General features: G+C 40.1%; 3 protein-coding genes and 1 pseudogene across 37 annotated transcripts; 2 read left to right on the top strand and 2 right to left on the bottom strand.

Moving 5' to 3' along the window:
• The first annotated feature begins 23,378 nt into the window (after positions 1-23,378).
• LOC100409857 (small ribosomal subunit protein eS7 pseudogene) lies at positions 23,379-25,822 on the top strand (annotated as a pseudogene). Its single transcript, XR_013519082.1, has one exon. The product of XR_013519082.1 is annotated as a small ribosomal subunit protein eS7 pseudogene (transcript).
• Positions 24,041-32,789, bottom strand: LOC144576702 (uncharacterized). The gene is made up of 2 exons (XM_078328316.1): positions 31,238-32,789; positions 24,041-25,829 (listed from the first exon to the last, which is right to left on the bottom strand). Exon 1 carries the CDS (start codon positions 32,307-32,309, stop codon positions 31,716-31,718), a length of 594 nt encoding a protein of 197 aa, XP_078184442.1. The 5' UTR covers positions 32,310-32,789; the 3' UTR covers positions 24,041-25,829; positions 31,238-31,715.
• METTL21A (methyltransferase 21A, HSPA lysine) lies at positions 31,499-81,894 on the top strand. Of its 26 annotated transcripts, none has more exons than XM_054257834.2 (7): positions 31,499-31,837; positions 33,138-33,313; positions 35,919-36,030; positions 58,547-58,659; positions 64,219-64,313; positions 80,908-81,023; positions 81,543-81,894. In XM_054257834.2, exons 2-7 carry the CDS (start codon positions 33,167-33,169, stop codon positions 81,782-81,784), a joined length of 825 nt encoding a protein of 274 aa, XP_054113809.1. In that variant the 5' UTR covers positions 31,499-31,837; positions 33,138-33,166; the 3' UTR covers positions 81,785-81,894. The 26 variants fall into 26 exon arrangements, 22 of the variants coding, with proteins under 22 accessions (XP_054113809.1, XP_054113810.1, XP_078184439.1 ...); XM_054257835.2 differs by having other exon boundaries at positions 31,499-31,913; XM_054257833.2 differs by lacking the exon at positions 31,499-31,837 and adding an exon at positions 31,965-32,228.
• On the bottom strand, positions 57,546-140,509 carry CREB1 (cAMP responsive element binding protein 1). Of its 9 annotated transcripts, XR_004744822.3 has the most exons (10): positions 140,298-140,509; positions 107,645-107,766; positions 103,601-103,747; positions 102,829-102,870; positions 96,163-96,263; positions 93,076-93,218; positions 87,686-87,868; positions 85,485-85,635; positions 63,459-64,027; positions 57,546-61,880 (listed from the first exon to the last, which is right to left on the bottom strand). XR_004744822.3 is itself a non-coding variant. In XM_035305470.3 (9 exons), the coding sequence occupies exons 2-9, from the start codon at positions 107,756-107,758 to the stop codon at positions 63,883-63,885; spliced, it is 1,026 nt and encodes a 341-aa protein (XP_035161361.1). In that variant the 5' UTR covers positions 107,759-107,766; positions 140,298-140,509; the 3' UTR covers positions 57,546-63,882. The 9 variants fall into 9 exon arrangements, 5 of the variants coding, with proteins under 5 accessions (XP_035161361.1, XP_035161362.1, XP_035161363.1 ...); XR_013519078.1 differs by lacking the exon at positions 102,829-102,870 and adding an exon at positions 85,916-86,508 and having other exon boundaries at positions 57,546-64,027; XR_013519076.1 differs by lacking the exon at positions 102,829-102,870.
• Positions 140,510-142,577: the final 2,068 nt, after the last annotated feature.

The following is a 142,577-nucleotide window of genomic DNA, read 5'->3' as shown; positions in this document are numbered from 1 at the left end:
AATGGGACCCTTCCACTTCCCGTTGTGGGGGCCCAAAAAGGGAGCTTAGATTCAAGGATTGCAAACTGATGGTCCAGCACAATCTGGCAAATCAAGCCTTGGATTATTGAAGAGAAAACTATCATATATGAAGCATCTACTCCATGCAAGCCAATACACATGGCCTTCAATTAATCACATTTCAGTTCCTTTTCAGTCTTTTAAGAGAGGTGTTATTATCCCCACTGCTCAAATGAGGAAAGTGAGACCCAGCCAGGATTCCAGCCATTTCTTTTTTTTTTTTTTGAGATGGAGTCTCACTGTCACTCAGGCTGCAGTGCAATGGCATGATCTGGGCTCACTGCAACCTCTGCCTGCCGGGTTCAAGCGATTCTCTTGCTTCGGTCTCCCGAGTAGCTGGGATTACAGGAGCCCACTACTACTCCCCGCTAATTTTTGTATTTTTAGTAGAGACAGGGTTTCACCATATTGGTCAGGCTGGTCTCAAACTCCCGACCTTAAGCGATACACCCACTGCGGCCTCCGAAAGTGCTGAGATTGTAAGCATGAGCCACCACACCTGGCGCCAGCTGTTTCTTTAATGGCAAGGCCATCCTCTGATCAACACACCATGACACCTCAAGGTTGGAGTCTTTTGAGAGTTACAATAGAAGAGTCCTTTTTTTTTTTGAGATGGAGTTTTGCTCTTGTTGCCCAGCTTGGAGAGCAATGGTGCCATCTCAGCTCACTGCAACCTTTGCCTCCTGGGTTCAAGTGATTCTCCTGTCTCAGCCTCCAAGTAGCTCTGATTGTGGGCATGCACCACCATGCCCAGCCACTTTGTATTTTTAGTAGAGACGAGGTTTCACCATATTGGTCAGGCTAGTTTCAAACTCCTGACCTCAAGTGATCCACCCGTCTTGGCCTCTCAAAATGCTGGGATTACAGGTGGGAGCCACCGCACCCAATGGCCTGGTCTATTGTTTTAATAACTGTTTACTAGATGTCTGCTGTATGGTTCATGGACTTAGAGGATTTTAGAGCTAGAAGATGTCTTAGCAAACACCAAATATAATCCTCTTATTATATAATATATTAATTTTTAAATTTTTTATGAGACAGAGTCTCATAAAGTCTCACTCTGTCTCCCAGGCTGGAGTACAATGACACGATCTCTGCTCACTGCAACCTCTGCCTCCTGGTTCAAGTGATTCTCATGCCTCAGCCTCCCGAGTAGCAGAGACTAGACAGAGTATTGTTCTTGTTGCTCAGGCTGGAGTGCCACGGTGCGATCTCTGCTCACTGCAACCTCCGCCTCCGGGGTTCAAGCAATTCTCTTGCCTCAGTCTTCTGAGTAGCTGGTATTACAGGCACCTGTCACTATACCAGGCTAATTTTTGTATTTTTAGTAGAGACAGGGTGATGGGTGGGGGCAGGGTTCACTATTTTGGCCAGGCTAGTCTCGAACTCCTGACCTCAGGTGATCCACCTGCCTCAGCCTCCCAAAGTGCTGAGATTACAGGCATGAGCCACTGTATCTGGCCAAATCCCCTTACTTTATAATGAGGAAGCTGACAACTTGATAGGATCTAGAACTGTGCAGTGAACACATGCATGATATAATTTTGCCTGGCAGAGATTTTTTTCTAATTAATTTTTAATAGTTTTTTTAAAAATTAAAGTAATAGAAGTTCAGTGTTGAAAAAATTAAAAAACTAAATAAAACCAGATATTAAAAATAATCCATACTACGGATTCCAAAAGTGCTAACATGGTTTTAGATTTGATTTGCTTGTTCCTCGTTTTAGGCCCTGCTAAGCAGATGTGTTTATTAGGTGAAGGGCTATATATTTACACATGTACACACTTATATACATACAGAATTAGTTGCTATTATATTTGTTATAAAATATAGTGTCTTGTCATTAAATATTGTGAATATTTTGTTTTATTAAAATTCTCCATAAATATTCCTTTTTTTGTTCGTTTTTTTTTTGAGATGGAGCCTTACTCTGTTGCCCAGGCTGGAATGCAGTGGTGCAATCTCAGCTCACTACAACCGCAACCTCCTGGGTTCAAGCGATTCTCCGTCCTCAGCCTCCTGAGTAGCTGGGATACAGGCACCTGCCATCACACCTGACTTAAGTTTTGTATTTTTAGTAGTGATGGAGTTTCGCCATGTTGGCTAGGTTGGTCTCGAACGCCTGACCTCAAGTGATTCCTCCACCCTGGCTTCCCAAAGTGTTGGGATTACGGGCATGAGCCACAGCACCCAGCCGCTATAAATATTCTTCAGTGATGAAAATGACAATGATCAATGAGTAATACTTTCTCACTGGGGACAAAAATTTTTTAAATATAATTCCGAAATAAAAACTACCTATTATCCCATCACCAAGAAATAACTATCATTAGCACCTTGACTTGGCAAGGGGTGGGGCTTTTCTTTTAGCTCTCTTTGTGTGTATGTATATACTGAGACAAATGGAATCGATGTTTTAAATTCTTGATAGATTTTTGCCAAATCGTTTTTGAGAAAGTTGGTTCTGATTTAAATTCCCAGCATCAGTGAAAGAAAATGTTTATCTCATTATATTCTCACCAACAATGTTTTAAATTTTTGCTAATTTGATAGTGGGAAAATTGTTGCAAATGTGAACTTTAAAGAAATAACTATTGGTTGTTATGAAAATTATTGCTTCCTTATAATTATTTTATGGAGCAAATAAAATTAAGTATATAATATTAAGAGGTCTAGATATCTAAGTTCTAGTTTATATCATGCATGGCTTAAAAACAGTTTTGTAAAACTGAATTATATTAAATGGAATCAAAAGAATAAGAAAATACCTGGTAAGGCAGGTTGTAGAGCCTTAAGTAAGACTTCTGTGGAAGGTATGAAGGCAGCATCTCTTTTGTAAGCTATTTGGTAATTCGAGATGGAGTCTTGCTTTGTTGCACAGGCTAGAATGCAGTGGCACAATCTCGGCTCACTGCAACCTCTGCCTCCCAGGTTCGAGCAATTCTCCTGCCTCAGCCTCCTGAATAGCTGGGACTACATGCGCCCGCCACCATGCCCAGCTGATTTTTTGTATTTTTAGTAGAGATAGGGTTTCACTGTTTTGGCCAGCATGGTCTCGATCTCCTGACCCCATGATCCACCCACCTCCGACTCCCAAAGTGCTAGAGTTACAGGCGTGAGCCACCCCGCCTGGCTTAGAATTTTTGAAATACTCTACTTGGTTATATTTTGAAACCACAGCTGATTTGCAGGGATATACATGAAAGACATAATTCCCAGAATGCTAGAATTACAGAGCTAAGCAACTTCAGAAAACGTTTAATTACTACCTTCCTAAGGCTCCCCAGTGCTGCTGTATGTACTCCTGTTACTTTGCACCTAAAATTTAAAAAATAAACCTTTATGCCTCTAAAAGTTCTAGTGTGGATTATACACCACTGTTGAACTTAATACTGTGACTGCACTGTCTGCTGAAGGAAAGGGAAATCGTATTTGTGGAATACACAGTGTTTGGACTTGGTATTTAGAGTTCTCAGCCTTGATAAGATTCCTTTTCCCCACCTGAGAGGAGGCACGGCTGGTTTGTGAAGCCAGTGTGTAAGGCTACTGCTGAGACCCCTAGATAAACAGATGAGACAGTCTGGGGAAAAGCAGAGCAAGAGTGTAGTGGAAATGTTTGGATTGGACTTTGTAAACATCAAGACGCGTGGGAACACATGCAAAGTTCCTGGACTCTATTCCAGCTCATGAATGCAATTCGATGCTGTGTTATTGTTGCCCTCCACAAAATGAAGTCTTTTCTCAATGAATGTATTTTCTGGTCTGGGGCCATTACTTGCCAATAATTAATGCTATCATTGTTCTTGGGCCTTTGTGGTAAAAATACAGATAACCATGATAATGGAGGAATGAAATTCAAACTCTTTCTCCTGACATTCAAGGCCTTAGATACCAGGGACCTAATCCATGTTTAATCTCTCTCCTATGCAAAAGTTCGTTGAGGAAAACTAGTTACTCAACATTCTCTCCCCACCACTATTACTTTATTAGTGCTGATCCTTCATTCCGGCATGCTGCTCTTACTAAGCCTGTCTGGCAGTTCTGTCAAGGAGCATTTCAAATGCTACTTCTTCCATGATATACCTCTTCTATGAACTCTTTTCTACTCTGATGAAGTCTCTTTCCTCTCTTTTTTTTTTAAATTAAAATTTTTTTTATGTTTACTTTATGTACAAAGAACTATCATGGTTTTTCATTGGGTAGATGCCTCAGCAATCCTTTGAAGAAAGATCATTTAGTCCAATTTAATGAAACCGATGTCATTCGCATACTGACAGAAACACTCGCGACACAAATTGAAGCCATATTTCTGGGTCAGACCATGCCAATATGAGCAGATGAGACAAGAGCAAGAACCCTGGCTGAATTTTTGCACGTGGCTCCAGTACAGCTACTGGTGACCCATCTTGCTCTTTGCTCTCAGGAGTGTAACAAGGTAAAAATAAAGTTTGGTTTTTTTTTCAGATCAGTTTTAGGTTCGCAGCAACATTGAGAGGAAGATAGAAAGATATAGGCCGGGTGCGGTGGCTCACACCTGTAATCCTAGCACTTTGGGAGGCCGAGGTGGGTGGATCACCTGAGGTCAGGAGTTCAAGACCAGCCTGGCCATCAGGGTGAAACCCCATCTTTAAAAAAAAAATTAATAAAAATAAAAAATAAAAAAAAGAGAAAGATATCTCATATACTTGTCCCCACAGATGCATAAACTTTCTCATTATCAACATTCTGCACCAGAGGGGTAAATCTGTTACAACCGATGAAGCCATGCATCCTAATCCCCCAAAGCCCTTAGTTTACATTCATGCTCTCAGTGTTGTTTATCCTATGGGTCTGCACAAATGTATAGTGAAATGTATCCACCACAAGAGTATCACACAGAGTATTTTCACTGCACTAACCCCTGCCTTCAATCCTTAGCAACCACTGGTATTTTTACTGTCTCCGTAGTTTTGCCTTTTCCAAAATGTCAGATAGTTGGAGTCATACAGTATGCAGCCTTTTTTTGGATTGGATTCTTTCACTTAGTCATATGCATTTAAGTTTTCTGCATAACTTTTATTTTTTGAGACAGTCTCACTTTGTCACCCAGGCTGCAGTGCAATGATATGATCTTGGCTCACTGTAACCTCTGCCATCCATCTTCCAGCGATTCTTTGCCTCAGCCTCCCAAGTAGCTAGGATTGCAGGCATGTGCCACCAACCTGGCTAATTTTTGTACTTTTAGTAGAGATAGAGTTTTTCACCATGTTGCCCAGGCTGGTCTCCAATTCCTGGCCTCAAGTGATCCACCAGTCTCAGCCTCCCAACGTGTTGAGATTACAGGCATGAGCCACTGTGCCTGGCCTCTTCATAACTTTTGTTTTTTCCCACTATCTCCAGTAATGGCTATAAGCAAACTCTTCATAACTTTTTATGGCCTGAGAGCTCTTTTTTTCCCTTCCCTTCCCTCCTCTCCCCTCCCCTCCCCTCCATGCCTCCCCTCCTCTCTTCCCTCCTTCCCCTCCCCACCTCTTTCATCCCTCCTCCCCTCGTCTCCTCTCCCCTCCCCTCCTCATTTCCTCCCTCCCTCTCTCCCTCTCTTCTTCCTTCCTTCCTTTGTTTGCTTGAGACAGGGTCTTGCCTGTCACCCAGGCTGGAGTGCAGTGGTGTGATCCTGGCTCACTGCAGCCTCAACTTCCTGCACTCAAGTGATCCTCCCAACTCAGGCTCCCAAGTAGCTGAGACTCCAGGTGTGCAACACCATGCCTGTCTAATTTTTTAATTTTTGTAGAGATGAGGTGTCACTATGTTGCCGGGGCTAGTCTGAAACTCCTGAGCTCAAGTGATTCTCCTACCTTGGCCTCCCAAAGTGCCGGGATTACAGGTGTGAACCACCATGTTCCAACCTGAACATAAGTTTTTAACGTCTTTGGGTAGACACCAAGGAGCATGATTGCTGGATCATATAATAAAAGTATGTTTAGTTTTGTAAGAAACTCCCAAACGGTCTTCCAAACTTGTTGCACCGTTTTGCATTCCCACCAGCAACAGTTCCTGTTGCTCTATGTCCTCACCAGCCTTTGGTGTTGTCAGTGTTCTGGATTCTGGCCACTCTAATATGTGTGAGGTGGTATCTCACTGCTTTAATTTGCTTTCCCTTGATGACATGTGATGTGGAGTATTTCTTCATATGCTTATTTGCCATCTATATCCTGTTTGGTGAGGTGTCTGTTAAGGTGTTTGGCCCAATTTTTAATGAAGTTGTTTGTTTTCTTATTGTTGAGTTTTAAGAATTCTTTGGGGCTGGGCGCGATGGCTCAAGCTTGTAATCCTAGCACTTTGGGAGGCCGAGGCAGGTAGATCACGTGGTCAAGAGATCGAGACCATCCTGGTCAACATGGTGAAACCCCATCTCTACTAAAAATACAAAAAATTAGCTGGGCATGGTGGTGTGTGCCTGTAACCCCAGCTACTCAGGAGGCTGAGACAGGAGAATTGCCTGAACCCAGGAGGCGGAGGTAGCGGTGAGAGCTGAGATGGCGCCATTGCACTCCAGCCTGGTTAACAAGAGCAAAACTCCATCTCAAAAACAAACAAATAAAAAAGAATTCTTTGGGTCTGGGTGCAGTGGCTCATGCCTGTAATCCTAGCACTTTGGGAGGCCAAGGTGGGTGGATCACCTGACATCAAGGGTTCAAGACCAGTCTGGCCAATGTGGTGAAACCCCGTCTCTACTAAAAATACAAAAATTAGCCAGGTGTGGCGGCGTGTGCCTGTAATCCCAATTACTTGGGAGGCTGAAGCAGGAGAATTGCTTGAACTCGGGAGGCAGAGGTTGCAGTGAGCCAAGATCCTGCCACTACACTCCAACCTGGGTGACAGAGCAAGACTCCATCTCAAAACAACAACAACAAAAAATATTTGTATTTTAGGTAGTAATTTTTTTTTGAGATGGATTCTTTCTCTGTTGCCCAGGCTGGAGTGAAGTGGCATGCTCTTGGCCTCTTCCTTCTGGTTTAAGCAATTCTTCTGTCTCGCCTCCTGAATAGCTGGGACTACAGGCACGCACCACCATGCTCAGCTAATTTTTTTTATTTTTAGTAGAGACAGGGTTTCACCTTGCTGGCCAGGCTGTTCTTGAACTCCTGACCTTGTGATCCACCCGCCTTGGCCTCCCAAAGTGCTGGGATTACAGGCGTGAGCCACTGCACCTGGCCCCAGATAATAATCTTAATATATCTTTTGAAAATATTTTGTCCCAGTGTGCAGCTTACCAGTCCCAGTCTCATTCTCTTGACATATTCTTTCACAGAAGTTTGTAATTTTAATGAAATCCAGCTAATCTATTATTTCTTTCATGGATCACGCCTTTGATGTTGTATTTAAAAAGGCATCATCGGCAGAGCGTGGTGGCTCACACCTGTAATCCAAGCACTTTGGAGGCCAAGGCGGGCAGATCACCTGAGGTCGGGAGTTCAAGACCAGCCTGACCAACATGGTGAAACCCTGTCTTTAAAAAAAAAAAAAAAAAAAGGCATCATTATACCCAACGTTATCTAGGTTTTTCTCCTATGTCTTCTTCTAGGAGTTTGTTTGCTTATTTTTGAAGATGGAGTCTCACTCTGTTGCCCAGGCTGGCATGCAGTGGTGCGATCTTGGTTCTCTACAACCTCTACCTCTTGGGTTCAAGCAATCCTTCTGTCTCAGCCTCCTGAGTAGCTAGAATTACAGGCATGCACCACCATGATGTGCTAATTTTTTTTGTATTTTTAGCAGACACGAGGTTTTGCCATGTTTGCCAGGCTGGTCTCCAACTTCTGACCTCAGGTGATCCACCTGCCTCGGCCTCCCAAAGTGTAGGGATGACAGATGTGAGTCACCTTGCCCAGTCTAGGAGTTTTATAGTTTGTGTTTTACATTGAAGTATATAATCCATTTCAAGTTAATTTTTGTGAAGGGTGTAAGCACTGCATCTAGATTCATTGTTTTGTATGTGGATGTCCAGTTGTTCCAGTCACCATTTGTTGAAGAGTCTGCCTTCACTCCAATGTATTGTTGTTGCTCCTTTGGCAAAGATCAGTTGACTCTATTTGTATGGGTCTATTTCTGGGTTCTTTATTCAATTTATCTATTCATTTGTCCTTTTGCCAATGCCACATTGTCTTGATTACTGTAGCTTTATAGTAAGTCTTGAAGTCACAGAGACAGTCCTCCAATTTTCTTTTTTCTCTTTTTTGAGACAGTCTCGCTCTGTCACTGAGGCTGGAGTGCCATGGCTTGATTTCAGCTCACTGCAACCTCTGCCTCCTGGGTTCAAGCGATTCACTTACCTCAGCCTCTTGAGTAGCTGAGATTACAGGCATGTGCCACCATGCCCAGCTAATTTTTACATTTTTAGTAGAGATGGGATTTTGCCATGTTGGCCAGGCTGGTCTTGAATTCCTGACCTCAAGTGATCCACTCACCTCAGCCTCTCAAATTACTGGGATTACAGGTGTGAGCCACCATGCCTGACCTTTTTTTTTTTTCTTTTTTTAAGACAGAGTCTCATTCTGTTGCCAAGGCTGGAGTGCAGTGGCAATTTTGGCTCACTGCAGCCTCCACCTCTTGGGCTCAAGGAATTCACCTGCCTCAACCTCTTAAGTAGCTGAGACTACAGGTATAAGGCACCACATACGGCTAATTTTTGTATTTTCTTTAGAGATGGGGTTTCGTCATGTTGCCCAGGTTGGTCTTGGACTCCTGAGCTCAAACAATCTGCCCACCCTGGCCTCCCAAAATGCTGGGATTAAGGGCATGAGCCACTGTGCCTGGCCAGTCTTCCAACTTTGCTCTTCTTCAACACTTCATTAGCTATTCTGGGTCTTTTGTCTCTTCACATCCTTTAGAACCATTTTGTTCATAGCCACAAAATAACTTCCTGGGACTCTGGGAATGCATTAAGTCTTTGATCAGGTTTGGAAAAACTGACATCACGATAATATTAAGTCTTCCTACCCAGGAACTTGAAATGTCTCTCCGTTTATTTACTTCTTTTTTTTTTTTTTTTTTTTGAGACGGAGTTTCGCTCTTGTTACCCAGGCTGGAGTGCAATGGCGCGATCTCGGCTCACTGCAACCTCCGCTTCCTGGGTTCAGGCAATTCTCCTGCCGCAGCCTCCTGAGTAGCTGGGATTACAGGCACACGCACCATGCCCAGCTAATTTTTTTGTATTTTTAGTAGAGACGGGGTTTCACTATGTTGACCAGGATGGTCTCGATCTCTTAGAAGGTACATCTTACACAATATAAATGAAGAGGTCTCCAGCTTGTTCCCAGCCTTCCCTACTGTGTCACAGGGATGTGATTACCCAGCCAGGGACTACATTGGTCAATTCCTTGCAGCCGGGTGTGGCCACATGACTGTTCTTACCAGTAGAATGAAAGCGGAAGTGACGGATGTTGCTTCTGGGCATGGTGTTTTTAGGTGTGTGAGCTTTATCTGCTCTTTCATCTCTTCACCAGCTTGAAGCAGAAGATTCTGATGCCCTAGGGTCTGGCAGGAACTCCAGGTAGAAGGGACTGGAGTCCCTGGATCACTACATGGAAGAAATTTGTCCTGTGATATAGAATAGCATCATTGAGCTGTTGAGTGTAAAATAAACTTTCATTGGGTTAAGCTGCGGAAATCTGATGTTTTATTTCTACAGAGCTAGAGCCATTTCCCTGATTACTACTACTTGGTATCCTTTTAATGCTTGGCTCATTTCATTTTATATGGCAGGTGCTCAAAAAGTATTTATTAACATGAACTGAAAATTCAGAGACAAACACAGAGAAAATATAAATTACCTTATACTGTTAGAACTTAGTTTGAGATATCTGATGACAAGAAAATACTCTCAACCCTATTTTTCATTGAGAAAATGCCTCTTCCCCCAAGTCATTTATTTTACAGGTTAAGTGCTGACACTTTGTGATCGGTTGTCACTTGGTTCTTGGCAAAGAGAAAATAAGATGTTTTAAGAATTGGCGGTCATTCTGGTTGACTATGGATGCCAAGTTTTCTTCTGGGTATAAGAGCCAGATGGCATAACTGTGAACTGATAATGGCAGGATGAAAACTATCCCTGTCTGATTGTCAGATACTTGGGTCAGATTTTCAGATGATACATAATTAGTGGACAGTGGCCGTTGGCCAATAGCATACCCATTCACATTTCAATTAGACATGCATGGTAAAGTGATTATATTGTTATTGCTGGTATTATTTCTGCGGTTGAGCTAAGTACCAAAAAAAGGGAGGTAGCCCCAAGCCCAAAATGTCATCAGGCCAAAATGAGAGTGGCTCACCAGCCCTCCAAATCAAACTTCAGGCTAATTCAATATGATTGGATGTGGTATTAGAAAGTCAGAATCTAAAGCTTGAAGCATAAGAGAGGGGAGCTAATCAGAAGTGCGGCATACAGTTTATGTTTTATGTATTAAAGTTACATTTCAATTTCTTCTCAGAGTGCTTCTTTTTTGTTTTTTAACCTCTTTCACCCACTTTATTTCTCCTACATCCTAATAAGCAAGCTTCCTGTGGAGCCCTGTTCCTCTCCGCATTCAGAGACATGCTCTCATGATTTCTTTCTGCTTAGATTGTATAATTTACCTGGTTGGCCTCCTGTCACATTAGATTGTTTTCCATAAAAATGCTGATGAACATTTATTTTTCAGAATTTTTTCCAATTTTTTTTTGTTTTTTTCCTTAAACAAAAAGCCAAACCTGTTCTTTCTCATAGCAAGTAGACTATGACTTAGACCTGTTTTGGGGGACCCATTAGTAGTCATAAAAGTCAATTTACTGAGGTTGGGTGTGGTGGCTCATGCCTGTAATCCCAGTATTTTGGGAGGCCGAGGGGGGTAGATCACTTGAGGTCAGGAGTTCAAGACCAGCCTGCCCAACACAGTGAAATCCTGTCTCTACTGAAAACACAAGATTAACTGGGCATGGTGGTGCATACCTATAATCCCAGCTACTTGGGAGGCTGAGGCAGGAGAATTGCTTGAACCCAGAAGGTGGAGGTTATAGTGAGACAAGATGGCGTCACTGCACTCCAGCCTTGGCGACAAGAGTAAAACTCTGTCTCCAAGAAAAAAGAAAATAAAATATCAAAATATATTATAGTAATAGGTAAGTATCAATTCATGAAACACCTATTTATGTTACTTATATGCCATTACACACTATGAGGCAAAATATTTTTTTTTTTTTGAGACCAATATGGTGAAACTCTGTCTCTACTAAAAATACAAAAATTAGCTGGGCATAATGGCTGGTGCCTGTAATCCCAGCTACTAGGAAGGCTGAGGCAGGAGAATCTGAGAACTGCTTGAGCCTGGGAGGTGGAGATTGCAGTGAGCCGAGATGGTACCACTGCATTCCAGCCTGGGTGACAGAGCCAGACTCCATCTCAAAAACAAACAAACAAACAAACAAACTAACAAAAAACAGCTTTATAGATATAATTCACATATTGTAGCATTCACAGAGTTAAATGTCCAAAAGAGTGGTTTTAGTATGCTTAGAGTTGTGCAACATTGTCATCCAAAAAAGAAACCCTGTACGCATTAGCAATGAATCCCCTTTCTTCACCCCCACAACTCTAATCAACCACTATTATTTTTTCTGTCTCTATAGATTTGCTTCTTCTCAATATTTCACATAAATAGCATCATACAATACGTGTGGCCACACATACACACATACATACACATGATCCTTTGTGACTGACTGACTTTTTTTTTTTTTTTTTTGAGACAGAGTTTCACTCTTGTTACCCAGGCTGGAGTGCAATGGCGCCATCTCGGCTCACCGCAACCTCCGCCTCCTGGGTTCAGGCAATTCTCCTGCCTCAGCCTCCTGAGTAGCTGGGATTACAGGCATGTGCCACCATGCCCAGCTAATTTTTTGTATTTTTAGTAGACCAATATGGTGACCAGGATGGTCTCGATCTCTTGACCTCGTGATCCACCCGCCTCGGCCTCCCAAAATACTGGGATTACAGGCGTGAGCCACCGTGCCTGGCATGTCTCTCTTTATGTCAGTTCCACACAGCCTTGATTACTAGAGCTTTATAGTAAGTTTTGACATTGAGGAGTATGAATCCTCCAACTTTCTTTTTCAAGATTGGTTTGGATATTCTAGGTCTCTTCCATTTTCTTCTGAATTTTAGAATTAACTTGCCAATTTATCCAAAAAGTCTACCTGTAACTTTTCATAGGTATTATACTGCATCTGTAGATCAGTTTGAGGAGTATTACCATCTTAATATTAGTGTATTGTGATACGCAAACATGGGATAGCTTTTGGTTTACTAGGTTTTTTCTTTTTGAGACAGAGTCTCTCTCTGTTGCACAGGTTGGAGTGCAGTGGTGCAATCTCAGCTCACTGCAACCTTCACCTCCTGGGTTCAAGCGATTCTCCTGCCTCCGTCTCCTGAGTAGCTGGGACTATGAATGTGTGCCACCATGCCTGGCTAATTTTTTTGTATTTTTATTAGAGATGGGGTTTCACTGTGTTAGCCAGGATGGTCTCGATTTCCTGACCTGGGGATCCTCCTCCCTTGGCCTCCCAAAGTGCTGGGATTACAGGTGAGAGCCACGCACCTGCCCCATTTATTAAGTTTTTAATCTCTTTCAACAATATTTGGTAGCTTTCAGTGTGCAAATTTTGCACTTCTTTTTTTTTCTTTTTTTGAGTTGGAGTCTCACTCAGTCACCCAGGCTGCAGTGCAGTGGCATGATCTTGGCTCACTGCAATCTCCACTTCCTGGGTTCAAGTGATTCTCCTGCCTCAGCCTCCCAAGTAGCTGGGACTACTGGTGCACACCACCACACCTGGCTAATTTTTTTTTTTGTATTTTTGGTAGAGATGGAGTTTCACCATGCTGGCCAGGCTGGTCTTGAACTCCTGACCTCAAGTGATCCACCTGCCTCAGCTTCCCAAAGGGCTGGGATTACAGGTGTGAGTCACCATGCCTGGCCCAAAGTTTGCCTCTTTTTTCTTTCAGCATAGATAATGTAGAACATTTCTCCTAGTGTTACTTTAGTTTAAAAAAAATCTCGAACTTGAAACTTCTATTAGAAAAATCTATGCTTGGCCGGGCGCGGTGGCTCAAGCCTGTAATCCCAGCACTTTGGGAGGCCGAGGCAGGTGGATCACGAGGTCAAGAGATCGAGACCATCCTGGTCAACATGGTGAAACCCCGTCTCTACCAAAAATACAAAAAATTAGCTGGGCACGGTGGTGTGTGCCTGTAATCCCAGCTACTCAGGAGGCTGAGGCAGGAGAATTGCCTGATCCCAGGAGGTGGAAGTTGCAGTAAGCCAACATTGTGTCACGGCACTCCAGCCTGGGCAATAGAGCAAGACTCTGTCTCAAAAAAAAGAAAGTTAGTGGATAGAGTCTCAGGTACTTCTGTAATGTGACTGGCATTAAAATTATTTTTAGCATCAGATTTATTTCTTTTCTTTTTTTAACTGTAGGTAACACTGGTGCTCTAGAAATTCACATACCCTGAACACACACACACACACACACACACACACACACACACACACGGAAAAGCCGGTCTTGAAAGAAAACTTATCCACCAGCTCTTTCTGTTCAAATTTTCTTTGCTCCTGATTCAGTTCTGTAAATATAGATTTATATTTAGCCACTTTTTTGACTCTCCATATGTTCCTTCTAAAAACATTTCCTATTAAGGAAATTTACACAGTTGTTCTCTTAGAGAACTGCTGAGTGAACATGACCCTATACAGGTAGGTGTTAGATTTGTCTGCTGGTGGTATCGTGACTGAACGAGGAGTCAAGGGAGTCCCTGGAAGAAGGTTCTCCTGCCACACAGCTCCCCAGCTCTTCTGGAAACCTTGTTGATGATGACTGGAGGGGTCAAAAGTGGTGTCTGTGGAGGCGGATTCCATATCCCTGGGTGTTCAGCCTTTCCCACCTTCCTTCTTTGCTTAGGTGTTGCTCTGTGGTGTGGAGTGGGGACTGGACTGCCACGGGAGGGGTCGGTCAGCTCACAGCACCATAGGGAAGAGGATAAACAGGAAGACGAAAATGAGCGCTTGTTAGCAGAGAGACGCACCAACAGTTGGGTTCTGTGGGGCAGGGCGAGCCTTGAGTTTCCAGCCCCAGCTGAGGACCTTGGCTCCAGACCTGCCCTTCTTATTTAATTTAATTTACTTTTTTGAAACAAGGTTTTGCTCTGTTGCCCAGGCTGAAGTGCAGTGGCATGATCATAGCTCACTGCAGCCTCGAGTTCCCAGGCTCAAGAGATCCTCCCACCTCAGCCTCCTGAGTAGCTGGGACTACAGGCATGTTCCACAATGCCTGGCTAATTTTGTTTATATTTTGTAGAGACAATATCTTGCTGTGTTGCCCAGGCTGGTCTCAAACTCCTGAGCTTAAACAATTCTCCCACCTCTGCCTACCAAAGTGCTGGGATTACAGGCATGAGCCACTGCACCAGCCTTGTTCTTCTTTAAAGGAACCCATTCTGGCCAACTCAGAGACCTCAGGCTGCTCCTGCTCTCTATGAAGCCCCATTTATTTGGCTGAAACAATAGGCAAGGAAGGGGAAAGGTTCCTTTTAGAGTCAGTGAGGCTGCCTGTGGAATCTCTCCACTGGCCTTTTGGAATCACCCTCTGTCTCAATTTCCTCATCTCTAAAATAGGGTTCATATTACCTACAAATATGCATGTCACAAATGTGCACGGAATCAGCTAGTGCTCAGTGAATGTGGTGATTATACCTCAGTCTCTGGCCCCTGGACCCACTTGGCCACCTGTCTATGCCTGGGCCCTTTCTTGTTTTCTTCAATTTAGCATCTATCTTAACAGCATATCTTGGATTCCCTTTTGATTCAACTTCCTTTAATTCTCTTGCCTTTGTTTTTTATTCTAGTTGATTTGCCCCAGTAGATGGTGAGTTCTGCTTCTTTCTTCCTAGAAACTTTGTGTTTCCATGGTAGCTGAATGTTTCCATATTTACTTGAGCTAAAAACCCTTTGAAATAAAATATCAGCATGACCATGGGGAGGGCATCAGGTATCCTTTGCTTGGGATGTTAAAAAAACCTTCCTATAGCCTTCAGCTCCAGACCTGTGAGGCCCTGGTGAGTTGAGGAGAGCTACTTCCCCTTGCTTGGAGCTCTGTGAATGACACCCCAGGCCTCTTTGCCCTGCAGCATGCATTGGCAATACATTTCCTACTGTGGCTCAGTCCAGATCTTTCTCCCTCTAGGATCAGACCTGTGGGCGAAACCTGCACGCTCCTCTGCTCCTCCGTGCTATAAGAATGACACGGGAGGCCTGCCCTGATCCAGTGCTGGGTGAGCCAGCTTAGCATTTGTAGGTCTATCTGCCTATAGATATAAGCCTCACCCTGCAACCTCTTCTCTTTTGGTAAGTAGAGGGGATGTGTTTGCCTTTAGCTTTAGTTGTTGTCTTATTTCTCAGCTTCTTTAGAACCCAGAGAAGAAAAAGTGAGAGGCTGGTTATTGGTGCTCCCTCATAGATCCTGACAGTACTGTAAATGAATGAAGCTTGCGGGGACAAGGCAACAAGGAGTGGAGGAGACCTCGGGACATGGAGGGGAGAGCAGAATGTCCAAAGGCCTGGCTCTAGCTTGCTGCCATCCTGTGGGCATTTGGACCCATGTTTGTCAGATATTTCAAAAATTTCAAAGAAAGCCATTTCAAAGAAACGATTTCAAATAGTGATCTCGATTTTATTATCTTGATCTTTATCTGACATCTTGCTCTAGTTTGAATGTCTCCCACCAAAAGGCATGTACTGGAAACTCAAACAGTGTTGGGAGGTGGGGCCTAATCGAGGTGTTTAGGTCTTGAGGCTCCACCCTCATGAATGGATTAATAATGATTATAAAAGGGCTTGAATCCAGGCGTGGTATCTCACGCCTATAATCCCAGCACTTTGGGACTCCGAGGTGGGTCGATCCCTGAGGTCAGGAGTTTGAGACGAGGCTGGCCAACACGGTGAGACCCTGTCTCTACTAAAAATACTAAAAATTAGCCAGCATGGCGGCACACAGCTGTAATCCCAGCTACTTGGTAGGCTGAGGCAGGAGAATTGCTTCAACCCAGGAGGTGGAGGTTGCGGTGAGCCAAGATCATGCCATTGCACTCCAGCCTGGGCAATAGAGTGAGACTCTGTTTAAATAAAAAAAAAAAAACACAAAAAAGAGTGGGAAGGGGGGCTTGAGGGTGCAAGTTTGGACTCTTTCTCTCTTGCTCTCTCTCTCTGTCTTTGCACCATGGGATGACACAGCAAGGAGGCGCTCCCCAGATTCCAGTCCATCGATCTTGGACGTTCCAGTGTCCAGAACCAGAAGTCAATAAGTTTCTGCTCATCTTAAATTACTCAGTCTTAGATCTGCTTTTATAGGAGCACAAAATGGACTAAGATACATGTCCCTACTTTCTAATGTTGACACTAAACTAGAAAACAACACCATGAGAGCAAGTCTGCATGGGACACATAAAGCACACCTGTGGGTCAAGGCTTTCTGGAGGCTGCTAGTCGGGGACACTGCCTGCATCCTGCCCTGGATCCTCAGCACTGCATCCTCCCTGGTCACATTAGCATGTAACTCCACTTCCACTCCTGTACATCCCATCAGGAAAACTTGAACTCCAAATGCCCTGTGTCACCTGGAAAGAGGCACTGCTATAAATATATGAGCTCTTGGAATTACAAACTAGCATTTTCACTTGATTATTTACTATTCTCCCCTTGATGTTGTCTTTTGGTTTGACTTACTTAAAATGTACCCACTTTTCTAGTTACACACAAATTAACCTATAATGGATGGGTATAAAGGTATGGAAAGGGAAATGGCTCCATACCTTTTCTTGGAATCATTGAAAGACAAGACGGTCAATAGCTTCTTGCCCAAACATGTACTATGTCTGTGAATGTTATTAAACCCTAGGTTAATGAAACACAAGTAATGAAAGTAACTACAAATTCTTTAGCATTATTAACTCAAAGGTATCTAACAAGTAGAATTTGCATTGAAACACTCTTGGAGTGAGGTGGCAATAATTTGATGTGATGTATTGTAACATTCATTAATTCATTCAACAAATGTGGTTGTCCAGCCGTTTCCAGTTGAAAGCCACAGATGTGACTCTAAAACCCAACAGAACACAAGTCTGGAAACTTCTCCCCTAGCTGCTCCTTCTATTGTGTTGTAGAACAAGAACATCGGGCATGATTGCTGTTGTCCAGGAGCTGTGACCAGAAATGTTATTTCATCAGCAAAATGAAAAATCCAAGTGTAGCTATTTATGCTGCACGTTCCCTCAAGGTAGTGCTGAGCAGTTGTCTTGTTTTTGCTCTTTGCAGTCAGGTCTTATGGAAACACTGAGAAGCTAGAGAAGAACTTAAAAAAGATGGTGGTGAACACAGTTATACCAAGACTCTGTCTATGGTTGTCGTTCTTTGGCACCGACTGGAGCTTTATTCCTTAAGGCTTTTGAATATCCTTAAGCCAACTCCTTAGCTGCATGGTAGTGTCATCGGGGAGCCAGCCTCACCCTTGAGGGCACCCAGGGTCTGTGACTCACACAGATGAGTAGTGATGATGCAGAAATGCCTCTCCTGCAGGGTGTGAGCCATTAGTGGAGTTTGGGTAGTTCAAAGCTTTCAGTCTTCTGTTTGATTTAATCTTAAGAGTTATCTTGTGCCACTTTCCCCTTGCTCCTGGCTGGTCAGTTGACAGCTAGGGTTGCCCGGGGTTTTTGGCAGTTTCTGTTCCCTTGCTTGAAATGCCTTTTTCTTGGCTCTTCAAGCGGCTGTTTTCTTCTGCTCTTTTAAATTTCCATTTAAATGTCACCGTTTCAGAGCCCTCCCTTTTCCCAACTCAAATGGTCTGCCCTTGTGTATTAATGGAGATAGGCTATATGCTGCGATAGTGATCAACTCCAAATCTCAGTGGCTTAACACAACCAAGATTGATTTCTTGCTCATGTCACAATCCAGTGTGATTTGAGCAATTCACCTGTAAGCAATGACTCAGGGATCAAGCTTCTCCAGTTTGCCCACCTCTGAAGGCGTGCAGATGGGGAAGAAAGGGCTTTAAGGCAGGGGCATTATAGCCCACATCCTACTGGTCGGAATCCAGGCATATGGGCAAATGGCCTCAAGCTGTTTTGAAGGAGAGGTGGAAAACTAGTTTCTTTTTACCTCTATTTATTTATTTAGATAGGGCCTGGCTCTGTCACCCAGGCTAGAGTACAGTGGTGTGATCATAGCTCACTGCGGCCTCAAATTCCTGGGCTCAAGTGATCTGGCTACCTTGGCCTTCCAAATTGCTGGGATTAAAGGCATGAGCCACTGCATTCAGCCAGTTTTATTATTCCTAATAAAATTTTTACTTTATTTTCTTTTTTCTTTCTCCACGTTTGAAGAAGAGATTAAGTCACTTAATTTTCATGGCAAAGATAAATAGTAATATAATGATCATTTACAGATAGGACATTGAGAGTCAGAAACGCTAGATGACTTACCCATGGTCACCTAGCTAAGAACTGGGATTAGAACCCAGGATGCCAGCCTCCAAAGTCCACTTTCAACATGCTGTCTATACTGCTTTCATGTTAAAGATAACAAGAAAATTGATAACATATTAATTGTATACTCAGTCAGTGTTTGGAAGTCAGTATTATAAGTATTCTTGGCTGGGCATGGTGGATCACGCCGGTAATCCCAGCATTTTGGGAGGCTGAGGTGGGCGTATCACTTGAGGCCAGGAGTTTGAGATCAGCCTGGCCAACATGATGAAACCCGTCTCTACTAAAAATATAAAAATTAGTCGGGTGTGGTGGCAGGCACCTGTAATCCCAAATACTTGGGAGATTGAGACAGGAGAATTGCTTGAACCCAGGAGGCGGAGGTGGCAGTAAGCTGAGATGGCACCACTGTGCTCCAGCTTGGGCAACAAATTGGGAAAGTCTGTCTCAAAAAAAAAAAGGTATTATTTAGTCCCTGAACAACAGTAGCTTAGACAAAAGATAGTTTTGCTAAGAAGGCAAAGAAGCAGTGTAGACCAGTGGTTCTCAAAATATGGTCTGAGGCTTCTGGGGAACCCTAAAACCTTTCTAGAGCATCTATGAGATTGCAACTATTTTCATAATAATACTAAGATGTTATTTGCCCTTTTCATTCTTGTTCTCCTATGAGTATACTGTGGGGTTTTCCAGGGGCTCCCTAATATGTGATGATGTCACTGCGGTGATGTGAATCCACAATAGAGGTGTGGTTGCTGCCTTTAAATAAAATAACCAATAGTTTATTACATTAAGTTTTAACTTATTGAAACTTAACATTTCTAACACAATAAATATGAGTGGTCCTTAGGAGTCCTTAATCATTTTAAGGAGTGTAATAGATCCTAAGACCAAAAAATGTGAGAACTGCTGCTGGGTTGGCCGATGCAAGGAAATGTGTTTTCTGATGTCAGCTTAACTTCTAGTGTATAGCAATTAAGGGTCTCCATCAAAAAAAATCTTTTAGGCCAGGTATGGTGGCTCATTCTTGTGTTTTGGGAGGCCGAGGAGGGCTTGAGTACAGGCTTTCAAGACCAGCCTGGGCAACAACGTGAGACCCCATCTCTAAAAAGAAAGAAAAATCTTTAAAAATGTCTTTGTCTCAATTTCTTTTTCGTTTTTTTTTGAGATGGGGTCTTGCTCTGTTGCCCAAGCTAGAGTGCAAGGGCATGATCTCAGCTCACTGCATTCTCCACCTCCTGGGTTCAAGCAATTCTCCCATTTCAGCATCCAGAGTAGCTGGGTATAGGGGTGTGCCACCATGCCTAGCTATTTTTTGTATTTTTAGTAGAGGTGGGTTTCACCATGTTTGCCAGGCTGGTCTCGAATCCCCGACCTCAGGTGATCCACCCGCCTTGGCCTCCCAAAGTGTTGGGATTACAGGCGTGAGCCTCTGTGCCTGGCCTTCAATTTCTTTAAAGTGAGATTATAGCACACTTTTAATACTACCTATATTATAACACTGAAGATAAGATTAATTTAAAACATCTTGTAGTAACCTGGATAAGAATCAAGAACTCTAAAAAACTAATAGAGGAACATGAATAATAAATTCACAGAAATTTCCTCAATTTTCTGTCTCTTTTCCCTAATTGTATTCTTTTTCAAGAGTACTTTGAAAATGGGCCAGGCATGGTGACTCATACCTATAATCCTAGCACTTTGGGAGGCTGCGGCAGGTGGATCACGAGGTCAGGAGTTCGAAGCCAGCCTGACCAACATGGTGAAACCCCATCTAGAGTACTAGGAAAATGGGTCCAATTTGTTGTCAGCACAACATTCTATCACTGAAGTCTTCTGTTTATTGGAGATTAGTAGTCTAATCAATTTACCACCATGGATTGACTCAATTAATGAAAACTGAGTACAGGTAAAATTCCATGGCAATGAAACTCATTTTAACTGCATACTGTGTAAATAAAAAGTTCTCAAACTTGGCTGCTGGTTGGATGTGTTGTCCTATGCTGCCGTCATTATGGCAAACTTCAGTTTAAATAAAATCAAGTGGCCACTTTTTTCCAGTTCATTGCAGTAGCTATATGTCATAATAACTTGATATTAATAATTCATGTTACCTTATACAAAAAATTGCAAAGTAGCTCATTACCATGCACGATTAAAGGCTTGATAACAATGAATTCCTGTAAATTATTCCAGCTTTTTGAAAACTTAAGATGCTAAATAGTAAATTAAAAAAACAGAGCAGGCACAGTGGCTCATGCCCGTAAAACCCAGCACTTTGGGAGACCAAGGCAGGCAGATCACCTGAGGTCAGGAGTTCAAGACCAGCCTGACCAAGATGGAGAAACTCTGTCTCTACCAAAAATACAAAATTGGCTGCACGTGGTGGTGCATGCCTGTAGTCCCAGCTACCCGTGAGGCTAAGGCAGGAGAATTGCTTGAATCCAGGAGGCAGAGGTTGCAGTGAGCTGAGATTGCACTGTTGCACTCCAGCCTAGGCAACAATAGCAAAACTCTGTCTCAAAATAATAATAATAAATAAAAACAGTAAACCAGATGAAATTATCCCATACTCTCATGGATTAATAATGGCTAAGTGCTATTGAGTAGGTAATAACTCTTTGCAGGTGTTATACATGGTGATTAGTATGTTTCAGTGAATTCACCACCACTTCCCAATACTCCAAAGATGTAGGCATTATTATTCAATTTTTTACAAAAGTGAAGAAATTGATATTTGCAGGATTTAAACTCAGACAGTATGAGTCAATAACCCAAGCTCTCAACCACTATCCTATGCCTTTTTTAAGACCGTGTCTCACTGTGTCACCCAGGCTGGAGATCTCAGCTCATTGAAGCCTCCTTGACCTCCCAAGTTCAAGCAATCCTCCTGCCTCAGCCCTCCAAGTAGCTAGGACTACAGGTGCATGCCATCACACCCGGCTAATTTTTGTACTTTTCTGTAGAGACAGGGTTTTGCCATGTTGCCCAGGTTGGTCTCAAACTCCTGGGCTCAAGCAATACCCCCTCTCGGCCTCCCAAAGTGCTAGGATTACAGGGGAGAGCAACTGTGCCCAACCCATCCTATGCTTTTGAAACAAATCCCTAACAGTTTTTATTTTTATTTTTTTTTAAGAGATGGGGCCTTGCTATGTTGCCAGGCTGGACTCAGACTCCTTAGGCTCAAATAATCCTCCCACCACAGCCTCCTGAGTAGCTGGGACTACAAGTGTTGCCATCACATCAGGATCAAATTCAGAGTTTTGAAATAGAAATATTTTCACTACAATTTTATCCTCATTTGCTTGTCTATGCTGTTTTGGTTTCTGACGATTGTGGGTTGAATTATTCCTCCCTCTGCCCTGCTCCCGAAAAAGATACATTGAAGTCCTAAAGCCCATCGCTGTGAATGTGACCTTATTTGCAAATATGCACACTTGTTGATGTAATCAGGTGAAGATGAGGTCATACAGGATTAGGATGGACCCTAAATCCAGTGATTGGTGTCCTTCTAAGGAGAAGGAGAATTGGAGACACAGGCACATAGGAGTAGGACAGCCATGTGAAAACGGAGGCAAACTGGGGTTATGCTGATGCCAGCTAAGGAACACCTAGGGCCACCAGAAGCTGCAAGAGGCAAGGAAGGATTCTGTCCTAGAACCTCCGGAGGGAGCATGGCCCGGCTGACACCTTGACTTCAGACTCCCACCCTCCAGAACTGTTAACGAATAATTTTTTTCACCCAAGCCACCCAATTGGTGGTCCTTTTTATGGCAGCCATGGGATCTAATACAATGACTTCCTGGGCTGCAACCCAGATGAACCAAGATCCCGCGAGACCTTGACTTTGGATCCCTAGAGAGATGGCAATCAAATGAACCTCAACACATTGAGTTCATAATTTGGTCTGGGTTCTTGGGTTATTTTGATGATTAGTTTTGGAGTGAGATCATTGTGAATCATAAAAAAACATAATAATGAGACTGTCTTCAAGTTTCTGGAACAAGATAGAATATTAAAAAAATATATAGCAGGCTTTTGAATGGAATGCAGTGATGATGACAGTAGGTTTTCAGGGGACAGTGGCAGAGTGATCATCTGCAAAGGCTGGGCACTGACCAATGGGATGGCAGTGGGGCCCTGGAGATACTCCTGCCCCACCTGGGAGGCAGCCCTTGGGCTGACAGCAGAGTGGTGCACTGTTTTAAACTCTGGTGTGGCACCCAATGGGTGCTTGATGCTGGCACATGGACGGGAGACTAGACAGCCAGTCTAGAAATACTGGGGTTTGTCTCAGAGGAGGAAAGAGGGTTTCAGGGAGAAACAAGAAGATTGCTAGACATTAAGTATCCTAAAGTTCAGACAGACCTGGGGTGGTGGCGCATGTCTGCAATCCCAGCATTTTGGGATGTCGAGGCGAGAGATCCCTTGAGGCTGCAGTGAGCTCTGATTACAACACTGCACTCTAGCTTGGGTGACAGAGCGAGACCATGTCTCTAAAAAATAAAAAGTTCGGACATAACCTGAAAGATAGCAAATGATGCAAGTTCTTCACTAGGTCCTCAGGTCTGGGGCAGACCTCACAGCTTTGTGGAGGAAGAGCAGAGGGACACCCTGGGCTTCTTCCCAGGGCACATCCCCCAGGGGCACTTTGAAGATTCCCATGAGGGCAGAGGCACTTTGGCCACCTGGGATTACATAAGCATCAACAACCCAGATGAAAAATATGAGCATTGGGCCAGGTATGGTAGCTCACACCTGTAATACCAGCACTTTAGGAGGCTGAGGTGGGTGGATCACCTGAGGTTAGGAGTTTGAGACCAGCCTGGCCAACATGGTGAAACCCCATCTCGACTAAAAATACAAAAAATTAGCTGGGCATGGAGGTGGATGCCTGTAATCCCAGCTACTTGGGAGGCTGAGGTAGGAGAATTGCTTGAACCTGGGAGGTGGAGGTTGCAGTGAGCTGAGATCACACCGCTGCACTCCAGCCTGAGCAACAAGAGTGAAACTCCATGCCCCCTCCAAAAAAAAAAAAAAGACAAATATGGCATTGAACGAGAGGAAGGAGCTACGTATTTGCGGTTCTCAGGTTACAAATCCTGTTTACTAGGAAAAAACTGGTGCAACACACAAAAATGAAGAAGTAAGAGCAAGTATTTAGAAAATGCTTAGGGCCCACTAGGCACTGCTCTAAGCACTGAGTATGTGTTAACTACCTTCCTTCCCCACAACAAGCCTGGGGGGTATGGTAATATTTCCATTTTGCAGATGGAGGAAGTTAAGGCACAGAAATGCTAATTGTTTGGTCAAGATGGGACAGCTAGGAAAAGACACGGCCAGGAGTTACATCCAGCCCTTTGACTCCAGGCTGGTTTTCTTCATTCTTGTGCTATACTGCGTTATTCAGTGGTATGCAGTGCAATGTTCAAGGGCTGTTTGCATGCATCATGAGTTTGGTTTAATTACCAATTGCACTTTACAGATGAAGAAATGGAGGCTCAAGGAGTTTTAGTGCCTTGCCCAAAAGGGTGAATGGTTAGAAAATAGCAAATGTGGGACTCAAGTTCAAGTCCTGCAATCTCAACTTGCTGGCTCCTTCCACTACACTGCTGTGGCTGCTGAGCAGAGGACTGGGCTTGTGTGGAGGTGGTACTCTTGAACGTGTTGAATCTGAAATCACAGTAAAACGGCTAAGTAGGCAAAAGTACAGGAAAAAAAGAAAAGTGGTCCTAAGTCGGCACTCAACAAGGAGAAAGCCATGTTCAGTTCGAGCGGCAAGATCGTGAAGCCCAATGGCGAGAAGCCAGATGAGTTCGAGTCCGGCATCTCCCAGGCTCTTCTGGAGCTGGAGATGAACTCGGACCTCAAGGCTCAGCTCAGGGAGCTGAATATTACGGCAGCCAAGGAAATTGAAGTTGGTGGTGGCCGGAAAGCTACCATAATCTTTGTTCCTGTTCCTCAACTAAAATCTTTCCAGAAAATCCAAGTCCGGCTAATACGCGAATTGGAGAAAAAGTTCAGTGGGAAGCATGTTGTCTTTATGGCCCAGAGGAGAATTCTGCCTAAACCAACTCGAAAAAGCCATACAAAAAATAAACAAAAGCGTCCCAGGAGCCGTACACTGACAACTGTGCACGATGCAATCCTTGAGGACCTGGTCTTCCCAAGCGAAATTGTGGGCAAGAGAATCTGCGTGAATCTGGATGGCAGCCGGCTCATAAAGGTTCATTTGGACAAAGCACAGCAGAACAATGTGGAACACAAGGTTGAAACTTTTTCTGGTGTCTATAAGAAGCTCACGGGCAAGGATGTTAATTTTGAGTTCCCAGAGTTTCAACTGTAAGCAGAATGACTAAATAAAAAATATATTCACATTAAAAAAAAAAAAAGAAAAAAGAAAAAAAGAAAAGTGAGCTTTCTGAGATGCATTAGCCTAGGAGAAACCTAGAGGTTGAGTGGAAGTGGTGGGAGAGGGGGAGGAAGGTGAGACTGGAAACTCATGGCTCATTGTCATGGGAAGGAACCCTGAAGACAGAAGGGCCTCTTGGGTCCAGTGCCATAGAGAAGTCTGGGAGGTCCCAGGTAGTGGCAAGATGTGGTGTTGACCAGGAGTAGCTCATCTCAGTAGGAGGCAGAGAGCAGAGACAGATTCCAGGCAGCAGATGGAGCAGGGCCAACTCAGAGGCAGTAAGCTTGGATCACTCTTCAAATCCTGATTGTGGCCTGGTGTGGTGGCTCATACCAGTAATCCCAGCACTTTGGAAGGCCAAGGCGGGTGGATCACGAGGTCAGGATTTTGAGACCAGCTTGGCCAAAATGGTGAAACCCCATCTCTATTAAAAAATAAAAATTACTGGTGGGCACCTGTAGTCCCAGCTTCTTGGGAGGCTGAGGCAGAAGAATCACTTGAACCCAGGAGGCAGAGGTTGCAGTGAGCCGAGATCACACCACTGCACTCCAGTGTGTGTGACAGGGCAAGACTCCATGTAAAAAAAAAAAAATCCTGATTGTGATGGAAGGAACAAGACAGCAAGGTGGAGAGAACCAAAAGAGTTCGAGCCTTCAGATAACAGGGAATTCCTGTGCATGTGTAAAGGCAAAAAGTAGATGGCGGTGGGAACAAGTTGAGGGGCAAACCAGTTGAGGAGACAGAACACCCAGGGCCACTGGTGGTGGTTGGTGGTGATGGTGACCGGAGCGGGCAAGGTCTGCCTCTTCATCCTGGAATGCACAGAAAGATGGAGCCAGGGATGGATCATGCTTCCATTTCAAAAACATGTATCAATGTTTGTGGTAACTCAAGCTACTTGCAGAGAGCAAGTGTGGTAAGGGGACTGACGTCTTTCAAATACAAGCCATCTGTTAGGATCAGGTTGTTTGGCAAATATGATAGAAGTTGGCCATTATCAAATCAGGTCTGAGGAGCTTACAGAATGTTTATATTGTTTACATTACTTCCTAAAAACAAAAACCATCCTTCTCAGTGGGACTCTGGCTGTATGTTACAGGCACCTGAGCCAGCTTAGGCAGGAACCCTGGGATCCCACGGGACCTAAGAGCCCAGTGCAGCCAGGAAGGGCTCAGGACAAGAGAGGAATCAGCAAGCCTGGCAACTGGCAGCTCAGCCCCAGGCTTCTGCTGGTGTCTGCTCTCTGTAGAATGATTTATCCACCTACATTGCACAGTGAAGATGCCCCATAAAGGCATGGCTTGATATCTCCTATGTTCAAGGGACCAGTCCAGACTGAATGTATTAGAATTGTTTTTTTTTTTTTTTGAGGTGGAGTCATAGGCTGGAGTGCAGTGGCACAATCTCAGCTTACTGTATTCTCCGCCTTGCGGGTTCGAGTGATTCTCCTGCCTCAGCCTCCTGAGTAGCTGGCATTACAGGCACCTGCCAACATGCCTGGCTCATTTTTGTATTTTTAGTAGAGATGGGGATTTACCATGTTGGTCAGGCTGGTCTTGAACTCCTGACCTCATGGTCTGCCTGCCTTGGCCTCCCAAAGTGCTGAGATTAAGGGCACGAGCCACTGCGCCCAGTCAGGAATGTTTTTCTTCTTCGGGAGACTGAAAAAAAAAAAAAAAAAAAAAAAAGCTGCTCAAATGACAGCTTAAGCTAATTAAGGAATTTAATGCCTCAAATAACAGAAAATCCCAGGCCAGTTGGCTCCAGGTGGCCAAACATCATCAGGAGGCAGACTCTTTCCACCAGCGCTTTCGCTGGCCACGTTTTCTGCCAGTTTTGTTCTCTTGGGACCAGATGAACAATAGGACCTCTAAATTTCTATCTTTCCCCAATAGGCTGGTTCTCTGAGAGTCCAAAGTCTCAGAATGAGCTCTGGTTAAGCCCAGCTTTGGTTACATGTTCACGTTTCACCTACGTGTGGTCAGGTGGAAGGAATGTGTTCATTTTGGCTGGGCTTGGGACATGTGCCGGATCATGTAGTGAGGGCTAAGGAGAGACCTAGTCCAACACATAACAGTATAAGCAAGTGCTCTACAGAATGTGTTTGTTAGGCGCAGTTCTAAGTAGATAAGCTAACTTGTTTTAATCTCAGGTTATCTTTGTTGTTTACTAATATAAAAGCATCACATGATCCCTATTTTATAGATGGGGACGTTGAGAAACAGGTTGATGCATTTCACCCAAGCCCTCAGAGCTAATAAATGGCACGGCTGAGAGCTGATGCAGAACTTAGACTCCAGAAGCTGGGCTCCTGACCATCGGCAGAAGAGAACTGCCGCTACCAGGAAAATGAGAAATAGATGCTGGGCAGGCAGTAACGAGATGTCTGACAGCCACTCTGCATTCTCCTGCACAGAGAATTACGTACCCATCACGGGACTGGGTGTTCACTCTAGCCTAAAAAAAGAACATGCCTAGGGAGGGGGGCACAGGGATCAGGCTATGCCAAGGTAGTAGCAAGGTGGCTGCTTCTACTGTGACATGGACTAGTTCCCGAAGATAGCAGCGACAAAGGCCTAAGTGTCCTTCTACCATTATTTTGCAGTCAGGAGTCACAGGATTGAGGAAAGGTCATTTTAGTAATTCAGATAAAAGTAAAATCTGTCAAGAAAAGGAGAAAAAAAGAAGAGAGAAAGAAAAAAAGATTAATAAAGAAAAAAAGAAAAAAAAAAAAAGTAAAAGCTGTCAACCAGAAGCCTCTGGGGTACTCATTTATACTCTACTCCGCCCTAAATTCTGTGCCCCAGAGGGGCCAAGTGGGGCAAGAGTCCAGCAGTGTGAGGCAGCACAGGGAGCCTGCTGAGCTGCAGGAGGTGCCCAGACACGCTCCCTTTTTAGTAGTAAGGGTCCAGGAGAGGGCCAGAGAGAGAGCCTTGTCCACCTTTTTTTTTTTTTTTTTTTAGATGGAGTTGCACTCAACCTCCGCCTCCTGGGTTCAGGCAATTCTCCTGCCTCAGCCTCCTGAGTAGCTGGGATTACAGGCACGCGCCACCATGCCCAGCTAATTTTTTGTATTTTTAGTAGAGACGGGTTTCACCATGTTGACCAGGATGGTCTCAATCTCTTGACCTGGTGATCCATCCGCCTCGGCCTCCCAAAGTGTTGGGATTACAGGCGTGAGCCACCGCGCCCGGCCCTAGTCCACCTTTTTATAAGAAAATATTATATACTGTTTTGTTACGATACATTTTATACACTGTTATGTTACAATTAAAGCAGAAAGTAAATACATCTTATTGCATATTCCCAACAAGACTGTCAGGAAAGGCCAGGCTCAGTGGCTCATGCCTGTAATCCCAGCACTTTGGGAGATGGAGGCGGGGCGGGGGTTGGGGGGTGTGAGGGGATTGCTTCAGGCTAGGAATTCAAGACCAGCCTGGGGATCATGTCATAACCCTCTCCATACAAAAAATAAAATTAGCCAGGTGTGGTGGTGTGTGCCTATAGTCCCAGCTACTTAGGAGGCTGAGGTGGGAGGAGTGCCTGAATCCAGGAGGTCCAGGCTGCAGTGAGTTTACACCACTGCACTCCAGCCTGGGTAACAGAATGAGAAGATCCTGTGTCAAAAAAAGAAAAAAAAAGGCCTGTAATCCCAGCACTTTGGGAGGCTGAGGCAGGCAGGAGTTTGAGCCTGGTCAACATGGTCAAACTCCGTCTCTACTAAAAATACAACAACAAAAAATTAGCCAGGCATTGTGGTGGGTGCACCTGTAATCCCAGCTACTTGAGACTGAGGCAGGAGAATCACTTGAACCCACGAGGTGGAGACTGCAGTGAGCCGAAATCGCACCAGTATCCTCCTGCCTGAGTGACAAGTGCGACGCTGCTTTAGCAACAGAACAAAAAAAACATTGTCAGTAGTTCTTTGAGACAGGGTCTTGCTGTGTCACCCAGGATAGAGTGCCATGGTAGGACTTCAGGACACACTGAAGGCTCCACCTCTGGGCTCACATGATCCTCCCACCTCAACCTTCCAAGTAGTTGGGACTACAGTTGTACACCCCCAGCCTCAGCTATTTTGTTTTTTAGGTATGAGGCCTCACTATGTTGACCAGGCTGATCTTGAACTCCTGGGTTCAAGTGATCTTCCCACCCTAGCCTCCCAAAGTGTTAGGATTACAGGCGTGAGCTACCACACTGGCCCAACTATTCTAAACAATACACAATCTAAACAATACACAATTCTAAACAATACACCAACATATTTTTAGAATTAAAATTTTATTTTCAAATATTCACAGTGGACCACTGGCTTATTTTTATTTACTTATTTTTTTTGAGACAGAGTTTTGCTCTGTCACCTAGGTTGGAGGGCAATGGTACCATCTTGGCTCACTGCAACCTCCCCCTCCTGGGTTCAAGTGATTGTCCTGTCTCAGCCTCCCAAGTAGTTGAGATTACAGGCACCTGCCACCATGCTCAGTTAATTTTTGTATATTTAGTAAGTAGAGACAGGGTTTCACCATGTTGACCAAGCTGGTCTTGAACTCCTGACCTCAGCTGATCCACCTGCCTTGGTCTCCCAAAGTGTTGGGATTACAGGCGTGAGCCACTGCCCCCCGCTACTGGCTTATTTTGATAAAAACAGAGCTCTGTTAATGGCTACGCTGCTATGAAAGTTGCACATGTTCCTGTTCCTCAATATTCCTTTTGGTGCTTCCTGAGCCATCTATCTGATACAACTTAGAACACTGGGAGGACAAGATGGTTGAGAAAAAGTGACATCTTCCTAGATAACCTGTATGTAAATATAATGAGGCACATGTTCTATGTTAAGAGTGCTGGAGAGGTTGGGAAGGTTTTGCTTTATTTTTTTGAGGTCACATGCATGATTTCAGCAGAAAGGATGGAGAACAGGGAGAAGCAACAGAAGGGGCCCAAGGCTCCAGGCTCGGCTTCAGGGATGAGCAGCCTGGGATCTAGGGAGGTTTCCCAAGGTCATCCCACTTAAAAGAGTCAGAGGAAGAATGTAAATTTTCCGTATTTGTCTGGTATCAAAGCCAATACATAGTCTTTCTTGTGCCCAATGCTGCACCCCCCTCCCCCCCCCGCAAAAAGGGAGAGAGAGAGAGAAAATAAGGACAAGAAAGGGAGGTCTTAAAAAAGATAAAGGGTGGCCAGGTGTGGTGGCTCAGGTCTGTAATCCTAGCACTTTGGGAGGCCAAGGTGGGTGGATCACGAGGTAAGGAGTTGGCGACCAGCCTGGGCAACACAGTGAAACCCTGTCTATATTAAAAATACAAAAATTAGCTGGGCGTGGTGGTGCGCGTGCCTGTAGTCCCAGCTACTCAGGAGGCTGAGGCAGGAGAATGGCTTGAATCCAGGAGGTGGAGGTTGTAGTGAACCGAGATTGCACCATTGCACTCCAGCCTGGGCAACAAGAGCAAAACTCCGTTTTAAAAAAAAAAAAAAAGAAAAAGAAAAGAAAAAAAATTAAAAAGATAAAGGGAAAGCTGAGAGGCAGAAACATCAAGTGCAGGAGGTAAGAGAGAAAGGAAATATTGAGCGGGAAAGGTACAGGACCAAAAAAGAAAACAGAAAAGGAGGTAAAAGACCCTCTCTGGTGGTCTTCCAAGTTCACTTGGGTTATCCTCGAAGCCGCAGGCCCCAGCCTTCCGATGGAAGATTAATCTGGAGGCCGGAGACGCCGCCTACCGGACGGGAGAGGCCAGGAAAGGGAGGTTCAGGCTCAAGCCATGCTCCCACCAAGGGCAGCAGGCGCGGACACCCGCGGAGCTCTTAGAAATGGCAGAGCTCGGAGTCGGGGGCGGTGGCAGTGGCTGACGCCTGTAATCCCAGCACTGTGGGAGGCCGAGGTGGGCGGACACCAGAGGTCAGGAGTTTAAGACCAGCCTGGCCAACATGGTGAAACTCCGTCTCTACTAAAAATACAAAAGTTAGCGGGCGTGGCGGCGCGCGCCCGTAATCCCAGCTACTCGGGATCTGAAGCAGGAGAATCGTTTGAACCCGGAAGGCGGAGAATACAGTGAGCCGAGATGGCGCCCTTACACTCTAGCCTGGGCGACAGAGCGAGACTCCGTCTCAAAAACAAACAAAAAATCAGCACTCCGGCCCCCTCCCACAGCCGGCTCTTGGGCCTGCGTGCGGATGAGGGAGTTTACCCCAGCTTGTTCTAACGTGCAGCCGCGCTGAGAGTTACCTGAGAACGCGGCGGCGTGGGGCGAGGGCCCCGGGAGGAGGATGCCGGCCCCTGCGCGGTCCCACTCAAGGGGATCCACTCCAGCCTCGCGCTCTTCCAGGGCCTGCGGCCAGGGTGCCACGCCCTCGGCACCTTCCACCTCCAGCGTGGGCCCCCACGGCCACGTGCGCCTCGGCATCCAGAGGAAGGAAACTGGGGCACTGGGGTCTGCAGCGCCGCCCAGGGCCGGAGCTGGGACCGAGCGCGCGCCCGGAGCTCCGCGCTCCCGACTGCAGCCTAGCCCGCTGCGTCCCCGACCCCATTTTTAGGTCCGGGCGCCACGTGCTCACTCCCCTACCGCGCCTTAGTTGAGGAGGGCTCTCTGATTTTTCCATTCGATTGCCGCCAAGCGGGCTATTACGCCGCTTCGGACCCCACCGTGGAGACGCAGGAGGAGAGTGACCACGCATTCTTCGGAGCGACCTGTCTCCATCACCCGCTAGCCCGCCACCTTTAAAACTAAGAAACAGGCATAACGCGCAAGTGAGAAAGTCCAAGGCTGAGAGCGGCCGAGCACAGGATAGAAAAGTGGAGCCCGCCCAGGAGCACATTCAGCGTCAGGTGTGTGGCTTCTCCCTCCGGCCCGGAGAGCCCGCCCCATGCCCTCCCTGCGCACCCGCGGCTGCTCGGCATCCAGGTCTGGCTCTCGCTCCCGCCCCACAGCGCTTCCCTCGGCGGGCGGGGAAACGGATTTGGTAGTCCGTGTGCCTTGGGGACGCACGCAGGAAAACCCGTGTCCCGGCTCCCCGCAACGTCCCTCCTCCGCGCCACGACCCAGCGCGGCCGTGGGCTCCGCGGGCACCTGCAGGGTGTGGGGTGCCGGGAGACCGGAAACGCGTGGCCGGGGCCGTCCGCCTGCGCCTCGCGGGCTCTCTAAGGCTGGCGGTTTCCGTAGCCAGCCCGGGGCGGGGAAAGCTGAGCGCGTGCCCCACCCGGGGCCGCCTCCTGAGCCGTAAGTACCGGCGTGGCGGCGCCTAGGCCCGGGCTGGGCGAACCCTGGGTGCTCCGCCGGGCAGCTCACGGCGCTCCGCATGGCCTAGGGGTCCTGAAAGGCCCTGTGGCCCCCCTTACCCAGTCTCCCTCTCGCCCCTGGAGGGTCGCCGCAGCTCCCGGGCCTGGGGGCAGAAAGGGCGCGCCGGTCGGCCGGGGAGAGGGGTGGATCGGGGGCAGCTCTAGGGGGACTTAGGGGAGGCCTCCGAGCCCCCGCTGTCCCAGCGAGCGACTCGGAGGCCCCCAGTGCCGCTCGCTTCCCGTCTCGGGGGAGACGGAACTGGGGCGACAGTGTATTTCTGGCTTATCAAACCGCTAACACCCAGTCTAAGGTTACGTTCCGTCCCATTGTTGTCACCATTGAAGCAGCCGACGGAGGAGGTGAGGTGGTTGGCGAAACCGCAACCGAAGAACCCGTGTTGCCCTGCGGGCTGCAGCTGCATTCCGGGAGCCCGGGCTGGGTAGGAAGCGCTGCTTTCCCCGCTGCCCTGCGTCCCTGGGCGGTCACTGCCCGTGCAGCTCTGAATTCACGGAGTGATAGCAGTGCAGTGTATAGGGCATTCTGCAGAAGTTGGAATGTTCTGGGCTTTCTTTTTTTCCTCCCAAAGACATCCGTTGACACAAATTCCGAGCGAAATCTCACAGATGTGGAAGAGCTATGCAGAAGAAATTGGACAAAGTCTTCTTTCACCTGTTTCTTTTTTTCTTTTGAACTTGTAAAACCGTAAAAGAGCATTTGGAGTTACTAAAGAAATGTATCTTCCAATGCAAGACACACACACACACACACACACACCCCCCTCCAAAAAAAAAAAAAAAAGATAATGTACCTTCCAGCCAGAGCGTCACCCAGGGTTCTTTTGCACGACAGGTGTGAGCAGAGGGCGGGGTGCAGGCGGAATGGCCCTGGTGCCCTATGAGGAGACCACGGAATTGGGGTTGCAGAAATTCCACAAGCCTCTTGCAACCTTTTCCTTTGCAAACCACACGATCCAGATCCGGCAGGACTGGAGACACCTGGGAGTCGCAGCGGTGGTTTGGGATGCGGTAAGTAAGCCCTGGGGGACTTCTGAAAATGGCCACACTTGCTTGTAAGACAGGTTTTTATTTTTTATTTTTTAAACAGCTTTATTGAGATATAATTCACAAACCATACACTTCACTATTTAGAGTGGACAATTTAGTGCGGTTTTAAACATAAGTATATTCACAGAGTAGTTCAACTATCACCACTTGAATTTTTTTTTCCTTTCTCCACCTAACCAACATTTTTGCTGTTACTGCCACTCCCAGCCCATATCCCTTACGTCATTTCTCTACTCCCTCCACACAGATTACATTTTAAAGGTGAGTAAATGAAAGTTGAGGAAAGTTAATAACTTGCCAGCAATTACACACTGGGTAAGAGAGGATCCGAAGGAAAGCCACCAACTGCTTTGGACATGAGTTAGTTTCTCTCTCTCTCTCTTTTTTTTCTTTGAGGAGGAGTCTCACTCTGTTGCACCAGTGCAGTGGCAGGATCTTAGTTTACTGCAACCTCTGCAGCCCAGGTTCAAATGATTCTCCTGCCTTAGCCTCCCAGGTAGCTGGGACTACAGATGCACACCACCAGGCCTGGCTAATTTTTTTTTTTTTTAGTAGAGTTGGGTTTCATCATTTTGACCAGGCTAGTCTCAAACTCCTGACCTCAAGTGATCCACCCACCTTGGCCTCCCAAAGTGCTGGGATTATAGGTGTGACTTTCTTTTTTTTTTTTTTTTTTTTGAGACATAGTCTCGTTCTGTTGCCCAGGCTGGAGTACAGTAGTGTGATCCTGGCTCACTGCAACCTCCTCTTTTGGGGTTCAAGTGATTCACCTCAGCCTCTGGAGTAGCTGGGACTACAGGTGTGCACCACCACACCCAACTAATTTTATATTTTGGTAGAGATGGGGTTTCGTGATGTTGGCTAGGCTAGTCTGGAACTCCTGACCTCAAGTGATCTGCCCACCTCAGCCTCCCAAAGTGCTGGGATTATAGGTGTGAGCCACTGCATCCCTCTGAGTTAGTCTCTTTACTGCATAGAGAATTGTGAAGTGGCAGAGCTCAAAATGAAGATTATGTGTTTTCTTTTAAGTTTTTCATAGTTGTAATTGTTAAAAAAAATTGCAACTGCTTTTTCAATTCTTCCTTTCCCAGCACTGTTGTCTGACTTGTGCCACCAGCATCTAGCACCACACATAGGACTCACTGGGAACTCAATTAATGTTGAATGCATACTTGGCATAAATACAGTTTGACAGTTTTAACATTGGTAGGGATGTTAAACATCTCAATATATACTAACATAGTAATACCACTTGTAGGAACCCAGTCCAGGTAACCTCATGAAAATTAGTAACAATAAAGCTATAGGCCGGTGAGGTGGCTCACACCTGTAATCCTAGCACTTTGGGAGGCTGAGGTGGGCGGATCATTTGAGGTCAGGAGTTCGAAACCAGCCTAGCCAACATGGTGAAACCCCATTGCTACTAAAAATACAAAAACCAGCTGAGCGAGTTGGCGCACACCTGTAGTCCTAGCTACTAGGGAGGCCAAAGCAGGAGAATCACTTGAACCGGGAAACGGAGGTTACAGGGAGCTGGGATTGCATCACTGCACTCCATCCTGGGTAACAGAATGAGACTCCAACTCAGAAAAAAATATATATCTATAATGAGGAATGGGAAGCCTCCTAAATGCTCACCAAGAAGAGGAATTGCCGGTTATACTCACAGTATATGGCTATGAGAAATATAGTAAAAATTATGTTAACATTATACATTTCTTTCTGTAGGATCATAAGCAAATGCTAAACCACACATCAAGTATCTAAAACTTTGGCCAAAGCTTACTTTCTGATGCCCAGAATGTACGTTGAGGGCCCCTGTGGGGCGATGACTGTCAGTGAGCAGCTCAGAGAGCCTTGGGCAATGTGTTGCTTTTTCCCTATGGGTGAAGTTGTGGCTTTGCTGACCTGAGTTTGGTTTAGGAACTTAAACAAAATCATAGAAATTGTTCATGTCAGTTCTTGCAGAATAGTTGTGTAAACTTCAAGTATAAAAGTGTCGTGACACAGTAAAAAAGTAAGCTTTCCAGGCTGGTTGCAGTAACTTACGTCTGTAATCTTAGCACTTTGGGAGGCCAAGGCAGGCGGATCAGTTGAGCTGAGGAGTTCAAGACCAGCCTGGCCAACGTGGTGAAACCCCTCCTCTACCAGAAAAAAAAATACAAAAATTAGCTGGGCGTGGTGGTGCACACCTACGGTACCAGCTACTGCGGGGACTGAGGTGGAGAATCGCCTGAGCTTGGGAGGTGGAAGTTGGTTGCAGTGAGCCGAGATTGTACCACTGCACTCCAGCCTGGGTGACAGATGGACTGAGACTCCATCTCAGAAAAAAAAAATTAAGCTTTCCAGACCCAGCAGGACCCCATTTTGTGTGGGCAGTGTCTCTGGGCACCCTGTGCTTGCTCTAACGGGGAGGTTACCTTGTTTTACTAGCTAAGTTCCTATGTGTGTTAAGCTGGGAATTGAACCTCGAAGTGGGAGAGGGTTGTATGTAGCTGACCTGAAACCCTGCAGCTCCTAAAGCGCATGTTGACCTTAATCATCATCACACTGTGTTTTCACTCAGGCCATCGTACTTTCCACGTATCTGGAGATGGGAGCTGTGGAGCTCAGGGGCCGCTCTGCCGTGGAGCTGGGTGCTGGCACGGGGCTGGTGGGCATAGTGGCTGCCCTGCTGGGTGAGTGTCATGCATTGACTCGATCCTTAGTCAGCAGAACTCACTGAGAGGTGTGTTTGCTGTTTTCTTAGCACAAAACTCACTGTGGGTTTCCCCTTACTGGGTTATTATCTTTTGCATATACTTATGAGTTGTGGGCCAACTGTTGGGGCTCTTAACTCCAGTGAGGCTAACAGGCTAATTTCTCTCTCTCTCATACACACACACACACACACACACACACACTCTCTCTCTCTCTCTCTCTCTCTCTCTCTCTCTCTCTCTGTTATTTATACTTCTCATGGGAAATTGCTCTGCCCCCTTCAATTCTGTCATGCCAGTAATATGTTCATAAAGTGACTTGATTCAAGGAGAATAATCCTACCCATGTATAGAATTTTTTTCACTCTTAGGGGCTTTCTTTCCCATAAGCTATCAGATTTAACCCTGTAAGGGATAGAGAGCAGATAGTCTTTCCTTCATTGCTCAGGAAATTTTGCTAGTTTTTCTCTTCTAGGGAGGGTTAGCCCCCATTGTAGTTTGTACTGACTTTTTATTTTTAAAATTGTATGAACAGTATACAGTTCTGACTTGATAGCAAGGTTTGTCATTTTAAAATTTGGTATACAGACATTAATTGAGCTTGGAGCTGCAGCATCTTTAGGCTTCATTGTTATTTTTCTCGTTTCTAGCACTTCTGACATATATAGTTCAAGCTATCTAATCATAAGGATAGACCAGCTTTCAAGATACCATGTATAATAGTTATCAGTTCCATATTGTCACTTGGTGCTCTTGTTAGAATTCAGATTCTGATTTGGCAGGGCTGGACTGGGGCCTGGGAACCTGCATTTCTGACAAGCAGTAGAAATGTCAGTAGTAATGCCGAAACTGCTGGTTCTCAGACCATACTCCGGTAGGAAGGATTCAGGATTCCATAGTCTTCTAAACCCATCACATTGTCTACAGATATTTGAGGACCAGCTAAAGCCCCTCTTTTGTTCCGCCTGTTTTCCAGAAACCCAATTCTTTTTTACTATTCCTTTATCTGCTTTCCAAAATTCGATAGGGAGCATGGGCAGGGGTGGTGGTGAAGAGTCTGTATAAGTTAATGGAGGTTTCCATCCATCTACAATCACAGCACTTAAGTCATCGATGAAGCCCTTGCTAGTACACTGCCTTCTCTTCTCTTCAGGTGAGCCTTATCCCCATGAATGTTAGGTATTACTTTTAATTTTCATTTTTCAAATGAAGCTGGAATTCTGGGAGATGAAGCTATGAAGGCCTGATCAGTGGAGATCTGGGCCTCAAAACCAGGCTTGTTAGACACAGCAGCCCAAGTTAGTGATTTTATTTCTTTTCATGTAATACCAACTTGCCTCTCTGTTGATATGTGAAGAGTTAACTAGGAGGGGAGATGAGGTTTCTTCTGTTTCTTCCTGAGAACCAGGTCTTCATGCAGAACTTTACTGACTGATGTATAGACATGTTAGTGTAGCTAAGTGCATAGGCTTAGTTATACTGGTTTTGACATCTCTTTTAATTCTTACCTGTTGTGTGACCTTGGGCAAGTTGCTTACCCTCTAAACATTGATTATCCCATCTGTACAGTAGGCATAATAATGTTTACTCCACAGTGAGGATCCAGTGAGATTGTGTACAACATCTGGTAGCTCACTGAGCAACACAAAGGACATGCTCCATGAGTGTTGATTACTCTGAGAGCTGCTTTTTCTGATCTAGCAATCTGGAGCTCTGGAGTTGGGAAAGTCAGAATAGGTATTTCAGATACCACCACAGAGCAAAGCCTGCTTCGTGGCCAGGCCACACTGTGGCCTTGTAGAGTCCTTTCCTGCCCCACTTCAAAGGGTGAATTTCTGCCGCCTTTTCCGCATAGCACTTGGAATACTCCCACCTCTGTCTCAGCTGTGTCACATTTCACTGTAGGCAGGTGTTTGATGTGTCTGTCTCTCCTGGCAGGCCCAAGCTCCTGAGGAAAGAGACCAGGTTTCACTGTGTGTCCTTGGCCCTTGGACAACACCTACCACTCAGTATACACTCAAGTAATTCTGGAATAAGAGATGAACAGTCTAGATTGAAGGCGCTTTGAAAATCATGGAAGTTTATTCTGATTCAAGCAGCAGAGACAAAGAATTTTTAAAATTATGAAAATTAATATTTTTGTTATAAAACGGATATAACTATTACAAAAACAAGCAGCAGGAAAAAAACCCCACCAATTATTCTAATTATTTATGACTTTGTCACATAGTTACCATTAGCATTTTGGTGTGTTTTGTTTCATTGTTTTCTTCCCATCTGTATTTTTCTTTTTTTTTGAGATAGAGTCTCCCTTTGTCACCAGGCTGGAGTGCAGTAGTGTGATCTCGGTGCACTGCAACCTCCGACTTCCTGGTTCAAGTGATTCTCCTACCTTAGTCTCTCCTGAGACTGGAATTACAGGCTGGGATTAGCTAGGTGTCATGGCGTGTAGCTGGGATTACAGGCACATGCCATGACACCTAGCTAATTTTTGTATTTTTAGTAGAGATGGGATTTCACCATGTTGGCCAGGATGGTCTCGATCTCATGACCTCATGATCCGCCTGCCTCAGCCTCCCAAAGTGCTGGGATTATGGGTATGAGCCACCATGCCCAACCTTCAACTGTATTTTTTTTTTTTTTTTTTTGAGACACAGTCTCACTCTGTCACCAGGCGCCAGGCTGGAGTGCAGTGGCATGATCTCACTCACTGCAACCTTTGCCTCCTGGGTTCAAGCAGTTATCCTGCCTCAGCCTCCCGAGTAGCTGGGACTACCCGCACACGCTATCACACCCAGCTAATTTATGTATTTTTAGTAGAGACGGGGCTTCACCATGTTGGCCAGGATGATCTCGATCTCTTGACCTCGTGATCCGCCCGCCTTGGCCTTCCAAAGTGCTGAGATTATAGGCGTGAGCCATCGCGCCCAGCCTCCAACTGTATTTTTAATCACAGTTGTAATTACGGTTTATATATATATGTGAAAATATACGTGTATATATATGTATATATGTGAATATATATGTCTGTGTGTTTGTATGTTTTGTGCCTCTGTATACAGTATACATACACACATACAAATGATGTTTTTTCTTTCTTTTTTTTTTTTTGAGACGGAGTCTTACTCTGTTGCCAGGCTGGAGTACAGTAGTGCGTTTTTGGCTGACTGCAACCTCTGCTTCCAAGGTTCAAGCGATTTTCCTGCCTCAGCATTCTGAGCAGCTTTGGACTACGGGCATGCAGCACCACGCCCGGCCAATTTTTCTATTTTTTGGAAGAGACAGGATTTCACCATGTTGGCGAGAATGGTCTCGATCTCTTGATCTCGTGATCCGTCCACCTCGGTCCCCCAAAGTGCTGGGATTACAGGCCTGAGCCACTGGGCCTGGCCTCAAATGATGTTTTAACATTATGTCATAAGCATTTCTCTGCTACTCTATGATTTTTATACTCACTATTTGTAGTTGCTCACTATTTGTAATATTAAGCTGGAGAAGTTTTGCTCTTGGAACCTGAGGGTAAGAAAATGTTAACCTCTTCAAAATAGAATGAGTGAGGCAAAACAGGTAGTGATTTTGAAATGTCAGGAAGAGATTAATTATTACCCTTTTTAAAAGTATTTTCTCTTTTTGTATCCGTAGTCATTTATTCCTGAATTTGGGGAGAACCTACCACAAGCCTGGTGGTTCACTATCACTCAGCATGGATAGAGCAATGAACAGGCTGGCAGGTGTCTCAGGAAGCTTCCATTGTGAGGTTAATGGGTAGGGGTAAAGGATGAAGACAGAAAAAAAAGTGGTGCTATGTAGCTATTAATATAGGGTGATGAGACTTTTTTGTTAAAAGAGAAAGCAGCTGCTAATTCCTGAGCAGTTCCTGTGTTCTGAGGATGGTGCATTACAGCCTTTCCTTCTCACAGTGAGCCTGAATGGTAAGTAGGCCTTACCTACTTATAGCGCCGTTCCAGTGGTGAAAGGAAGGCTTCTTGGGGAGGGTAGGTAACTTGCCTGAGGTCACAGAGCTAATGGATTGTGGTTAGAATTTGAATCCAATCTGACTCTCAAAAGCTGGTTCTTGGTTTGAAAATCTCCCTGGCCTTTATGCTTCTTGGAACTACAGTAGTCCCTCCTCATCTGTGATCACCTTCCCTGGCTTCAATTACCCACTGTCAGCCTTGGTCTAAAAACAGGTCAGTAGAGTACGATAAGATATTTTAAGAGGGAGAGAAAGAGAGGGACCACATTCATACGACTTTTATTAAGGTATATTGTTATAATTATCCTGTTTTATTATTTATTGTTTATCTCTTACTGTGCCTACTGTGGAAATTAAACTTTACCATAGGTACATAAATATTGGAAAAAGCATCATATACAGGGTTTGGTACTATCTGTGGTTTCCGGCATCCACTGGGGGTCTTGAAATGAATCCCTTGTACATAAGAAGGAACTGCTGTATCCATAGAATAAAAACATCCAGTCTTGAAGACAGGAGGATTCTGTAAATTGGGATGGGGTCAAAGCTTCCCATGTGATTTGATGCCCAGCCAAGCCTGGGACCACTGTCTTGAAATATAATGCTCAGGAAGATACTATCTTTGACTTTTCTGTAATTTGAATGCAAGTCTCAGCTGAACTTTTGGCTTGTGTGTTTAGCTGAATGCTGGATATCTGTACCTGGCTATTTCCCAGCACCTCAAATAGTATCTGTTTGAACCCAAACTCTTCTCTTTCCAAAGTCGTTCTTCCTCCTTTATTCTGAGTTGGCATCACCTTCCAAATAGTCACCGCACCCCCCGCTTGACTCCCCTCTACCTTCCCCACCTGCTGGAGTCCTGCTGATTCTATTTCCTGAATCTATCTCTCTGTCCCACTGCCTGAATCACTCCCACTGCCTGGCTTGAGCTCTCATCATCTGTCACCTGCCTGCATGATCACATCACACTTCCACCTGGCCTATCTGCCTCTGTTTTGTCTTTTTAAATCTACTTTCTTAATAGCTATGAGAGTGGCCCATCTAAAATGCAAAGTCGACAGCATGACCTGTGTTTGAACACTTCTTTGCTGTCCCACTGCCTGCCTGCAGGTTAAATCCCAGGCGTCTTCGCAGGGTTTTGTTATCTCGTCCTGCCTGACTCTTCAGCCTCATTCTTTTTCAGCAAGATTGCACTGCATGAAGTTCCCGGGACACACATACTGCTCTGACCTGTCCCGTCTGCCTTGCATGCCCTTTCACACCTTTCCCTTGATTTATGCCTCTGTTATTTATTTATTTATTTATTCATTTTTGAGACAGAGTTTTGCTCTTGTTACCCAGGATCCAGGATTGGAGTGTAATGGCACAGTCCTGGCTCACTGCAACCTCCACCTCCCGGGTTCAAGCTATTCTCCTACTTCAGCCTCCCAAGTAGCTGGGATTACAGGCATGAACCACCATGCCCGGTTATTTTGTATTTTTAGTAGAGACGGGGTTTATCCACGTTGGTCAGGCAGGTCTTGAACTCCCAACCTCAGGTGATCCGCCCACCTCGGCCTCCCAGAGTGCTGGGATTACAGGCGTGAGCCACCATGCCCAACCACTCCTGCCACATCTTTTAAGTGTAAGCTCAGATATCCCTTCCTTTGGGAATTTTTCTTTGACCCCTGCTCTTGAAGAATTTCTCCTTTGTGACCACGTGATTTCCTGTGCACACCCATGTTTCTATTATTTTCCTTCCCACACTGCATCACAACTATGTTTATGTGTCCCTCCTGCATGAGACTTTGAGATCTGGGTAAGGAGTTTCTTGCTCCTCTTTGTATCTCTAGCACGTAGTATGTGCTCGAATGTTTGCATAAATAAGGTGTTATAAAACGAAAATGAAAAGTGATGACACATGGTTATATATTCTCTTTTCATGACTGATTGACAGCATGCAGTGTTGTCTTATTGGGTCAGTTTCCATTAGTCTTTCCTGAACGAAATACTATCTTAACCTCCCTTCTTACCCAGCATAAATGTCATGGGCAGTCATTTTATCACCATCTTCATGTACAGTTGACACCGACACCCTGCCTTTCCTTGCTTCAAAACAAAACAAACCAGGTTAAGTGCAGCCTTCCATTGTCCCAGGTCTGTGCCTCTGTGGCTGAGTGGGGCTCAAGGAAATGCTGCTGCTGGGGTTCACTGTATTTTTTTTTTTTGAGATGGAGTTTTGCTCTTGTTGTCCAGGCTGGAGTGCTGTGGGGTTTTCTTAGCTCACTGCAACCTCTGCCTCCCAGGTTCAAGTGATTCTTTTGTCTCAGCCTCCTGAGTAGCTGGGATTACAGGCATGAGCCACCACGCCTGGCTAAGTTTTTGTATTGTTTTTTTTTTTTTTGAGATGGAGTTTCGCTCTTGTTACCCAGGCTGGAGTGCAATGGCGTGATCTCGGCTCACTGCAGCCTCCGCCTCCTGGGTTCAAGCAGTTCTCCTGCCTTAGCCTCTCGAGTAGCTGGGCCAGCATGTCCAGCTAATTTTTTGTATTTTTAGTAGAGACGGGGTTTCACCATGTTGACCAGGATGGTCTTGATCTCTTGACCTTGTGATCCACCCGCCTCGGCCTCCCAAAGTGCTGGGATTATAGGCGTGAGTCACCGCGCCCGGCTAATTTTTTGTATTTTTAATAGAGACAGGGTTTCATCATGTTGGTCAGTCTGGCTGGTCTTGAACTCCTGACTTGAGGTGATCCACCCTCCTCAGCTTCCCAAAGTGTTGGGATTACAGGTATGAGCCACTGTGCCTGGCCTTTTTTTTTTTTTAAAGACAGAGTCTTCCTATGTCACCCAGGCTGGAGTGCAGGGGTGTAGTCTCACCTCACTGTAACCTCTGCCTCCCAGGTTCAAGTGATTCTCCTGCCTCAGCTTCCCGAGTAGCTAGGATTACAGGTGTGCACCACCAGGACCAGCTGATGTATTTTTGTATTTTGTATTTTTATTTTTAAAAACAAATTTTCAATTATTTTTGTGAGACAAAGTCTCACTCTGTCACCCAGGTTGGAGTGCAGTGGCACAATCTTGGCTGACTTCCACCTCTGCCTCCTGCGTTCAAGCAATTCTGCCTCAGCCTCCCAAGTAGCTGGGATTACAGACACAGGCCACCACTCTCGACTAATTTTTTTTCTTTTCTTTTTCTTTTTTTTAAATGCATAGAGCAAAGCAACTGACTAATTTTGTTGTTTTTTTTTTGAGATGGAGTTTTCCCTCTGTCACCCAGGATGGAGTGCAGTGGTGTGATCTCGGCTCACTGCAACCTCTGCCTCCTGGGTTCAAGGGATTCTCCTGCCTTTGTCTCCCAGGTAGCTGGGATTACAGGCACCTGCCACTACGCCCAGCTACTTTTTGTATTTTTAGTAGAGATGGTGTTTCACCATGGTGGCCAGGCTGGTCTTGAACTCTTGACCTCAGGTGATCCACTCACCTCGGCCTCCCAAAGTGCTAGGATTACAGACATGAGCCACCACTCCCGGCCTAATTTTCATATTTTTAGTAGAGATGGTGTTTCACCATGTTGGCCAAGCTGGTCTCAAACTCCTGACCTCATGTGATCTGCCTGCCTCGGCCTCTCAAAGTGCTGGAATTACAGGTGTGAGCTACCATGTCCACCCTGGTTTCACTAATTTTATCATCAGGAACCTCAAGGGGGCTGTTGATGTTGCCGTGCAGTCCCACTCTACTTCCTCTCTTACTTGGCCAAGTGACTTTCATATGTTTGCTCTCAAACCTCCGATCTTTCTCCATTTTTATTGTCAGCCAATGACATTTCTTATTGCACCGAGAAGACTGAATCAATCCAAAGAGAAATTCCACAGCCTTCTACCACTACCTTTACCTCCATTTCAATCTAGACCTATAGACTCTGCCTTTGCGCCTGGTGCTAGACATGGAATGTCTGGCCTTTCCAGGACCACCCCTCATCTCTTAAGTCTGTCCCCTCTCACTATTCAAGGGCATTGCCTTTGCCTTGCCACTTTTCCCCTTTGCCCCGTTCTACTTGATCATTTCCATTGGCATACAAACTTGCTCTTTCTTTTCCCGTTTAAAAAAAATAAAAGCCTCAGCAGGACGGTGGCCATGGAAGTCGGAATCTGCTAAGGAGTGTGTAACAACTCACCTGCCAAATAAAAAAATAAATAAAATAGATGAAAAGCCTCTTAAGTGGCTGTTTCTAGGTTGGTGGCAGGAAATATATAAGATGACCCTGGAATATCTTGTTTTGAAAACTCTTTGGCTTTAACTGAGATACTTTTTGTTGTTGTTGAGATGGAGTCTCGCTCTATTGCCCAGGCTGGAGTGCAGTGGCGCAATCTTGGCTCTCTGCAATGTTCGCTTCCCAGGTTCAACCAATTCTCCTGCCTCAGCCTCCCAAGTAGCTGGGACTATAGGCACCTGCCACCATGCCTAAGTTTTTTGTATTTTTAGGAGAGACGAGGTTTTACCATGTTAGCCAGGATAGTCTTGATCTCCTGACCTCGTGATCTGCCCACCTCAGCCTTCCAAAGTGATGAGATTACAAGTGTGAGCCGCCTCTCCCAACCGCTTGTTTTTTTTTTTGAGACAGGGTCTTGCTCTGTCGAGCAGGATGGAGTGCAGTGGCACAGTCTCACCTCACTTCACCCTCTGCTTCCTGGGATTCAAGCAGTTCTGCCTCAGCCTCCTGGGTAGCTGGGAAATTACAGGTGTGTACTACCATACGTGGCTAATTTTTGTATTTTTAGTAGAGACTGGTTTTTACCATGTTGGCCAGGCTGGTCACGAACTCCTGGACTCAGGTGATCTGCCCTCCTTGGCTTCCCTAAGTACCAAAAAATAATAACATCATGCCTAGCACGTAAAAATAATAAATTCTTTCCTTGGACTTTATATCAGGCAATGTCATGATTTGTGAAATTTGGCTGTGAGTTACTAGATAAGCTAAAATCATACAAATAGTAGGTCAGAACTGTTCTGGAAAACTATGCAATAAAAGTCAGTCAATCTCAGCAGAGCACGGACTCTTTAAAGTCAACCAAGACCAGGTCAGGTGGTTCACACCTGTAATTCCAGCAGTTTGGGAGGCCAAGGCAGGTGGATCATGAGGTCAGGAATTTGAGACCAGCCTCGCCAACATAGTGAAACCCAGTCTCTACTAAAAATACAAAAATTAGCCAGGCATGGTGGCAACATGCCTGTAATCCCAGCTACTTGGGAGGCTGAGGCAGGAGAATCGCTTGAACCCGGGAGATGGAGGTTGTAGTGAGCCGAGATCATGCCACTGCACTCCAGTGGAACAGGAGGAACAGAGGGTCCTTACAGAGATACATTTTAAATCCAGATAGCAAGGAAGCTATCAAAGATGACTGGGTTATGTCAGAGGCCACTGGCAAACATGGGACAATCTGAACATAGATAATGATAACTACAGTGGATCAAAGTACATCAATAACAGTAAACCTAATTAGTTGTCTTTGGAGGATGCTGGGAAGCCAACTCTTTAAAATTTATCCTATTTTTTATTCACATAATTACTGTACAAAATGAGTAACCAAACAGCAATTGAGAGAAGCTTTTCTTTATAGAAGTTTCTCAGCAAATGCAAAAGGAATAGAGTGAACTGAGGATCTGGGCATTGAGTAGTAGTGACTGCTCATGTCACAAAAATAGAGCCTCCCAGACATTATGTACCTCTTGATGAAGAACGTACCTCTGCCTCTGAAATAGTCCCATTCAAAAAATCAAATTCAAATCAAACAGATTTATAGGAGATACAGAAGGCAGAGGCACATGCTAAATGGGGCAGTCAGCAAAATCCAGACTGGGAAACCACAGGACACATGTTCTGCTTCTTTCCTAAATTGCCAGGGTGAAAAGGATGGGAAGGAAACTGACAGAATAAAAGATAGACTTAAGGAAGTAGCCCCCATCCCAGACAAGCAAAACAAAAACAAAACCTGAGGTAAAACTGCAGGGTTCAGGGATGGACGTTTGGGTGATAAAACTGGAGTGAATAGTAGGGGATTCCTGTGAAGGCCAGGAGAGGGGTTATTTGTGGACAGGCTATTTGGGAGCTGGTTGGTGGAGGGTGTCTGGGGGTGTGGTAGCAAGGTGCAAGCCACTAGCAACCTTCACCTGGATCATTGTGGTGCCTTCTCACTGCTTTCCCTGCCTCTGCCCTCGCCCCACAAGTCAGCCCATTTGTACTTCTGCTTGGACTTTGCAGTGGCTTCCCATCTCACTCAGCAAAAGCCAGAGCGTTTTCAAAATGTGACCTGCATGACCTGTGAGGCCCTAGATGATCTGCCTTTCTTTCCACAGCTTCTCTGACCTCATCTTCTATGACTTGATTCCTCGTTCACACTGTCCAGCCACTCCAGCTTCCTTGCATGACTTCTCTAGGCCTTTGCACTTGCTATTCTCCCCACCTGGAAAGTTCTCCCCACTGGTATGTTATTCCCTTACTCCCTTCCCGCCTTTACCCAAGTTACCTTCTCACTGCGGCCTCCCATGTCTACCTAATCTAATATTTCATACCCACCGTCCTTCGTGACATCTCATTTCTCTCCTGCTTTTCCGTTTTTTTCTTAGCAGCAGCAGCATCATTATCGTCATCATCATCATCATCAGTGAACACACTGGATATTCTATTTTTTTTTTTGAGACGAAGTCTCACTCGTGTTACCCAGGCTGGAGTGCAGTGGTGTGATCTCGACTCATTGCAGTCTCTGCCTCCTGGATTCCAGTGTTTCTCTTGCCTCAGCCTACAGAGTAGCTGGGATTACAGGTGCCAATGACCACGCCTGACTAATTTTTGTATTTTTGGTAGAGACGGGGTTTCACCATGTTGACCAGGCTAGTCTCAAACTTCTGACCTCAGGTGATCCACCTGCCTTAGCCTCCCAAAGTGCTGGGATTACAGGTGTGAGCCACCACGACCAGTCGGATATTGTGTTTTTTAAAAAACATCTTACTGCCTGTCTCTCACTTGAATGTAAGCTGTTTGAGGGGAGAGGTTTCTGTCCCATGGCTGATGGTAGTCATTCAGATATGTGTGGAATTACAGGGAGTGGTCAGCTGACATTAAGACCCTATTCAGACTTCTGGAATACCTACCAGATTAGAAGTAGCCTTTGAAATGCCTGGGACAGACATTAGAGAAGGCCTTTATCTATGAGCTGGTAAAATGAATACTGAGGTGAGGTACAAATGACTCAGTCACTCCAATATTGCCTGCAGAGTGCTCTGTGTACTGTTAAATTCAGAGAGATACAGTTCTAGCTCAAACCCTGGAAAAGGCTGTCTGCAATGTTTTTTTTAAAGAGATAGGGTCTCACTGTGTTGCACAGGCTGGAGTGCAGTGGCATGACCATGGCTCACTACTTGCATGACAAAATGCCAAAAACAGGGAAAGGCTGTTTTGTGAGGTTAAAATTTTAGAAAGAATGATAGGGCTGTGTACAGTGGCTCATACCTGTAATTTCAGCACTTTAGGAGGCCAAAGTGGGCGGATTGCTTGAGCCCAGGGGTTGGAGGCCAGCCTGGACAACATGCAAAACCCTCTCAGTACATTAAAAAACAACAACGAAAAACTGGGTGCATTGGCTCACACCTGTAATCCCAGCACTTTGGGAGGCTGAGGTGGGCAGATCGCCTGAGGTCAGGAGTTCAAGACCAGCCTGACCAACATGGAGAAACCCCGTCTCTACTAAAATATACAAAATTAGCCGGGCATGGTGCATGCCTATAATCCCAGGTACCTGGAAGGCTGAGGCAGGAGACTCTCTTGAACTTAGGAGGCAGAGGTTGCAGTGAGCCAAGATCGCACCATTGCACTCCAGTCTGGGCAACAAGAACAAAACGCTGTCTTAAAAAAAAAAAAAGTCATAGAAGAGAGAAATTGGCTAAGAAATTCCAGTCCACCTCTCCTTAGGCTGTTATGAAACAGCCAATCTATATGTGTTTAGGCAATACATATATAATCACTGGAAAATTATAAGCTTAACAATTACTGAATCATATGACAGGAATGTAGGTGAAAATACTTGTTCTTTAAGTGCTAAGTTAAAGTTGTTCTTTAAGTGCAGCCTTGACCTCCTGGGCTCTAACAATCCTCCCAACTCAGCCTCCTGAATAGTGCCACCACACCTGGCTAATTTTTAAATTTTTTTAAATTTTTTGTGGAGATGGGATCTCTCTATGTTGTCAGGGCTGGTCTCGAACTCCTGGGCTTAAATGATGCTCCTGCCTTGGCCTCCCAAAGTGCTGGGATTACAGGTGTGAGCCACTTGGACTGCCTGTCTGCAATTATTTACTGTCAGAAGAGATGAAAACTATCATTGAAATCTACCCATTGGGTAACACACTGTCTAGCAATGAATGGTCAGAGTGGTAGGTCCAGGCTTGTAAAATCTAACAACTTGAACATTTTCTTTTTCTTTGAGACAAAGTCTCATTCTGTTGCCCAGGCTGGAGTGCAGTGGCACGATCTTGGCTCACTGCAACCTCTGCCTCCCGGGTTCAAGCAATTCTCCTCCTGCAGCCTCCCGAGTAGCTGGGACTTCAGGCATGCGCCACCATGCCTGGCTAATTTTTGTATATATATATATTTTAAAGTAGAAATGGGGACAGGCTGGCCTCAAACTCCTCCCAAGGTATGGGAATTACAAGCTTGAGTCACCGCACTTGGCCAACTTGAACATTTTCATCAGTATCTCATACTAGGACTGTAAATTTCAAATTGAATTACTGCCCTAATTTATTTGTCAAGAAACACTGAATATAAGCTGCCACTGAAATAGTGCTTACTGCAACTAGTCTGGAATCCTGTGGGAGATTACCTATGAAGATTACAAACTGAAGAAGGATGGAAACATAATTTTAAATTTCAGAATTTCTGGCACCAGAAATAAAGAGGATTATACATAATATATTTTTCCTACAATGTAGATGAAGCGGATCAGACCTGACCTTATGTGCTTGCTTCACCTTAAGAGTTTGGTCTTCTCTTATGTTGATTCAAAAAAATCTATCTTTTTGTCAATAATCCATAAGAAACAGTTTAATTTTCTACACTGTGTGTAGAGACTGAGCATTAAGAACAAGCATTTTAACCTATATGACTGTAATACAGTTAAGTAATTTTTAAGCTTATAATTTTTCAGTAAGTATAAATGTAAAACACATATGCTGGCTGCTTCATAACAACCTAAGGAGAAGTGGACTGGGATTTCTTTTTTTTTTTCTCCCAAATCTCATCTTGAATTGTAGGACTGGGATTTCTTAGTAGCCAGTTTATCTCTTCCGTGATTCTTTTTTAAACTTTAACCTCACAAAACAGCCTTTCCCTGTTTTTGGTATCTTGCCATCTTTGCAATAATAGTCTGCTCCCAGATATTTTTTATTTTTTTTGAGACCAGGTCTTGCTCTGTTGCCCAGGCTGGAGTGTATTGGCATAGTAACAGTTCACTGCAGCCTCGACCTCCCAGGCTCATGTGATCTCCCACCTCTACCTCCTGGGTAGCTAGGACCACAGGTGTGCACTGTGTTTAATTAAAAAAATTATTTGTAGAGATGGAGTCTCCCTGTGTTGCCCAGGCTGGTCTTGAACTCCTGAGCTCAAGGGCTTCTCCCACTTCAGCCTCCCTCAGTGCTGGGATTACAGGCGTGAGTCACCACACCTGGTCTGCACCCAGATTTTTCATTCTTGGATTCCATTTTACCCTGTGGCCAACTGACTTAAAGGTAGTGACCTAATGAATACAGTATGGGCACACTTTGTTGGCAGAATTCAGAAGCATCAGTCTGTGTCACTGGTAAATTCTGCAATTTTTTTTTGAGGTGGATTATTGCTCTTGTCGCCTAGACTGGAATGTGGTGGTGAGATCTCCGCTCACAGCAGCTTATGCCTCCCAGGTTCAAGCTGTTCTCCTGCCTCAGCCTCCGAGTAGCTAGGATTATAGGCACATGGCACCACGCCTGGCTAATTTTGTATTTTTAATTGGACATATTGGCCAGGCTGGTCTTCCAACTCCTGACCTCAGGTGATCCACCCACCTTGGCCTCCCAAAGTGCTGGGATTACAGGCATGAGCCATCGTGCCCAGCTAATTCTGCAATTTTTTTTTTTTTTGAGATGGAGTTTCACTCTTGGTGCCCAGCCTGGAGTGCAATGGTGTGATCTTGGCTCACTGCAACCTCCGCCTCCCGGGTTCAAGCGAGTCTTCTGCCTCAGCCTCCTGAGTAGCTGGGATTATAGGCATGCACCACCACACCTGGCTAATTTTGTATTTTTAGTAGAGATGGGGTTTCTCCATATTGGTCCTGCTGGTCTCAAACTCCCAACTTCAGGTGATCTGCCTGCCTTGGCCTCCCAGAGTTCTGGGATAACAGGTGTGAGCCACCTTGCCTGGCCCCAGTTCTGCAATTTATAGGCACAATTTTAGCAAATAGGAGGTATGTCATAGAGGCAAATCAAAATTCATTTTTACCAGTAGTTAGTGCAAAATGAGTCACTGTTTTATTGCAGTTGTCCATGAAAGGGCATGATTGATACTCTGCATATTGGATGCAATATTTAGAGACACTCTTAAATTTAACTTGACCCCCTCTCTTCCTAACAGAGTTGTACTGATGTGCACATCACTTTTTCTTTGTCCTGCATTGTAGGTGCTCATGTGACTATCACAGATCGAAAAGTAGCATTAGAATTTCTTAAATCAAACGTTCAAGCCAACTTACCTCCTCATATCCAATCCAAAACTGTTATTAAGGAGCTAACTTGGGGACAGAATCTGGGGAGTTTTTCTCCTGGAGAATTTGACCTGATACTTGGAGCTGATATCATATATTTAGAAGAAACATTCACAGATCTTCTTCAAACACTGGAACATCTCTGTAGCAATCACTCCGTGATTCTTTTAGCATGCCGAATTCGCTATGAACGGGATAACAACTTCTTAGCAATGCTGGAGAGGCAATTTACTGTGAGAAAGGTTCATTATGATCCTGAAAAAGACGTACATATTTACGAAGCACAGAAGAGAAACCAGAAGGAGGACTTATAATTGGCTATAATTTATAAGAATATCGTCATTGAGTGTGTCACTTAAGGTCTTAGACTGCGAATCTAACCATACTTAATGAAATGGCTTACTGTACAAAAAGTCTGACCCCAAGGTTTTCAGGCAACAAAGCACGTGTGCGGTTTTAAAACAAAGCAGTGCCTCCTCCCATTGCGGTGATTTTTAGTCATACTTTACTCATTCTGAAATCCAATTAACATTAAAGGATTAAGTGTGAGGTTTCGGTTTAGGCTGTTTCTGTATTCCACACTACTCTTAAACAGTTTCCACTGATGATATGAAAGCCTGGTATAAAGATGTCTTTAAATGAGTAAGTTTTCTTTAGTAAGGTGAAATCATACAAATTATTTTTAAAACCTTCTGGTATATACAACGTTTAGCCGAGTTTTCTAATTTTCTGGATGTAAAATAAAAGGTTTAACATACATTCCTTGAGCTGTTAGTGCTGTTGAAATGTTTTGCCCCGTTTAGGTCCTAAAAACTTTTAGTTGGTTGAGTACGATATGAGTTTTTGGGGTCTCATTTCATGCATTTTGCCTTAATTTCAGGTTTTTATATATAAATGAATTAAGTACAAATAAAATTTCAATTACTTTTTGAAAGCACCTGAAATCTTGGACTTGAATAGGGTGTCTATTTCAAGTCAAAAGCTGTAGTTTTCCTTTTCTGCTTTTCCTTGCTCAAATGTTGTTTCAATGTAATTCTCTCCTGAGCTTTCCCTGTTTCTTAATAATGCATAGGATATCATTAAAAATACTTTTAAAATCTCATCCCTCCATGAGAGGTAAGGTCCTTTTGTATTGTACTTGTAGCTGCTCATTTAATGTTGATATTGCCCCATATACTGTAAGCTTGAGGGCCAAGAATGCTATGCCTCTTCCATTGTTGCTTCCCCCGTACCTTCTGTATATTTCATAACCAAATAATGAAAAAGATATATTCCATTTAAAGGGCATTGACTTTGGGTTAAATGATATGTTGTTTTAGGATTATCTTTGATACACTTTGACATCTCACATACACATGGACTTTTCTTTTTACAATGCAAAAATTTAGTAGCTTAAATTTAGACTGCAAGAATATTATAATCTCAATACAGTATTTGGTAACTAGATTTCTTTTATAAAATCTTAAAAACAGGATTTTTCTTTTCTTCCTTTTGAACCTTTATCTCAGAGGTGAAAACACCCAATATGTTGTTTTCTACATATATTGAAATAGCAATTTTACTTTAATAAAGATGGATTAAATGTTGTGAGCATTCTGTGATATACCAGTTCAACACAATTCTAATACACATGGAATGGAAATATCTGTAGATTACTGAGTTCATAAAATGTCAGTACTGTACCATGAACATGGAAGATGGTTGAAAACAAAGCCCGGCAGTATCACCAACACCATAATGACAAGCCAGTCCCACTTAGGTATGTTATTAGAAATGCATATATGAATTAGAGTTCAGTTTCTTTAAGATCCCTAACTTTAAAGATGGGTATTAAAATGGATGGGGCAGGGGGGGATAGAGGTGGGGAGCTTCAACAATATGTCTCGATGTTCTACCAAATGAGGTAAGCTGTCCTTGGGTTACGTTTTCCGTCTTCATAAAACATTAAGAATTAGAAAAGGTTGAAGGTAGTTTTTTCCCTTGCCCTACAAATTAGAAGCACAGGCACGAAAAAAACAATCAGCAGAAATAGTTGGGTTGTCCAAGTAATTTTCCTGGCTTTGGGTTTAGAATGTTGTTGCAGTTCAGGTTCCTTGAGGAAGCAGACTTAGAGATTGAGATTATGGTGTGAAAGGTTTAAATGGGAATACTTCTTCCAAGATTAACATTCTGATCTTGGTAAGCAGACAGACTGGGAAAGAGGAAGAAATTGGGCTAGGATGTAGCTGGGAAAGTCCTCAGCTAATGCTTTAGAGTTGAGGTGGTCCTACAGTTAGGCCATATTGAGGTAGGGTGATGGGCCTTTATGACCCTGTGTGGACTAGTGATACAAGGGTCTAAGGCTGAAGACAATATTAAGAGGGACTCAACTGGGAGCATCAGCCACCAACATTCCCAGAAGCTGGAGAAAAGAGTGTTTCATGTGTGGGGGGTATATGTGTGAGAGAGAGAGAGGAGAAGAAGAGCTTGCGCATATCTGGGCAGTACACCCCAGTGTCCACTACCATTGTTAGTGAAGTTGGGCCATATTTTTTACTTATTTTATTCCATAAATGTACATTTTAAGTGTGCTTATTTTGTCCCCAAGTTAAAGATAGAAACTTAATCCAAACCTATTTTACTAAGTCTTGATTCTCACTCCCATTGCCCAATTTCTTTAAACAGGCAGTTAAGAAATCCCATGGGTATCACTAACTCTTCCCCCAATTAATATCAAATACTGCTGCCAAGATGCTATGTTAAAATATATGTATGACACGAGGTTCTTGGAACCCCACTATAAATGCTGTTTCCAAGTAGATTATCACTCAAGTGTAGCTTGCTTTAGTTCATGGTAGACAGCCTGGATACCATCTTCAAATAATAGTTGATCAAAATATTCAGTTCTGTTAACTGAACAGTGGATTGCAGACTCAGGGCAGATTCCAAACAACATTATTTGGAATGTTTTAGCAAATAAAATTATGCTCCTAAAAGGCAAAAATGATAGCTTATATTCTCTCGCTCTCTCCCTCTGTGTGTGTATACACATATATATATTTTTCAAAGATGGAGTTTTGCTCTTGTTGCCCAGGCTGGAGTGGAGTGCAGTGGCGTGATCTCGGCTCACTGCAATCTCTGCCTCCTGGGTTCAAGTGATCCTCCTGCCTCAGCCTCCTGAGTAGCTGGGATTACAGGCGTCCACCACCATGCCCGGCTAATTTTCTGTATTTTTAGTAGAGATGGGGTTTTATCATGTTGGCCAGGCTGGTCTCGAACTCCTGACCTGAAGTGATCCCCCCACCTTGGCCTTACAGTCTGTATTTCAAGTGGTAACATGGTGCCCTGTTCATAAAGGGAGCTCACACTGACTCATGAAAAATACATATTCCTTTACAGATGAGTTACCATATACCTAATTTATGTGCTTCATTTCTCCTTGCCCAAGGTATGGGATAAATTCTCAGGGATATTAAAGTATCCAGACATACTCTGAATAACAAAATTACCATATATTAATGTAAAGGATTCACCTCCAATAATCAATACCATTTAATTGCTGTTTATGGGAAGCATTTACTGCCAATTCTTTAAAAATTAACACAAAAATTTAAAGTACTTAAAAAAATCATGGCATAATGTACGCAGTACTCTTTAAGTGGCCCTAGACATAGGGCTTCACTTAATAGTTGGTAAAACAGACTTAGAATTTGTGTTAGTGTTAGAGGAACAGTCATAACCTCACTGCTCCCCAGAAGCTCTACCTAGTGAAAAGCAGCTTTCTCAAGGTCTTTTACATGAATGTGGTCAGTAAGTGTAGTGAGTATCGAGAACCCTGCTCTGGGAAACTGGAGACTTTTGTTGTCTCAGCACTGACATGAACAGCATGACACCGGACAGTCCCTAGCTCTGTTTTACCTTAAAACTTAAAGTTTTTTTTTTTTTTTTTTTTTTTTTTTAGCTGGAGTCTTGCTCTGTTGCCTAGGCTCTGGAGTGCAATGGGGCAATCTGGGCTCACTGCAACCTCCGCCTCTTGGGTTCAAGCGATTTTCCTGCCTCAGCCTTGATGGGGTTTCACCAGATTGGTCAGGCTGGTCTCAAACTCGACCTCAGGTGATCCAACTGCCTCGGCCTCCCAAAATGCTCACCTGGCCCAGCTTGAGGACTTAATTGTTAGCTCTTTCTGCTTTAAAATCATGTCACACCTTTATTTCTACAACCAGAGAAGGGTTAAAAATTTAATAATGCTAGACAAGATGGCATATTGAAAACTTGTTTCATTGCTGAGAACAGTTGTTTCTGAGGATGAGATGAGAAAACAGTGTTAACAGACGATAAAAGAAAAACCTACCTACTTCACAACCTTATGTAAGTCTGTTTGTGCCACTTCTAATTTTTCTTCTGGAAAAAATGCATAGACTGTAAAGTTTGACACAAAAATACTAATCAACATTAAGTTGATAAAAATTGTTTAGTTGATACCTAATAATCATTAGGAAACAATCTCTAAATATGAAGAAAACCGTAACTCAGAAACAACTTTTACTTCTCAGTATCCTGGAGATATAATAAGGTGTGCAGACCTATACCAACCTGTTTATATCTGTAACAGTCAAAAGTTTCAAACAACCAAAATGTCCCCAACAGAGGGTACTGGTTAAACTGTGTCTGTACAATGGCAGCAGTTTATAAACCACTGTTTGTAGCTACCTTTTGTGTAAAAATGGGAGAGGGAGAACATACATTATATTTGTATATATATGTACAGATTGTCACTAAAAACAACATAGAAAACTGATTTTTAACACTGCCCTTTTGCATGATTTTTGTTTTTACAAGTGTACATATTACATAAAGTAAGTTTGAAAATGAGGACATTATCAAGAAAGCAAAAACTTACAGGAGGAAATATAAGGGCCTAGTAGCCAGAACATACAAGGAACTCAGAATCCAACAACAAAAATTCAGTGAGCAAAGGACTTGAACAGACATTTCTTGAAAGATATGCAGGTGGCCAAACGAAAAGATGCTCCATATTGGTAATCAGGGAAATGCAAATGAAAACCTCAACGAGAGGCCACACCCACATGAGGATGGTGGTAATTTTTTAAACGGCAAAATAAGTGTTAGTGAAGGTGTGGGGAAACTGGAACCCTCATATCAATGGTGGAAGGCAAAATGGTACAGCTGCTGAGGGAAAGTTGGACAGTTCTCAAAAAGTTAAATGTACAATTTCAGTATGACCCAGCAACTCCACTCAGGCTTACAACCCAAATAACTGAAAGCAGGGACTCAAATACTTGTACAGGAATGTTCATAACAGCACTATGAACATTAGCCAAACTGTAGAAACAACTCAACTGGATGAATGGATAAACTTGCGGTGTATACTTACAAGGGAATATTATTACTTAGCTATAAAGAGGAATGAAGTACTGATAACAAGCTACAATGGATGAACCTCAACAAGATGTTAAAGAAGCTAGACCAAAAAAGTAATACACATATTGTATGATTCTCACATGAAATATCCAGATGTAAATCTACAGAAAGCAGCAGCAGATTGATGGTTGCCAGGGAACACGGGGGAGAAAACGGAGAGTAACTGCCTGAGTATAGGGCTGTATGTTGGAGTGATGAGAATGTTTTGGAACTAGATAGAAGTGGTGGTGGTTCACTGTTGTGGATGTACTCTACTTAACTGTTCACTTAAAAAGTTAATTTTGTTATGTGAATTGCATCTTAATTAAGGTAGTGCTTTTCTGGGTTTGCCCTAAACAATTTAACGGATGGATAGCAGCACCACTTATGAGATGCAAAAACTAGCTGAAGGAAGATTTGGGGGAAAACTTGAGTTTTGTCTTGCGCCTGTGTGTAAATGACATGTATGTCTAGAATTCAGTGAAGTGAGCACTAAAACTAAAAATCCATCAGAATTTTATCTTTGGGTGTGACTTCTCAAGGATGGTCTTGTCACTTCAGTGCCTGGTCAAATGACAATGAAGAGAAGATGGGCAATCTTTTCCGGAAGATCCAAGCATGTGAATGTGACAGGGTGACCTAAATTTCTGATTTGCTGAGAACAATCCTGGTTCATGCCTATTGCCCCCCTTGTAATTAATGTCACTCTCAAAAGTGTCTCATTTTATGCAGTGAATTATGTAATCATCTTTGTAGGAATGAAATTCATTATTCTAACACAATGGTAGGCATAGCGGGCTTGAACACATCTTGGCAGTAAAGAAAAAACATATAAATAATGCAGCTGCTTATTTTCAGCTGTCTCAGAACTTATTTCAGAATAGTAATTTTTATTCTTATATCTTAAGCAAAGATTAACCACCTCCCCTCCCGATTCCTTCCAATTTTTATGATCACAGAGTTTTAGAATTGCAAGGGGACCTGAGAAGGTATATATATTCTTATTGTCCTTTCAGTGAACATGTGTGTTTTATGACATCAGAGACAGCTGGTCATATGATGTCTCCATTAGTCATCTGGACAGTAACATCCCCAAATCCACAAACAGGCACTCGTTCAATCTTACTGAAAAACAGGTCTTGTCCTGAAAATTAGGGACGCAGTAACTGAAGATATGTTCATCTTGTCTGAATTACAGTTTTGTTGCCTTCAAACACAAGCTTGTGATATATTTTAACTTTTGCTTATTTAACAAAATTAATAAACCCAAGTCCAATAAAACATGGCTTGACACTACTAGCAAGAAATCCCAACAAAATAGAGATCCCATCCCCAAAAAAGACACTTGCAGAGTTTTGAAAAGCATGTTTATGTGGCTGCACGTAAATGTTTGTGTAAAAAGAGCATTATGACAGTTGATACCACAAAGATTACAGTAAGAAAAAGCACTTTATGACAATATTTCACAAATTCACAAGGATCACTTTAATATACAAAGCAACTGCTACCATTCTGAACACAAAGCAGCTATTATGTACATAGTGTTAATAAAATGCATTGTAACTCAGTACATTTTTTTCTTTACACATAAAGCACAAAAAGATTTAGGTAAAAAAATTAAAACAGGGATGTTTCTAGAATGTAGGGAATTTTATTAGAAATGTATTTCCCTCATTATGGTTATTTATTTAGTATTCAACTCCAATATAAACATCAGAGTTAAAAATCAATACCCTGTTTTGTGCTGACAGTTTTGGGGGAAATATTCTTTACCCCAATCCTTAAGGAAAAACCAAAAAGCCAAACACCTTTCTCTCTAGGAACTTCCCTGATTATTTTGTTTCTAAAAAGTTTTAAGTGATACATCTGGGTTAGAAAAATTCCTTTTTCGGGGAGTGGGGGAGTTAACAACTGACAAGTGGACAAATCAGTCTAGGACCATTTTACATGGAAAACTGCTAACTAGCACTCTTCTTTGCCACCCCTAATAAATCTATACTCAAACAAAGTTGACAAATTATTTCCCATTTTTAATATAAATAATTTTATTACATACACAAATTGGAGTGGCACTTGGATAAAAATACATCTATAAAGCATTTACCAATTCAATTTTAAAAACATAAGAAAATAAAACCTCCCAAACACAATGGTAGATCATTTCACTTGGCCAACCAACATACGATCATTATTTGCAGGGATTTTCTTCCTTCCCTACCAATTTTTAAACTATCTCAGAATTGCTCTCATATCTTCGAGATGCTCCTCAGACAAAAGCTTGGAAATGCCATACCTCTATAGACAAGTAATGCTAGGTCAAATGTGAATATCCTACTCTTTGATCCTTTTCACAGACCATTCCAGAAGATTGTTCATTTTTTCGTTTTACTTGCTGGTGAGAATAATTAAGAATGTATCATGTCATACCCAGCTGGGACCTGTACCCACCATACCAGAATGCAGACAGGTCAGTATTTTCTTTCTGTGCTAAAACTGCCCATTTATAATATCAACTTGCATCACCGGCTTTGTTCTATTTTATTTATATATTTTTAAAGTTTTTCTTTTTTTAAAAAATAATTTCAAGCTAAAACACCTGAAATATAATCCCTCCATTCAAACGTTATCTGGTCCCTCTTAAAGTCAGTCTGCCCCCTGAGGACACATACAAAGGCTTAAGCTACATTCACTAATCAGTAAGAACTTATCATAAGAGATGAGACAGATGGAACTTCAGCACCCTGTTTATATGAAAATTTTCCATACTGACTCAGCTTCATGATATGTTCAGCCCCTCAAAGATTAATGCCTCTCCTAGCCATTGATTCTAGAATGTCAAGGAAACCAGTTCCTAGTATATATAGTGACTGTGTAGTCAACTTTAAATAAAGTCAACATTATTACATTTAAAATATTCAAGATGTGTGTAAGCCACCCAACAAAAAGTTCTAGTTGTGCTTTGTACAACTGAGTGAACAAATTCATCTCACAACTCTTCACCTACAGGCTTTATGTATACATTCTCCTTCCTCATCTGAAATCAGTTAAATTTAAGCATTTCCTTGATGTTAACAAAGCCATTAAAAATGAAAATAATTTATGGTTATTACATGTGGTCTCTATGAAGACAATGGCTTTAAAGTATTTTACTATTCTAGACAAATTAATGGATATTTTGGCATACTCTATACAGTATTAATGTGATGAGGATAAAGTTTCATTAAAAATTGAAAATAAGTATTATTCACTTACTTTTCCTTCAATCTTTATCCAAGATGAAAAAGAATAAAATGAGGTTTGAGCCTGTCTTTTAATTAACTGGGCTAGTTGTATCTTAATTTCCTGATGTTTTTCTTTTACGGCTGTTTTTAAGGCTAGCTTTTAGGTGCTAAAATATTTTTATCAATGAAAAACTTCCATTTAAAAATTCACATGATTTGAAGACAGACAGGAGAAGGCTAAAAGTTGAGAATTACTTGATGAGGGAATTTCTTAAGTTGCTAATACCCAAACTGGGTCATTTTTAAAAGTGCAAGTTACGCCAAACATTTACAAAGGACAGAATGTAAATATAATCCAAATAAATATACAACTTTTCTATCAGGTCCATGGGGGGAAAATATACCAATAGCTTTCAGGGCTACAAAAGCAACAAAAAGCCTCTCAAAAATAACTAAAAAGGTATATAACACTATTTCTAAAACCCACTTTAATTCAAGATCTTAACTTTAAGATATATTAGCCCTATTTAATCCTGCAAAATGAAGCAGCCGTAATCTTCAAAATAAACAGAGACCAATTTATGCTAATAGCTGACTGTAGCTGATCCTAGAATTAAAAACTTGTTAAATATGAAGAGAAATCCAGATTGAAGTCACTTCAAGTAAGTAAAAGCATCCTGGTTTAAACAAACATTTCTTCCTAAGCCTTTGTATGATTCCACTTGTCACCCCAAAAGGTCAAAAAGATATTAGGGATTTGTCCTGAGAGACAGAGATAAACTTCAGCCAGATGACATCTGATGGGATGGGTGCCTGACTGGTATTGTGCTTTCAGAGACTAGCACTGCTGCTGACCTACTGTCAAAACACATTTTCTGACAAAATCCCTGCTCAAATGAAATGCCAAAATTCCTCCCCCAGGATGATTTTTGAAAAAATCAGTGGTTCCTTTAAAAAGCTATCTTCAAAATGTTCTTACCACTGTTATAGCTGCCACAGACAAAGCATAAAACCAAATACTTATGGGGGAGAAGCTTTCAAATGACTAGTTACATTTAAAAGTATCAAGCCAAAGAAAACTAATTAAAATAAAATACTTGGAAGAAAATTAGAATAAAACCAATCGTGAGTGCTGAAGTAATGCAGTCATAGAAACTACCAGAAGGGATGCAACAGAACACACAAAAATGTAAAATTTCATCTGACCTCAATATACTATAATACTCAGCATTCCTGACTTAAGAGCTCTCAGAGCTTTAGATTATATACTGTATGTATATATATATATATATATATGTACACATATATTATACAAATGCTACCCCCCCCCAAGAATATCTAAACAAAGAGAGCACCTATGACAATATTATGGTTGCCAATATGGTACTTGAGTTTGAAAAACAATGAACTTAAAATTGTATCTGATAGCAATTGTTTAATAATGAACACATTGGATCTAGCCCTTTCTAAGCCACTTTTCAGTTAAACACTATCAAAGCTTGAAAACTCGTAAGAGTAATATATCAAAAATAAACCCCTCCCCACTTCATTTTTATTAGAGTTAATCTGTCCTATAGATAAAAGTGCCACATGGCCCTATATTTGCAAAGTGAGCAATACCAAACTTGCTATTTTCTAGGCAAATCAGTAGCATATGTACAAATTCCTATGATGACATTTGTATTCCCTTTTGGCCAATATGAAGAGAAAAACATTTATTACTGCTAATGTGGCCACATATGTTCTTGGCTACAAGGTTTTTAAAAATTATGTCCTTTTCTTAATAAAGATTCTCAAAATTTCATGCTTACAAACACCCCCCCACCATTCCTGCATTTAAAAAAAGAAAAGACCTGCACAAAAGATGCTTGATTTTTATCTTTATAAACTGAAATCTTCAAGTCTTGCCAAGCGTCTATAACAGATGTAGCAATAGATACAATTTTTACCTCACCTTAATTACTCATAATTAAGTAACTGACTTCAAACCAGTGCAATCATTCTCAAGATATGAAAGACAAGGTCTTTATAACTTATAAATCCATCCAGCCCATATGAATGTGATTGCCTTCATTGATCAGGGACTAAGAGGACCACCAACTTCCCAATAAGTAGAGAGCCTCAACTTTTGAAAAATAGCTTTAGAGAATACAAACTGCTAAACACCAGGCAATTTTTCATTTATGACACTTACAACATTCAAAATGTTCAATCAGACATTTTGATTCAATAAGAAGTAATTCCAATTTGTGAACATAATTGTGACTTTGATTTCTGTTAAATCAGTTTTAAAAAATGACATATCTATGCTGTTACACAAACAATTTTTATGCAGTTTTTAGCTCAGCAGGACAAACATCAACCTTTATAGTTGTTTGAAAGCCTTCTTGAGAATTTGGTGAATTGTCCAAACATAAGACTACATCACTCAATTCTTAGAATGATGCTCCTTCATAAACTGTTCATCCTTGAAAAAAGACAATGTTTTGTTACAAACAAAAATATACCATTTACAAATGTTAATTAAAATTTTTCTTTTTAAAATGGATCCAGCAATTAACACTTCAATCTTCATATTTTGTTGTTAAACAAGCTTAACTTTTTAAAATAACCCATGACTAAATATAAAACATTAGTTCTCTAAGTGTCTTGACTCTTTTTTCAAAAGTAAGAATTTCCTTCCCAAATGAGAACTTTTTAAAAATTTTTTTGATTTTTCTGGTGACTCTCATCACCCAGGCAGGAGTGCAGTGGCACTATCTCTAGTGACTGCAACCTCCACCTCCTGGGTTCAAGCAATTCTCCTGCCTCAGCCTCCCAAGTAGCTGGGATTACAGGTGCCCACCTCCACACCCAGCTATTTTTCTTATTTTTAGTAGAGACGGGGTTTCACCATGTTGGCAAGGCTGGTCTTGAACTCCTGACCTCAGGAGATCCGCCCACCTCGGTCTCCCAAAGTGCTGGGATTACAGGGGTGAGTCACTTGCACCCGGCCCCAAATGACAAATTATAATCTAACATGTTAGCATCCAATTTTAAAAATCCACCTTAGTCTTATTTTTCTTTTAAAGAGTGTTAGATTTATCGAGCTTAGTGAACAAAATTAGCAATAATTAAAAGTGGTATTGAAAACAATGTATGATATACACAAAAACAGACTGCTTTAATCAGGAATTAAAATGACAATGGCTATGCAGCATATTGGAAAGCTAAAGCAGAATTAATAACTCCTCTTTTTACAAGAGAACAAAAAATGTTTTGTAAGAATGACAATCCAAATATTGCAGTACAGCAGTCATTCAAATGTCTGAAAATAACTTTCCTTGTGCACACCTAACACTGTACTTTTTATATCCTTACAACTTCTTTCATTTAAAAAATTCACTAGATTCTCTGTTAAATTATGTTAATATGGAAAAGATTTAAAATCAGTATTTTTCTACAACATGTAACACTTCATAAACAAATATATATCACTTTGACAACTTGAAGGCTTTCTTGGTGGTGGTATAATGTAAGTGCAAAGGGCAACAGTAAATTTAGAAATACCTTTTTATGTAAATGAGTGACAATATAAATATTTCTGAAGGTGAGGACAAAAACATTTATTTAAAAATCTTGTATAACTCAAGGGATTGGTTTACTGATCAGCATTTTACTAAGAATTTAGTACTAACTAAAATATGCTTTGTACTTTTATTTGATTTAATTTAAAATTCAAATACCATGATTTTTTATTCAGTTGGTTACTTCTTTTAATGTATTCAAAAATGTTGAACACATACAAAACTGAATTAAGAAGCAACAACTGCCCTATGAAGAGCTGTATTAGTACAGAATGCTTTTAAGAACCAAGGACAAATTTTCAGTATTAAAGAAGAGAACATACATAGAAAGCACTCCGAATTCATTTCTAATTCCTTCAATACCATACTAAAGTTCTTTTTTAGAGGGTATGTCTCTTAACAATTTTACATAATTCACAATGAGAATGTGAAAACATGTCAATTTGGCAATCAACAATTCTTCATTGCATCTTACTTACTTTCTGCATGCGGCCCACACATTATTTCAGCTCAAGAGGCTGGGGTAATTCTGTCCCTAAGGCAATCAAGGAGCTCAGCACAAACCTTGAAATCATTTTTAGAAAGATTTTCTTTTCCTCATTTCTCCCATCAATTTACAAATAAACATATTATTACTTCTTGAGGAGGGTGGGGGTTGAAAAGCAGAAGTCTCTTCATGATTCCTGGCGCTGAAAATTTCTTGAGGGGAGAAGTGGAGGCAGGTGTTGAACATTCACAGTTTAATGCAAAAGCACAAATGAATGAAATTCTGTAGTTGCTTTCAGGCAGTTTTGCGCATAGAAAAAAAGAAATGTTTAGAAAATAAAATGTTTATTTTGTCTTTCAGGTTGTGGCCCAGCCAGTCCATTTTCCACCTTAACAGGTGAAAATTTAAATCCCAAATTAATCTGATTTGTGGCAGTAAAGGTCCTTAAGTGCTTTTAGCTCCTCAATCAATGTCTTGTTTTGATTTTCAAGCACTGCCACTCTGTTTTCTAAACATTTCACATATTCTTTCTTCTTTCTACGACACTCTCGAGCTGCTTCCCTACAAGCAAAAGAAGGGAAAAATTATGCAAATGATTTCCATAATTTTTTTGTTTTGGATTAGAGTATCTTTTTTTTTTTTCTTAAAGAAATAGCTCATAGCAACAAACATTTTAGTTTATATTAGGCTTTGGAAAAGATATACAGAATGACTTGGAAATTACCTTATATATTACATTTTAATCTGACCAGGAGCGGTGTCTCATTCCTGTAATCCCAGCACTTTCAGAGGCCGAGGAGGAAGGATCACCTGAGGTCAGGAGTTTGAGACCAGCCTGGCTAATATGGTGAGACCCTGTCTCTAATAAAACACAAAAATTAGCTGGTTGTGGTGGTGCATGCCTGTAGTCCCAGCTACTTAGAAGGCTGAGCCATGGGAATCGCTTGAACCTGGGAGGCAGAGGCTGCAGTGAGCTGAGATTGCACCACTGCACTCCAGCCTGAGTGACAAGAGTGAGACTCCATCTCAAAAAAACAAAACAATAGCTGGGGGCGGTGGCTCATGCCTGTAATCCCAGCACTTTGGGAGTCTGAGGTGGGGAGATCATGAGGTCAAGATATCAAGACCATCCTGGCCAACATAGTGAAACCCTGTCTCTACTAAAAATTACAAAAATTAGCTGGGCGTGGTGGTGTTAACCTGTAGTTCCAGTTATTGGGAGGCTGAGGCAGGAGAATTGCTTGAACCCAGGAGGTGGAGGTTGCACTAAGCCGAGATTGCGCCACTGCACTCCAGCCTGGCGCCTGGTGACAGAACGAGACTGTCTCAAAAACAACAAGAAGAAAACAAAACAAAAACAAAAAACCCCAAACAACTTAACATATCATAGGCTGATTTTGGAAAAACAAAACAAAACAAAACAAAACTCCATAAAGACCTGACCACTTAAAAATTACCTCTCACTGTTAAAATATTCTGCATAATTCCTGCAAAACTAGAAATTCTATCCATATCAATAAGAAAATATTAAAGCTAAATTTCAATGTGTAACAATCCTTTAAATAGAAAACCTTACAAACTAATCATTTTAGGCCATTTAAAAACATCTAACACAATAGTCTCCTCAACAAATGGTGCTGGGAAACCTGGATATCCAACATGGAGAAGAATGAGGTTGGACCTCAGCTTATACAATACACAAATATTAACTCAAAGTAGATCAAAGACCTAAATATAAGACTTAAAACTATAAAACTTCTAGAAGAAAGCACTTTCTGACATTGGGTTTGGTAGTGATGTCTTAAATACACCACCAAAAGCAAAGGTAACAAAAGCAAAATAGACAAACAGGACTATATCAAACTAAAAAACTTCTGCACATCAAAAGATACAATAAATAGTGAAAACACAACCTACAGAACATGAGGAAATATTTGAAACCATGTATCTGCTATATGGGGTTAAGATCTAGAATAGGCAAGGTGTACGCCTATAATCCCCACACTTTGGGAGGCTGAGGAGGGAGGATCTCTTGAACCCATGTGTTCAAGACCAGTGAGACCCTGTCTCTACCAAAAATATTTTGAAATTTAGCCAGGTGTGGTGGCACATGCCTGTCGTTATCAGCTACTCAGGAAGCTGAGGCGGGAGGACTGCTTGAGCCCAGGAGGTCAAAGTTGCAGTAAGCTGTGATCCTGCTACCTGCGTTCCAGCCTGAGTGACAAACCAAGACCCTGTTTCAATTAAAAATTAGGTAGTGCATGACTAGTCTCAGCTTCTCAGGAAGCTGAGGTTGGAGGCCGGGAGGTCGAGGCTGAAGTGAGCCATGATCATGCCATTACCCTACAGCCTGGGAGACAGCAAGATGCTGTCTCAAAAGAAAGGTAAAAAATAATAAGAAAGGAAAAAAAAGATCTTTATTATTTTCCTAAACAACAAAATAACCCAATTTAAAAAATGGGCAATGGGCATAGGGACTTGAACAGACATTTCTCCAGAGATATATAAATGGCCTATAAAAAGATACTCAACATCATTAATCATTACAGAAATGCAAATTTAAACCATAGATACCACCTCATAATCATTAGGATGGCTACTATCAAAAACCACCACAACCACCAGAAAACACCAGTTGTTGATGAGGATGTGAGGAAACTGGAACTCTTGTATACTGTTGGTGGGAATGTAAAATGGTGCAGCTGCCATGGAAATGGAATGGAGGTTTCTCAAAAAATTAAAAACAAAATTTACCATAAGATTCAGCCATCCCACTTTTTGCTACAACAAAAGAATTGAAAACAGTGTCTCAAAGAGGTAGTAGTTGTACACCCATGTTCATTGCAGCATTATTCACAATGGCCAGGAGGTGGAAGCAGCCCAAGTGTCCATCAGCAGATGAGTGGATAAGCAAAATGTGGTATATATACATACAATGCAACATTAGTATTATTCAGCCTTAGGAAGGCCCATTGCATGCTTAAACACAGATGAACCTTGAGGGCATGATGCGGACACAAGCTAGTCCCAAAAAGACAAATACTGTGTAATTTCTCTAATGAGGCATCTAAAGTCAATCAAATTCATAGAAACAGGACTTGGATTGGTCACTGCCAGGGACTCGGGGAATGAGGAAATGGGGAGTTGTTGTTAAATGGGTATAGAGTTTCAGGGGAATGAGGAAATGGGGAGTTGTTGTTAAATGGGTATAGAGTTTCAGTTTTGCAAGATAAACAAGTTCTGGAAATCTGCTGTACCACAATGTGAATATACTTAACACTACTGAACTATATATTTAAAACTGATTAAGATGGTAAATTTTTATTTTTACCACAATTAAAAGGATTAAAAAAAGACATTACATAATAAAGAGGTCTATTGTCTAAAAAGACATAATTCTAAATGGAAAACATAATTCTCAATGTGTCTATCCTCTAAGAAGACATAATTCTAAATAGAAAAACTTAATTCTCATGTATGAGGCAAAAGCTAATAGAACTGAAAGCAGAAATGAACAAAGAGCTGAATATCTTAACACACTCTCCTATCAGTGATGATAGACTAAGTGGACTCTCAGATGCAACAGAATAAGTAGAATATAAAAAATAATATGGTACACCCGAATGACATAATCAACTATACCTATCTGACATTGATATGATATTTCTCTGAGAGAGAGAAAAGACAGCAATGGTCAATATTAAGAATGAAGGAGGGGACATCCCTACTGACATCCCATACAGTAAAATTTAGGAGAATAAAAATAATATGAAGTATGTTCTTGGGCCATAAAACACCTGGGAAGATCCTCAATTCTTTGGAAATTCAATATTAAACATTTCTAAACCTGTAGGTCAAAAAGGAAGTCTCAAAGGAAATAAAAAATATTTTAAACCTAATGCAAATAAAAATATGACACACCAAAATTTGTGGGACACAGCTAAACCAATGCTAAGATGGAAATTTACAACCTTAAATACTTACGTTAGAAAAAAAAGGTCTGAAATCAATTATCCCTGCTTGTTTTGTAAATAAAGTTTTACTGGAACACAGCCATGCTCATTTGTTTATGTACTGTCCATGGCTGTTTTGGTACTACAATGGCAGAGTTGAGAAGTTGTGACAGAGATCATTTGGTCTGCAAAGCCTAAAATAATTACTATTTGGCCCTTTACAAAAGGTTTGCCAAACTCTCATCCAACTATTGCCTTAAGAAACTAGATATGTGCAGATGTTGTTTTAGAACATGAAATAAGACAAAGGTACAAAAGACAATAGTAAAAAATTTATAGTTAATAAAAAAAGAAACTAGAAAAAAATAATTAAAAACCAAAGCAAGCAGAAGAAAATAATAAAGATCAGAGTAGAAATCAATATAATCTTAAGGAGAAAACCAATGAAACTAAGAATTTTGGTTGCTCAAAAATCAATCAACAAAGTTGATAAGCCTTTAGTCAGAATAAAAAGGAGGGTGGTTGGTTGTGGTGAATAGACAGAGAGAGAAAAGACAACAATTGTCAATATTAGGAATGAAGGAGGGGACATCCCTAATGATATCCCATACAGTAAAATAATAATAAACTAACACTACAAATAACTCTATGGTCATGAATTTGATAACTTTGAAGAAATGGACCAATGTCTTAAAAACACAAACTTTCAAAACTCACTGAAGAAAAAAATAGTCTGAATGATCCCATATCCACATATCCATTAAAAAAACTTACCAAAATAGAAAACTTCAGGCCTATGTGGTTCACTGGCAAATTCTACCAACCATGTAAGGCTTAAGTAATATAAAGATTACAATCTCTTCCAGAAAAAGAGAAGGGAACAGTTCCACCTCATTTATGAGGTCAGCATTACCCTAATAACAAACTCATGACAAAGAAACTAAAACCCCATATTAGCCACAAATGTAGACGTAAAAATCCTCAAGAAAATATTAGCAAATTGAATCCAGCAATGTATAAATGATATTTCATGACCAATTGGGAGGCAACCCAGGAATACATGCATATCTCAAAATTGGCGTATGAATGTAATTCACTCTAATAACAGACTAAATAATAGAAATGACATAATCACCTCAGCAGATTCTGGAAAAGCATTTGACAAGATTAAACAACAATTTATGGTGAAAACTCTCAGATAGTAAAAATCAGAGAGCTCTTTTTAAAATGTAATAAAGAGCTATTGCAGAAGACCCTACAACTATTACATTATTTAAGGTCCCCCAAAGGTGTCCATGTACTAATCTCTGCAGTCTGAATATGTTACCTTATAAGGCAAAGGGAAATTAGGTTGTAGATGGAATTAAGGTTGTTAATCAGCTGACTTTAAAATAGAAAAATTATCCTGGGTTACCTGGGTGGGCCTATTAAACCACAAGCATTCTTAAAAATAGAAGAGGAAAGCAGAAGAAAATGTGACTACAGAAGGAAGACAGAAAGAGATACACTATGTTGAAGATGGGAGGCCATGAGGCAAAAAATGTGGGTGGCCTCTAGAGGCCAGAATGGGCAAAGAAACACATTTTCCAGGAAGGGATGCAGTCCTGCTGACACCTTCATTTCAGCCCAGTGAGACCCAATGAAGGCCTTTGATCATAGAGAGATGGAAGATAATAAATTTGTGTTGTTAAAGTTTGTGGTAATTTATGACATGCAGCAATAGAAAACTAATACACTCCCTAAGATCAAAGATGTCCTCTCTCACCACTCCTATTCAACATCATAGCACAAGTACTAGACATTACAATAAGGAAAAAAAATTAAGGCATGCACAGATTAGAAAGAAATAATGAAAACTGTCTATATTTGTAGGTGACATGATTATTCATGCAGAGAATCCCAAAGAATCTACCCCCCTACAAAGCTCCTACAACTAATAAGTAAATTTAGAATAGTTATAAGATAAAGGTAAATATACAGAAGCCATTTTCATATACCAGCAATGAACTACTGAATATACCATTTCAAATAGCACATGTCCCCCCCCCCCCAAAAAAAAACCAATTTATAACTTGGGTATAAATCCAACATGTAGTACAGGATCTATATTCTAAAAAATAAATTAAGATTATAATGTGTTCATGGAATCAAAAACTAAGTATTGTTAAGATGTGACTTCTTCACAATTTGATCTATAGACACAACACAATCCTAACCAAAATTCTAGCAAGCTTTCCGTAGACATCAACAGACTATAAAATATATATTAAAATGCAAAGGAACCAGAATAGCTAAAACAATACTAAGAAGAACAAAGTTAGAGGACTCACACTATCAAATTCAAGACTTATTATAAAAGTATAGAACTCAAGGCAACATGGTATTGGCTAAAGGATAGACAAAGATTAATGAAAGTTAGATATCCCAGAAACAGACACACACAAATACAGTTAATTAATTTTTGAAAAGAACAGCAAGGGCAATTCGATAGAGAAAGAATAGTCTTTTAAACAAATTTTCTGGAACAAATGGATGTTCATATATAAAAAAATGGATCTTGGCTGGGCTCGGTGGCTCACACCTGTAATCCCAGCACTTTCGGAGGCCGAGGTAGGCAAATCACAAGGTCAGGAGATGAAGACTACTATCCTGGCCAACATGGTGAAACTCCATCTCTACTAATAATACAAAAATTAGCTGGGCATGGTGGTGTGTGCTTGTAATCCCAGCTGTTTGGGAGGCTGAGGCAGGAGAATCACTTGAACCTGGGAGGTGGAGGTTGCACTGAAATCATGCCACTACACTCCAGCCTGCATGACGAAGCGAGACTCCATCTCAAAAAAAAAAAAAAAGGATTTTGATATATCCTTACACCTTATACAAAGGTAAACTCAGGAGGGATTAATTACAGACCTAAATATAAAACTCTAATATAAAACATAACACTTTTGGAGGAAAACGAGTAAGTCAGTATAAGTCTTAAATCAAAATGAGTAAGTCTTGATTTAAGCAAAGAATTCTTTTTTCCCTTTTTAGTTGACATAAAATAATTGTACATATTTATGAAATACAATGATATTTTGATATGAGTATACAGTATGTAATGATCAAATTGTGGTAACTAGCATATCCATCACCTCAAACTTACCCTTTTCTTGGGTTGTGAACATTCAAAATCCTCACTTCTAGCTTTTTGAAAACACACAGTAAGTTGTATTTAACCATATTCACCCTCTGGTGCTACAGAACACCAGAACTCATTCTGTAAATCATTCCCAGGCTCTAAATACCTAAAATTTTACTCTCTACTTTCATGAGCTCAAAAAATTTTTAGCTCCCACGAGTGAGAACATGTGGTATTTATTTATTTATCTTTTCCATGTTTGACTTATTTTGCCTAACCCGTAATGTCCCCCAGGTTCATCCATATGGCTACAAATGATGGACTTTCATTCTTTTTAGTGGCTCGATAGTATGCCACTGTGTAAATATACTGCATTTTCTTTATCCATTCATATGTTGATGGATATTTAGGTTGATTCCCTATATTAGCTATTGTGAAGTGATGCAATAAACATAGTATAGGTATTCATTTGAATATACTGGTTTCCTTTCTTTTGAATAAATACCCAGTAGTAGAACTGCTGGATCATATGGTAGTTCTTTTAGTTTTTTTGAGAAACCTCTGCACTGTTTTCCGTAATGGCTACATTAACGTACATTCTCACCAATAGTGAGAAAATGCTAACATGAAGAGTTAGGAAGAGTTAGTTCACCTTTCCCTGCATCCTCATCACTGTTTGTTACTTTTTGATAATAGCCATTCTAATTAATGATACTTCATTGTGGTTTTAATCTGACAATCAGCAATGTTAAGGTCTTCTCATGTATTTCTTGGCCACTTGTATGTCTTCTCTTGAGAAATGTCTATTCAGACCTTTTGCCCACTTTTTAATGGGATTGCTTTTGTTTTCCTGTTCCGTTGAGTTCCTTTTATATCCTGGTTATCAGTCCCTTGTCAGATGAACAGTTTGCAGATATTCCTCATATTCTGCAGGCTGTCTCTTCATTCTGTTGTTTCCTTTGCTGTTCAGAAGCTTTTTAGTTCAATATTTCCACTTACCTATTTTTCTTTTTGTTGCTTGTGCTTTTGGAGTCTTAGCTGTGAAGTTTTTGCCTAGTCTAATGTCAGGAAGCATTTCCTCCATGTTTTTTTCCAGTAGTCTTTAGAGTTTGGGGTCTTATGTTTAAGTCTTTAATACACTTGGAATGGATTTTTGTGTATGGTGATAGATAAGGATCTAGTTTCATTCTTCTGCACACAGATATCCAGGTTCCCCAATACCACTGATCGAAGAGAGTGTCCTTTCTCCAGTGTACATTCTTGGCACATTTGCTGTAAATAAGTAGATTTATTCTGGGTTCTTTATTCTGTTTCACTAGTCTATGTGTCTGTTTTTAAATCAATACTGTGTTTTGTTTACTACAGCTTTGTAGTATATTTTGAAGTTAGGTAGTGTGATGTGATGCCTCCCATGTTGTTCTTTTAGCTCAGGAATGCTTTGGCTATTTGGGCTCTTTTTGGTTACTAAGAATTTTAGGATTGTTTTTTCTATTTCTGTTACAAATGTCATTTTATTCTGATGTGAACTGCATTGAATCTGTAGATTGTTTTCAGTGGTATGGTCATCCTAATGATAGTAATTCTCCCAATCCACGAGCATGGGATGTCTTTCCATTTGTTTATGGCTTCCTTGATTTCTTTCATCAGTGTTTTGCAGATTTCAATGTAGAGATCTTTCACCTACTTGGTTAAATTTATTCCTGGGTGGTTTTTTTTTTTTTTTTTTGGCCATTGCAAATGGAATTGCTTTCTTGATTTGTTTTTCATTTGCTTTACATTATTGTAGAAGAATTCTATAGAATGGTATATAGAATTGCTACTGACTTTTGTATGTTGATTTTGTATTCTGCAACTTCACTGAGTTCATCAGTTCTAATAGTTTTTTTGTGTGGAATCTTTAGTTTTTTTTTGCCATATGTAAGATCATTTCATCTGCAAACAGGGACAATTTGATTTCTTTTTCCAATTGAGATGCCCTTTATTTCTTTCTCTTGACTAACTGTTTTGGCTAGGAGGACATGCAGCACTATATTGAATAAGAATGGTAGAAGTGGGCATCTTTAGCTCATTCCAGTTCTCAGAGAAAAGCCTTTCAGCTTTTCTGCATTCAATATGATGTTGGCTGTGGGTTTTATCATACATGGCCTGTGTTGAGGCATTGAGATGCCCTTTTTTTCTCTTGACTGCTTTGGCTAGGACATCCAGCACTATATTGAATAAGAATGGTAGAAGTGGGCATCTTTCTCTCATTCTAGTTCTCAGAGGAAAGCCTTTCAGCTTTTCTCCATTAAATATGATGTTAGCTGTGGGTTTATCATACATGGCCTTTACTGTGTTGAGGTATGTTCCTTTTTATGCCTCATTTGTTGAGAATTTTTATCAAGAAAGGATGAATTTAATCAAACACTTTTCCTGTGTCTACAGATGTGATCATATGGCTTTTGCCCTTCATGCTGTTGATGTGATGTATCATGTATCACATGATAACACATTATGACCATATCCAAGTATGGTCTAATAACCATACTCGCATCCCTGGGATAAATCCCATATGATCATGGTGTGTTATCTTTCTGATGTGTTGTTGGATTAGGTTTGCTAGTATTTTGTTGAGAATTTTTGTATATATGTTCAACAAGTACAGTGGTTTGTAGTTTTCTTTTGTTGTGTCCTTGTCTGGTTTTGGTATTAGAGCAATGATGGCTTTGTAGAATGAATTAGGAAAAATTCCCTCATCTCTAATTTATTGGAATAGTTTGAGGAAAACTGGTGTTAGCTCTTTGTAAGTTTGGTAGAATTAGGCAGGAAAGCCATCTGGTCCTGGACATTTCTTTACTGGTAGACTCTTTATTACTAATTCAGTATCATTACTCATTATGGGTCTGTTCAGGTTTTCTATTTCCTGATTCAATTTTGGTAGGTTCTGTATGTCAAGAAATATAATCTATTTCCTCTCGGTTTTCCAGTTAGTTAGCATATCACTGGTCATAATGGTCTCTAATGATCCCCTATACTTCTGTGGTATTAACTGCAGTGTCTTAGTTTGTAATTTCATTTATTTGGACCTTCTCCCTCATTTTTTACTTAGCTTATCAATTTTGTTTATCTCTTCTAAAAACAACTTTTCGTTGATTCCCTTTTTTTGAGACAGGGTCTCACTCTGTTGACCAGGCTAGAGTGCAGTGGCACAATCATGGCTCACTGCAGTCTCAGCCTCCTAGGGCTCAAGCGATCTTCCACCTCAGCCTCCTGAGTAGCTGGGTCTACAGGCTTGCACCCACCACGCCATGCTAATTTGTGTGTGTGTGTGTGTGTGTGTGTGTGTTTTAAGAAATGAGGTTTTGCCATGTTGGCCAGGCAGGTCTTGAAATCCTGAGCTCAAGGAATCCACCCACCTGGCCTCCCAGTGCTGAGATTACAGGTGTGCACCACCATGCCCAGCCCTGTATTGATTCTTTTAGACTTGCTTTCATTTAGTTCTCCTCTGATTTTTACTATTTCTTTCTTTCTACTAATTTTGGGTTTGGTTTCTTCTTTTCTAGTTCCTTAAGGTGTATTGTTAGGTTTTTTATTTGAAATCTTGCTATATGTTCCTGATATAGGCATTTATTGCTACAAACTTCCCTCTCAGCACTGCTTTTGCTGTATCCCATAGGTTTTCATGTTTTGTTTCCATTTTGATTTGTTTCAAGAAATTTATTTCCCTCTTAATTTTTTCACTGAACCAGTAGTGATTCAAGAGCATGCTGAATTTCCATCTATTTGTACAGTTTCTGAAGTTCCTCTGATTATTGATACTGTTTTATTCCATTGTGGTCTGGGAAGATACTTGATATAATTTTGATTTTAAAATCTTTGTCAAGACTTGTTTTGTGGCCTACCACATGGTCTATACTGGAAAAAGTTCTATGTGCTGATGAGAAGAAGGGTATTCTGCAGCTTTTGGATGAAATGCTCTGAAACTGTTAGGTTCAATTGGTCTAGTTCATCTTAAGTCCAATGTTTGTTGATTTTCTCTCTAGACGATCTGTCAAATGCTGGAAGTGGAGTTTTGAAGTCACCAACTATTACTATATTGGGTCTCTCTTTCCCTTTAGCTCTAATGTTTTCTTTATATATCTCATGCTCTGGCATTGGATGTTATATATTTATCATTTTATGTCCTCTAGCTGCATTGATCCCTTTGTCATATAATGATCTTCTTGCTCTTTTTATGTTTTTCAACTAAGGCTATTTTTTCTGATATTAAGTATAGCCATTCCTGCATACTTCTGGTTTCCACTTGTGTGGAACTTTCCCCTCATCCTTTTATATTCAGGCTACCTATGTCTTTACAGGTGATGTGAGTTTTTTGGAGGAAGCATACAGGTGGGCTTTGTTTTTTTAATCCACTCATCCAATTTATATCTTAATTGGGGAATTTAAACTGTTTATATTCAAAACTTTTTTAGTGATATGTGAAGGCTTATTCCTGTCTTTTTTGTTTGCTATTTTGTATATTCTTTGTTCTTTTCTTCCTTTATCTTTATAATTTTGTTTTCTGTAGTGATAATATTGATTCCTTATTTTTTCCCCAATTGCATATTTGCTTTACCAGTGAGATTTATAATTTACGTGTTTTAATGACAGTAGATATCATCTTGTCACTTCAAGATAAAGGATCTTCTTATCTTCTTACACATTTCTTCTAAGGCTGGTGTAGTGGTGATGGATTTCCTCACTTTTTGATTGTCTGGGAATGACTTTATTTTTCTTTGATTTCTGAAGGATAGCTTTACTGGGTACAGTATTCTTGGCAGGCAGTTTTTTTTTTTCCCCCCTCTGTTGCCCAGGCGGGAGTGATGTGGCGCAGTCTCAGCTGACTGCAACCTCTGCTTCCGGGTTCAAGCAATTCTCCTGCCTCAGTCTCCCGAGTAGATGGGATTACAGGTGTGCACTATCATGCCTGACTAATTTTTGTATTTTGTAGTGAAAGGGTTCCACCATGTTGGCCGGGCTGGTCTGGAACTCCTGAACTCAGGTGATTCACCTGCCTCAGCCTCCCAAAGTGCTGAGATTACAGGTGTGAACCACTATGCCTGGCTTCCCTCCTACCCCATACTTTTTAACACTTTGAATATATTATCCAACTCTCTCCTGAACTGTAAAATTTCTGCTGAGAAATCTGCCTTTAGCCTGATGCAGATTCCCTCATGTGACTTGGTATTTTCCTTTTGCTGTTTTTAGCATGCTTTTTCCTTTGTCTTTGACTTTTGAGTTTGAGTATAATGTGGCTTGGAGAGGCCTTTTTGGATATAACTGTTTTAGTACATATGAGCTTCCTGTATCTGGATGTATATCTCTCATAAGACATGGGAGGTCTTTAGTGATTATTCTGTTAAACAGGATTTCTATGCCTTTTTCCATTTTTTCTCCTGTGGAACTCCCAAAATAGAAATATTTTTTTGCTTTATGATGTCTATGTAGGCTTTCTTCATCCTTTTTAGTGTGTGTTTGACCGGGTTATTTTAAAAGACCTGTCTTAAAGTTCAGAAGTTCTTTCTTCTGCTTCATCTAGTCTATAGCTGAAGCTCTTGCCTGTTTATTTATTAAATTCTTCAGTTCCAGAATTTGTTTTTTCTTAAAATATTTACCTCTTTAATTTCTTATTCGAATCATGAATTATTTTCCTGATTTATGTGTATTATCAATCTGTGTTCTGTTGTTTCTTGCTGAGTTTTAAGATCATCATTCTGAATTCCTTTTCAGGCATTTTACTGATTTACTGTTCTTTGAGCTCTGTTAGTGGAAGACTGTTGTGTTCCTTTGGAGGTATCATGTTTCATTAGTATTTTATATTTCTTGTATCCTTATCTTGATGTCTGTGCAACTGGTGTAACTGCTGCTTTATCCAATTTTATGAACTAGCTTTTGTAGGGCTTTACTGTAGATGTAGCTATAGTGTTAGCGGGTAGGGTATTCTGGATTTGATTTTAGATGTGTTCAGATGTGTTGTCTCTGTATGATTTCTTTTACTGTAATCAATGGTGGTATATGGAATTCCTTCAGTGGCATCTATGATTTCTTCAGTGGCTTAGGATTTGGGTGTCACTAAAGGCTGTGATATAAAGCTTTGCTGAGGATGAGGACATCAGGTGGGCTGGTATGTGGACACAAAGGTGCTGATGGTGGCAGCAGGTTGGGAAAACCTGGGTGGCACATGTAGTAATGAGAGCAGCCCTCATGACTCCAGACAGTGGGTGCTGGTGGGCAGGACCAACCAATCCTCAGGCACCCCAGATGATACATGTGGGCACCAATGGGCCTATCTACAGGCTTCTAGACGTGTGCACATGGGCTGGGCCTATCCAGGCAGAAAATTCATAGATACAGTAGCACAAGCAAGATGTATGAAAGGACAAAACTAATAAAATGGGCCTCATCAAAATTACAACCTTCTGCTCTGCAAAAGATAGTGTTAAGAGAATTAAAGAAAAGTGGCAGACTGAAAGAAAATACTTGGTCTAACAAAGGATTTGGAAAAAAGGTCTCTGAAAACAAAAGAAAACAAACAATAAAAATGAGCAAAGGATCTGAATAGATGCTTCATCAAAGAACACATAGATAGCAAATCACATAAAAATCATTAGTGAAGTGCAGGTTAAAACCACAAGACACCCGTCATACAACTTGCAGAGCTGGGGGACAATTGATAAACCTAACAATGTCGAGTTCTGGCAAGAATACAGAGCAACTGAACTCTCATACATTCCTGGTGGGAATACAAAATGGTACAGCCATTTTGGAAAATAACTGGACAGTTTATTAAAAAGTTAAATATACAGTTACATTCCACGCAACCAGCCTACTCCTTAACACTTACTCACATTAATGGAAAGTGCACATAAAAACCTTTAGTGTTTATAGTAATTTTATTTCTCTAAAACTGGAAATAGCTGGGATGAAATTCAAAGTGAATAAACAAAGCACAGTACATCTATAAAATGGAATTATCTGGGATAAGACCCAACCACTGATTCATGCAACAATATTAATAAATCTTAAATCAATTTTTCTAGATGAAGGAACTAGATCTAAAAGGCTACATATTGTAAGATTCCATTTATAAGAGATTATGGAACAGGCAAAACTATAAGGGTAGAAAACAGTTCAGTGGTTTTCAGGGTGTAGGGGAAGCTGACTACAAAGTGATATAAGGGAATATTTAGTATTACAGAACTGTTAGTTAACTAGTATAATTGTTCCATATGGCATTATGGTGACAGATACATGAACTGCATCTATCAAAACCCATAAAACTATACAGCACCAAGAGTGAACTTATGTATATGCAAATTTAAGGATAAAAACTTAGGGATGTCAGAGAATCCCAGAACTGAATGAAGATGGTGACAAATCTAACTGTACTACAATCGTATGATATAAGCTCATTGAAGGGGTGGAGTAAAAAGGATCAGAGTGAAGTAACTAGAAAACTGTGCTTTCGCTAAGTATTATATTAGGCTAAAAACAAAAAGAAGAGTATATAAATACTGCACTGTAATTGGTAAACTTGTTTCTCACAAGGGTACATATTATCAGTTCTTAAAGTTTTCTGCATGTATAGATTTAAACAAACATGGAAGCTAAGTTTCTCTCAGAGAAAGAAGTTACAAATAGGCAAAGAGGAGAAGTCTAAAATGAGCCATGTGTTTAAATCTTAGAGTCAGATATGTTAATATGTATTCATATTATTTTAAGTGTATAGTTGTCCTTCAGTTTCTGTGGGGGATTGGTCTCAGGAACTCTCATGAATACCCAAATCCACAGATATTCAAATCCCTTATATAAAATGTCATTACTGTTTCCCTAAGTGGCCTGAGGTAATCTGTGAAAATGGCTCTATTCACTTGACCTTGGAGAACCCCACAAAAGTCATGCAAATTAAGAGGTTCCAATCTTCGTGTTCACTTCAAGAACACTCGTGAAACTACCAGGCCATCAAGGGTATGCATATATGAAATGCCATGAAGTATCTGAAAGATGTTACTTTACAGAAATAGTGCGTACCATTCTGATGTTACAATGGTGGAGCTGGCAGGTGTGCACAGGCCAAGCAGTGGGGCTGGACACAAGGTCGGTGGCCCAAAGAGTGCTGAATTTTTGCTGCACATGCTTAAAAATGCAGAGAATAATGCTGAACTTAAGGGTTTAGATGTAGATTCTCTGGCCATTGAGCATATCCAAGTGAACAAAGCACCTACCATGCGCCACTGGACCTACAGAGTTCATGGTCGGATTAACCCATACATGAGCTCTCCTGCCACATTTCTTACTAAAAAGGAACAAATGTGTTCATAAACCAGAAGAAAAAGATATTCCAGAAGAAAGTGAAGAAACAAAAACCTATAGCACAGGAGCAAGTTCAACATTAAAATAAATGCAATTAAAAGGAAAAAAAATGGCCTAATATTTGCATATAACCTATCTGCATTCTCCTGTATACTTAAAATCATCTCTAGATTACTTATAATATCTAATACACTATCTAGATTACTTTTTTATTTATATTATTTTTTAAATTGTTACTTTTTTTCTTGAATGTTTTAAATCTATGGGTGGTTGAATCCAGATGTGGAACCTATGGAAAACAGAGCCAACTATATATGAAGATACAGAAATAAGAATGTGTGCATATATGAAGGTCAGTCGGTTGGCCTGTCTGTCCGTCCGTCCGTCCGTCCGTCCGTCCATCCATCCATTCATCTATTTTTTTGAGACAGAGTTTCACTCGTTTCCCAGGCTGGAGTGCAGTGGTGCCATCTTGGCTCACTGTAACCTTCACCTCCATCCATCCACCCATCTATTTTTTTGAGACAGAGTTTCACTCGTTTCTCAGGCTGGAGTGCAGTGGCACCATCTTGGCTCACTGTAACCTCCACCTCCCAGATTCAAGCAATCCTTCTGCCTCAGGCGCCTACGTAGCTGGAATTTTAGATGCACACAACCAAGCCTGGCTAGATTTTCCATTTTTAGTAGAGATGTGGTTTCACCACATTGGCCATCATTTTCTAATAAAGGAACTAGGGAATCACTGAAAAATGACTGATTCTAAGGCTAGGGAAGGGAAAACACAAGATGAGAATTTGAACCTGGACAATCTTGTAGTGTCAGCAAGTAAAGACATGCTTAAAAAAAAATTGGGGCATGTCAAAAGAACACAGAAGACAACTTATAAAAGATTCCAGTGGCCAAAGCTAGAACAATATGAACAACATAATAAATAATAATGGTACTGGGTTACAACTCCCAAAATAAAATATTTATGTGTCTGTATTGATATAAATAAATAATGTGGAGAAGAAACAAATCTTATTTATAGAATTCAGTTGTTAAATGTAGAAGGGACAGGGATACAGAACATTCCCATTAGAAAAGCAAATAGTAGTAATTACTGTAGAAAGGATTCACTGATGAATTCTAAAATTGGTGGGCAAAACTTTAAAGAGAAAAAAATATATCTGCATAGCCTCAAAGTATCTCTTCTAAAACACACCTAATTACTGTGGTAGTTTTAATATATGACCACAAATTCTTTCATACTCTCCCTTTTAGGAGGTGAAATTTAATTCTCTTCCTCTTGAATATGGGCTGGACCAAGAGAAAAGTGGTAGCTCAACAGTGGAGACACCTGGATAGCACTTTAACCAAGCAATCAAAGTTAACATTGCCAGTTATGTACGTGCTCCCTTTATGATACGAGAGGGGCACATTATACCTCTGCAGAATTCTTCCTCCAAACCTACTAACCGTAAGAAAACACTATAAATGCAAATTGAGGCATATTCTAAAAGAAAACAGATCACTACTCTTCAAAAGTGACAAGGCCATCAAAGACAAGGAAACAAACTTTCACAGACTGAAGGAGACAATAAATGCAATATGGCACCCAAATTGGATTATATAAATAAAAAAACTGGGGAAAGAAAATGTATAATTCAGTTAACGGTATTATACCAATGTACTTCATACTTTTGATAAATGTACCCTGGTTATGTAATACACTAAGATTAGAGGAAGCTGGATGAAGTGTATCTGGAACTCTGTAGTTACTATTTTTACAACTCTTTTTTAAGTCTATAATTACTTAAAAATATATTAAAAAATATATTTACCTTTCTTTGTACTGATATTAGTAAAAAACTTGACTCTACAATGTTAACATTTTAGATGGTGAAATCAGAAGTAATTTATAACGAACGTGTTTTACTTGTGTAATTTGAAAAATTGATTGTAATGTACGTATCTAGTAACTTGCTTTTTGTCCACAGAGAACATCTTCCTATCTTAATAAAAATACATCTTTCTTTTTCTTTTTTTTACAGTCTTGCACTGTCACCCAGCCTGGAGTGCAGTGGCGCGATCTCGGCTCACTGCAATCTCTGCCTCCTGGGTTTGAGCAATTCTCCTACCTCAGCCTCCCAAGCAGCTGGGACCACAGGTGTGTGCCATCGCGCCCAGCTAATTTTTTTTGTATTTTTAGTAGCGTTGGGATTTCACAGTGTTGGCCCGGATGGTCTCCATCTCCTGACCTCGTGAGCCGCCCACCTCAGCCTCCCAAAGTGCTGGGATTACAGGCATGAGCCACCGTGCCTAGCCTCTTTTTTTATTCTTAATGGCTAGTTGTATATAGTTGAATGGAGATATTTTAATTCATATCAAAAACATTTTTTTTAGAATTTCTTAAAATTTTTACCCTATCAATTTTCTAGAAATCTGTTTATAACCCTCAGCTCTTTAGTTTTCTAACATTATTTGTTAAAATGTTTGCTACTTTATCTTTTACTTTGCTAAATAGGTGTTTTTTTTTTAATATGGTCAAATCCATTTAACCTTTTCCTTTGTTACTTCTGCCTTTAGGGAATCTACTATTAAAATCCTCCTACAGTGTAAAGTTACATAAAGGCAAAGGTGATAGATTGTATTACTTTCATAATTTTTCACTCCCTGCTTCCTGTAGGAAGAGTTAATTCCCACTCCACTGACTTCGGGCTAGTCCTTGCCTGTGCTGTGGCCAACAGAGCACAAGAAGATGTAATGTTTACCACAATAAAGCGAATGCTTTCAAAAGCATTGCCCTCTTCTCAAAGAGGTGCTGCTCTAGGCCAGGATCCTAGAACCAGATGGGTATGTGAAGGAGAGCAACAGCAACTGACCTGCAGCTGCCAACATGTAAGTGAGGAAGAAATTTTAAGACACTGAGATTTGTGGTTGTTATTGTAGTAACACAAATTAATAAAACAACTGTCTACATTTTCTTTTAGAATGTTTACCACTTATCTTCATCTTAAAATAAACGGAAATTTGGATAGTGATTAATTTTTTGGATCACAATCTTTTCCTATCAAAGTTTCAGTTTAAGATGGGCTGTGTTTGATGTGCCTAATGGATATTCATCCTAGTGAGCATGCTCAGGAGGAGGGTGCTTCTCTTAACTTTTCCACTGAAATAGCCACAATAGAAGAGGAAACCAAAGACGGAGATTCTGGGGGTGCAGCAAAAACCAACCACTGCTGGTATAAACTTCTTTTAAATCTCTTATTTTGCCTTAAAAATAAAGTATATTTCTCTCAAATATTTTAGCAAAGGAACACTCAAGGAAAGCATTCCACATTCACCTCCTAATGCTACATATTCCCTAGCACACTGCCATGTGCTCTGGTTTGAAAGGTACAGCAGAAGAATCAGTAAATCAGTGGAGTGTTGGAATCAGGCAAGTAGCATGTTTACAGGCCTTGGTGCCAGATATGGGTTCAAATTTCAGTTCTCCTAATCTCATTAAGTATGTGACTTTTGGCAAAATATTTAAATTTTCTCTGTTATTTACCTTCTCCTCCTCTAGAGTGGGTATAAGCTTCTACCTCACTGTAGGTAGAATTAATAAAATAATATATACTGGGGCTTAATAAATAGTACTCAGCAGAAAGAATACATAGATTAAGAGGTATCAGCATATAAAGTAATGTCTGAAATACATGAGTATGGATGAAAGTTCAAGGGAGAAATCTGAAAGGTAGTCAGAAAACCAGGTGAAGCAAGCCAAGGAAGAGTTCAGGGTAATGATAAGTCAAAAGTGTCAAATACTCCCTAGAGTTAAATTATTATTATTATTTTTTAGATGAAGTTTTGCTCTTGTTACCCAGGCTGGAGTGCAGTGGTGGTGATCTCGGCTCAGTGCCAACCTCCACCTTCCAGTTTCTAGTGATTCTCCTGCCTCGGCTTCCCGAGTAGCTGTGATTACAGGTGCCTGCCGCCATGCTTGGCTAATTTTTCTATTTTTAGTAGAGACGGGGTTTCACCATGTTGGCCAGGCTGGTCTTGAACTCCTGACCTTGTGATCCACCCGCCTCGACCTGCCAAAGTGCTGGAATTACAAGCGTGAGCCATTGTGCCCAGCCTGCGTCTGGCCTGAGTTAAAATTAAATGAAAGAAAATACTAGATTTGCCAAGTGGGAGGGAATTTGTACCTATTTATAGACATATGAGCAGTATGATAGTTACAGACACCAGATTCCAGTGAATGTAGGCTGAAAATGTAGAAGCAGTAGTAATCTGGTAATGAAGAGGAAAAGGAACTATAGCAAAATCAATGGGAAGTTTCCTTTTTAAAGAGTAAGTTAACTAAATCCAAGCAAAGTAATGTTATAAAAGAGTCCATAGAGTCCATGGTAGGCCGGGTGTGGTGGCTCACGCCTATAATCCCAGAACTTTGGGAGGCTGAGGTGGGCGGATCACCAGAGGTCAAGAGATCAAGACCATCCTGGCCAACGTGGTGAAACCCCGTCTCTATTAAAAATACAAAAAAATTAGCCAGGCATCGTGGTGCGCGCTCGTAGTCCCAGCTACTTAAGAGGCTGAAGTGGAAGAATCACTTGAACTGGGAGGTGGAGGTTGCAGTGAGCCGAGACTGCACTCCAGCCAGCCTGGTGACAGAGAGAGACTTCATCTCAAAAAAAAAAAAGTCCATGGTAAGTCAGGCAGCTTCCCTAAAGATCTCAGGCAAGCAAAGGTTGGTAGGAACTGTAGTTATGTGTGCCCTGTTCCTAACTTGGTGGTGGCAGTGGTCATAAATCTGAAGGAAAAACGAATAGAGGAAAAAGGAAATTTGGTCTGCCAGTCAACAGGGGGGAAACATTTTGTTCCACAGAGCCAAACTACACAGATATAAACAGAAGTCCTTCTGTTGTTTTTTATAATCAAAAAGATTTATTTTCTGATTTCTCTCCTATGTTTGCTTAGAACTGTTTTCTTTAGTAAGCAGTGTTGTCTTAAATATTACTACTCAGCCTTTGCTTGAGACTTCTTAATCAGACTTGCTTCTAATTTTAAGTTAAGGGTTTCCTTATAAACATTTTTAAAAACTAAAAATATTTTAATTTATATTTAAAAATATATTTAAATTATGAATGCAGCTTTCATCCTTCTGTTTAGTAAAACTTAAATACTCTAAATCACAGATGGATGGAGCACAAATAAGTCACTTGGGGGCCAGGTGCCGTGGTTCACACCTGTAATCCCAGCACTTTGGGAGGCTGAGAAGGGCAGATCACGAGATCAAGAGTTCAAGACCAGCCTGGCCAACATGGTGAGACGCTGTGTCTACTAAGAATACAAAAAATTAGCTGGGCATGGTGGCGGGTGCCTGTAATCCCAGCTACTAGGGAGGCTGAGGCAGGAGAATTGCTTGAACCTGGGAGGCAGAGGTTGCAGTGATGCAGTGAGCTGAGATCTGCCATTGTACTCCAGCCTGGGCAACAGAGCAAGACTCTGTCTTGGGGGCAGGGAACAAAAAGTCACTTGGCTTGTTTCCAATTCTTTTTCTAATATCCTGGGAAAATCTTGCTATTTCTCACAGCTTAGATATAGTTTACTAACACTGTGACAACTAAAAATATTTTAGGAACAACGAAGTTGATCTGAGCTGTAAGTGAAATTGCACATTTAAAAAACTCATTTCAACAGAGCACTAGTTACAAAGTGCTTTCAAAGGAATTATCTTACTTGACTCTTAATACTCTGGATGTGTGCTGGAATCCCATTTTACAAAATTGAGGTATAGAAGGAATATGTTCTCCCAAAATGGAGGGATATGGCTAGGACTTGGAAGCCCTGCTTCTTTCACTTTATCAGTGTTTGAAGCATCCTGGGATGAACAGTGAAATACTTTTACCAATCTCAAACTTTTTAAACCTTTACATACCCTTATTTTCATTTTCTTCTGTCTCAGTCACTTCTATATGAAAATTCTAAATATTTAGTAACTTATTTTTATTGTTTTTGATGGCAAAATCATTTATAGCAATGAAGTTACTTTCTGAGAATTGCTTTACCAACATTTCATAGATTTTGAATGTAGTATTTTTTGAAGACTATAGTTTAAGATTTTTGTCCATAATGTGGTATTCTTAGAATTAATATATTTTTGAAGAATTTTTAGATATTAAAATGTTATTATTTTGAGCAAAGATAATATTCATTAAAACATGATCTGGCCACCATACATTTACTTTATATCAAGTAAATTTAATACAGATAAAACTTAACACACAGTTAATACATATATATGAAACTCTTGATCTTCTTGAACAATACTACATATGAAATAAAACCATTTTAAAGTAACCCGGCTAGCTGGCTGGAGTGCAAACATAGGAAAGTTGTGCATTACATCTGCTGTGGGGAAACTGCATGAAAGAAAACTATTCCATAATCAAAGATTGACCCATAATCCTATAGCCATATAAGTGCAGCTTATTAAATAGAGAAAATTTAGCAAGATCCATTACTTCTGCCAGGAAAAAAAAATGCAAAGATCCTATTACCAGTAGATGTAAAGACACATCCAGCAGAATGTGAAGACATACTTGACCCACAACAGTCTAAGTCAATGCAGTCTATGTACCTGTTCTTCATTAGACGGACCTCTCTCTTTCGTGCTGCTTCTTCAGCAGGCTGTGTAGGAAGTGCTGGGGAGGATGCCATAACAACTCCAGGAGCAATAGTGCTAGTGGGTGCTGTGCGAATCTGGTATGTTTGTACGTCTCCAGAGGCAGCTGAAAAAAATAGTGAGCATGGTGTAAGACAGAAACATTGCAACTTGATTCAATTATATATATCAATCATCAATCTAAGCATGTATTTTGGACTAAAAGGGAAACAAAAAAGAAAAGATGATTCTGGCTAAAGTATTGAAAGAATCAGCACTCTTTGCACCCTTACTAAGAAATAATTCCCAATGTAATGTATTTATTACAGTAACCTATATCTGCTGGATCTTATACTGTATTTTTCATTTGAATGCAGTTCTATTCTGTCATTAACATGCTTACCAACCTTAAGTCTAAAAGGTAAGTGGGACACAGCTTGGATGATCTTCCTAGATAGAGTATAGTCCTCAATGTCTTCCTCTGATATTGGTAAATTCATATTAAAAAATTTCAAGTAGACTCTTGCCACGACATAAAAACCACCATGATTTTTCATAAAATAGCAAAATGAAAAAGAAAATAAAGCATTATGGTCAACTATTATAAATTTCTAATTAAAACAAAACTGAAAGTATGAGAAAGTGTATCACTTGATACCAATTATATTATTTGAAAACATATTGTTTTAATGTAAATGATAATGGCTAAATAAACTGAAGTTTTATTTTTCTAACTGATGCACCATTTGTAAAAACAAACAGAATCACTATTTGTCAAACTGCTTCTAAAGACAGCATAATAATATGTTCTCCTAAGAATAAGCAACCTGTTACTTAAAAGAATTTGAAGGTCTTCATAAAATTAATCATATTAATTATTAATATCAATTAAAATGTATGGTCTGAGTGGAAAAGATTTATATACTAAACATGTTACCATCTTCAAACTGACGTTCAGAATTCAAATTCACTGACATCCTGCTTTACAATTTTTGAGTACCTGCATGTAAAGTGAAAAGGTGTTTTACTCTCATCAATAAGCAAAATGTTATCTTTTTCAAATACTTGTTTAATAACAGAATATATTCTGTAAACATCAGGGTTCTTTAAATAAGTTATGACTCTCTCCAGATGGTGTTTCAGGATTATTCAATTATCCATGGTAAAAGAATACAACTATCATTACCTAACACAGGCTAAATGCATTATTATTTATAAAAATATTTTCAGAAACAAATTTATTTTCAGAAACAAATTTATTATTATTTCCTCAGTCAGCAAATTTCTAAGCTGGCATTAACTATGTTCTTCAAATATTCAAACAAATCAAAGAAAAATGGTTAACTGCTATCCATAAAGAGTCCTGAAATACACAGGAAAAAAAAAAAAGCAAAAACAAACAAACAGCCAAAAAAGCAACTTCTATAATTTGTCAAAAATTTAACGACTACTTTTTCTCTAAAGAGCAGCAAATTTGCATATTGGTATAAGTTCTTGTTGAATATACTGCTTTCATATGAAATAAAAACTGGGTCAAGTGGAGAGGCATCTCACCACTTTGGGAGGCCAAGAAAGGAGGACTGCTTGAGGCCAGGATTTAAAGACTAACCTAGGCAACATGGCGAGACCCTGTCTCTAGGAAAATAATAATAATAATGATAATAAAAACTGATGATTTTAGCAAATAAGATTTAAATTTCTTTTGGATAAAAGGCAGAGAAACAGAATCCTGAACTTCCGAAGATTCTTTTCAGAGATTTAGTGCAACTCTTATTTGACACATGAAACAAACAAAATACTTTTCTGAGGCCCAGAGAAGCTGGGTTTTACTCAAGGTGTCATAGCAGATCCATGCAGTTAGTTATAGAATCCATCTTTCTTAACTCCCGATTTCCTGGTCTTTCCTTCTAACCTACCCTGTTTCTTCTACCCCAAATGATAAAGGTGTTAAATGCAGATGTAATATTTTTAAAACTGAAAATAGTTGTTTTTATGCCATGACATTTTGGTCCAATTGGAATAATGGAAGAGTTCATGGAAAAATACTATCTATATTGAAGAAATGTTAACTACATTTGAACAGTGCTTTGCAAAATGATACTTACTTTTTCTGTGAGTTTACAATATTTTTGTATTTTGAAGAATTTACCACACCTGTGAATTCTGAATTCCCTTACCTTGAACAACAACTTGGTTGCTGGGCACTAAGATCTGCTGTCCATCAGTTGTCTGTGCATACTGTAGAATGGTAGTACCCGGCTGAGTGGCAGCTGCATTGGTCATGGTTAACGTTTGCAGGCCCTGTACCCCATCGGTACCATTGTTAGCCAGCTGTATTGCTCCTCCCTGGGTAATGGCAACTAAAATCCAATGGATTTTATAGTTACAAGTTTAAAAATACCATATAAAACTTTTAACATACTAAATCCAATGTAGAATAATTTGTAAAATAATCTAGGAGAAATTATAGCAAATAACATCACCAAGAAAGGTGTGATATATTCAAGTAACCTGCTTCTCAGGAAACTCATATTCAATTTCTGTAATAGAAATGCACTCTATGAACTGCATTATAATTTATAATAACAGCTGTTAATATTTTTAAAAACAGGTAAGTAGGAAAATGTTAAATTCCTTCTGAAGTTATTTGGTTCTGACAAGTGTTAATACATTGAGCATTAACTATACAATGTATTAATACTTGTCCCATTAGTAAATAATTCCTCGAGAGTAGGATTTTTCTTATCTACTTTCATGCACTTAGCACAGTGGCAGGCATGAAACCCAATAAATGGTTGTTTTAACATATAATTAATAAAGCAGTTCATCAGTGCATCCTACTCCCTAACTGTTGTAGAAATTCATTAACAATATCGAATCCACTAAATGAAACAACTGAAATATCCTATGGAACTTAATTATTAGCAGTCTCTTATGAAACTTTAAAATCAGCTCAAGATCATCATTTAGAAAAAAGTTTTACTGTCATTTCCAATTTAATACATATCCAAGCATTCTCATACAGAATCCTTTGTTGTTTATAGCCTAATTAACCATACATGCCATTCATTTGTTAAACAATAAGTCAGTCAACGTTTGCTCATACTAGTAGATATTTCACTTTATGAAAAACTAAATCACCTTTATGCTACAGTACATAGAAAAATTTAATTTAAAAATTAGATTTATTTGGAAGAAGCATTCTTTAGATAGGTGGCAATATCCTCCCTAGACAATTCTCCCTGTAGGGGTCAAGCTTTTCAGAAAGAGAAGGACCAGAAATCACAGTATCACATATAAAACTGCATAACTGATTTTACCTGAGTAAGAAAAAAGTAAACAATGCAGGAAAGTCAACGTGTCTGACTTAAGCACGCTACTGTTCACTAGAAGGGAATTAGTTTGGGATCAGTTGTCCACCAGCTATGGGAAATGGTAATACCCTGAGTCATCTGTACATGGAAAATTGATTATACACTGCCCAATTAAGAAATAAGAAAGGTTAATAGCTACAGTGTGTTAGTTTAGCAAAATGGTACTTGTGAAAATTAAGACATTGGCATATGCACTGATCTAGTTTAGCTAATCCCAGAAGTTTTACTTATCCTAGGCAAGGGGGAAAAAAAGAATAAGAACTATTCTAAGATTAATTTTGCATGATTACTTTTAAGAATCAGAAGGTTAACAGAATCAAACCACAATTTCTCATTTAGAGTTAATGAGCGAATTCTACCGTATTTAACATACCACTTTCTTCTTGACTACAGAGCAGTGACCTCAAGGCGGGAAGAAGGAAGTAGAAATAGTAAACTCATGAGTTTACAATTAAACAAGACTGGGCTGTAGTGTGAGTTCCATCACTAACAGTTTTTTGTTTTAATGTTTTTCTTTTGAGACAGGGTCTTGTCCTGTCTTCCAGGCTGGAGTGCAGTGGCAAGACCATAGCTCACTGTAGCCTCCGACTGCTGGGCTCATGTGATTCTCCTGCTTCAGTCACCCAAGTAGCTAGCACAGGCCATCAGGCCCCACTAATTTTCTAAAAACATTTTTTTTTGTAGAGATAGGGTTTTGCTATGTTGCCCGGGCTAATCTTGAACTCCTGGCCATAAGCAGTCCTCCCACCTTGGCCTCCCCAAGTGTTGGGATCACATGTCTGAGCCACTGTGTCCAGTCATCACTAAACTGTTATTTGATTCCGTTATCTCTTCTATAAAAATAAAAGCATCTGGGTTCTAGCCACTAAGTACAATTAATGCAAATATCAAATGAGGTCATGTATATGAAAATACTTTGGAAACTGAAGTGTGATCCTATTGAACATGGTTCTTCTGTATAGTATTTATGTATACACTTCATATTTCAAAAGGATTTGAGATACCTTTCAATAAAACACAACTCATTAAAACAATTAAAAGAAGTTAAGTAACGGATGTATCCTTAGTTATATAAAACAATTCTAGAAGAAAATCTAGACTATGAAAATAATACAATTAAAAGTTAGCTAAGAATCTGAGTAGCTAGCATAAAGAGGGAAACATCATGAGTCATAGTTTTATTTAGTGAAACAAAGAAATTCAAGTTCAAAATGACAGACATGTTTTCTACCTAAGAGCAGAATCACTAACAAGACTTTACTATCTGGGACACTGAACAGATAAATCTAGAAATGGCATGAGTTTAGACAAATAACCAATTTAAGGAAGGAGCGGAAATTCATGCATCCACCTGGAAGGGGACTTGCGGGAGGATATGCTCTAATTTGATAATTCCACTCTTAGGATATCTAAATAGCATTGTTTGAAACAATAGTAATGTCCTAAATGTTCATCAGCCAGAGAATGTTTAAATAAATGCTATATTTACACAGTGAAACACAATACAACTATTAAAGAAACAATATACATAACTGTGTTTATATATCTATGGTGAATTCTGACAAACATATTGACTTTATAAGCTAAGAAATACGTAAATGTTGCCGTATATATATTTATTACATTGCTCTTAATGAAAAGAAGAACATGTTAAATCAGTTCCATCAAAGCCATGTGTGTATACACAGAGAGGACACAGGATAAAAATAATGAACAAAGCTTTAAAACTTTCAGTGTATTAATCTCTCTCTTCCTTTTTTTTTTTTTGAGATGGAGTCTCATTCCGTCACTCAGGCTGGAGTGCAGTAGTGCGATCTCAGCTCCCTGCAACCTTCCCTTCCCAGGATTCAAGCAATTTTCCTGTCTCAGCCTCCTGAGTAGCTGGGATTACAGGTGCCCAACACTATTTTTAGTAGAGACAGGGTTTCACCACCTTGGCCAGGCTGGTCTTCAACTCTTGACCTCGTGATCTATGGCCTGGGCTTCCCAAAGTGCTAGGATTACAGGTGAGAGCCACCATGCCTGGCTTAATCTCTTAAAACTAGCAATTTCAGCTACTGGAGGAGAGGAGTGTACCAAATTAAACAACTATGGGGGCAGTGATACTTCTCTACCCTTCACTTCTCCTTTTTAGATTCTGACAGGCCTCTTTAGAGCATGTTTCTAATTCAAGTGAGAATCTCTGTAATAGTGAATCTGCTACTGACAGGAGTATGTTGTATCCCTCAGGTATGCTGAAGTAGGGGAAAAATAAAGATCATGTATCAATGTTTTACAATACACATCTTGAATAACTAAAAGTATCTGGTATGAGGCTTCAACTAAAAATACACACACACATAGAGTTCTAGGTATAGAGTTGTACTTTATATCTGCCACAAAGATCTTAAGAAGAAAAAAGATGACTAAGCTAATTGAGTATAGTCAATCTAAAAAGCTTAGTGAAAAATTCCTTCCTTCTACTTAGTCTCAAGTTTCAGTGTTGGCAGAGTTAAAAAGTTTGTTACTTGAGAACTTGTCTATAATACAGTTGGGAATGCAAATTAGTTATGCAAACCAAGGTTGAACTGGAGCTGAAAAATAACATGGGGGTCAAACTTTTACGCATATTTCTTAATAGTTAAATTATTCCCCCTGTTTTTTTTTGAGACGGAGTTTCGCTCGTTACCCCAGCCGGAGTGCAATGGCGCGATCTCGGCTCACGGCAACCTCCGCCTCCTAGGTTCAGGCAATTCTCCTGCCTCAGCCTCCTGAGTAGCTGGGATTACAGGCACGCGCCACCATGCCTGGCTAATTTTTTGTATTTTTAGTAGAGACGGGGTTTCACCATGTTGACCAGGATGGTCTTGATCTCTTGACCTCATGATCTACCCGCCTCGGCCTCCCAAAGTGCTGGGATTACAGGCGTGAGCCACCGTGTTCGGCCATTGTTAAATTATTTTCATAAATAGAGATGGGGTCTTGAACTTCTGGAGGGCTAAGTGATCCTTCCACTTTGGCTTCCCAAAGTGCTGGGAATACAAGCATGAGCCACTGTGCCGGGCCTCAGACTTTTAGGCATATTTCTGATACAGATTTCCTCAGGGCATTAGGAAACTAACTCAATAAAGAAGTTCCAATGTGTACATTTAATTTGTAACTAAGGTAGGTGGGGGAAAGGACATAAATGGCAGCACTGGGTTTAATGAACAAATCCAAGTGAAAATATCACTGAGTGAATAACCCACTTTCAGAGGCAAAAAAAAAAAAAAAAGGAAAAAGAAAAAAAAAGTACCACTCACACAATGCTTTTTGATCAAACAAAATAAAATTCAAGGCCGGGTGCAGTGGCTCATTTTGTTATCCCAGCACTTTGGGAGGCCGAGGTATGCGGATCACAAGGTTAACAGATAGAGACCATCCTGGCCAACATGGTGAAATTCTGTCCCTACTAAAAATACAAAAATTAGCTGGGCAGGGTGGCACATGCCTGTAGTCCTAGCTACTCAGGAGGCTGAGGCAGGAGAATTGCTTGAATCTAGGAAGTGGAGGTTGCAGTGAGCTGATATCGCACCACTGCACTCCAAAAAAAAAAAAAATTCAAAAGTGCCTTGTATCAGATTTTGGTTAAAGATAAGAAGAGAGACCTAAGTTTCAGACATCATAGAAATGAAAACATTTAAATAATTTTATAAGAGAAATATTTGCTTTTTGTGGGCCAAAAAGTAAAGTATCTTACTATCTTTCATATGAGAAGGAATGTGCTGACCAAAACCAAGCCACTCTCATCGCCACCTGAAACATTAATTACTAAGGTATTAAAATGCTACTTTCAGAAGGCAAGACAAACTAGTAAAATTAATACCGAGATATATTCAAGGAATATATATATATATTTTTTATCTAAAAAACTCATGTTCTCTCATAAGGACTAAAACCTAGGGTCTCAAATAGTGGTTCAAAAACTTCAGGCTTTTCATGCATCTGTAAAAAAACAAAAGGACATCCAAAAGGCTTATATACTTGACTTAACCCTAAGATTCTCTGAAGAAAAGAAAATACTACCATTAAAGACCTCTGCATATTGAAGAGTAAAGGAAATATAATGGCAGCAAAATTGAGAAAAGACTTAGCACTTATATGGTTCCTTGGAAGAGAATGCAACCATTAGCTTTTCTCCTCACTTTTTGAAACAGATATTATCTATTACTCACTGTACTGTCCACTGCTAGTCTGGTAAATTGGAGTTGGCACCGTTACAGTGGTGATGGCAGGTGCTGAAGTCTCCTCTTCAGACTTCTCTTCTTCAATCCTTGGCACTCCTGGTGCATCAGAAGATAAGTCATTCAAAATTTTCCTAGAAAATTAGAAAACTAGAATAATTAAAAATATAAGTAAAATTTATTGGCTAAATACAAATAATAAAGATGAGAAAACGGATAGAAAGCTGCTAGTGATTAGGATAGCAGTTTATTTTTTTTGAGATGGAGTCTTGCTCTGTTGCCCAGGCTGGAGTACAGTGGGATGATCTTGGCTTACTGTAACCTCCACCTCCTGTGTTGAAGCAATTCTCCTGCATCAGCCTCCCGAGTAGCTGGGATTACAGGCACCTGCCACCATGCCCAGCTAAGTTTTCTTTGTATTTTTAGTAGAGATAGGGTTTCACTACGCTGTCCAGGCTGGTCTCAAACTCCTGATCTCAGGTGATCTGCCCACCTCAGTCAGCCTCCCAGAGTGCTGGGATTACAGGTGTGAGCCACCGTACCTGGCTGGCAGAAGTTTAAAATATATAAATTACAAGAATAAACTCTTAATGGGTCAGGGATTGATCTAGATGTCAAAATGAACCCAAATAAGTACTAAAAATAAAAGGTTAAATTATCTTTAACCTGAACGTAAGGAAGGGTGCAATTAAGGGGAGTAAAAAGACTGACTACAGAAAAATATCTTTTACATCTCAAAGAACAAACAGACACACACAAAGTTGTAAAGTAAAAAAGTCAATAATCAACAAAGAGGAAAAAAGATCAAAACTTGATCTTTAAATTCTCAGTTCTCAGACTGGGAAGCATAAAAAAGTGTAACAATATCTGTTAGCAAAGCTACAAAAAAAAACATACTCTCATACATTGCTGCTGGGAGTATAAAATTGGCACAATCCTGATGTAAGGAATTTGGTGACATTTAAGGAAACCTAAGTGTTCATGCCTCAATCCCACTTCCAGGAATTCACCCCACTTCCAACAATATGAAAATAAACTCCTTTAAGATTATTCCCATTAGCACTGTTTGTAACTGCAAAATATTGGAAACATATATCCAAGGTCTAAAATACAAAAAAAAAAAAAGGAAAAAATATACTGGAAACAATCTATATGCCCATATGTAGGCGAGTGGTTCAATAAACTATGGTACATCCAAATAATGGATATAGCATATCTTTTGTATCAGGAAAAAAGGGAAATAAGAAAATACATGTATCTGTTCATCTGTTCAAGACAAAAAATCAGAATGGATAAACCAGAGCTTAATGATTTAGCTATTTACTGCAGATGGGTGGGAAAGAAATGAAAACGACAAAAAAAAAAAAAAAAAAAAAATGGGGAGGCACTAATGCGTATACTTTTTTTGTGCAATTCTGACTTTTGGTACAGTGTTAAATGTTTCCCTTACTAGAAAAACAAAAAAAGATCAACAAGGATGGGGACAGAAACTCTAAAATGGAACACAAAAACAAAGGAACTGTACCATATTTCAAATGAATAACATAATCACACTGAAAGAGGGGGGAAAAACCCCTAAAACCCTAACCCAAGTAATTTTTGGTATCTTAAATTTGTAATAAATTAGTTATAAACTCTGCTCCTTTATACTGTTATCAAAAATGACATCTTCATATATGTGCTTATTCACAGAAATTTAGTTATTGTTTTATGTATTTTATATGTTTTATGTGCTTATTCACAGAAATTTATGGTTATTGTTTTATCCCTTTGTCTTTTAAATCACATAGAAAAAAAGAGGAGTTACAAACCAAAAGTATAATAATCCTGGCTTTCATATTTACCTATGTAATTACTAGTAGTATTTGGTTGGATTTGCTTCAGGATCAAATGTGTTATATACTAACATGAGATATACTTCAAAGTTAAAATCTAACGTTAGCTATATTTAAAATAAATTATAAATATAAATACATATAACATATACTGGTAATACAAAATTTTGTAAGACCTCAAAATCAATTTATTGTTAGTCACTTAGGATTCTTAGTTGTGAGGATAGAGAAAAGGGTTAGTTTAGTAGCCAAGTGGGGGGAAAAGACCACCCCTTTGAAAAATACGAATATACAAAAATAAAAATAATTTATATTGGCCGGGCGCAGTGGCTCATGCCTGTAATCCCAGCACTTTGAGAGGTCAAGAGATCAAGAGATCGAGGTCAAGAGATTGAGACCATCCTGGTCAACAAGGTGAAACCCCGTCTCTACTAAAAATACAAAAAATTAGCTGGGCACGGTGGCGCATGCCTGTAATCCCAGCTACTCAGGAGGCTGAGGCAGGAGAATTGCCTGAACCCAGGAGGTGGAGGTTGCGGTGAGCTGAGATCGCGCCATTGCACTCCAGCCTGGGTAACAAGAGCGAAACTCCGTCTCAAAAAAGAAAAAAAAAAAAAATTATATTAACAAGAAGCAAGATAATTATGAGTCTGAAGTGTATTAAAGCTGAAGTCAACTTGCCCTTCCTGAAAATATTTAATGTGGAGCTAATTTTTACGTATTTAAAAATGGTTTTGGTTCACCTTGGAGGCAAGGCATGGACTAGGCAACATCTATAGCTGAAGATAAAAATTACAGTAAACTACCCCTAAAATTAGAGGATCTTTGTAAAGCATTACCCCAAGACAATTTTTAAATTAATAAATAGCTATCTGGTAAGTACCATGGCATAAAAAATGGTTTGAAATATGTTACTAAGTAGATAAATAACAGAGCCTCAGAGTTGGCTTATAACTTTTAAATGCTATAACCTTATCAAATGTATTCCAAACTTTTTAAACAGAAAGGCAGCCAGCACAGTCTACAGAATCAGAAACAGAAACAGAATATCAGGACTGGTGAGAGTTACAAGTACTCTTATTATGTAGGATAAGCTTCACTTTATTTGAGACAAGTAACTCAAGATGAAGAGAAGTAATCTATAAGGAAATGACTTCAGCAACTAATGGTCTTTGACATCTCTTTATCTGCAACTACCTAAGATTTCCTTTAATAGCATCTTTGATTCTATTAAATTCCATACCTGTAGGAAGGCCTCCTTGAAAGAATTTCCCTTCGCTTTTGGGAATCAGTTACGCTATCCACTGATTCCTGTGAATCTTCACTTTCTGCAATAGTTGAAATCTGAAAATAAAGAAAAACTTTATCTTGATAATCAAATTTAGTTCCTATAAAATTTTCATTTAGAAGTGAAATACAAAAAGTCATATATAAACTGTATATATGATTTAGTAGAAAAAGAAATCAGTTCTTATGGGAGATAACTACATCAATCACTCTCCCCTTCCCTTTACTTACTAAACTAAGATGAAGTTAAAGAACCTAAAATAGCTACAGTTTAATTACAGGACTCCATGTAATAAATCCTGAATCCATCAGTATTACTTATCAGTTTTTTTTACATCTATTGGAAAAAACTACCAATTAAAATAAGGTTTCTGATATAAGGCATAAAATGGATGGCTAAATATTTGGCCCTAAGTCTATATAGTGACTATACATATATTCTTTAACGGTATAAACACTTATGAATATATTTAGTTGTACAATAAGACCGGTGATCCATTATCACATCCCTGACAGTTGTTCCTAATAAGTTAGGAAAAACTCCTAACATGTTTCAAAGTTAGCATTCTATAATCACTTTTAAGTAAAAATTCAAGGTAAAGAACTATGCATTTCTGTTAAGAATCCCTGGACTGAAAAGTAACGAAGATAAGTGAATAAAGATTTTACATGGGATATTAATGATAGAAACTGGAATTTACAGATGACTGTGTGCCAGGTGTTATGCTAATGCACTTACGTATCCTACATTACTTAATACTCACAGTAATGTAGGTGCCAGATAGGTACTATAACTATTTATATCCATTCTACAGATGGAAGAACTAAGGCACAAAGAAATAACTCACTCAAGTCACAAAGCTAGGAAGTAGTGGAGCCACTGTCAATATTTAGTACCTCCATTTTAGACATCCTTACCAGCATCAAAATCCTCGTGGTTCCAGTCTCAAACCAGACCACTCTAGTCTCAAACCAGCTTTGTTAGAAGCAGCAACCAGTGGCATTTTCACACCTTTTTAGACTAGAAGAGTTCACTTACCTAACTATGCTTGATTGTCAAATTTACACTGTCAAAGTTTCTCTAAACAGCAGAAACCTTTCCTGAACTAGGTGCACATTATGCTGTCAGAGTAAGAATTATACTTAAACAAGACAAAAGGGTCTTTGTAGGTTAACTCCATGTCAAAATATATGGCAATGGCAGTAAGAAAACATATTCAGAGGTACTTGAGAAATTCTAAGCATAATCTATGTGTGGTCTGAACCTAACGGTTCTGCAAAGTGAGCATTCATTTTGACAGGGCTTTGTGATATGCATGCTCATTTAAAAATGAAACCAGGTAAATCTAGTAACTTTTAGTAAAATATAATGAAGTAATTTGCCCCATCCAAACACCTTAAAGTCTAAGTACAGTCTGAAAGACATAAAAATCAACAGGCAACATAAAATAAATTCACAAATGACAGATAAAAAGATGGGTAATGCTGAATGTAGTCTGTAATTTTCAGCAAGGTAATAATGCTATAATTACTGAAAAAGGAGCACACAGAAAAGTTTTACATTAATCAGTAGCTGCTGTAAGTAGCCCACATGAAAGAGTTTCTGCACAAACTTTCTCATACACAGAAGATCAGGAACTATGAAAAAGCCTGAGCAAAGGATCAGAAATTCAAAGAATAACAAGACTGAACTCAAAGCCAACAGTATTGTGACAACTGTTATTTCCCTTCATTAATAATCCACTCAGAATCCACTTAGTTCCTCTGTGGCTCTTTCTGTGCCCACTGCCTGACTCTCATATGCCCCAACCTTCTCTTAAGAACATATAGTGATTAAGGAACAAACCTGCCTCCAAGTTGGAACTCATTGAAACAATGTTAAAACATGCCATGTCAACTGCCCACATGATAGTTTTGAAATAAAACAATTTTTTTTTTTGAGGCGGAATCACACTGTCACGCAGGCTGAAGTGCAGTGCAGTGGCATGATCTCCGCTCACTGCAACTTCTAACTCCTGGGTTCAAGCGATTCTCCTGCCTCTGCTTCCCAAGTAGCTGTGACTACAGGTGTGCATCACCATGCCCAGCTAATTTTTGTATTTTTAGTAGAGACGGGGTTTCACCATGTTAGCCAGGATGGTCTTGATCTCCTGACCTCGTGATCCGCCCACCTCGGCCTCCCAAAGTGCTGAGATTACAGGCATGAGCCACCGTGATGGGCATTTATGTTTTTCAGTCTGTGTCCTTTGATTTTTTTTTTTCTAACTCTGGATCTATGGCCCTTAGTTAAAAAATAAAAGGTTGCCCTTTTCTGATCTATAAGATTTTGTCAATTCACACAGAAGGAATTAACTTATTACTATTTACCGCTTACAACTTTTTAAATGTAAAGAGAATTCAGAGCATTGAAATGAATGTAACACTTCCTCTTTGGGAATACTATCTGAAGAGAAGTAAGCCATGAAGCCAATTCCTATGGAGTCCCTAATCTATCAATTAATCAATAATAAAAATATTGCCACAGAATATACATTCCAAGAATGAAGCCTAATGTAAACTATGGATCTGGGTGATTATGATGTGTTAATGTAGGTTCATCAAATTGTAACACAAATGTACCAGTCTCAGGGGGGATGTTAAGAATAGTGGAAGCTATCCACAGAGCTGGGAAGGGAGTATATAGGCCATCTCTGTACCTTCCTCTCAATTTTGGTGTGAACCTAGAACTGCTGTTAAAAAAAAAATCATACTGAACCCACATTACTGAGATCAATAAAAATCACATCAAAAACCTATTTTACAAATAACAGAAAATATACATATGAAAAATTATATCCCAATCATAAATATCACATATCATCATCACATTCCAGTGATGGAACCCCTTCCTTTTGTTCTCATTTCCTGTCACTTATTAACTTCTTTCTGAATTCCTTAAACAGGTCTTTAATTTGGCTACTTGTACATAAATGAATTTTTCAAAAGGCTAAACTACCACTTGTAGACATAAAGTTTTAGATCTGTATTTCTCAACTTTGGTTTGTTTAAAACCCACACTACCTGTTTATATTGAAAAGGTGGAGGACTCTCTGTTTTGATTATTGGAAATTTTAAAATAAACCATAATGTAACAGAACCAATCAAAGCAATGGTAATATTCGATGTTTCCTAAAACTATACATGTTCCCCTGGAAACTTAAGTACTCTCCCTCAGTAGGGTTGCGATTTATGGTTTGGATACAGTTTTTTTTTTAATTAAAAAAAATTTTTTTTAAGAGACAGTATCTCACACAGTCACCCAGACGGAATGCAGTGGTGCGATCACAGCTCACTGCAGCCTCAAACTCCTGGACTCAAGTGATCCTCCAGACTCGACCTCCTGAGTAGTTAGGACTACAGGCATGCACTACCACTCCCAGCTAATTTTTAATTTATTTTGGTAGAGACAGGGTCTTGCTATGTTGCCCAAACTGGTCTTGAACTCCTGGGTTCAAGATTATACACCACTGGCCACTGCTTCTGGTCTTACAGTGTTTTATTCATTGGATCAAGAAGCTTACTGAAAGTCTAGATCAATGATCTTCAAACTCTTTTGATCTGCATGTACCTTTTATAAATAAGAAAAATTTACATAGGCATACATTTTCTTGTTTCTAAATTTTATGTATTCATATTATAAAACAAGAGTTCTTAAAGAGATAGGATAAACATAAATATTAAAAATTTCTACATTTCTTAAAGAGAAGTCATATAATTTTTCAGGATAGTGAGAATTATATGATTTAATATGCTTCATTAAAAAATCGTTTAACAGTTTTCCTTTTTTTTTTTGAGACAGAGTCTCACTCTGTCACTCGGGCTGGAGTATAGTGGAACCTCCATCCCCTAGGTTCTAGTGATTCTTGTGCCTCAGCCTCCTGAGTAGCTGGGACTACAGGTGCCCACCACCACGACTGGTTAAATTTTTGCATTTTTAGTAGAGATAGCGTTTTGCCATATTGCCCAGGCTAGTCTCAAACTCCTGAGCTCAAGTGATCCACCTGCCTCGGCCTCCCAAAGTGCCGGGATTACAGGCATCAGCCACGGGAGCCTGGCCTCATTTAGCACTTTATAACAGTCATTTAGAAATCAGATTCTAAGCTTAGGTTTTCTGAAATGTGATTTAACAACTGCTGGCACTGAAAAAGGAAAACTCATGATATGTAAGTAACAAAACTAGGTGCATTTTAGGTGTGCTTACTAAATGATCATTTTCATTTACCAATTATGCAAGCGTTCAATGAGATTTATCTAGTTTATCTTCATCTCCCTGGCTCTAAGTCAGTTTATTGCATGTTAATAGGAAGGTGTTACAATGTTCTATTTTTAACAAATAAGTCCAACACGTGCTGAAACTCCAGAAGACTTCTGAACAGTTTAGAAAATTCTATTTATAGGGTTTTTAAAGTATAGATTTGAGATTTTAAAGTAGACAAACTTACATTGTAAATTGCATCTCCAATCACTTCCCTCTTCGCTTACTCTATTCCAGCCATACCTTTCTGTTATTCCTTGATATCCCAAGTACACCATCACTTCCAAACCTTTGGATCTGCATGCCTTAGCCTTCTTCATTGCCTTCTGGTCTCTGCTGTGCTCCCTGACCACATTACATAAAGTAGAACACCCTTTCCTCCACATCATTCTCCATCCCTTTCCCCTGGCTTTATTTATTTCTCTCGTACTTCTTCTCACCTGACATACTTTATTTCTTCATAGTCTGTTTCTTTTCATTAAAGTATGATCTTCTTGAGAATAGAGAAGTATTATTTGCTCATTGCTGTCTTTTATAGCAACTAGAACAGTGACTGGCACATAGCATGTGACCAATAAACATTTGTTGCAGGAATGAATGACAACCTAAAGTAATAATCTATTCTCACATCAAAAGAAATGTACCTTGTATATTTTGGAAACTTTATTCTGGAATCCTAATGAGATCTTCCATCTAGAAGTTTGGAGGACCATTCCCTCTCCTTGTTTGATCATCTCTTCTGATATAAACTACTTTCTAGTTATTAACACTAATCACTATTAACTGGCTAAGATAATCATTAAAATAGACACTCACAGTTTAGGCCCTTTAAATAAAAAAATGTATTTGTATCTCTGTTTGTAGAATCCAGGATTCAAGAAGTCCAACATTTCTTTTATAAATACACACTCTTTAAATTAAAAGTGCAGCTCATGTTAACAGACCTTAAAGGAAAAATGTGTTCCTTAAAGATGAATACAAACAAATAAAAAAAAATACATAATTCTATAGTTAATGGCCATAAAATTCTCCATGTCCAAATTATGTTGTCCCAGATTAAAATCAAGAACACAATCAACAATATCACATATTATAATTAAAAACAGTAATCTTAGCAAATTTTGTAGCTGTAACTTGTGTTCTTTATAGAAAGATCTTCTACAAGTGAAAAAGAGAAAGGTAGATGTGCCCAAGGTCAAAAAGAGAAAGATAGATGTGTCTAAGGTCATTTGACTTACTAATGTCCAAACTGAGTCTGGAATCTAGGTCTTCTCACTAGCAGATCAATTTTTTTTTAACTATTATCAAGAGGAGAATATGGGTAGGGAATTCGTAATAGCACAGTATGGAGAATGGTAAGGTAGCACTTAATGGAATAAAAACTAAAGCAAAGGACTATTCTCAGTCATTGTGATTTCATAGAAATATCAAGTTCTTAGATCTTTACATACACAACACTATCTTTCATTTGTTAACAAATTCCATTCCCAGTGTCTTATGGAAATTCATACAACTTGATGATTTCACACAAAAACATTATTTCTCCCCCCCCGCCCCACTCCCACTTAAATGTCAAAGCGAACCAAAAGCACAAAGACAGAATGAACTAGAGGTGGGTAATAGCAGTCTGATGACTCAATAGTATAAAATGGCTGACAAAATCTACTGAGGACATTAATAGAATGCTTCCAGGACAAAGAGCACTTCTCCCCTCTACAAATATTAATCAATTCTAGTTACCATATGTAAAGAAAACATAACAGTTCTCACCCAGAAGAAAACAACCAGGATGGTGAAGAGGAATCAAAGTTATACCATCTAATAAATGGCAAAAGAAAAATAGTTTGTTTAGTCTGAAAATTTTCTTAAAAATAGGAAGGGTGCCGGGGATGGGGAAAAGGAAGCAGTCCAATAGAACAGGAATTAGACTTGCTAATCTAGTTTCCAAGAATAGAACCTGTGTTTACCCGGGATCACTAGGTAAAAGTTTTAGAAAGATATATTTTGGATCACTATAGAGAAGAATATTTTAGCAATCACTCCTAATTGTAAATAGATTACCTCAGGAGATTGAGCTTCCTTTCTCTGAACGTGTTCAAGTAATGCTGGATTACCATTAGGAAGAGGGGAGAAATGTTATACAGAATTAAGCAACAGACTAAGGGCTGGGTAGGTAACAAGTATGGCCTAGACCCAGAAGATCTCTGAAGTTTTTGTTCAAGTCTTGAAATTCCATGTTTATAGAGGAAAAGGACAAAGACATAAAGAATATTTTCTCACCTTCCTTTCTAATAATAGTTCTCTCCAAATCTAGGACCTAGGACTCACCTGTGTTCCGGAGAAAAGTCTTTTTAAGTCCTTACAGGAAGACTGTGAAGCAAAAAATATGAAATGGGAGGCTGGGGTTATGGCCTACTTGAATGAATGTTCAAGTCTTTTTTTTTCAATAAGCTCAATTGCAAATATCTATACTGCTCTTGTTTCCCTACAGTTAAATAGAGTAGTCACCTTCAAAGGTCTACAGTGCCTTTATTACCTGTGGATCAAACCCAAAGGAAAGATCTCTTCTCTCCAAATAATAAGATAACATGCATAGTATAATTCCTGACCCTTAAGATGTACCCTCTGAATATATTATTATTTCAAAGTACATACTGTGGCTGAAATCCCTAAGCACAGCTGATTTTACAAATGCTTTATGTAATTTCTAAGTTCAAATAATATCTTAGGTAAGGTTATTAAATTTTGATCAAGGGTTTATTTTTCTCCAGTTGTAGATTTAGAAAATTAGTTGTTATTTTTGCATCTCAGTCCTTCAGTTTCTCCCAAACACTTCCATGTTATCTCATGTACTTCATTATTTTTCCCAATCAATTCTTTTTCTTCTGCAGCTTAAGAAATCAGTCATTTTCTTATGTTTGCTCTTTTGTACATATGTTCCTATACATAAGGTGACTATATAGATGCAGCATATTCCTTTACTGTGAATAAAATAAACTCTGAACTAGATGTGTCCTTATTATCATAACTAGTGAAAGGAGAGAGATATGGCTATAAACAATAGTTATTAAAATAGATCCAGAACTTTTTATACACATACCTGAACTGTCTGGACTTGTGGAGACTGAATAACTGATGGCTGGGCCGTCTGAATAACTCCATGGACTTGAACTGTCTGCCCATTAGGCAGCTGTACTAGAGTTACGGTAGGAGCAGATGATGTTGCATGAGCTGCTGGCATAGACACCTATGATGTTGAACATAGAAAAGAATTATCATCACAGATACTCTTTGGCAGTACTCGTGCTCAATATGAAATAACTGATTAGAAGCAAAAATGTGACCTTTTTGCTAGATATGTATTTCACCAATATGAAAGTAATGACTAAATTTAATATTCTTTAAGGAAAACACTATTAAGGCCAAAAAATATACCCCTACAGTTTTCAGCTCTTCCCAAGTGACAAAATACAAAATCTATTTTAATGTTATATCAAATATGTAACACAGACTCTCTGAACACGAGTTATCACTTTATTTGTATGGTGCTCTTCACATTTTCCCACCTGCTTTCATTTCTAATTTCTGATTTTGCTCTTTGAAGAAACTGAAGACTGGGTGATAAGGATCTCCATTTTAAAAACAGAAATAACTGCTCAAAGAGATTAAGTGTTCACCCAAGGTCAACAGATATACTATCCTTGAAGAAACATAAAATTCTTCAGAATATCATGTTAAATAAGTCAGGTTCTAAAATCTAACTGCTCTCAAGCATGAGCAAACATGACCTACTAACTCTAGAACTAAGGCAGTTTTAATGAGTCAGTATCCAGGTTAAAAGGGTCCTTAAATCATACATGTCTATCGCATGGTATTTATTGCTTCTATGCTTGAACACATTCAGGGATAGGAATTTAATTTACTCATTCAGGAAACAGTTATTGGGAACCTATGTTCCAGGAATAATATTAGAACTAAAGCTACAAAAGTGAGAAAGATAGAAGCCTCTTGACTTCAAAAACATTATTGGGGATATGCATGTGAAGGAATGGGGAAGAGACACAAGTAAACACAATTCAGTGCAGTAAATGAGGTTTGCAGTAAATGGGGAAGAGAGACAGAAGTTCAGTGCAGTAAAAGAAAAAGACACACTGAGAATTACTCTACCCAACCTAAGAGAGGGGGAAGCTACCAGGGAAGAATGTGAATTTAAAACAAAAGAAAAAAAGTTAAAACTTGCTATTACTTACAGGAAAGAGGCACAGAATTTTAAGTAGAGAGTGGAGCAGTGGCAAAAACAAAGAGAAATAGCATACGTGGCAGAGAGGGATAACCAGAAGCTCAGCACCACTAGAGCACATAAGTGTGTTATTGTATGATGTATGAAGTTGGGAGAATGAAAATAACAGAGGCAGGTGGGGCTAGATGTGCCAGTCATAAAAAGCCTGTATTATGGCACATCAAAGAAATTGCATTTTATCTTGAAGGTACTGGAGGAGCCACTGAAAGAATTTTGAACTGTTGAATACCATCATGTTTCCATTTTGATAGATCACTTTAGTGGCAGTGTGAAAGATATATATTTCAGGGGGAAAAAACTGGTGGTGGGGAGACCAAGAAAGAAAGCCTATGCAGTAGTTAAGATGATGAAGGCCAAAAATAGGGCAGTTCGTAGTAGAAGAAATGAGAATGAGGAAAGTGATTTTGTGAAAATTTGGAAGCAGTCCAGAAAGGGCTTTATGAATGGGTAAAAGGTGAGAGAGGAATTGCAGATGACCCACATTTCATGTCTGAGAGAGAATTGGTAGACTATGTCCTTAATTGAAAAAGAGAATGCAAGAAGGAAGGTCAAGCTTTTAGGTGACTGGGGCTGTAATGGAAGATGATGAAACTAATCTGACATCTGAATTTATAGAGATGTTTATTTTAGCAGGGAGTGAAATATTTGACTGTGAAGCCTAGGAGAAAGATCTCTATAAAGACAGAGTCTTTGGCATATAGGTTACAATTAGGAGCTTCCAACTTTGGAGAGTAAGAAAGTCCTTCCTTATTAATCACTTTCTCTCTGGCCACTATGAGTCTTGCTTAGTTTTATTTGATTCTCAAAATGTAGCTCAGGGAATAGCTTCATTAGAGTCACACAGGATACTCTATAAAGTCAAATCTAACAGGAACCCAATGATACTTTCCCCTACACTAAAGTTTGAGAACTATAACCTTATTCAAAATATCTCATCTCAATTCCATATAAATGCTCTTCTAATATTTGAAGCAGTTACTATGTTCTCTATTCTGAGTCTTCTCTACAAAAAATATACCATGCTAACTCAATGAATAATCCATTTTCTACACTAATAACTGTATATAATGGCTCCTCTCATTATAAATTTATAAAATACTGATACAGAAAAATAAAACCCTTTATATCACTAGCACCCATAGCTAATCACTTTTTATATTTCTGCTGTAGATCTTCTAGATATTTTTTAAGGCACACATATACATTCAATTTTTATAACATGCTGTCTTTACTCAGCCAGCCCTTCTTTCTCATGAAACCATTGAAAAACATGGTTTACCATATCAAGAACCCAAACTGTGGGAAAAAGGAAGTAGGGTGAAACGAATTCCCAGGTTAAAACAATACAACCAACCCTGGGGACAATTAGACCGTACAAAATAGTGTGACTCCAGAGATAGATATATTAAGGACTATTATCAAAAAGACACCTGCTGGCACTGTATCATCTTTGTTTTTTTTTTTGAGATGGAGTCTTGCTTTGTCACCCAGGCTGGAATGCAGTGGCACAATACTGGCTCACTGCAACCTCTGCCTCTCAGGCTCAAGTGATTCTCCCGCCTCGGCCTCCCAAGGTAGCTGGATTTACAGGTGTATACTATCGTGCCTGGTTAATTTTTATATTTTTAGTAGAGATGGGGTTTCACTATGTTGGCCAGGCTGGTCTTGAACTCCTGACCTAAAGTGATCCAACTGTATCAGCCTCCCAAAGTGTTGGGATTACAGGTGTGAGCCATGCCATGGTGCCTGGCCTAGCATTGTATCTTCTTCTTACTAGAGTGCAAAATGCACAGATGAGCCCAGATTCTTATCTGTGCTCTCTTACCTTGACCCTGTATTGATGGAAGTTCTGGCTCTCTCCCCTTCATTCCTGCAGCCTGCCTCATATGAGTACATTAAATGTATTTGGCTTTGTCTTATTCCTGAAGGCCGAAGGTAAACCCTAGCGGCCTTAGGAGAAAACAGAGTAGCCCACTCCTTCTGGCTATATTCTTGTTGGAAATCCAGTATCTGGCTCACACTTTATCTCAGCCAGACACTCCAAGTGTGGTGAGCCCTCTATTTCCCATGATTCATTCTTGCTAGATGACTTCTCTGGGAACTTTTAAACTCTTGGAGAAACTGAAGCTATATATATCAGAGCTTCTGCAAGGATTATATTCTCCTGGGAACATTCATCTGAAAGAGGTGGTATCACACTATTACCTAGCAGGTTTGTATTTGCAATTTTTTTTAAATTAATCACCTTTCTCATTCATATCTATGTAAATAGCTGTTAATAAAATATTTGATGAAAATACATGCGAACGAAATCGTAAGAATCAGAGAAAATATTCTTAAAGATAGGATGTTAAGAACAAAGATGAAATGAAAGAATCAGGAATTATATTTAAAACTACTCTCATCCTTAAAATTTCCTTACATGTCAACTTATTTGCTTATCCTGATTTTCAGTTTAGGTATATAAACCTAGGCTTTCATATTATCTGCATCTACATTGCTGAAAAATAAATGTGGCATTAAAAAAAAAAAGCAGTTGTCATACATAGCCAAGGTTTTCTTCCCTTATTTGAAAGTGTCAATTAATTTACCCATAAGTTTAAAATGTAACTATTTTTGGATCATTTCACTAAAAATACTGTATTATTAACAATATATTTTACTGTTGTTATTGAATTCATATTATCATTTCTAAACATATGCTAATAAGTAAATAGGAATTTTGATATTGTACGAATATTTCTGCTTGTTCTATGTACATCTCTGTAATAACAACTAAATTCTCTTGGAATCATATTCCTCTATGAAGAGACACAACCTGGTATCCCTCCATGTATTTTATACCTGGGCTAACGTGGCAATCTGTGGCTGGGCTTGAACTGTCATTTGTTGGTTTTCAGCTTCTGTTACAGCTGCATCTCCACTCTGCTGGTTCTCGGCTCCAGATTCCATGGTCATTTAGTTACCTATAATAATATGGAAGAGTGTTACAAGCACTGCAGTGCTTTCTGCTTTTGTGACTTTAAAGGCAAATTTCAAGTGATATATAGGTATATATTGTGGTTAGATTAGCAAACATACTCAGAATCCTAGTTAAAATATAATGTAGTTGAATTAGTGTCAAACTTGTTCAAATCTGCTGAGCTATAAAAGTTCTAGTCCCTTCAAAAAAGAAAAAAATCTTTTTTCTCCTTGGCTGTTTCTTCCCAAATGGGATATTACGTCGTCTAGAAATAAGAAGGGATTCTTCTCTTACATGACTCTTCTCTACTGAGAAGGAGAGGTGCAGTGGTAGCAAAATTATAATTTTTCCAAACTATACTGAGGTACAGAGAGATGGCAGCGTGTGGAAGTGAGCTAATGATGATAGAGTCTATTAGATACTGGCCTCATGGTACCTCCTATAAAGGTATTTCCCCCCATAAGAGGAAGAAACTGAGGAATTGTAAGCTACTTTCAAAAGCAATTACTTGTGGTAGGGCAAAATCAGCCTGTTTCAAGCCCAATAATTTTTAGAAATGAGGTTTCACTCTGTTGTCCAGACCGGAGTGCAGCAGTGTGGTCACAGTTCATCTCCATCTCAAACTCCTGGGCTCAAGCAATCCTGCCTCAGCCTCTGGAGCAGCTGAGAATACAGGTGCGTGGCACCATGCCAGGTACTTTCAAGAGCCCAATTTGTGGAATTTCAAGGTAAAAAGGTGGAATAAATGGTCACAGAGCCAAATCAGAGGTGCCAAACACTGAAAAAGTTAAGGCACTCTGATGTCTCACCCTATGTATGGCATGCAACACTATACTGTACACATACATACATACACATACAGAGAAATAATTTACAAATTTTTAATTGTAAAATTCTGGGTAAGATAAATACTGCTCTTACTTTTTGGAGTCTGCTTTGCTAAACACTTAGTATATTTGTTGGGTAATCTAACTGTGGATGGCAGCAAAAGTAGTGTGGAGAGCAATTCCTACCAACAGTAGCCTTTGTAAATAGAGGGTAGAGAAATCTCTGATAACTGGGGAAGCAATCCTGTCTAAAGGATTAAGGAAAATAGGCAATGTTTCTAATACCTGTTATAATTCAGTGCCTTACATATTATCTGTCAAAACAAACTTGTTAATAGTGAGGGACTACCTTTAATGATTCCACAAATAACACAAAAAGCCCACGACTTTTCCAGAATATATTTCATTTATTTTATAACTGCAATTGATCATCAAAACTGTCACTGATCCTTGTGATCATTACATTCCATCACAATGTATTACATACTTATACATCTTGCTATCTCATAAGTTTCTATAAAAAGAAAGTGTTTTACAAGTGACAGTTTAAAAAATGGAAACAAAACTATCTCTACAGAAATGAATATAAACAGTTTGAAAACAATTATCCATCAAGAGAACCATTACAAAATTGTAACAATGAAAAGAATATTAATACATTGTAAAATAGAGCCCTATTTATATTTTTTAAAAAGTAAAACAAATTGTAAAGGTTTCTGCATGTAAAAGGTATGCAAGAGGATCAATCAGTACCAGCCATTCCAAAATCACACTGAATGCTAAAGAGCTTCAACATAATGAAGAATCTACAACAACTAACAGGCAAAACAGCCACTTAGCATCAAAATGGCAGTATCAAATTCACACATAACAATATTAACCCTAAATGTAAATGGACTAAATGCACCAATCAAAAGACACAGACTGGCAAATTGGATAAAAATCCAAAACCCATCAGTGTGCTGTATCCAGGAAACCCATCTCACATGCAAGGATACACAAAGGCTCAAAATAAAGGGATGGAGGAAGATTTACCAAGCTAATGGAAAGCAAAAAAAAGCAGGAGTTGCAATTCTCATCTCTGATAAAATAGACTTTAAAGCAACAAAGATCAAAAGAGACAAAGAAGGCCATTATATAATGGTAAAAGGATCGATACAACAAGAAGAGCTAACGATCCTAAACATATATGGACCCAACACAGGAGCACCCAGATACATAAGCCAAGTTCTTAATGACTTACAAAAGGACTTAGACTCCCACGCAATAATAGTGGGAGACTTTAACACTCCACTGTCAATACTAGACAGATCAACCAGACAGAAAATCAACAAGGATATCCAGGGCTTGAACTCAGACCTGGAGCAAGCAAACCTGGTGGACATTTACAGAACTCTCCACCCCAAATCCACAGAATACACATTCTTCTCAGCACCACATCACACCTACTCTAAAATTGACCACATAATTGGAAGTAAAGCACTGCTCAACAAATGCAAAACAACTGAAATCATAACAAACAGCCTCTCAGACCATAGTGCAATCAAGTTAGAACTCAGAATTCAGAAACCGACCCAGAACCGCACAGCTTCATGGAAACTGAACAACTGGCTCTTGAATGTTGACTGGGTAAACAACGAAATGAAGGCAGAAATAAAGAAGTTCTTCGAAACCAATGAGAACAAAGACACAACGTGCCAGAACCTCTGGGACACATTTAAAGCAGTCTCTAGAGGAAAGTATATAGCAATAAGTGCCCATATGAGGAGAATGGAGAGATCCAAAATTGACACCCTATCGTCAAAATTGAAAGAGCTAGAGGAGCAAGATCAAAAAAACTCAAAACCCAGCAGAAGACAAGAAATTACTAAGATCAGAGCTGAGCTGAAGGAGATTGAGACACGAAAAACCCTTCAAAAAAATCAATAAATCCAAGAGCTGGTTTTTTGAAAAGATCAACAAAATAGACAGACCACTAGCCAGATTGATTAAAAAAAAGAGAGAGAACAACCAAATAGATGCAATAAAAAATGATAAAGGGGAAATCACCACAGATTCCACAGAAATTCAAACCATCATCAGAGAATATTACAAACAACTATATGCGCATAAACTAGTAAACCTGGAAGAAATGGATAAATTCCTGGACTCCTGTGTCCTCCCAAGCCTAAGCAAGGAGGAAGCTGAAACTATGAATAGACCAATAACAAGGTCTGAAGTCGAGGCAGCAATTAAGAGCCTACCTCACAAAAAAAGCCCAGGTCCAGACGGGTTCACAGCCGAATTCTACCAGACACACAAGGAGGAGCTGGTACCATTCCTTCTAAAACTATTTCAAACAATCCAAAAAGAGGGAATCCTTCCCAAATCATTTTATGAGACCAATATCATCCTGATACCAAAACCCGGCAGAGACCCAACGAGAAAAGAAAACTTCAGGCCAATATCCATGATGAACATAGATGCAAAAATCTTCAATAAAATATTGGCAAGCCGATTGCAACAGCAAATCAAAAAACTTATTCATCATGATCAAGTAGGATTCATCCCGGGGATGCAAGGCTGGTTCAACATACGCAAGTCTATAAACGTAATTCACCACATAAACAGAACCAAAAACAAAAACCACATGATTATCTCAATTGACGCAGAGAACGCATTTGACAAAATTCAACAGCCTTTTATGCTAAAAACCCTCAATAAACTCGGTATCGATGGAACGTATCTCAAAGTAATAAAAGCTATTTATGACAAACCAACAGCCAATATCATACTGAATGGGCAAAAACTGGAAGCATTCCCTTTGAAATCTGGCACTAGACAAGGATGCCCTCTCTCACCACTCCTATTCAATATAGTACTGGAAGTTCTAGCCAGAGCAATCAGGCAAGAAAAAGAAATAAAGGGTATTCAAATAGGAAAGGTGGAAGCCAAATTGTCTCTATTTGCAGATGACATGATAGTATACCTAGAGGACCCCATTGCCTCAGCCCAAAAACTCCTGAAACTGATAAACAACTTCAGCAAAGTCTCAGGATATAAAATCAATGTGCAAAAATCACAAGCATTCGTCTACACCAATAACAGACTTAAAGAAAGCCAAATCAAGAGCGAACTGCCATTCGCAATTGATACAAAAAGAATAAAATACCTTGGAATACAACTCACAAGGAACGTAAGGGACCTCTTCAAGGAGAACTACAAACCACTGCTCAACGAAATCAGAGAGGACACAAACAGATGGAGAAACATTCCATGTTCATGGTTAGGAAGAATTAATATCGTGAAAATGGCTATACTGCCCAAAGTAATTTACAGAATCAACGCTATCCCCATCAAGCTACCATTGACTTTCTTCACAGAACTGGAAAAAAACACCATGAACTTCATATGGAACCAAAAGAGAGCCCGCATAGCCAAGTCAATTCTAAGCAAAAAGAACACAGCGGGGGGCATCACACTACCGGATTTCAAACTATACTACAAGGCTACAGTAATCAAAACAGCATGGTACTGGTACCAAAACAGAGATATAGACCAATGGAACAGAACAGAGGCACCGGAGGCAACACAACATACATACAACTATACAATCTTTGATAAACCTGACAAAAACAAGCAATGGGGCAAGGATTCCATGTTTAACAAATGGTGTTGGGAAAACTGGCTAGCCATGTGCAGAAAGCAGAAACTGGACCCCTTCCTGACACCTTACACTAAAATTAACTCCAGATGGATTAAAGACTTAAACATAAGACCTGGCACCATAAAAACCCTAGAAGGAAATCTAGGTAAAACTATCCAGGACATAGGAGTAGGCAAGGACTTCATGAACAAAACACCAAAAGCATTGGCAACAAAAGCCAAAATAGACAAATGGGACCTAATGAAACTCCACAGCTTCTGCACGGCAAAAGAAACAGTCACTAGAGTGGATCGGCAACCAACAGAATGGGAAAAAATTTTCGCAGTCTACCCATCTGACAAAGGGCTGATATCCAGAATTTACAAAGAACTCAAGCAGATTTACAGGAAAAAAACAAACAAGCCCATTCAAAAGTGGGCAAAGGATATGAACAGATACTTTACGAAAGAAGACATATATGAGGCCAACAATCATATGAAAAAATGCTCATCGTCACTGGTCATCAGAGAGATGCAAATCAAAACCACATTGAGATACCATCTCACGCCAGTTAGAATGGCGATCATTAAAAAATCTGGAGACAACAGATGCTGGAGAGGATGTGGAGAAAAAGGAACACTTTTACACTGTTGGTGGGAGTGTAAATTAGTTCAACCATTGTGGAAGACAGTGTGGCGATTCCTCAAGGCCTTAGAAATAGAAATTCCATTTGACCCAGCAATCCCATTACTGGGTATATATCCAAAAGACTATAAATCGTTCTACTATAAGGACACATGTACACGAATGTTCATTGCAGCACTGTTTACAATAGCAAAGACCTGGAATCAACCCAAATGCCCATTGATAATAGACTGGATTGGAAAAATGTGGCACATATACACCATGGAATATTATGCAGCAATCAGAAATGATGAGTTCGTGTCGTTTGTAGGGACATGGATGAATCTGGAGAACATCATCCTCAGCAAACTGACACAAGAACAGAAAATGAAACACCGCATATTCTCACTCATAGGCGGGTGATGAAAAATGAGAACACATGGACACAGAAAGGGGAGTACTAAACACTGGGGTCTATTGGGGGGAAAAGGGGAGGGCCAGTGGGAGGGGGAGGTGGGGAGGGATAGCCTGGGGAGAAAAGCCAAATGTGGGTGAAGGGGAGAAGAAAAGCAAAGCACACTGCCATGTGTGTACCTACGCAACTGTCTCGCATGCTCTGCTCATGTACCCCAAAACCTATAATCAAATAAAAAATTTAAAAAAAAATAAAAAAAAAATAAAATAAAATAAAATAAAAAATAATAAATAAAAAAAAAATTTGTAAAAAAAAAAAAAAAAGGTATGCAAGATTAAACACTAAACTATAAGCAGTAGCTATGGAGAGAGAAATAGAATATTGCAGAACTGTACAGAATGACTTTCACCTTTAATTCTTTACATATTTTAGTATTTTAATATTGACTAAGTTTCTTTCTTCCCATGAGCATGGATTCAGGATTACTTGTACAATTAAAACAAACTTTAACATCAGAAGACACGTATAACATTTTAAAATAATGAACCCAAACTACACTTTAATCATGATTTTGAAGTATATACAAAGTTTTTAAAATCCCAGATCCTTTTTATATGAAATTTCCATTTTTGTTTAAATTTTGTCTAAATTGTTTACCCTGTATTTCTAAATTATAAAAAATAACTTAAAAAAAAGTTATCAAATAACTGTGGTTATCACTGGTGATTAACTCACTGAGTTATATATTTGCAACCTGTGATCTTTAAACTAAAAATTTAAGAAAGACATCAGGCCAGGTGTGGTGGCTAACGCTCATAATCCCAGCACTTTGGGAGGTTAAGGCAGGAGGATCACTTGAAGTCAGAAGTTTGAGACCAACGTGGCCAACACAGTGAAACCCTGTCTCTACTAAAAATACAACAATTAGCTGGGCATGGTGGTGGGCGCCTGGAATCCCAGCTACTGGGGAGGTTAAGGCAGGTTGCAGTGAGCTGAGATCGTACATCAGCCTGGGCAACAAAGCTAGACTCCGTCTCAAAACAAAACAAAACAAAAAGATATCAAATGTAAGAAACAACAACAAAATTTTACCTGAAAGTTATCCATACTTTTAGTCTTGAAGAAAACGGCATATAAAAACAAAAAATTAATTTCAATAACAATAAAATAAACAAATGAATATACTCAATGACAGTACTGAGGTCAAAGTAATGAGTATACATTCACAGCCAGGCACGGTGGCTCATGCCTATAATCCCAACACTTTGGGAGGCCGAGCCAGGTGGATCACCTGAAGTCAGGAGTTTGAGACCAACCTGGCCAACATGGTGAAACTCTGTGTCTAATTAAAAATACAAAAACTTAGCTAGGCATGGTGGCAGGCACCTGTAATCCCAGCTACTTGGGAGGCTGAGGTACAAGAATTGCTTGAACCCACGAGATGGAGGTTGTAGTGAGCCAAGATTGCGTCACTACACTCCAACCTGGGTGACAGAGCAAGACTCTGTTTCACACACACACACACACACACACACACACAGACATTCACAATTTTTTCTCTTTTCTCCCCTAAACCATCATTTTATCTAGAATGATGATAAATACAAACATATCATAATACCTCCTTTGTAGACAGAGTATACACAACCATTTTTGAAAGACTTTATTCCAAGCCTCATTTTTAAAGCTATGCTGTCATCTGATATGTGTAGTTTTACTTTACCATTTGATTAAACACAATCTAATGCAGAGATCAATCATTTCTTTTATTTTATCTACAACACATTGAAACTACTTATTTATTTATTTTTTTGGCATTTAAGGTATACAACACCACTACAACTTTTTGTTTTGGAAAATAAAGTATTACTGTATTAAAATAAAGGAACAAAGCCATTAGCAAATACAAGTAAATTTTAGTTAGAAAGATATACTCAAAGTGCTTTTTATCCTCTTCCCTCCATACCTGGATATTACTTCTTTTTAAAACAAAGTATGATATTTTCAATGTATAGGAGCCCCACCTTAAATAACTAGTGTTTTATGATCATTTCATTCGAGTAGCCTACCAATCCTTTTTAGGGTAGAGGACAGCCTTCTTAATTTTGAATACTTTTATCTTAAGTAGATACTAACCACTTGGGCAACCATACAAATATAGTCTTTCATCAGAGAAAATAGGCCTTTTCTCAAAGTGCTGGTGAGATTTTGGACTTTGAAAGTTTTTGCTCTTTTTGTTTATACCCTCAGGTGTAGAGAGGAGATGGTATAGTATCATGTGTAAAATTTTTAATTTTCCTATTAACCCAGTATCAGTCTAGTCGACAGTGCCATATCCAGACACATATGCAGGTTCCCAAGATGTATGAAGAGATTCTTAACTCACTAAACAAATGCAAAAAGTAACTAATAAAAGACTGACTAATGCTATAAAATAAGACCAGATACATACGAACTCAGAATGTTACATGAACATCAGGCCTGAAACATTAGAAACAGAATGTATCGTAAAATCACTTAAAATATACTATTGGCTTGATAATTTTGTAATTCTTGTTCTCTCAATGATTCTGTTTTTAAAATTTATTTGGCGTTAAGGTTTAAGATTTGGGGGTTTTTATGATTTATCTTAAAATTAACATAACATTATATACTATGTTTATAATATAGTTTATATATATAGCTTATATAACAAATTTTGAAAGAGTGCTATGTCTAAAAGAAACAATTTTTTAACCAATTCACAGACACACATCATTTTGCTATAATGGTCTCCAGAATTTTACCTCTTAGTATAACAAGTAAAAACCCAAGTGATTCTGTAGTATTACTCATTAAGATTTGTTCTAAGTAGGTGGGAAACATAGCCCAACACTTGATGACAAGATGGATTTGTCACCAACTGGCATTGTCTCCAGTGGTTGTTGGACAAACTAAACTTTCTGTGTTTCAGTTTCTCATCTGTAAAACAAGAGGGATAAATTAAAAAAAAAAGGCCTTCCAAATTTAAATCCTCTGATCCCAGGAACTGAGACCATAAAAACTATGCATAGGCCATGCACGGTGGCTCATACCTGTAATCCAAGCACTTTGAGAGGCTGAGGCAGGTGGATCACCTGAGGTCAGAAGTTCAAGACCAGCCTGACCACACTGAAAACCCCGTCTCTACTAAAAATACAAAATTAGGCGGGCGTGGTGGCACATGCCTGTAATCCCAGCTACTCGGGAGGCTGAGGCAGGAAAAATCGATTGAACCCGGGAGGTGGAGGTTGCAACGAGGTGAGATTGCACCATTGCACTTCAGCCTGGGCACCAAGAGTGAAACTTTGTCTCAAAAAAAAAAAAAGAAAAAAGAAAAAAAAAGTATATACATATAATTGCACGGGCCACATAATAAAATAACATTTATGGTAAAGGAAGTATTTCCTTTTACTATATACTAATACACAAAGCAAAGAATGACACATTGAATAAGAGGTCTCCTAGTCTCTTGATCCTGGGCAAATACAGGGATATTCCCATCCATTTGTACAATCATGAGACTGTAATACAACCTAAGATTATTAGCAGTATTTTTTTAAAAAGCTGTAAGACCAGACTATTACCCAGTGAAGATTCTCTCTTTCACGTCGTGAACACTGTCTCTTTATCTATTATGTTGCTCTGGTCATAACTGTTGTTATGGTTATTAAACAGTTAATTATAGTCCCTTTGCTTAACCTCTAAAGAAGTTTTGCCTTTCCATCTTACCTCCAGAAATTTATCTGATTAGGTTTCCCAACAGTAAAGGGCTGTAACACTTTCATACCCTTTTCCACAGTAAAAACAGAAGTAGTTATTAAAAGTCTCAGCAAAGTGTCAAATGTGTGCTTCCATGACATTTAAAAGAGACTACCTTCAGCAATAGGAGAATGGGAGAATTCCAAAGAGGCTTCAAAGATGAATACAGTATTGATAAGTTTGGGAAAAACTTTTTTGATAAAAATGGTACGAGCAAAAAGGCTTGAACTATAACCCTGAACAGAAATGAGTGAGTTAGTGGCTAATACTGTGTATAGAAAGCAAGGAAAAAAGATAAATGATAATAGCTACTGGGAATAAAGCAATCAACAAAATAAAAATGTAAAAAACTCTGCTTTAATGTAGCTTACATTCCAGTGTATGGGGGCAAGGGAGAGAAAGTAAACAAGTAAAACATGTAAGTCAGATAACGGGAAGTGTGTAGAAAAACAAAGCTGGAAAGAAGGTTGGAGGTTCTCAGTATAATAAAGAACCTTTACTGATAAAGTAGCATTTAAATTCATCTACTCAAGACCTGCACAGATCTATATTTAATCAGGGACAAATTCTGGCACCACTGTTTCCTTACCTATCTATCTATAGCAAGTTAACACAAATCTTCATCAAATTACAAATGAAAGCTCATAATAGAAAGCAAGCCTGTATCACCCCTTTTTTTCCCTCAATCATTAAGCAAAAAGAAATAACTTTCACCTTAAAATATTTTGGCTTTTAGGAAATGCCCCAGTCCTTATTATTTTCAACATTCTAGTTCAAGTTTATAAAAAATAAACCCATCTTCCCTACAACCTAGTAAACTTTTTAAATTCCTAAATCTAGGACAATTTTGACTCTAGAGAAGAAATAATATTCATAACTAATGAAACATATGCTATGATTAAAAAAAAACTAGAATGACCTCAACTAGAAATAAGAAAAACACAGTCCCTTGCACACTAGCAAGTGGGCCACTCCTCCTGAACTTTCACCAATCAAAAATTCCAGGGATTTAGAGAAATCACATGGCAGAACTCCAAAGTTTCCAGGGTAACCATAGCAAAACACATATTTGGGCACATTATTTTTAAACTGACTATTTTGTTGTCACAGTTAGATTTGTTACTAAAAATATTCCTAGAATACTCCTAGAAGTACCTACATGTGATACATAAGTGTTAGCCAGGATGGTGTCCATTTCCTGACCTTGTGATCTGTCCGCCTTGGCTTCCCAAAGTGCTGGTATTACAGGTGTAAGCCACCATGCCTGGCCAAAGCCTGGCTAATACATTCTTATACCCTTGAAATGTTTTAATTTTCTAAAGTGTTACAATGTTCAGGTGCTACACAATAGACTTTAGCTTTCCAAGAATCAATAACTATGTTGTACTGTCTACTGTTTTCCTCTACTTTTTTCCCAGCACTATTTTTTTTGGGAGGTCGCGGGAGGGTTGTTAACTTTAAAATACTTGTCATTTATCTTTACCACATGTCCAACCTGTCAGAGCCGAGATGTATGTAATCAATACTGGAACTTTAGCAAAGGTCCAGGTTTCTGACGCTAGTAACAGTCTATTGATGTTACATACAGCACACCTTCACTGAAACCATACAGGAAAAAAAGCATATTCAAATGTTGTATGCATATACAAATATGTATATATGAACATACACCCCTCAACACATACCGACCTCAACTGAATAAACTTTAGACTAGATTAGACTGATCACACTGTAACAAAGGTTATAAATATTTTAAGGGAACAAGTTAGAGCAGGCAATGTGATAAATGAAAATAAAATTGGTATCTTTTATCAAGCTGAATTTTCTCCACGCTCCTACTAAGGCCTTTCTGCTTTAAACAGCAGACGATTCCTTATTTCAGCCTCCAATCTAGGTATTAAAAAGTAAGAAAAGTTGTACATGAAGTTAACTCTGAGATCTGAATTTGATTAAGATTTAAATTAGAACGATCCAAGATAGCTGATCGCTAACATCTTGGGATTGCAGCTCCCAGTGAAAGCGCAGAGAATGAGAGGACGCCACACTTTCAAATTTTTGTTGCTCACGGAGCAGAAGATTCCCAGTGGAGGAGCCTCACGGGTCGCCAGTGCGACTCTTGTGGCCGGCGCAGCGGTTTCGCTGGCACCTCGGCGCGGCAGCTCTTGGTGCAGAGTAAACGGGACAGTTTCCCCTTCTGACCGACGTTTGGAGCTCCGGGAAGGCAGAGTCGCCTATTACGGACTCAAGAAGGAAGGCAGACTGAAGATTCCCGGGCACAAAAGCACCATCAGTCTTAGCGCCGCTGTTTTGGCCGGCGCAGTGCTTTGCTCATATTTCGGCCCTGGGAATTAACAACTTGGACGTCCACTCAGAGACCTAATTTGAAAGTTGGTAATTACAAAGACGACAGGTGGATAAATTTACAATGATGGGAAGAAACCAGCGTAAAAAGGCCGAGAATACTCAAAATCAGAATGCCTCTCCCTCTAAAGAGGATCACAGTTCCTCATCAACAAGGGAACAAGGCTTCATGGAGAACAAGTGCATTCCATTAACAGAATCAGGCTTCAGAAGATGGATAATAAGAAACTTCTGTGAGTTAAAAGAACATGTTGTAGCCCAATGTAAAGAAACTAAGAACTTTGAAAAAAGGTTTGACGAAATCCTAATGAGAATAGACAACTTAGAGAGGAATATAAGTGAATTAATGGAACTGAAGAATACAATACGGGAACTCCGAGAAGTATGCACAGGTTTAAACACTCGAATTGTTCAAGCAGAAGAAAGGATATCAGAGGTAGAAGTCCAACTTAATGAAATAAAACGAGAAGACAAGATTAGAGAAAAAAGGATAAAAAGGAATGAGCAAAGTCTCCAAGAAATGTGGGACTATGTGAAAAGACCAAATTTACGTTTGATAGGTGTACCTGAATGCGACGGAGAGAATGAATCCAAGCTGGAAAATATTCTTCAGGATATTATTCAGGAAAATTTTCCTTAACTAGCAAAGCAGGACAATATTCAACCCCAGGTAATACAGAGAACACCACAAAGATATTCCTCAAGAAGAGCAACCCCAAGGCACATAATCGTTAGATTCACCAGGGTTGAAATGAAGGAGAAAATACTAAGGGCAGCCAGAGAGAAAGGTCAGGTTACCCACAAAGGCAAGCCTATCAGTCTTACAGCAGATCTCTCAGCAGAAACTCTACAAGCCAGAAGAGAGTGGGGGCCAATATTCAACATCCTTAAAGAACAGAACCTTAAGCCCAGAATTTCATATCCAGCCAAACTAAGCTTCACAACTGAAGGAAAAATAAAATCTTTTATGAACAAGCAAGTACTCAGAGATTTTATTACCACCAGGCCTGCTTTACAAGAGCTTCTGAAAGCAGCATTATACATAGAAAGAAACGACCAGTATTAGCCTTTCTAAAAATATACCAAAAAGTAAAGAGCACCAACATAAAGAAGAATTTACATCAACGAATAAATAAAACAGCCAGTTAACATCAAATGGCAGTAACCCTAAATTTAAATCGACTAAATCCCCCAATCAAAAGATACAGCCAAAACCCAACTGTATGCTACATCCAGACCCATTTCACATGCAAGGATACACAAAGACTCAAAACAAAGGGATGGAGAAAGATTTACCAACCAAATGGAGAGCAAAAATAAACAAATAAATAAAAAGCAGGAGTTGCAATTCTCGTATCTGATAAAATAGATTTTAAAGCAACAAAGATATAGTGGTAAAAGGATCAATGCAACAATACGAGCTAACGATCGTTAACACCCAGATACATAGAGACTTAGACTCAATGAGACAGAAAATTAGTAAGGATATCCAGGACTTGAACTCAGATCCGGAACAAGTAAACCTAATAAATATTTATAGAGCTCCCCACTTTAAATACACAAAATATACATTCTTGTCAATACCACATCACACCTACTCATAGGTTTAAATGAAATATTGATTGGCCATTATTAATACCCATTTTTTTTTTTTAGAATAAAACAACATTTCCGTTCTGTCTCCCTCTTTTTCTTCCTCTTTCCTCCTCTCCTTCATTCCTTTTCTTTCCTTCTCTCAAAAAAAAAAAAAAAATCAACTTGTAGACCTCTAGATCCAGGTTGGCAATGTCTCTCTCACTGCCTGATTTCCTTCCTTCCCTTCCTGCCTTCCTCCCTTAAAAAACAAACAAAAAAAGATTTAAATTATAAGACAAAAATAAAGCTTGAAAATTTGTTTACTCTTATAAACTCTGTATTAATAGTAAACACCAAAATAACCTGACCACCTTCACAGCCACCAAAAAGAGGGCTATATATAGCAAAAGGGAATCTGGTTTTTTTGAGGGGTGGGGAAGATGGTGTTTCACTCTTGTTGCCCAGGATGCTGTGCAATGGGGCAATCTCAGCTCACTGCAACCTCAGCCTCCCGGGTTCAAGTCATTCTCCTGCCTCAGCCTCCCAAGTTGCTGGGATTATGACGTGCACCACCAGGCCCGGCTAATTTTTGTATTTTTAGTAGAGACGGGGTTTCACCATGTTGGCCACGCTGGTCTCAAACTCCTAACCTCCAGTATCTGCCCACCTTAGCCTCCCAAAATGCTGGGATTACAGGTGTGAGCCACCAAGTCTGCCCTGGAATCTTTTTAATACTACTTAAGAAAATAAATTATCTGATTGTATTATATTTAACTCAGAGAAACCGTTTAAGTTCAATATTTTGTATTTTATTAATGCTGTTTTGTAATTACCAGTATATCTGAATGCCATCCTTGGTAGGTAAACTTGTTTTTAAAAAATGTAGCATACCCTATGACAATTCTTGAAGGAAGTATTTAACAGAAGTGTGTTAGAAAAATGCCAGCCAAGCACAGTGGCTCAAGCCTGTGATAATCCTAGCACTTTGGGAGGCTGAAGCGGGCAGATTACTTGAGGCCAGGAGTTTGCAACCTGCCTGACCAACATGGTGAAACCATGTCTATTAAAAATACAAAATTGGCTAGGTGTGGTGGTGTGTACCTGTAATTCCAGCTTCTTACAAGGCTGAAGCAGGAGAATGCCTGAACCCAGGAGGTGGAGGTTATAGGGAGCCGAGATTGCACCACTGCATTCCTGCCTGGGTGACAGTGAGTGAGATTCCATCTCAAAAAAAAAAAGTCATCTGATTTATAGAAACACATCGCATGGTTTATGACAACCATCCCAGAATATGTGACTAAATCTAAAGCTGTAGTGCTTTCTTAAATCAGTTATTTTGTTTTTTTAATTATTTGCAAAGTTTACTTGCCTTGTCTTGTTTTCCTTCAGGTAACACTATATTCATGAATCTGAAACAAGTCTTCATGTATCTGGCCACCAAGAGACAGTGTTGCTTAGCAAAGCAGCAGCCATGACTATGCATTATTTTAGGTAACATTTATATCTCATCTCTTTCCATTCCCCTTTCATTCCAAACACCCACTTAATACTATGTTCACAGCTGTTTACACTTTGAGCATCTTCAAGAAGTGATCTCACAGAAAACTCTATATATGAAGTGTTATTTAATGGAACTGGTTTTTTTTTTTTTTTAAGGAAAAAAAGGATTATATTCTTCCTACAGTTACTTTTATAAAGCAATTTTTATGTTGACTAAAGAATGAAACTGTCTTCAAATTTTAGTTCTGCTTTGTAAACTAGCTCAATGATGAAACTGTAAGGACCCAAAAGTTATTATGCCCTGAAGTTACATATTTACAGCCTACTTACATTTACTTAAGAAAACCAAAGTGATTATGTCAAAATCACTACATCCAAATGGGAGATGAATGTCCCAAATGTTTTTTTTAAAAAAAGCTTATGAAGTAACATTTGCTATTTTGACAGTTGTTTTAAACCAAATTTTGAAATGTTCTTTTTGGTGAATTATTTACAAATTAGACATGGAAGAGTAAAAATTCAGTTTTCCAGAGGTGAGACAGCATGTGTTACAGCAGGAGTCATGAGACAGGAATTCTGGTGTTAGCTGACTTCACAGATGGAGAATAAAAGATGTTAAGAGATTTGTAAGGAATTTTCAAGACTTCAGGGCTATACCAGATAGCCTCCAATATTATAAAAAGTGAGGTGTTCTCTGCATATTTGGCAGTGGAACTATGTGGACTATTATGCAATATGCTAATTATTTTGATTATATTTTGCTTACTACTCAAATAGCAAAGGAAAAAGCCCAAGAACTCAAAGGTACCAAGGATATACTGGAATATATTTAAAAACTGGTTAATCCAGTTTTTATGGTTAATCCATAAAACTGATCAATGGCATGTGGACAACAGTACATACTTTATGTACAGGTTTTGATGTGCTTTTCTTGTTGTTTTTTTGTTTTGTTTTGTTTTTTCTGAGACAGGGTCTCACTCTGTCCCCTAAACTGGAATGCAGTGGCATGATCTCAGCTCACTGCAACCTCTGACTCCTGGATTCAAGTAATTCTCCTTCCTCAGCCTCCCGGATAGCTGGGATTACAGGCATGTACCACCATACCTGGCTAATTTTTGTATTCTTAATAGAGACGGGGGTTTCACAATGTTGGCCAGGCTGGTCTCAAACTCCTGACCTCAGGTGATCTGTCCACCTCAGCCTCCCAAAGTGCTGGGACTACAGTTGTGAGCCACTGTGCCCAGCCTATTGCTTTTGTTTCTATTTTAATCTTAGGGTTCATTCTTGGTGTTGTACATTCTATGGACAAATGCACAATGAGATGTATCCACCATTACAGTATCATACAGTGTGTTTTCCTTTATGTACAGTTTTGATAAAAGACTTGCTTCAAATTTAGACAGCTTCATCTTTAATCTTGAAAGAATCAATATCAAGTTCAACCTTCCACATAGATCTACTGTTTTTTACCATTCCGGTGGTGATTTCTGGTATGGTCATTTTAATTACCACAATCTCATGCTATTTCTCACGTCTCAGAGGCTGGAAGTATCAGATGTAATAAAAACGCAAATTAGAAAACCTTCCTTTTAAGCTTTGGACAATCAATCTGATTTCCTCAGTTAAAAAAATGTCTTCACTTCCTTTAATCTGTAAAACTCTAAAAGGGAATTGTTCTTAACCTTGACCTTTCAGATTTATGACCCTTTAACAGGGAATCACTCATTAAACAAATATTCTGTGCCTACTACATAGTAATGACTACAGAGTTTTCAGCAGAACTGGACATTACTACAGAGTAGTACTCCCATACTATGGGACTATAGCATAATACACATTAGAAACTTTCTCTGGAATTAGGCTAGGCACAGTGACTCATGCCTATAATCCAAGCACTTTGGGAGGCCAAGGCAGGTGATCACTTGAGGTCAGAAGTTCGTGACCAGCCTGGCCAACATAGTGAAACCTCATCTCCACTAAAAACACAAATTAGCTGAGCATGCCTGGAGTCCCAGCCACTCAGGAGGCTGAGGCAGGAGAATCACTTGAACCCAGGAGACGGAGGTTTCACTGACCAGAGATCATGCCACTGCACTCCAGCCTGGGCAACAGAGTGAGACTCTGTCTCAAAAAAGAAAAAAAAGAACCTTTCTCTAGAATGCTTCTACATTGTTGGTGGGAGTGTAAATTAGTTCAACCATTGTGGAAGACAGTGGGGTAATATCTCAAAAACCTAGAGGCAGAAATACCATTCAACCCAGCAATCTCCTTACTGGATATATACCCAAAGGAAGAGAAATTGTTCTATTGTAACAATACATACACACGTGTGTTCACTGCAGCACTACTCACAACAGCAAAGACATGCAATCAACCTAAATGCCCATCAATGACAGACTGGATAAAATAAATGTGGCACATGTACACCATTGAATATGCTACGTAGCCATAAAAAGGAATGAGATCATGTTCTCTGCAGGGACATGCATGGAGCTGGAGGGTATTATCCTTAGCAAACTAATACAAGAACAGAAAACCAAATACCACATGTTCTCACTTGTAAGTGGGAGCTATATGATGAGAACACATGGACATATGACGGAGGGGACAACACACACTGGGGTCTGTCAGAGGGTCGGGGTGGGAGGAAGAAGAGCATCAGGAAGAATAGCTAGTAGATGCTGGGCTTAGTATTTGGGTGATGGGATGATGTGTGCAGCAAACCACCATGGCACACAATTACCTATGTAACAAGCCTGCCCATCCTGCACATGTACCCCTGAACTTAAATAAAAGTTGAAAATAAAAAAGAACCTTTCTCTTAAGAGCTTACAAAAAACTAATGAGATAAAATACATATTACATATGAAAAAGCTTGACAGGTATAAATTAATATAACCACAGTTTAACTATAAATGACTACTTAACACCAGTAATTTTAAACCATAAACTTCTATTTGGAAACAGTAGGAATACAATGAATTGTGGAAAAAAGGAGTATAACTGCCTATTTATGGTAATTTGATGCAGATCTGATTAAGAACATAATGAAATCAACGTATTTTTTTCATGATCTTGGCTAGAATATTTGCTCTAAGTGAGCTGTTTACAAACCTTAACTAATATTGCTTAAAGACAAAAATTTTAATAACCATTAATAAAACAAAAACCCTGAAAACTTCACAAAGAGATAATACAAGAGTGATTAAGACTAGGGCTTACTGTGAGGCTCTACAGAGTAAGTACATCACTTAAGTTCTCCAAGACTTAGCTTAATTATTTGTTAAAAAAAAAAATGAAGGAATGACTCCTTGCTCCCTCTTTATGGATAAATGTTTGTAACTGTGAATCTCCCAAACATGGTAGATTTTATGAGTTATACACTATAATCACAGTCATTATAATAAATTCTCTCATAATAAATAGCAAAGCATTGAAACATAGTTACAGTTGAGCCACAGTTTCCAAAGATTCAGCATCTGTGGATTCAACCAACTATGGATCGAAGATATTTGGGGGGGAAAAAAAACCCCAAAATCCCAAAAACAAAGCTTGAATTTGCTGCATGCTGAGTCCTATGTTGAACCCAAGAGAGTGAAGTGATGAGCAGGCAGTGTATAAGGTATTATAAGTAATCTGGAGATGTTTTAAAGTATATGGAAGGATGTACGTTGGTTATATGCAAATACTATGCTACTTTATATAAGGGACTCCCGCATCCATGGATTTGGTACCTGAGGGGGTCCTGGAATGAGTTCCCCATTGATACCAATGGACAACTGTCCTTCAAATTAAAATGTTTCACTCAAAATTATTTCTTGATTTTTATCTTTGCTTCTTTCATCTGTCACTACAAACTAAGGGATATGGACACAGAATAAAGGGAAAACCTGAGGTAGGTGGATTGTAACTCCAAATATACATTAGTAGCTTTAGTTATTTTTCATTAAATAATGGAATCTTGTTTACCTGGGCCTTCACAGGGTTTTTTTTTTTAATGTTTATAATAATTAAACAAAAATTTGTGATGTACAAACTATAACACCAAAACACAAACAACAAAAGAAAAATTAGATGAACTGGAAATCATCAAAATTAACAACTTTTGTGCTTCAAGAGACACCATCAAGAAAGTGAAAAGACAACCGACAGGAGAAAATTTTTGTGAATCATGTATCTGACAAGAGACTTGTATCTAAAATAAACAACTATTACAACAAAAAGCCAACACAGTTTTAAAATATGCCAAGGATCTAAACAGAAAATTTCCCAAAGAAGATATACAAATGGCCAAATCAGCACATAAATAGAAGCTTGGTATCATTAGTCATGAGGGAAATACATATCAAAACCAAAATGAGCTACCTCTTTGCACTCGGTAGCATATAATAAAAACAACAACAACAAAAACCATAACAACAAGTGTTAGTGAGAATGAGGGAAAATTCAAACCCTCATACACTGCTGGTGGTGCAGTAGATTGGAAAACAGTCTGGCAGTTCCTTCAATGGTTAAACATGGTTACCATAAAATTCCATTCCTAAGTAAATACTCAGAGAAATCAAATCAAGTCAACATAAACGAACGTTCATGGCAGCATTACTCATAATTGTCAGAAAGTCCAAATGTCCATCAACTTACAAATAAAATGTTGTATATCCATAAAATGGACTATTTATTACTTGGCAATTAAAAATGAATACTGATACATACTACTACATGAATGAACCTTGAAAATATTATGCTAAATAAAAGCAGCTCACCACAATGGACACTGAGCTATATGATTCCACTTATACACAATGTCCAGAATAGTCAAACCTATACAGACAGAAAGGAGATTAGTGGTTCCCCAGGGCTGCAGGTATGGGAAGATTAAGAGGTGATGGGTAAAAGATGTGAAGGTTTCTTTTTGGGGGAATGAAATGTCTTAAAACTGACTGTGGTGATAGATGCATAACTTGATGAATATACTGAAAACCACTGAATTGTAAACACCAAATGGGTGTATTGTACAGTTTGTATTTCAATAAAGCTGCTTAAAAAAGAATCTATGATATCCAGTTTTTAACTGTAATACATATACAGTCATGTGTCACTTGATGGTAATATGTTTTGAGAAATTAATTTCACTGTGAAAACAAAACTTAGATGGTATAGCCTACAATGTACCAAGGCTACATAGTATAGGCTACAAACCCATATAGCCTGTTACTGTAATGAACACTATGAGAACTATAACACAATGGTATGTATTATCAAAACATATCCAAACAGAAAAGGTAAAAATAAAAGATATAAAATATAAAAGATAAACAATGGTACATCTGTTGAAGATGCTTATAAAAAATGGAGCTTGCAGTACTAGCAGTTGGTCGGGGCAAATCAGTGAGAGAATGTGAAGCCCTAGGACATTAATACACTATAGTAGACTTCATAAACACCATATACTTAGGCTACACTAAGTATTTTTTTTTTTTTTGAGATGGAGTCTTGCTCTTGTTGCCCAGGCTGGAGTGACAGCAGCATGATCTTAGCTTACTGCAACCTCCGCCTACTGGGTTCACCTGCCTCAACCTCCAGAGTAAGGGATTACAGGTGCCTGCCACCATGCCCGGCTAATTTTTTACTTTTAGTGTAGACAGGGTTTCTTTTGCCATGTTGGCCAGGCTGGTCTCAAACTCCTGACCTCAGGTGATCTGCTTGCCTCAGCCTCCCAAAGTGCTGGGATTATAGGTGTGAGCCACCGCGCCTGGCCAGGCTACACTAAATTTATATAAACAAAATTTTCTTTCATCAGTAATACATTAACCTTAGCTTACTGTAACTTCATATGCATTTTAATTATTTGACTCTCTTGTAATAAGGTATAGCTTAAAACAGAAATACACTGTACTGCTGTACAAAAATCTTTTTTCTATACAGGATTTTTTTTACTGAAAGCAAGTTTATTAATAATGTAAAGCAATAAAAGAATCTAAGGGTTTTTTCCTATTTAACTTTTTTGTTAAACTTTATTTTACTGAGACAGGGTCTCACTGTCACCTAGGCTGGAGTGCAGTGGCACAGTGTCAGCTCACTGCAACCTCCGCTTCCCATGTTCAAGCAATTCTCCAGCCTCAGCCTCCGGAGCAGCTGGGATTACAGGCATGTCCCACCACACCCAGCTAATTATTTTTGTATTCTTTGTAGAGATGGGATTTTGCCATGTTGCCCAGGTTGGTTGAAACTCCTGGGATCAAACAATTCACTTGCCTCAGCCTCCCAAAGTGCTGCGATTATAGGCATGAGCCACCATGCCTGGCCACTTTATAAAATTTTTTGTTAAGAAGATGTTCACACACACATTAGCCTAGGCCTACAAAGGATCAAGATCATCAATATCACAGCCTTCCACCTCCACATCCTGTCCCACTGGAAGGTCTTCAAGGGGCAATCAATCATATGCATGGAGCTGTCACCTCCTATGGAAACAGTGCATTCTTCTGGAATACCTCCTGAAGGACCTATCTGAGGTTCTTAATAGGTTTGTTTACACTAGAATGTGACCACTGTTGTATATGCAACCTGTCATTCACCAAAACGTCCTTATATAATGCATGACCATATATCTTTATCTACTAAGAAGGACTGGGAGTCAGAAAATCTACATTTCAGCCCAATTCATCATTTCATTCCTCTGTTTATATCTTACCTCCTCTTATGTGAAACTCAAAGCTCCCTCCCTCATACTTAGCATTCCTCATAGTGTGGATCTATAATCTAATAGTTTCTTCACCAATTTTTGAGTATATCAAGTTAATTATACCTCCATGTCTTCATTTTTGTTGTCCATTCCACTGCCTAGAATACACTCCATTTTATCTCTACTTATCTAAGTTCTTCAGTAGTTAATTTAAATTCTACTTTTCCCACAAAACTTTTCCTAACTAAACCCCTTCTCTTCTGAACTCTAAAGCACCTCAAGACAGTGAAAAATCTGTCACATACTCTGGCACGTTTAAATCATTCTTTCTTATACTATGTCATCCCACTATACCATAAGTTTCTTGAGGGTAGGAACCATATAGTCAGGCTTTATTGTTTATAGCAACTAAAACAATTTTCACTTAATACCTTGGTATTATTTTTATAAATGTCTAACTGAATACATTTTCTTGTGATTATTTCACCAACTATAGTAAGTCAGTGGTCAATAAATCTTCACTGAATAAGTGACTAATAAATGGCAATACATAAAGTCAAGGTGTTAGTTACTATTGATCACAGCAAACAATAGAGCTACTACTGATACTCAGAAGAAAATGATTCCCCTTTAAGAATACAAATAGGGCCAGATGCAGTGGCTCATGCCTGTAATCCCAGCACTTTGGGAGGCTGAGGCAGGCCGATCACTTGAGGTCAGGAGTTTGAGACCAGCCTGGTCAACATGGTGAAACCCTGTCTCTACTAAAAACAAACAAACAAACAAAAAAGCCTGGTGTGGTGGCATGTGTTTGTAATCACAGCTGCGTGGGAGGCTGAGGTGGCAGAATTGTTGGAACCCAGGAGGTGGAGATCACATCACTGCATTCCAGGCTGAGAGACAGAGCGAGTCCTCTCAAAAAAAAAAAAAAAAAAAGTACAAACAATTCAGAATAAGCAGTAATTTTCATTTCAGTGATGATAAACAAGATACTTGTGTCCCCTACTGCCAACTACATATACCAACAGGGATAAAAGCCCTCAAAAATAATGGTTAGTCTTGGGTAAATTACAAACATTTTTAGTTACATCTATACTGTCATACAATTACAACCAAAAACTTACGAACAGATAACCAGATCCTTAATACATAGAAATTCACTTACAACTGATGAAAGAAACATCTTCGATTCAGACAAGATTTACTAATCTTTGGGGAAAAGATACATTTTTTCATCATTGTTGTAAGTCAACTTTTGGATCCACTCTGCTTCTGAACTATTTTATTAATACTTCCCATTTAACCTTATCTTATCTAACTAAATGTCACTTCTCTTCTTTCAGAAAAAACTTACCATCAATTCCTCAGACCTCATCCTCTCAAAACCTTGCCTTTTTTAAGATTACTTTTAGAGATCTTAGAATCACCCAAGAAGAAGAAAACGGAAAGGGTGTTTTTCATCTTTGTTCACACAGCTAGTCTCGTGGTAAACTCTTTTATCACCTTATTTTAACCCTAAGAAAAGGCAACTTAGGCATGTATAAGTTTATCAAGAAGAACTACGGTTTCTTTTTTAGAAGTTGAGATTTGTGTACCTAGCTTCGAGAACTTTTTAATATATAGCAATTTTTCATCACTGGAGATGTATAATATATGTATTAAATTACAGGTAATTATTCATCACTGGAGAAATGTCACTACCTTCTTATCTGTTGGAATAAACGCCAGAATATGGTGTTTTTCTAAGCTACCTTTTTTTTTCTGGTAGCCTAGAAGAAAATAAGCAAAAATCTGGGCAAAATATAATATAAGGTGAGCATCCCTAATACAAGTACCCAAAATCTGAAACATTTTGAACACTGACATGATGTCACAAATGAAAAATTCTACACCTGACCTCATGTAACAGATCATAGTCAAAACTGTTTCATGCACAAAATTATTACAAATTTTATATAAAATTACCTTCAAGCTATGTGTATAATGCATATGTGAAACAAATAAATTTCATGTTTAGACTTGGGTCATATCCCCGAGATAGCTCATCACGTATGTATATGCAAATTTTCTAAAATCTGAATAAACCCGAAATCAGAAATACTACTGGTCCCAAGCATTTCAGATAAAGGATTCTCAACCTGTAAAACCTATCTTCATAGTGCCTTGTCTGGCAGAGCTTAAAAGAAGACAGAGACAGAGACAGAGACAGAGAGAAGCACTTTGTAAATATTTTAATCATTTAGCGGGTACAAACTGCACATAGCATTATTTTATGTATTTATAAAACAGCATCTCGCTCTGTCACCCAGGGTGGAGTGCAGTGGCGTGATACTGGCTCACTGCAACAACCTCTGCTTCCATGGCTCAAGCAATTCTCCTGCCTCAGCCTCCCTAGCAGCCGGGACTACAGGCATGTACAACTATGCCCAAATAATCTTTGTATTTTTTGTAGAGATGGGGTTTCACCATATTGGCCAGGCTGGTCTTGAACTCCTGATGGCAAGTGATCTGCCTGCCTTGACCTCCCAAAGTACCGGGATTACAGACATGAGCCACCACGCCTGGCCAAATAGCACACAGTAATATTTTAAATCAAATAATAGTAAAACCTCAAAACAATAGTAAAACAATATTCTTACATTAAAAACTTTGGCACATGTGATCAATACATAAACATCAACCTGGGCATACACAAATGATATACCATGACAGCTTTTTTTTTTTCTGAGACAGAGTTCTGCTCTTGTCGCCTAGCCTGTAGTGCAACGGTGGGATCTCAGCTCAATGCAACCTCTGCTTCCCGGGTTCAAGCGATTCTCCTGCCTCAGCCTCCTAAGTAGCTGGGATTACAGGCAGCTGTCACCATGCCCGGCTAATTTTTCTATCTTTAGTAGAGACGGGGTTTCACCATGTTAGCCAGGTTGATCTTGAACTCCTGACCTCAGGTGATCCACCTGCCTCAGCCTCCCAAAATACTGGGATTACAGGCATGAGCCACCGCATCCAGCCCCTGACAGCTTTACTTAGTGATGTTTTTTGGAAAGAGATTTGTGTCCCTGCTGCTATATTATTACCATTTTCCAAGTGTAATCAACTTAAAAAACCTATAGTGTATACGATTTAAGGATAAATACAAATAGGATGTATATTTAAAATGTGCTATAGCATTTGGGCGTGGTGGCTCATGCTTATAATCCTAGCACTTTGGGAGGCCAAGGCAGGCAGATTGCTTGAGCTCATGAGTTCAAGACCAGCCTGGGCAACATGGCAAAACCCTGTCTCTACAAAAAAATACAAGAAAGTCAGCTGTGCCTGGTGCCATGTGCCTGTCGTCCCAGCCACTCAGGAAACTGAGGTGGGAGGATGGCTTGAACCAGGAAAGAGAGGTTGCAGCGAGCAGAGTTTGCACCACCGCACTCTAGCCTGGCCTGGGTAACAGAGCCAAATCTTGCCTTAGGGAAAAAAAAAAAAAAAAAAAAAAAAAGGTACTATAGCTCAATGCTGTTTTGAAAAGCTAGAGAGAAAGAAAATGGTAGAGAAACTTAATTTGTGCTTTAGCTGAAATACATATTACTTGGTCCAACTGGTTGACCAAAGATTTCCACAGGGGGGAAAAATCATCTATGCAGTAAAGTTTATCATCTCAGCAATCACACGGGTGAATCTCACTATTTTTAAATTAAGGTACAAAATATAAAACTCACTCATAATTACATTAAGAAATATTAGAAAATCATCAAGGTAAGCTGACAAGTATGTAAAAAAAAAAAAAATGAATTCAAGGAAAAAATCTAGTAATCAGCCTTACTGGGTAATAATATCCCATGAGTTGTCTGTTGAAAAAACTCAAAAAACACTGGACTATATGAAATATTCTTTCTCATTAAGAAAGCAAGTTACAAAAACCTTTTTTTGGCCAAAATAGTAATTGAAAGAAGTAGTCTGTTCAGAACTGTAAGAACCTCAACAGAAGAGTTAAATTCACCTTGTGAGCTAATTCTTAACCTGGCTTGCTTGCCTCCTCATATATATCTTGATCATTTTACTAAAACTTTTAGAAACTGGAGCTAAACAGGAAATGAGGCACTTCAAATAACAATTTCCTGTCACGAACTATTAGTTTTCATTCAAATAAAGTTTTTCATTTAAAGAAATAAAGGCAAAATGGCAGTTTACCTGAGTTTAAAAGGTCATATAACCTAAAAATAGAATCAGCTCACAAACTACTTAATAAAGTCTCCTTATATAATAAAATGCCTCAAATTGTATGTTAAAAAATGAAGAGGCTCTTTATGTGTTGATACAGAATTGCCAAGCCATATTAAGTGGTGAGGTAAAAGCATGATATAGGAGAAGAGTGTACATGTAGTATGCTACCATTTGTACAAAAAGGGGGAGACAGTACATGAATAATTGATTGTGGTTGCATTAATTAAATACCTCTGAAAGGACAAATAAAAAATTGCTAACACTTAGGTAATCGGGCAAGAGAATGTAGGGCATTTTGCTGCATTATATTTTATGTTTTGAATTACATACCACCTGAATGACTTACTCAAAAAACCAAACTGGAAATATAAAAAATATACTCTTTACTTCACCAAAGGTAATCACTTTTTCCTTTGACTGCTTTCTTATGACAAATACTTTGCCTTAGTCACTATGTCCCCAACAGTTCCTTGAGGGTAGAGATAAGACAGTGTAATTCATCTCTGGATTTGTTGTAGCTTCTGACCCACTGTATTACATAAAGTAGTAATAAATAATTTTTAAAATGGCCGGGCTCAGTGGCTCACGCCCGTAATCCTAACACTTTGCGAGGCCGAGGTGGGTGGATCACCTGAGGTCAGGAGTTCATGACCAGCCTGGCCATCATGGTGAAACCCCACCTTTATAAAAAAAAAAAAATTTTTTTTAAATAACAGACCAGCTAGGTGTGGTGGCTGACACCTATAATCCCAGGCATTCAGGACCAGCCTGACCAACATGGTGAAACCCTATCTCTACTAAAAATACAAAAATTAGCCAGGCGTGGTGGTGTGTGCCTGTAGTTCCAGCTACTTAGGGAGGTTGAGGCAGGAGAATCACTTGAACCCAGAAAGCAGAGGTTGCAGTGAGCTGCGATCATGTCACTGCACACCAGCCTGGGCAACAGAGCAAGATTCCACTTCAGGAAAAAAATTAAAACAAAAAAACCTGGCCAACCCTTGAGCACTTGTACAATGTCTGGAATTTAATATGTTATTACTTTATAGTTAACCCCACAATTCTAAAGTAGTTATTCTACATTGATCAGCAAAGCAAGTGAGGTATTGAGAAGTTAAAATAACTTGCCCAAGAGCCCACAGGCAGGAAGTTAAAATAAAGCTTAAGGGACTAGCTATCATTAGTTATAGCCCTAAGGTACTTTCTGTATCTCTCACAATCTTATGAAGTAAGTATTATTATAACATATTATTACATATGAGGAAACTGAGGTTGAGAAAGATTAAGAAACTTCCTTTGGGACACAAAATTCCTTTAGGGTAGGCACATGATAGTAGTGGCAATGCTTGGATTCAGACCCAGGCCTGTGATTCCAAACCTCATGCTATTTCAACTACATTCTCTGTCACAGTGAGTGCTAAATAAATATTTTAATTACCATAAACTGTTGTCTCAAGTGATACTGTAGTAAAGATGAGTTCACAGGTGGGTAAGAAAAAAAAAATCCTGCATTTTCCATCCTTACATCTTGCTATGTTCCTAAATTTAGATTTGAGCTCTATTCAATAAAGAAGCCATGAAAGTTACACCATTTATCAAGGTATTTGCAAAACTATGTCACAAACTGGCTGTAAAAAAGTTTATGCAACTCATATTTGATAAGCTATTTATGGAATAAATAAAATTATAAATGTCAGTAATATACCATAAGCATTAGGTTAAAAATAATTTTCTCTACTGTTATAATGAGGAGGAAAAATTTAAAAATAGGTGAAGGAGAACACATACTCGGTTTTACCATAACCATACTGTACCCAAACAAAACCAAATGTCTTAAGAATGAGAGACAAATAAAGCTACTTTTCTATGAAGAAACCAAAAATTCTAATGAGACCTAATCAAGAATATGAGTTTCAGAAAGTATAAAAAGAAAGGTGCCATTTTTATAAATCAATTTTCTAAGTTTTTTCAGGCTCCTAATGGAATAAAAAATTCATTCAAAACAGGTAACAAGTTTTAAATTCCCAAAGAGGTGTTCTTTTAACATTCTTCAGGCCAGTTCTGTCAAATAATTTATTAGCTTTCTAAATACAGGTGTTCATGAAAAAAAAAAAAAATTCAAGCAGATCCAGCTGTAATTTTTACTGATGGCTGGGACAGTACGGAAGTACAACTTAGTAACATGTTCCAGATGAATGTTCAAATATTAATGAATATAAAAGTTTGAAGTCTCACCTGGAATTCCTAAGAATCACAAATTATAAATGTATAAATAATAAAGTAGATCAGGCATGGCGGCTCACACCTGTAATCCAAGCACTTTGGAAGGTGTAGGTGGGCAGATCACCTGAGATCAGGACTTCAAGACCAACCCGGCCAATACGGTGAAATCCCGTCTCCACTAAAATACAAAAATTAGCCTGGCATGGTGGCCTGTGCCTGTAATTCCAGCGATTCCGGAGGCTGAGGCCGAGATTCATTTGAACCTGGGAGGCGGAGCTTGCAGTGAGCCACGACTGCGCCACTGCACTCCATCCTGGGCAACAAGGACACTCCATCCTTCATAAATAAATAAATAAATAACTCTTGGGGAAGACTAATGAAAGAACCTATCAGCAAATTTTTTAAAATTTTTTTGAGACGGAGTCTTACTCTGTTGCCAGGCTGGAGTACAGTGACGCGATCTTGGCTCAACGCAACCACTGCCTCCCGGGTTCAAGCAATTCTCCTGCCTTGGCCTCCTGAGTAGCTGGAATTATAGGCACGGGCCACCAGATCTGATAATTTTTGTATTTTTAATAGAGATGGGGTTTCACCATGTTGGTCAGGATGGTCTCAATCGATTGAACTCAAGACCGTCCCACCTCGGTTTCCCAAAGTACTGGAATCGCAGGCGGGAGCCACCATGTCCGGCCATCAGTAAACAATTTTTAAAAAATCTAACAAACGAAAAGTCATATATACATACATACATACATATATGTATGTATGTATGTATGTAAATTTTGAGACGGAGTCTGTAATTCCAGCTACTTGGGAGGCTGAGACCGGAGATTCCTCTAAACCTTGTAAGCGGAGCTTGCAGTGAGTTGCCACCACTCCACTGCACTCCATCCTGGGCAACAAGAGCCAAACTCTATCTCAAATATTTTAAAATATCTCTTGGGCATGACTAAAAAAGAACGTATCAGCAAACGATTTTTGTTTTTTGTTTTTTTTTGAGACGGAGTCTCGCTCTGTCACCAGACTGGAGTGCAGTGGGACGATCTCGGCTCACTGCAACCTCCACCTCCCGAGTAGCTGGGATTATAGGTATGCACCACCAGACCCACTAATTTTTGTATTTTTAGTAGAGATGGGGTTTTACCATGTTGGCCAGGATGGTCTCCATCTATTAACCTTGTGATCGGTCCGCCTTGGGTTTCCAGAGTACTGGGATTACAGGGATGAGCCGCAGCGCCTGGCCATCAGTAAACAAAAGAAAACCTCACAAATGAAGAGGTATATGTATGTGTGTGTGTGTATATGTATATACACATATATGTATATATATAATTTTGAGACGGAGGCTGTGTAATCCCAGTTACTCGGTAGGTTGAAGCCTGAGATTCGCTTAAACCCGGGAGGCAGAGTTTACAGTGAGTTGCGACAGCGCCACTGCACTGCATCCTGGGCAACAAGAGCGAAACTCCGTCTCAAATAAACTAACTTTTGGGCAAGATTAGAGAAAGAACACATGAGTAAACAATTTTTTGTTGTGTTTTAAGACGGAGTCTCGCTCTTGTTGCCGAGGCTGGAGTGCAGTGGCGCAATCCCGGCTCACTGCAACCCTCTGCCTCCCGGGGTTCAAGAGATTCTCCTGCCTCAGCCTCCAGAATAGCTAGGATTATAGGCATGTGCGACGAGACCCGCTAAATTTTGTATTTTTAGTAGAGACGGGGTTTCACCATGTTGGCCAGGATGGTCTCCATCTATTGACCTCGTGATCCGCCTGCCTCGGCTTCCCAAAGTACTGGGATTACGACGAGCCGCCGTGCCCAGCCATCAGTAAACAATTTTTTAAAAATCTCACAAAGGAAGAGTCATATACATATATACGTATATATACGTGTATATATACGTATATATACACACACACATATATATATGTGTATATATACACACACACACACATATATATATATATTTTAATTTTGAGATGGGAGTCTATAATCCCAGCTACTCCGGAGGCAGAGGCCCGCTTAAACCCGGGAGGCAGAGCTTGCAGTGAGTCGTGACAGCGCCACTGCACTCCATCCTGGGCAACAAGAGTAAAACTCCATCTCAAATAAATAAATAAATAAATAAATAAATAAATGAAAATATCTCTTGGGCAAGACTAAAGAAAGAACATATCAGTAAACAATTTTTTGTGGTTTTTTTTTCTTTTTTTGAGATGGAGTCTCACTCGGTCACCCAGGCTGAAGTGCAGTGGAACGATCTTGGCTCACTACAACCTCTGCCTCCTGGGTTCAAGCAATTCTCCTGCCTCAGCTTCCCGAGTAGCTGGAATTATAGGCGCGAGCCACCACACCCGGCTAATTTTTTTTTTTTTTAGTAGAGACTAGATTCACCATGTTGGTCAGGCTGGTCTCCAACGCCTGACCTCAAGTCATCCGCCCACCCAGGCCCCCCAAAATGCTGGGATTACAGGCATAAGTCGCTGCGCCCGGCGTATATTACTATTTTTGAGACGGAGTTTCGCTCTTGTTGCCCAGGCTGGAGTGCAATGGTGTGATTTTGGCTCACCCTCACCTCTGCCTCCCGGGTTCAAGCGATTGTCCTGCCCCAGTCTCACGAGTAGCTAGGATTACAGGCATGCGCCACCACGCCCGGCTAATTTTGTATTTTTGGTAGAGACGGGGTTTCTCCATGGTCAGGTTGGTCTCGAACTCCTGACCTTAGGTGATCCGCCCGCCTTGGCCTCCCAAAGTGCTGGGATTACAGACAGGCATGAGCCACCGCGTATAAGCTTAACAAGAAAAAAAATTCTACTCAACTGATGGTGGCTTGCAGAACATCATTAAGGAAAAACAGTAACCTACCATTATCAATACTGTAATAATTTTCTCAGCGATTGGAAGTAAAATCATTTTCCCAATATTTATAGAGAACCTCTCTTTACTGTATCTTATTTTCTTGGCAATGACAAATTGATAATGTGGTCTTTTTTAAAGAGAAGCAATACAGCAAAGCAGGTTTTGGAAAAGTGACTTACATAGAGAAAAATAAGACACTGTTTCTACTGCTAATTAATATTTGTTCCTAACCAGAAGCCTTGTGTGTATCAATCACAATGCAACCATACAGTGACAGACAAATACTTTTAAAACAAACTTGTTCATCTTTTGCACCACCTAAAATAACTGCTTGGGGCTTGACTTTTAAATCAGGAAATGAGCCATAAATATAAAAGATTTCAAGAGGCAGCAATCAAAAGTATCTTCCACTAAACCTTTAGAAGGCAGTCGTAAGCCGAGGTTAGAATTATAACTTGGGATGGCATTACAAACTTAAATAGGTCATACGACATGTCCTTTAAAAATTGTCTTTTAATTTTTAAATGACTTTTCTGCTGTCCTTTTTTCCCAACAGGCAAAGAAAAAATACAGCTTGTGGCTTAAATTCTCAGTCTCAAGACCGGGGTTACCTACTGCATGAGAGACAAATAATGGATACTTAAAAGTCTATTTTTAGAATTAGTATTCCGTCTCTCATTAAAGTTCACACAGAAATTTGTGGGAAATATGGTAGGGGGGTGGGACTGAGGGTGTAGGGAGAGTCAGATGACCCAAAACGCGGTTGACAAGGCTGCACCCCGCGAAATGATGTAAAACAAGAGTACGTCCGCTGATACTCGTTTCAACGAAGTGTTTCAAAGTGATAATTACCTTATTGAAAAGGGTTAAAACCGAAACTGTTTTCAAACACCAGCTTCCCTTTTATAAGATTCCAACAGTTCTTTAAAGTTACTACAAATGTTTTTTTTTAGCACCCTTTCTCCCAAAAAGCATGCATTTCTATGACTACAGGATTAATTAAAAAAAAAAAAAAAAAGGCAAGGGGGTGAGGGAGTCAAAAATTCCCCCCAGGCACAAGCCCTCATCTCTCAACTAAGCAACACAGGGCAGAAAGCAGCATTTCCTCAACGGTGTGGGAGCGGGAGGGAAAGGGCATGAATAAAATACAGCACGAGAGGAAACCTTGGGTTTCGAACTTTATTGCACAAAGAGTGGAGAGAAGAGTAGGTCAGACGTTGCAGCTCTTCCCCTTGCGAAGCGGGCATGGCAGACAGCGAGGCCACCGGGAAGGCAGCAGGCACCTTCACCTCCTCTGCCCTCAACTGTCGCCTTCTTCCTCCTCCACCCCCACTGGCACCCAGGCGGCGGCTGCCCCGGAGGCCGGGCCGGGTCGGGTCGGGGGCGAGGCGGGCGGCGGGGGCCGGATGAGCGAGCTGCGCTGGGGGCAACTCAGGGCCGAGCAGGCGGCCTCCCCCGGGGCGGCTCCCGGATCCCGGCTCCCGGCTTCGCGCCCGGCCCGGCGGCGGCGGCGGGAACGCGGGCGCCAGCTCGCCGCGGCCGGCCGCCCGCACACACCCCCGGCCGCCGGCTCCCACCCCGCCCGCCGCCCGCCGCCCGCCGCCCCCCGCCATGAGCGCCGCCGCTGGCTGCAGGCAGAGTCGCTGCCGCCCCGGCCGCCGCTGGCTCCAGTCCGCCGCCATTATTCTTTGTTCGCTGCGAGCGGCGGCGATGTTGTGGGGCTCGGGCGGAGGCTCCATCTTTACCGCGGCCCCTCCTGCGAGGGGAAGGCCCCAAGCGCGGGTGTCCGGCGCCTCCCCGTCCCCCCTCCGTCCCCCCGGCTCTCTCTGGCTCCTGCCTCCTCCTCCTGCTCCTCTTACCGGTGGTACAAGCTCCTCCGTCACTGCTTTCGTTCACGGCCCGGATCTCGCTGGAGTTTTATTCTCTCCCCCACGTAACACACCGCGTCAAACTACACCTCCGCCGCGTCACTCACCAACACTCCGCTTCTCCCAGCCGCCCGGGCCACAGGCAGCAGCAGCCGCCGCCGACTGAGGAGCCGCAGCCAGGGAGCCAGCCAGCGCCGCCCAGTGCCGAGTGCGCAGCGGCCGCGCACGGAAACAGCCGAGCTCGGCCCGGAGGAGCTCGAGCGGCCCCACCCCCGCGCTGGGGACGGAACTTGCCGAAGGCCTTCGGGCTTCTTCGGGCGAGGCGAAGAGGTTGCGCCGGTAGAGGAAGGCGAAGACGGGTTGAGCCCCGCGCTGGGAGGGGTGGTCTAAACCGCTACGCTGCGTTCGAATCGATAAAGCCGGCGGCGGAAATTTGAAGGAGGAAACGGGGTTTGTGTGTGGCCCAGTGGGGAATTCCCGAGGGGTGTCAGCGACTTAGTGGAAACCCCCGCGCAGGCCTGCCTCTGCGGCGGTGAGCCGCGGGCTCTGCCCTTCAGCGCCTCCAGCCCCGGGAACTTTCCGACGCCGCCGGCAAGCGGGCGCAGCGCCGCTCCGGCTGGAACGCGGACGGACCGCGGGAGCCGTGCAGGCTGGGGAGGAAGGGCTGCTGCGCCTCTGCCAGCGTCCCAGGGCCTGGGGCTTGGGGTTCGGGGACGTCGTGGGACCCAGTGGGGACGAGTTTTCCTTTCGGAGACTCAGCGGAGAAACCCGGAGGCCTCCGGCGGGGCATGGTTTCCCGGGGGACGTTGGCTCGGATACCGTGGCACCTCTCGGGTTCTGCCCGGGCCTGCCTGGACCACTGGAAATATGCCCTATTCCACCTCCCCGCCTTTCTCCAGACAACATCCTGTGTCGCGTTCTTTCCTCAGCCTGTTTTCTACAGCAAGGGATTCGCACCCTCAGCACTGTGAACCCAGCAGGGGAACTTCCGTGGCTGGAAACTACTGAACTGCTCTCTTAGAGGTTGCCCAGGCCACACCACTAGGTCCCCATTCTCCTTGGTAGTAAACTCTGCAGCCCTCTCTCTGTCTCTGGGCTTTGAAGTCCTTTTTTTTTTTTTTTTTTTTTTTGAGACAGAGTCTCAATCTTGTTACCCAGGCTGGAGTGTAGTGTTATTATCTCGGCTCACTACAACCTCCGCCTCCCGGGTTCAAGCGATTCTCCTGCCTCAGTCTCCCAATTAGCTGGGATTACAGGCACCCGCCACCACGCCCAGCTAATTTTTGTATTTTTACTGGAGACAGGGTTTCACCATGTTGGCCAGGCTGGTCTGGAACTTCTGACCTCTGGTGATCCGCCCGACTCAGCCTCCCAAAGTGCTGGGATTACAGGCGTGAGCCACCCCTCCCTGCCTCCAGTCTTAATCATTCTTTTTCTAAAAGAGATGTGTCTTTAGGAAGCAGAGAGGGTTCAAATCCGGACTCCGCCCCTGACTCACTTCTTTTGTAATGAAAGAGTTATTCTTGGTACTCTAGGTCCCCTACTGTTTTCTTCTGGACTTTGCCCTTAACGAGCCTCCTTTCCTTCTGTTGCTCTCAATCTTTCCTTCTCTACCGGCTCTTTCATTTACACATGCTTAAGTCTCTCAATTCTTTAAAAAGATTTCTCCCTAAATCGCTCTCCAATAACTCCAGGTGTCTCTTACCCCATGGACAGTCTCTCACATCCCACTCCCCAGCTCACTTCAGTGTCCCCACCACTCACCTGAATGGCTCTGAATTGTCAAGAGACAAGCTTCATGTCTGTAAATGAAGCGGATCGTTTTCAGTTCTCATTTTACAAGCCCTCATCCCAGTATTTGACACAATTGACCACACTCTTCTCCAAATATACTTTTCCCTCTGGTCTGTGTCACAGATTTCCTCCCTACCTGTGTTTGCTCTTTAACAACCAGTTCCTCCTGTATCTATCCTCTTATACATTGGAATCATGCTGAGCTAAACCCTGGCCCTCTTTCTAAGTCTCCCATGTACACTTTCCTAGGTGGTCTTATGCTCTTCCAGTAGCATCAACTACCCTCTGTCAAAGACTCTTCAATCCATAACTCAAGCTTGGATCTTGCTCTGGAACCCTCCATTTGTATTTCCAACAGATTGCCTTCGGTATACTTTTCATTTGGATGACTTAAGGCATTTCAGACTCAACCGGTATATCATAATCTCTTCAAAACGCTCCTCCCATAATCCCTGGTTCAGTTAAGGGTATCTTAAC

Source organism: Callithrix jacchus, chromosome 6, assembly GCF_049354715.1.
Source record: "Callithrix jacchus isolate 240 chromosome 6, calJac240_pri, whole genome shotgun sequence".
Classification (NCBI taxonomy): Eukaryota; Metazoa; Chordata; class Mammalia; order Primates; family Cebidae; genus Callithrix; species Callithrix jacchus.
This window is presented reverse-complemented; position numbering and strand designations above follow the sequence as displayed.

What these genes read in the sequence shown, in the direction of transcription:
- LOC144576702 (XM_078328316.1), bottom strand. Translation starts at nt 32,309, where the DNA reads ATGCGGAGCGCCGTGAGCTGCCCGGCGGAGCACCCAGGGTTCGCCCAG.
- METTL21A (XM_054257834.2), top strand. Translation starts at nt 33,167, where the DNA reads ATGGCCCTGGTGCCCTATGAGGAGACCACGGAATTGGGGTTGCAGAAA. An exon ending in CATAGTGGCTGCCCTGCTGG is followed by an intron (nt 36,031 to 58,546) that starts GTGAGTGTCATG and finishes TCCTTTTCACAG; the next exon opens with ACCATTCCAGAAGATTGTTC. An exon ending in CCAAGCAGCTGGGACCACAG is followed by an intron (nt 81,024 to 81,542) that starts GTGTGTGCCATC and finishes TGCTTCCTGTAG; the next exon opens with GAAGAGTTAATTCCCACTCC.
- CREB1 (XM_035305470.3), bottom strand. Translation starts at nt 107,758, where the DNA reads ATGACCATGGAATCTGGAGCCGAGAACCAGCAGAGTGGAGATGCAGCT. An exon ending in CACAAGTCCAGACAGTTCAG is followed by an intron (nt 102,871 to 103,600) that starts GTATGTGTATAA and finishes TTTGCTTCACAG; the next exon opens with TCTTCCTGTAAGGACTTAAA. An exon ending in GTCCGTCTAATGAAGAACAG is followed by an intron (nt 64,028 to 85,484) that starts GTACATAGACTG and finishes TTTTGCTTGTAG; the next exon opens with GGAAGCAGCTCGAGAGTGTC.